At 41.6% G+C, this 144,179-nt stretch overlaps 2 protein-coding genes across 2 annotated transcripts; both read left to right on the top strand.

Annotated features, from left to right (window-relative positions):
* The first annotated feature begins 2,551 nt into the window (after window positions 1-2,551).
* C5 (complement C5) lies at window positions 2,552-53,240 on the top strand. Its single transcript, XM_065418578.1, has 41 exons — window positions 2,552-2,616; window positions 3,592-3,784; window positions 5,196-5,358; window positions 6,028-6,098; window positions 7,078-7,169; window positions 9,606-9,688; window positions 9,900-9,990; window positions 10,641-10,746; window positions 13,470-13,596; window positions 13,956-14,071; window positions 14,281-14,481; window positions 15,688-15,891; window positions 17,059-17,268; window positions 19,879-20,028; window positions 20,997-21,126; window positions 23,627-23,692; window positions 24,427-24,627; window positions 24,862-24,952; window positions 26,167-26,243; window positions 30,266-30,405; window positions 31,838-32,059; window positions 32,853-32,913; window positions 33,518-33,607; window positions 33,955-34,167; window positions 34,633-34,708; window positions 36,548-36,707; window positions 37,299-37,394; window positions 37,816-37,987; window positions 40,153-40,358; window positions 41,176-41,328; window positions 41,753-41,815; window positions 46,503-46,584; window positions 47,126-47,177; window positions 47,885-47,987; window positions 48,527-48,601; window positions 48,717-48,822; window positions 49,042-49,128; window positions 49,522-49,611; window positions 51,856-51,939; window positions 52,661-52,799; window positions 53,111-53,240. The coding sequence occupies exons 1-41, from the start codon at window positions 2,552-2,554 to the stop codon at window positions 53,238-53,240; spliced, it is 5,037 nt and encodes a 1,678-aa protein (XP_065274650.1).
* An 8,806-nt stretch (window positions 53,241-62,046) lies between these two features.
* TRAF1 (TNF receptor associated factor 1) lies at window positions 62,047-117,651 on the top strand. Its single transcript, XM_065418958.1, has 14 exons — window positions 62,047-62,270; window positions 65,711-65,786; window positions 67,273-67,371; window positions 79,798-79,925; window positions 90,946-91,167; window positions 93,373-93,457; window positions 101,717-101,815; window positions 105,286-105,447; window positions 111,371-111,442; window positions 112,642-112,707; window positions 113,601-114,047; window positions 114,534-114,711; window positions 115,989-116,137; window positions 117,433-117,651. The coding sequence occupies exons 1-14, from the start codon at window positions 62,047-62,049 to the stop codon at window positions 117,649-117,651; spliced, it is 2,226 nt and encodes a 741-aa protein (XP_065275030.1).
* Window positions 117,652-144,179: the final 26,528 nt, after the last annotated feature.

Below are 144,179 nucleotides of genomic sequence, written 5' to 3' on the forward strand. Positions count from 1 at the left end.
CTTGGACAGAAGGTCCTGTCCATTTGCTGGATCAGAAAGAAGGCCCTGAGGCAGTTTAAACTTAGGCCATTTATCCCAAAGTCCTTTCTTTGTCTGTTGGTCTCTACAGAATCCAGTTTGAACCAGTATATGCAAAAACAATGGGGAGTCCGGTGGCACCTTAAAGACTAACAGATTTATTTGGGCATAAGCTTTCGTGGGTAAAAACGCACTTCTTCAGATGCATGGAGTGAAAATTACACTTCAGTCTCCCTGGACATTCTATAACAGATTTAAAAGTAGCCATACTTCAACAAAAAAACTTCAGAAACAGATTTCAAAGAAAAACTGCAGAGCTACAATTCATTTGCAAATTTAACACCATTAATTTGGGCTTGAATAGGGACTGTGAGTGGCTGGCTCACTACAAAAGCAATTTTCCCTCTCTTGGTATTGACAGCTCCTTATGAATTATTGGGAGTGGACCACATCCACCCTGATTCAATTGGCCCTGTCAGGATTGGTTCTCCACTTGTAAGGTAATTCCCTTCTCTTCATGTGTCAGTATAATAATGCCTGCATCTGTAATTTTCACTCTATGCATCTGAAGAAGTGGGTTTTTTACCCATGAAAGCTTATGCCCAAATAAATCTGTTAGTCTTTAAGGTGCCACTGGACTCTTCGTTGTTTTTGTGGATACAGACTAACACGGCTAACCCTCTGATACTTGACAGTATATGCAAGTCTCTCCGGGTAGTGGTGCCTCTTGGGAGGTCTTCCAACCTGAGTGAATTTGCCTAATCACCTACCACTGTTCCTAGTTCTTGGAGGGTTGTGGTACCACTCCCCCATGGAATTACATACAGTCCCTGGCTTGCAATGATACAAAGCTTAATACAGGAAGATCTCCCAAAGATATTGCAGGAACTGCCATATCTGTCACAATCTATACCTTTAGGATTTAATACTACCATTGAATAAACCAAACAAAACCTGCCTCAAGGCAAGGAGATGACCAAATACAGATACGTTTTTAAACTGGTGACTCAGCTGAATCATTAATTTGTTGATATATGTATATATTTGTTACAGATTGATTGTTTATAAGAAAAAAAGGGGGATGTGAGGACATAGGCGCCGACTTCCCCTCTTTCCCCTGGGTGCTCGACCCCCCCCCTCTGACCCCGGCCCCGCCCCCACTCCACCCCTTCCATGAGGCCCTGCCCCCATTCCAACCCCTTCCCCAAAGTCTCCGCCCCCTCCCTGCCCCTATTCCAACTCCTTCCCCAAATCCCGGCCCTGCCTCTTCCCCGCCTCCTCCCCTGAGCACGTCACGTTCCCGCTCCTCCCGCCACCCCCCCGAGTGCAGCAGCTGGGCGGGAAGCGCTGGGAGGTAGGCAGAGGAGTGGGGACGCGGTGCACTGAGGGGGGGAGGAGGAGGAGGTGGGGCGGAGGAGTAGGGGAGCTTGGCTGCCAATGGGTGCAGAGTACCCACTAATTTTTCCCCGTGGGTGCTCCAGCCCCAGAGCACCCACAGAGTTGGTGCCTATGTGTGAGGATATGTGCACTGTTCTTTACCTTTGGAGGAGGAGGCTGGGGAAGGGTCTAGACTAGTGGTGGGCAACCTGCGGCCCATCAGGATAATCTGATTGCGGGCCGTGAGACATTTTGCTGACGTTGACCGTCCGCAGGCACGGTCCCCTGGAGCTCCCATTGGCCAGGAATGGTGAACCGTGGCCACTGGGAGCTGCGGGGGGCCATGCCTGCAGACAGTCAGCGTCAGCAAAATGTCTCGCAGCCTGCAATCAGATTACCCTGATGGACCGCAGGTTGCCCACCACTGGTCTAGGCAGAAGCTCTGCAGTAAAATTGAGACAGAGCAGCTTGATTGATAGTACTATTTCCTTTATCCTAATAAAGTTCATTGCTCAATGTAAGGAACTCTTTCTGTAAATCTTCTTCATTGTGTGGTACACCATTCATTTGGTTGTTATATTCTTGGAAAGGTCAGCAGAATAAGACAATTGACAGTGTTCATATACTGTGGCAATCAAAAGTAGCTATTGGTAATAAATTACTAGAGCTGTGTGGGAACCAGATGTTCTGTTCTGTGGGATACTCCGTGATTTCCAAATTGGAACAAAATGTCAAATTTCAAAATTTCCCAAGAAATGAAATTTAAAAAAATTTGTTTCAGGTTAATTGAAACATTTTTGTTCTGATTTTGACTTTTTCTTATAATATAAAATACATTTCTAAACCAAACATCATTTTTAAATAAAAAAAATCAAAACATTCCATTCTGAAAATGTTGATATCCATGTAATTGTGCACAGATCAAAAGCAGAATGAAGTCTTAAATTAGGGGGTTTCGTTGTGCTGACATTCTTCAAAGCCATAGGATAGGGAGGGAGGAAATGGTATTTGTTAAAGCAGCATTTTCAGAGATCTGATGTTAATGATTAATCTTTAGATAAATACAGATAACACAAATATACTTGAGTGAAGCAGAAGCCAAATACCCTTTCACCAAAGTTTCACTAGTGTCTTTGGTTTCGTGCTTGTGCCAATCATGAATACTTTAAGCTTCATTTGTATTTTAGCTTTTTCTGGAAGAAGTTTGAGTCAGGAGCAAACGTAAGTAAAACACGGTCTGTTTACTGGAAATACTGCTTGATGATGGTAGCCTTGATGATGGTTTTGATATTTAAAACAAAGGAGATCACTACTGCACATGCATAGAATATTTGTTCAACAAATTTCAGAAGTATTCTCAATAAACAGACTTACTGTGCTTACGTACACTGAATGCTGTATGTGCTGCTCTGGAATGATAGCCATTCCAATTTAAAAAGAACTGTATGAATTTAGATACCGATTCTGCAAACATTTATGTACATGTTCAAGTATGGTTTTGTTGATTTCAACAGGAGTACTCAAAATAGTAAAGTTAATCATGTGTGTAAGTTTTCACAGGCTAGGACTGGGGTTTGTTTGAGGTTTTTTTGCACTGATTATTTTACCAGGTTATTTTAAATATCTCAATACATATTGACTTGAAACAAAGAGAGTTCTAATCAGAATAGTTTTGTCTGACACGTATACAATCTACTTTTTCAAAAGCGCTGAAGGAACCTCTATCACAAAAAATAATTTGCATTTAAAAAAAATGTTTATTAGGAGATCAGCCTTTCAAACATTGTTCCTGTCTATAATTAATAAAATCTACTGCAATTACCAGATCTTCTGATGACAAGGATTAGGCTTTGTTTGATAGCAGGGATGAACTTTAGAATTGTGTCAGGGGTTTCTTTTTAGAAAGAACTAGCTGTGTGCTGCGTTATAAGCATACTGAACTTCCCACAACCAGGCACGTACTGAAGGAAATGATAACTCTTCATGAATGTGGATCTCTTGTTGAATCCCTATTTTGTAATTTTTTTTGTTTACTATCCAGGAATCATTTTTAATAGAAAATGTTAGTATAAATAGAAGTAGATCAAATCTGTAGTCCTCAGCTTTGACTGTATACCTTTAAGTTTATTTTAAATGAAAATAATAAGCACAAAAGAAACTGACAGTTCCATTATCTGTTTTTTTTAAATTTTATAGATATGTTATTACAGCACCAAAGATCTTTCGCGTTTTAGCATCTGAGAAAGTGGTAATTCAAACTTTTGGATATGAGACTGCGTTTCCTGTCAGCATCTCTATTAAAAGTTTTCCAGATAAGCGTACTATTTATGCTTCTGGCCACACTCAGTTATCTCCAGCAAACAAATTCCAAGGCTCTGTAACCTTAACAGTATGTATTCAAAACAGTTCTTGTTTTCTCTTATGCTTGCATTTGACTGTAAAAATAGGTTGGATTGACTCCACTATGTTGAGTATCCAGTTTCTTTAATTGTTAAGAGAAAGGGCCTGATTCTTCAGTCTGCTACACCCATTTTGTGTAAGTGTAATTCTTTTGAAATCCTCAGCTATGAAAGTGTAAAACTGGTATAATAAAGTGGAGAATAAGGTGCCAAAAATGAAAAAAAAGTATGAATATAATTTTTGTTCTTTCAAAGGGTACGTCTATACTTACCTCCGGGTCCGGCGGTAAGCAATCGATCTTCTGGGATCGATTTATCGCGTCTTGTCTAGACGCGATAAATCGATCCCGGATCAATCCCGGAAGTGCTCGCCGTCGACGCCGGTACTCCTGCTCCGCGAGAGGAGTACGCGGAGTCGACGGGGGAGCCTGCCTGCCGCGTCTGGACCCGCGGTAAGTTCGAACTAAGGTACTTCGACTTCAGCTACGTTATTAACGTAGCTGAAGTTGCATATCTTAGTTCGAAGTGGGGGGTTAGTGTGGACCAGGCCAAAGTGACATTTTTCTATAGTGTAGTCACACCCTTTCTTCCACTGGTGCAGTTGTGCACAAGGAGATTAAAAAATCAGCAAGAAAAAAGGTTTGTTCAAGTTTTAATATAAAAAACAATTCGTTTTAGTATAGGAATCATTGCTCCAAAAGAATATTGCTTTATTGCTTTAATTATCTTTAATGCCTATGGTCATATCTCTCAATTGTCTAATTACCATGCTGATGATCACATCAGTTATCCAAACATGTTCTTTGTTTCCATGGACCAGACAGATATGTTGTGTTCTATATTTTGTATTGAACTAATGGTATTAGAGATACTAAAGCATCCAACTAACTAAGCCTTTAAAAAGGAAAAAAAGGAAAAGTTAAATAAGGGAGAAACAATGGGTATGGACAAGATTGATTAATTGTGTGCTCAATCTAAGAAAACATGCTGACTGGTTTAGGGGTGAAATTAAGGCCCTGTTGAAGTCAGTGGCAAAGCTTCCATTAACTTTGATGGGGCCATGATTTCACCCTTGGAGTGAAGTGGAATTTGAATGAGTTATACAGTAACTGTATGTTGGTGCCTCTAGTCACATATTTTACCTCTGGAAAGGCCAGTAAATGGTGCCTCAGAAGAAGGTGAACCCCAATGTAATGCTCATGACCATTTATACATTGTGTACATGGAGAAGAAATTCCTTCATGATGCTGGTGTTGATGAATGTATTTAGTAAATAATTAACAACAGAATGCTAATTATCATTCAGATATTCTATTCAACAAAAAATGCAGGGGGAAGACATAGATTGATTATTTTAATATTTACCAATATTTATTTGTCTCTCCCCACAATCCCTGGCAGATTCAACCAAAAGATTTGCCAAGCTCAGCGAGTTCAGTCCTGTATGTGTATCTGGAAGCTAGTTCTTCACATTTTACAAGAGAGAAAAAAATGCCAGTTACCTATAAAAATGGATTTCTCTTTATTCAGACGGACAAACCCATTTATACTCCTGATCAATCAGGTACAATAATGCCTGTTTTTTCTGTTTGGCTTAAAGCTTTAAAGTTAGTCTATGTTGCCAAGGAATTAGGATTTAAATTTACTTTAAACGATCAAACACATTGCATGGATTTTCACCAATTGCTTACTATCTAAGCAGACAGTGTATTTGAACATCAAAATAATAATTTACAGTGTGTTAGCACTTTATAAACTAATTATTTCTTGCAAAATTCCTTCCTTCAGTCCTGCTCTCCACCTTACATCATGAAGTGTTTAACACATGAGTAAACTGAGGCACATAGGACAAGAGAAAGATCTTTGCTGAAAATATGTTCAAAAATATGATTGAAGAAATACTTCATTGAAAAAAATGAATTGGATTACTATCTTTGTCGAGATTGACTTTATAGCAGTCTCCTCCCACAGAAAAATGGAATGCTGGGATCATGGAAGTTAAAGAATTTATTATGGATTTTAATTATTTAATCTGAAGCAGTTGTCAGTGCAAAATCTGTCTATTTATATTGATAGCATGAATAAATGGCTCAATGTATTTCTGTAGTGGGGGTTTCAGATATGCAACAAATCAAGAATATCATTTTAATACTAAAGATTTTTAGGAATAAATATGTATAGAAGCTTAAGGTTATTTGAACTTTTTAAAATTTATTATAAATAATTCTTACAGTGAAAGTCAGGGTTTATTCTTTGGATGAAGAACTGAAGCCAGCCCGAAGAGAAACTGTCTTAACTTTTGTGGTGAGTCTGTTGTAATTTAATGTAATATTGGCATTTTGGAGACCATAAAGAGACTATAGTTAAATAGTAAACCACTCTGCTGTAGTATGGAAAATGATTGATCTCCACATATTTTAGAAAATTAACAGTGCTTGTCAGGGAACTGCTATTGCAATTTAATAACCTTTTGGAAGTCCTAAAAGTGACTTGGCACAGTTGGACAGAGCTTGTAAGTCTTATCTCAAGAGTAGCCTCAGTGGAAAAAACTGATTTACCACTTATCTCTAAGGAAAGGATTTGTGGGAGAGCTTTCATTGCATATAAGTTGTTTTTTGGTGTTGCCATTTCTTTCATTTCAAATGCAAAGGAATCAATAGTCTCAATATTTGCTTTAGTGTCATTACCACAGTAATATAATAGTGATAATATTGAGCATCATGTGATAACTATCTCTTTTAAATTAATTTAATTATTGGAGCCCAAGTCAGATGTTTTGCCAGAGTTTCAAATTCTGGTGAGTTAGTCATTCCCAAGTTCACAGTTTACTGCTGTTTTAACTCCTGTATCACACATTTAATCAGAGGATTCCATTTCAAAGTTAGGGCATGATCCTGAAAACTTTTAAGCACATGATTGACTTCATGCCTGGGAGCAGTCCAATTAATATCAGTGAGATTACCCTTGTGTGTAAAATTATTTGTATGCATTTGTTTTTCGGAGTGAGGTCTTAATTTTGTGTAGTTAAAATCTCAATGCATCAGACTGAGGAGTTTTACATGTTGGTGGAAGAGTCTATAAAATTAAGATGCAGTTTCAGCATATGAATTGTTTCAGAAAAAGGTTTGTTTTCTGTTCTGTGAAATGGACAAAATCTGAAGAAAAAATGATCCTGATCATGCTCCCACTGAAGTCACTAAAGACTAACTCTCCTCTAAATGTGCCATATGAGCATGTGATGTTCAACTGTCTGTAACTTTTTTTTTTCTGTTTTGATCTAAAGGATCCAGAAGGAGTAAAAGTGGATATTATAGAAGAGGAAGACTTTACTGGAATTTTATCTTTTCCTGACTTCAAGATTCCTTCTAATCCTAAGTAGACTTATGTTTGTTTTAAACATTACTTGTTAATGCCATTTCTCAAAGACTTTGAAACTGCATTTTACTGATACGGAGGGTACTTGAGTTACATGGAACGGGAAATTTCTAATAATTATTATTACTGTTATTATTTATTATTTGTATTACTGTAGTGCCCAGGAGCCTGAAACACGGATCCCCTCAGTGCTAGGTTCTGTACAGACACAGAACAAAAAGATACTCTTTGCCCACAAGTGTTTACAATCTATGTATAAGACAAGAGACCACAGATGGCTGCAGACAGAAGTACAAGGAAATAATGAGACAATATTGTCTAAACAGACAAGACAGACTGTGTGGGAGAATGGCTGCAACATAAGCAGAGTCAACTATATGATGGCAGCAAATGTCATGTTAGTTCTGCGGCAGAGGTTTTCGGGAGCGGGTGAATTTACTTAGGAGGGGGATCTGCTAAATGGGAAGGGAAGGAGGAGGAGTTTTTGGTATTGTGTATATCAGCCATGCTATAAGGGTAATAATAGCCATGCTCTCTCTTCCTACCAGTCAGATCAGAAAGCAACATTAACAGTAGCCATATAGGAGGCTCACTTTCTGGTCTTTCTGCTATATATGGAAAATGCCACAGTGGAAACAGGGAGTAGGGAGAAGTGGCAGGTGAAGATATTGATGGATAGAGCTACAATTATAGCACAATGATAGGCCTGTCATGTTCCAATGCCTGAGAAAATTTAAAAAAACTATAGACTTCTCTCCACTCCGAGTCAGGCATGAGGTCAAAGACCCAACGATTTCCAGGAGGGAGAACTTTTAGTTACACTCAAACACTAGTGCTAGTTATAGTTTGAAAGTAAGTGTATGAACATTTAAACAGGGAATTTGTTGTTGTTTTTTCTCTATATAATCTGTGTGAGTGTAGTAGGGATAGAAAGATATTATGTGGCAAGAATAGATATATTTTTGCAGTAATAAAATCCAAAATAAATGCCTCATTATTTTCCTTGAATCCTGTAGGGGGTGCTGCAAGTACACTGGGTGGGCAAAGTGGTACTAATGGAGATTTTTTAGAGCAGAATGTTTTAACTGATTTTCTTTCCACTAGAAAAAGTGAACAGTATTTTCAGTCATTTAAAAAAACTGATTTCACATCCCCGTCAGGTCTTGGGTTTCTCATAACACTAGCCTTACATCGTTTGGACTGGGTAACATAAACCCCAATGATTTCAGGCACTGATTTTATGTACAATAGCACCTTGTAACACAAGAGTTACAAACTGACCAGTCAACCACACACCTCGTTTGGAACTGGAAGTATGCAATCAGGCAGCAGCAGAGACCAAAAAAAAAAAAAAGTGCAAATATTGTACAGTGCTGTGTTAAACGTAAACTACAAAAAAATAAAGGGAAAGTTTTAAAAAAAGATTTGGCAAGGTAAGGAAACTGTTTCTGTGCTTGTTTTGTTTAAATTGAGGGTTTAAGCTGTGTTAAGTCAATGTGCAGTTGTAAACTTTTGAAAGAACAACCATAATGTTTTGTTCAGAGTTACGAACGTTTCAGAGTTACGAACAGTCTCCATTTCTGAGGTGTTCATAACTTAGGTTCAACGGTACTTATTATTATTAATTATTTGTTTGTGTTGTGTTAGTGTCTGCAAGCCCCAGACATGTACCAGACCCAGCTGGAGTTCTACAAGTTCCCTTTGGAGGATTTACTTGATCAGATAATGTGTTAAAAATACATCTTTTCCTATCACTCTTAACCAAAAACTGACAGCTTGCAGTTTAAGACGCAGTCTCTCTACAAGAACTGTTTATTAGTAGATCAACACACAGACTTTGTCATCATAAGGAAAAAAGGTGTATTTTTAACATCTCAACCAGCTACTACAACTTACCTTATCTACATTAGGATTTTAACATGTGTTAACAATACACATTTTACTGGGGTAGACATGGATACAGTTTAACACATATGCTTTGGTCCAGCTCTAACCCCAAATGTTTGTTCCAGGATAAAGTGCAAGCATTTGGGGAGTGTCCAAACTAGGCGTTACAAATATTACAACTACCTCAAGTTAATTAGCAATCAGTCAACTCTAAATAAAAAATCTAGTGTAGATAGATCTTAAGGCTGTGGAAAGATGTACTTTTAACCCATCTTAAACTAACGTATGGTAACTAACCCTTGTTACAACTTTATTGAAGACAATGCAGTTGTAGTACATGGGTTAAAAAGGAACCTAGTCAAGGTTTGCCTGCATGACTAGGATAGGAACATATGTGCAGCTTTGTGCAGGCTTTTCTCTCACAAAAAGCACTCAAAACTGTAGATTATTTATTGAAGCAGTCTCCAAATTAGAATTATTAACATAAAAACTATATTATTGGATGACAACATTAATTCTCATCTTTAAAATGTCATAATATTTTTATAGGTATGGTGTCTGGAAGGTTGAAGCCAAGTACAAAAAGAGTTTCACAACTTCTGCTGTTGCAAAATTTGAAGTCAAAGAATATGGTAATATATGATTGTTCCTAGGTTTTTCAATTCTGAATATTAAGAAAGTAATAATCTTATTTTTCAATCCCTTTAAGTATGCAGTTAAAATCTTTTTAAACATACATTTGATTCTTTGGACCATTTTCAATTACATCTTTTCATGTTGATATTGCTTAATATTTAAAATTACATTTAAGTTGTTATATTTAACTTTCTGCTTAATTTTCAGCAATGCCAAGCTTTTTCATCTCCATAGAACCAGAAAAGAACATAATTAGTTCTGAGAAATTTGAGACATTCAGGATTACTATTAAAGCTAGGTAAGGAGATTTGGTCTCGATTTTCATTTATTTTTTTTTTGGTCTTTTCTTCACTTCAGTGGAAGGAATCCCCCAGTCTCTAAGGGTATGTCTACACTTCAGCAGGGAGCATGCCGCCCAGTCTGGGTAGATAATGTGCTACCTCTGTTCAATCTAGTGCACTAAAAATAGCAGCATGAATGTTGCAGCAGGGGCTAGCCACCTGAGTACAAGCCTGCCTGACCTGCTGGATCAATATTTATGTGGCAAGCCCATGCGGCAGTGTCCACACTGCTATTTTTAGTTCACTAGCTTGAGCAGAGCTAGAGCATGTCTGTATACCCAGGCTGAGAGGTATGGCCCCAGCTGCAGGCTAGATGTACCTGAAGGGTCCTCCCATCTTTTTCCCTTTGACTACCTTCTCCTCAAAAAGTCATATCACTGAAGTGGAAGAGGAATGGCTGCATTTTCCTTCAATACTTATCAACAGTGGTTTGTATGTTGGTCAGAACGGTTTGACAGAGATACATACAAGACCATCTCTTTCCCATGCCACCTGTTGTTCAGAGCCTGACTGCTTATTAAAAATAAGTGCATATGATATTTTATGTTCAGCTTTTCTGCGTCCATTGCAATAACAACTTTAAAGGAGTATTTTTATTGTTCGCAAGGTATTTTTATAACAAGAAGGTCACCAGGGCAGATGTTTATATGCGTTTTGGAATAATTGAAGGAACTGAAAAAAGGATGATGAAAAGAGCAATGCACGTAACTGAGGTAAGAAAAAGCTAAGCCATTTTTATTGAGTTCAGGCCTGATACAGCTTCCATTGAAGTCTTTCCATGGAATTGAGTGGGAGTTGGAGCAGGCCTCTGCAGGCCAATGCAATGGTTTGCACTCTCAGTTATTTAAAGTCAACACATCCATTAGGGATGTAAAAGTTTAACTGGTTAACCAATAAGCACATTCTTATCGGTTTTGGCTAACAACTAAACTCCGCTGCCCCCCACATCTGGGGTCCCAGCAGCCAGGCCTCTGGGTGTGGTCCAGTGGCCAGGACCCTGGGCGTGGGGAGGCAGCAGAGACCTGGGCCAGGCTGGCAGCCGGGACTCTGGGAGGCGGCTGGCAGGGCCAGGACCCCAGGCATGGGGAGGCAGCAGAGACCTGGGCCGGGATGCCGTGCGCAGGCAGCAGCAGAGCCCCGCATAAAACGGGATGCTGCAGCACCCTCCTTCCCCTAGTTCCCCGCCTATGTGAACTCCTTAATGGTTAACTGTTTAACCAATAGAATTTTAATAGGTTAAACGGTTACTATTTTTAAACCCTATTTACATGCCTAACATCCATTAACACCCCTGTTATCAGAGGCATAAAACTTCACCTTGGACTGAAACTTAACGGATGATGTCTCAGACAGACAGAAAGCAGTTTCAGTTTGGCTCAATTGGCCATTTAAGTAAAAAATGTGTGACTATAACTTTCCATGAAATAATATTTACACTGAAGATTAAAAAGCAAATGAAGGAAATTCAATACAGAATTAATTGTAATAATATTAATCTTTTAACAAGACCTAGACAACTCCAAATTTAGCCATTCTCCTCTCAGGTTAGTCTAGCTTTTTGGTTCAGTCATTCAGTTGTGAAACAAATCAGTCTCTCCCTTGAGTGAATGATGATGCTCCCTCTGCATAGATTCATAGATTCCAAGGCCAAGATCATCTAGTCTGACCTCCTGTGAAACAGAGGCCATAGAACTTCCCCAAAATAATTTCTAGAACAGATATTTTAGAAAAACATCCAGTCATGATTTAATAAATATTGGTGATGGAGAATCCACCATGACCTTTGGGTAAGCTTTTTCCAATGATTAATTACTCTCACTGTTAAAAATTTACATCTTGCATCCAATCTAGATTTGTCTAGATTTGACTTCCAGCCATTGGATTATGTTCTACCTTTATCTGCTAGATTGAAGAGCCCTACTGTAATCAAGTCATCTCTTAACCTTCTCTTTGTTAAGCTAAATACACTGAGCAATTTGAGGCATGTTTTCTAATCCTTTAATCATTCTCATCACTCTTTTCTGAACCATCTCCAATTTATTAACTTCCTTCTTGAATTGTGGGCAACAGAACTGGACACAGTATTCCATAATTGTCTCACCAGTGCCAAATACAGAGGTAAAATAACTTCTCTATTCCTACTCGAGACAGGGGCTCCGGAACTGGGGGAGGGGAGGCAAGGGGCCATGCCCCCCCCCTTTTAAAAATGGGAGGGACATGCCTTCCCTCTTTTTAACATGGACATAGTAGCCTTGGGCAGGCACAGCGCAGTGATGGCAGCAATGGCTGCCCTTCGTGACGGGGAGCTGATAAGATGATCAGCTCCCCTGCCATGAAGTGCAGCCCCTGGTAGTGGCACCAGCTTTTCCGAAGTGGGGACTAAGGTGGGCCTTAGCCTCCCCTCACCACTGGACCCTGCCCTCTGCTCCTCCTCTTTCCCCTGAGGCCCCTCCCCCTGTCCAGGCTGGAAGCCAGAGACAGACCATAGTAAAAGCCACCCAGGGAGCCCAGGCTGCTGTGGGGAGCCCCTCCACCTGCCCTGGGTGGCATGACCCGGGGGTTGGGTACATGTGCTGGGGGCTGCTCTTGGGCACCCCAGTCCCCTGCCCAGGGAAGGTTGGAGGGTCTGCAGTTTCCCACAGCGGCCTGGGCCTAGAGTGCCACTTTCCCTCCCCTTTTGCCCACTTGATCCTAAATAGGTTATAACCGTTGATTTTAACATTCCAGTCATGCAAATCATCTCACCAGGTTTCAGTAATACCAACTAGATTAAATTTATGCTTATAAATGAGCAATTCCAATTCCTCTTGTTTGTTCCCAGGCTCCTGTCACTGGTGTATAGGCAATTCAAAAAATTCTTCTCTTGATGTCCTTTGGTTCCTTGATTAATTTTGTTCTCAATATCTTGATTTTGTGCTGAGTGCTCATGTCTTACCTTTCCCTTTTGTTATTAATTTAACCTCCTCCTGACTACTCCAGCCAGCCTATCACTGAGAAGATTGGTCTTCCTTCTATTGAGGTGGAGGCTATCCAAACTATACAGCCCCCTCTCCTTATAGAAGGTGGACCAGTGTTCCACAAAACCAAAGCCCTCCACTTACTTAGCTCTTGGTGCACTTCCAGAATCATCTGCCTTCTTTCTTCCTTTGTTCAGGGGACAGGAAGGATCTCAGAGAAGATTGCTTGGATATGTAATGCTCTTAGTTCTTGCTGGCTTCAAGGACACAACTTGGAACATCTACTATCGCTTGGTTAATTTTCAGGGGAGCAACTCTGTTCTCCTTTGTTAGAATTTCTTATCCTTGGTCTCTGCTGTAAATAGATTTTGTGCATGTCCACATCTGAGACAGATGCTGTAAACCATGTCTTTGGAGATTATTTTTAAACTATGCACAGCAGCATAATTTGTTTATCTTTATTTTTGTTTTATTACCAGATAGTTGATGGAGTTGCCGAGGTCGATTTTAACAGTAAAAATGCAGTTAAGGAAATAGACTACCAAAGCCTAGAAGAGTTAGATGGGTCATACCTGTATATTGCTGTAACAGTGCTGGAATCTACAGGTAGGGTTTTGGTTTTTTAGTCCCTCATTTGAACATACTTATGTGAAAATCTGAACAAAATACAAAGTTTAGGCATGGTTCCTGGCCCAAGATCTTCTTTTATGTTCAGAAATCTCCTTTACCAAAAGGATATGAGAAGGATGACTTAACATCACCAGCACAATTTTACATATTTTTTTTAAAGCTTTTAAGGTTTTTATTCATTTAATTTCATATTGATAAAAGTTTGATCCTTGAGTGTAAAGACTCCTCAGGCCTGAGTATAACAAATGGCGTGGGTTGCCATGAAATAGGACTTTTGAGGGAGAAAATGGGATCCCTGGAAGACACTTCTCAAAAGAAAAATATTTTTTTGTTAGGTGGACTTAGCGAAGAAAGTGAATTTGCTGGAGTCAGATATGCGCTATCTCCCTACAAATTGAACTTGGTTGCTACGCCTCTATTTGTGAAGCCTGGTCTTCCATTCTTCATCAAGGTTAGTTAACATAAGCAATATGGTTGTATGCTATAACATATAATGTTTTTTTAATGCATGTTACTTGAGATCTGCCTGCCCATTTACTCTCTTGAATTACTGTGACAGGTGGACAGACTGTTTCTGCCAAGGTACTCCTGCTCATGCTCACATTTAAAGAATAATTATATAGCATTTTTATAGCAAAGTTTCTCTGTTCTAATGATCAGGTTCAGGTAAAGGATACATTGGACCAGCCTGTGGGGAACCTCCCTGTAATTCTCAGTGCAAATGTATTTGATGAGCAAATGGATTCAACTAAGTTGGTACAAGAAGGCTCAGATGCTGGGACAAGACAAACAAGCATGAATGATGGAACTGCTTTATTTGTGGTTAATATTCCATCTGCTAGCAAAGCACTGGAATTTCAAGTGAGTTAAATTCTTCTGACTCCTGTATTTCTTGCACAGTATGTACTCTCTGACTGTTTACTTTGGCCAGTCTGCAATACAGATGGGAAGTTTTTACACACGAAACCAGTAGATTAGAAAATTTGACAATTTTCTAATCTAACAGGGGTATTGTGACAAATATTCAATACTACCGAATAAGACTGCTTTAGAGGAAAGTTACTTGTATATTAAACTATTTTGAAACTAATCCCTTGTTGACAACAGTGAGGAAATGAAAACAAAACAAATCCAAATACAGATATAGGTGTGTATCCTAATTAGTTGTAATAGACTTTTAAAATTAAAATAAAAAAATCCAAATGAATTGCTTAACAATAAAAATCCTCAAAGTGCTTTTTCTCATTCTGGAGGCATCTGATCAAAATGACAGTAGCTTTCAATATGTTGTTGACCTTTTTCCTCTCTACTTATATGTATACATATATACATCTTTACTGTTGGTTTGGTTTTTTTTACTTATTTGGATTTGACAGTTTTTTATAAAAGAAAATGTGAAATGGTTGAAATTGATTTGTCTATATATTAAAGACGATCACCTAATTCAAAAGGTTCAGTTCATATAAACACCCAAAACTTCAGATACTGGTTATCCAAATGTACATGAACCAATTTATCTCGGCCTAGAAATTACCCAAAGCAGGCTTTCTAATAGAATTTCCCTTTGTTCATTGACCATCTCAAACAGAGGGACAAAATAGTGTCTCATGGTATTTTGGGATTTCAGCATCTGTCTGAAACCAGAATGTGCAGAGTTATATTTCAGACAAAAGCTTGAGTTGGCTGTCATTTTATCAGAACCAGTTAATCCATCCTGTATACATATTATATTACATTTTAATTTTAATATTTATTTAATAGGAGGAAGTATAATTTCATAATTAAAGAATGCATTTGGGAGTCAGCATGCCTGACTTCTGATCCTTCCTTTATCACTGACTTGAGAGCTGTGAGTGCTTAGTTCTCTTGAAATCAGGCCATGAGCCTCTTTTGGACTCTGTTTACCTATTTACAAAATTACTTTAATAATTCCTGATTCACAGGGGTATTGTGAAGTTTACTTGATTAATTACGAAGGGCTTTCAGATGCTGGATAAAAGGCATTGTACAAAACATCAGAATGTTTGTTGGTATTAAACCTTCTTATGCACTTTATATCATTTTTAGCTAAAAACTGCAGATACAAGTCTATCAGAAGAAAATCAGGCAACTGGAAACTATGAAGCAAAAGCATACTCATCGCTCAGCAAAAGCTATCTGTACATTGACTGGGCTTCAAACTATAAACTACTACATGTAGGGGATTATATGAGCATTAAAGTGTATCCACATAGCCACTATATTCATAAAATACATCGCTACAGCTATTTGGTAAGTAACAGATGTATTTTCACATTAAAACATTGTTTTGTAATTTAGTACAAGGTGCCAGATCGACAACACTAGAGAGATCAAAGTCCTATATTTAGCCGTAGAACAGGTTCCGCTCAGACAGCAACACACATTTCCCCCATTGCTCCTGTATTAATTTTGACATGGAGAGAACTTGTAAAAATGAGAGACAAATGCAGACTGATTTTTCATCAGCATTGTGTTAATTGCTTGTCAGCAGTCTCAAGTACCTGTTAAGTCCCTTGTGAAGTCAGTGTCCCACAGAACTCCAACATTTCAAAGAATGGTACCACTAGACAAGAAATGCAGCAAAGGGCTTGTAGACTTGATTTTTTGACAGTTTCCTGATTGAAGACCCTCATTCAGCAAACACTAAGACACATGCTTACTTCTCCTGGAAGTCGTACACTCACGTAGGGAAATTGTTCATGATCCCAGCACCAAGAATCTTCTGAGGAGCGCTGTGTGTGTATGTATATGGTCGATTAGAGCAAGATTATGGGCACTCATTAAGACAGCATTTGCAGTGCATATCCACTTATGTTTGGGAATGGGGAGTTATGTCCTTTTCCTTGCACTGGTCTAAATTTGGTCCATTGAATAGGGGAAGATAAACTTCCCCGTGGTGCCAGCATATACTTGACATATTAGACTCCTAATTTTTTTCAGGTACACTATTACATTGTATCTAAGGGTTTACAGGATGTCGTATGGTATAAAAAAGTGCTACTTTCAGTTATATTACAATCTGTTCATATTAAAACAAGCAATACTATTTCAATTGACACAACTCTCTTTTACATTAATTTAAGGCAGTCTACATTAAACATCTCAAATGCTTGATTCTTAGTATGCTCTGATTCAAGATAAAGATGCCAGTTTTACATGCTGTTGTGAGGCTTAATTAATGTTTACAAAGTGGTTTGAGTTCATGTAAAAAATCAATACAAAAGGGCAAAAGTATTTCTAAAAGTAAAATTTAACTTTTTAAATTTCCTTTTTGTTATTGTTCACCAGTTAAGATACACAAATAGTATATTATCTACAATCTTTCTGTTTGCCAAAGTGACTTTCTAGGGAGTCAGGAACACTTGCTGGGACTAGTTACTTTCTTTTTGTTTTCTTCCCCCCGCCCTCATCTTATAGATATTATCCAAAGGGAAAATAGTAAGTTTTGGAACTCAGGAGAGGATTATGAGCTCAGATTATGAAAATCTAAGCTTTAAGCTAACGCAAGAAATGGTTCCTTCAGCACGTCTCCTTGTCTACTACATTGTCACTGGAGAGGAAACTGCAGAATTAGTAGCTGATTCAGTTTGGCTGAATATAGAACAGAAGTGTGGCAATAGCCTCCAGGTGAGTGTATGAGTCTGTGTATTAAAAGTTCCATAAACATTCTCGAGTTAAGTGGCGCGTTTGTTTTATCATCAAAATTCTACTCTCAGAGCTGCACAGATTCTCTAACGTTTTCCCAAAACGTTAAAGTGTCAGCCTTCAAATCTCTTAATTTTTTTAATTAACCGTGACTGGAGTCCCAGGGGAGCTGCACTGAGGTTACTCAATTCGGGCAAACTGCAAATGGGGCAGACGATCTCTAAAGCTAGTGGATATTCCTATACTTAGATTTACCAAACCAGCACAAAACAGCTTCTATAATACCTTACTGGTTACCCAGAAGCCAACAGCACAGTTCCCTTAAAGTAACCCAGCCTTAGGCCTCTACCCAGACACCCAAGTCAAATATGATGAGGATTACTGAAAATCTAATTCATCATATAAATTCTACCAATCCCAAAGGATAATATATGGAGATATACCTATCTCATAGAGCTGGAAGGGACCCTGAAAGGTCATCGAGTCCAGCCCCCTGCCTTCACTAGCAGGACCAAGTACTGATTTTGCCCCAGATCCCTAAGTGGCCCCCTCAAGGATTGAACTCACAACCCTGGGTTTAGCAGGCCAATGCTCAAACCACTGAGCTATCCCTCCCCTGAAAAAAAAAATTTAACAAGTGAGAGAAACCCCACCCTCACTGGGAAGCAGTAGAATCATAGAATATCAGGGTTGGAAGGGACTTCAGGAGGTCATCTAGTCCAACCCCTTCTCAAAGCAGGATCAGACACATTACCTCCCCAGGTTAACGAATATTCCAGATCTTACCCAAATACATGCTTAGAGCCAATCCTTATTAACTAAACTAAAATTTATTAAAAAAGAAAAGAGAGAGAGTATTGGTTAAAAGAGCAGTATGCATACAGACATGAGTATTGTTCTGAGATCAGATTCATAGTAGAGATGGTGAGCTTTGTAGTTGCAAAGAGTTCTTTCAGAATTAGTCCATAGATTATAGTCCAATGTTTATATTCAGGGTGATCCAGTTGGGACTGGAGAGCTCAGTGTTATGACTCAAGCTTCCTCTGCATAAAGCATCAAGCGGATCTGAGATAAAAAGGATCAGGACCCAAGAGACCTTTATACAGTTCCAGAACTTCTCTTGACAGCTCAGAGTCCTTAAGTGAACAATAGGCAATCATGGAAACTTTGAAGTAGACCTATTTCCTAAGCATCAGTAGTAATTAGCTACAGGGATTAACATAAGGCAATTGCCTGTTTTCCACCATTCGTAGGTGATTTGCTAGACATTTAAAAGAAAGATGAATACAGTGATGTTACTATATTTATAAAAAGAACAGGAGTACTTGTGGCACCTTAGAGACTAACAAATTTATTAGAGCATAAGCTTTCGTGGGCTACAGCCCACTTCTTCGGATGCATATAGAGTGGAACATATATTGAGGAGATATATATACACACACACATACAGAGAGCATGAACAGGTGGGAGTTGTCTTACCAACTCTGAGAGGCCAATTAAGTAAGAGAAAAAAACTTTTGAAGTGATAATCAAGATAGCTCAGTACAGACAGTTTGATAAGAAGTGTGAGAATACTTACAAGGGGAGATAGATTCAATGTTTGTAATGGCTCAGCCATTCCCAGTCCTTATTCAATCCTGAGTTGATTGTATCTAGTTTGCATATCAATTCCAGCTCAGCAGTCTCTCGTTGGAGTCTGTTTTTGAAGTTTTTCTGTTGTAAGATAGCCACCCGCAGGTCTGTCATTGAATGGCCAGACAGGTTAAAGTGTTCTCCCACTGGTTTTTGAGTATTATGATTCCTGATGTCAGATTTGTGTCCATTAATTCTTTTGCGTAGAGACTGTCCGGTTTGGCCAATGTACATGGCAGAGGGGCATTGCTGGCACATGATGGCATATATCACATTGGTAGATGTGCAGGTGAACGAGCCCCTGATGGTATGGCTGATGTGATTAGGTCCTATGATGATGTCACTTGAATAGATATGTGGACAGAGTTGGCATCGGGCTTTGTTACAAGGATAGGTTCCTGGGTCAGTGTTTTTGTTCAGTGATGTGTGGTTGCTGGTGAGTATTTGCTTTAGGTTGGGGGGTTGTCTGTAAGCGAGGACAGACCTGTCTCCCAAGATCTGTGAGAATAAAGGATCATCTTTCAGGATAGGTTGTAGATCTCTGATGATGCGCTGGAGAGGTTTTAGTTGGGGGCTGAAGGTGACAGCTAGTGGTGTTCTGTTATTTTCTTTGTTGGGCCTGTCTTGTAGGAGGTGACTTCTGGGTACTCGTCTGGCTCTGTCAATCTGTTTTTTCACTTCAGCAGGTGGGTATTGTAGTTTTAAGAATGCTTGATAGAGTACAAGCACCTACAAGATCTCTATCAAGCTATCACATACAATTAGTATCACCTCTAATTTCTAACAATATAGGTTTGCATTTCAAAGTTCTAGCCTATCTGACATGGAATGGCCCTAATTACCATTTACATACTTTTCTAACACGTCTCTAAAGGTTGAATTTGGGTCATTATTCCTGCAGGATGCTTAACCCTTTCTGGCCATGCGTCTCAGTAACCCATATTTGTTTTCCTTTTATAGGTTCAATTATTATCAAAAGAAGACTCTCATAAGCCGGGCACGGTTATATCAATTAACATGAAAACCCAGTTCAGTTCTTTTGTTGCTTTGTCATCTATCGACGAGGCAATATATGGAATCACAGGAACAAGAAAGAGGTCTATGGAAAGAGTTAAGTAATAGTCACAAAATATAGTGGTAGTTTAAAAGTTTGTGTTGTGTTGCATGCATTCAGAAGGCTTGGTGATGGGATTTACAGCCTTTCACCTCTTAAGTTACTAGTTCAAATCCAGCTGAGGTCAGTAGTAATCAGAAATAGTTGCCTTTCAATTATTGTTTGCCCTATGGAAATGAGTTGTGGGGCTTAGTCCAGTTCCAGTCATCAAAAAATCCACAGTGATTGGCTCTGTTTTGGAGAGCTCTGTGATTGAACAGGCATGGGGACTGAACTCCCCTCCTCAGTCCTAGTAGTGATTCCTGCAGGTCAGGTTTTTAAGGCACGCTGCTAGAGTAGTAATGTGGGAGCTCATATTTCTGTCGCATGTAATGTTCTTGTTCAGTAGATAACCTAGGATTTCTGTTTTCACAGATTTATGTAAAATTCACTTCACCTGCAGCTGAAAGAATGCCACCTTGGCGGTGAAATGTAGCTGCTGTTTAACATTTTACAACAGCACTACACAACAGTTTAGTACAAGAAGAGAAAAATAACAATGTATTTTTGTGAGACAAGGTGGGTGAGGTAATATTTTTTTATAGGACCAAATTCTGTTGGTGAGAGAGACAAGCTTACACAGAGCTCATCTTCAGATCTGGGAATCTTACTCAGAGTGTCACAGTTAAATACAAGATGAGTAAGATTCCCAGACTTGAAGAAGAGCTCTGTGTAAACTTGAAAGCTTTTCTCTCTCACCAACAGAAGTCGGTCCAATAAAAGATATTACCTCACCCACCTTGTCTCTGTAATATCCTGGGATTGACATGGCTATAACAACACTGAATACAATGCATTTCTGTGTCAGTGTTATATCATTTTACTGGCTAAATGACTTGTTAATCCTCACAGGTCCATAATGCTCCCTTCAGTCATATAATATATTTTACATTGAAATGAGCTCCTGGCTTACTTTTTTCAACAGGTAATGTTAGATTTGGAAAAGAGTGATCTTGGATGTGGTGCTGGAGGAGGGCAGAACAATGTTGATGTATTCCGATCAGCTGGGCTTACATTTCTAACCAATGCTAATGCAGATGACTCTAAAGTAGCAGGTACTTATCCTTTACGCATGCGAGTTCAAATCTGTTTTTCTACAAGTAGCATAGCTCACAATTATTATGTTGGAGCTTAATTATACAGTGAGGAAGAATAATGTTGGAATCATTGTCTCATAAATACAAATGCTCTAAGGATTGTAATTATGGTAAAAAGATACATACCTTAGATTCTAGGGCCTAGAGTGCCTCATTGCAATTATAAAATGAACTGAAGTTATAAACAAGAACATAAGAATGGCCATACCGGGTCAGACAAATGGTCCATCTAGTCCAGTATCCTGTCTTCTGACAGTGGCCAGTGCCAAGTGCTTCAGAGGGAATGAACAGAACAGGTAATCATCAAGTGGTCCATCCCCTGTCTCCCATTCCCAGTTTCTGGCAAACAGAGGCTAGGGACACCATCCCTGCCCATCCTAGCTAATAGCCATTGATACACATATCCTCTATGAACTTACTGTTTCTTTTTTGGACCCTGTTAGTGTCTTGGCCTTCACAACATCCTCTGGCAAGGAGTTCCACAGGTTGACTGTGCGTTGTGTGAAGAAATACTTCCTTTTGTTTGTTTTAAACCTGCCGCCTATTAATTTCATTTGGTGACCCCTAGTTCTTATGTTATGAGAAGGAGTAAATAACACTTCCTTGTTTACTTTCCCCAAACGAGTCATGATTTTATAGACCTTTATCATATCCTCCCTTAGTCGTCTCTTTTTCAAGCTGAAAAGTCCGAGTTTTATTAATCTCTCTTCATATGGAAGTTGTTCCATACCCCTAATAATTTTTGTTGCCCTTTTCTGTACCTTTTCCAATTCCGGTATATCTTTTTTGAGATGGGGTGACCACATCTACACTCAGTATTCAAGATGTGGGCGTACCATGGATTTATAGAGAGGCAATATGATATTTTCTGTCTTATTATCTATCCCCTTCTTAATGATTCCCAACATTCTGTTCGCTTTTTTGACTGCTGCTGCACATTGGATGTTTTCAGAGATCTGTGACTCCAAGATCTCTTTCCTGAGTGGTAACAGCTAATTTAGACCCCATCATTTTATATGTATAATTGGGATTATGTTTTCCAATGTGCATTACTTTGCATTTATCAACATTATACTTCATCTGCTATTTTGTTGCCCAGTCACCCAGTTTTGAGAGGTCCTTTTGTAGCTCTTCACAGTCTGCCTGTGACCTAACTATCTTGAGTAGATTTTTATCATCTGCAAATTTTGCCACCTCACTCTTTACCCCTGTTTCCAAATCATTTATGAATACAGTAACTCCTCGCTTAATGTTGTAGTTATGTTCCTGAAAAATACAACTTTAAGCAAAACGATGTTAAGTGAATCCAATTTCCCCATAGGAATTAATGTAAATAGAGGGGGTTAGGTTCCAGGGAAACTTTCGTCAGAGAAAAGACTATATATATATAGTCACCCTGACATTAGCACCCCTCTTCCCCCCCACCTCTGCACAGCAAGCTGGAGGCTCCTGGGAGCAGGTCCAAGGCAGAGGGCAGAAGCAGCACATGGCAGTGGGGGGAGGGACAGCTGAACTGCTGGGCAATTTATAGCCTGCTGGGCGCTGCTGCACAGGGAATTTAGGGGAGTGGGGAGCTGATAGGGGGGCTGCCGGTCCACCCTGGTTCCAAGCCCCCACCACTAGCTCCAACGAGCTGCTCTTTCTGCAAGCAGTGGACAAAGCAGGTGGCTGCCAAATAATGTTTAAAGTTCCGCAATGCTCCCTTATAACAAGCATGTTCTCTAATTGATCAGCAACTTAACAACGAAACAAAGTTAACCGGGACGACTTTAAGTGAGGAGTTACTGTATGTTGAACAGGACTGGTCCTGGTACAGACCCGTGAGGGACACCACTACTTACCTCTCTCCATACTGAAAACTGACCATTTATTCCTACCCTTTGTTTTCTATCTTTTAACCAGTTACTGATCCACGAGAGGACCTTCCCTCTTACCCCATGACAGCTTACTTTGTTTAAGAGTCTTTGGTGAGGGACCTTGTCAAAGGCTTTCTGAAAATCTAAGTACACTATATCCCTTGGATCCCCCTTGTCCACATGCTTGTTGACCCCTTCAAATAATTCTAGTAGATTGGTGAGGCATGATTTCCCTTAACAAAAAACATGTTGACACTTCCCCAACAAATTATGTTAATCTATCTGTCTGACAATTTTCTTCTTTACTGTAGTTTCAACCAATTTGCCCGGTACTGAAGTTAGTCTTACTGGCCTTTAATTGTTGGGATTGCCTCTGGAGCCTTTTTTAAAAAATTGGCATCACATTAGCTATCCTCCAGTCATCTGATATAGAAGCTGATTTAAATGATAGGTTACATACCACAGTTAGTAGTTCTGCAAAACAAAACTTGCCAAATTCACAGATCAATCCTATAATGTACTTTCACTGGTTTATTTTAATTCTGGGATGAGTTAGTGGAAAAAAATATTATAACATGTTCTTGGGTTGTTTTTTTTAACAGACGAAAGTTGTAAAGCAATTGTAAGACCAAGAAGATCCAGCTTTGAAGAGGAAATACAAAACAAAGGTGCTCCAAAAGTTTTGTTTGAATATATGAAAAAAAGAGGCTGTACATTAGAAATGAGAAATATGAAGATTTAAATTTTGAGTGTGCACAAGAAGAGCTAGATTGCAATGTCATTGTTCAGCTTTGTCAGAGAACCCAATTCAGAAAAGCTCTTAAACACATGCTTCACTTGAAGTCAGTGGACTTAAGCACATTCTTAAAATTTAAGCAATTGCTTAAGTTCCTTGCTGAATCATGGCCACAATACAAATTAACAACATGACAATCTGTCCCAACCTTGACCTACTCGTAGGGGTGGAAGAGTGCTTTTGTCCTTTTAATTTTTGGCTTCTGTGCTCACAAGTCTGCCAGTTGTACTGCTGGCATTTCTAATATGGATACGATCCATTAAGGATTGGACTGAGACCACCAATTCATGCAACATAGGCCTTGAGAGGGAGAAAAACATGGTTATGGTTTTTGTGGCTGACTTTTTCTTTTGAAATGTCATTTCCATCCTTTTCCTTATTTGTTTTAAAATTTTGATTCACAATAATATGGAGAGGTCACTTTGAACACTGGGATTTTTAAAATGACAAATTTAATTTCTTCCTGAAAGCTACACCTTTATCATGGTTGTACATGATTGCCTGAATGATTGAAAATTTACTTCAGTATGACCAGTTACAGCCATTCATTTAAAAGTATTTTATCTTAAGGAAGGGATTATGTAAGATATTTTATTATTATTTCAGCATCCAGATATTTGCATCCAGAGATTCGGAAGTGCTGTATGGCTGGAGTAAAAGAATCTCCTCTCTGGGAGACTTGCGATCAGAGAGTTGAGCGTATTAAGAGTATTCCTAGGTGCATAAAAGCATTCAAGGATTGCTGTGAATTTGCAACAAAACTACGGGAGAGTGAGACCCACAAATTTTTAATATTGGCAAGAATGCGTAAGTTTCAAACTGTGAATGTATACATACATTTATGAGGGTGTATATGGTTGTTTTAGGATAATGACAGCCTTCTTATAAGAACATTAAAACCCATTTTTTTAATTTTACAAGAAAAACAGAAGCAAAGATTCTAGGCTGTATGATCACAGAAGTCAAAAACAGTAATTTTTGAGGTTGTGAGTGGAAAGCCTTAGGAATCTCTGAATTGCTTTATTTGTTTCTCCTTTTCAGAGCTTAAGGCTCTACTGGGATTGGACAAGCCAGGGATTCGAAGCTACTTCCCTGAAAGCTGGTTATGGGAAGTCCACCAAGTTCCTCCAGGGTACTATACTCTGAACCATTTAATGTCATCTGACTTGCAAGAGCTCAGCTATTGCCTAGAATCTGAGGTGCCCCATTTTCTGAACTAGGATATCCATCTCTTATTGAAAGCCCTTCTCAATACAGAGAAAGAATCCCTAATTCACTCCCCTACTGTTGACTGAGGGAAGTGATCATGATGCCTACTTCAGTCCTCGTGGAAGGTGTAATTGAAGCATGGGTAGGCATACCCATGCTAGCTAGATTAAAATTAGTACAAGTGTGCCTGCCTGTGCTACAATTACACTTTAACTTGCAGTGTTGACATACCCTCGGTGGAGAGGGTTCATATTGACTCACAAGGGGGCAAATACCTTTGCTATGAATTTGCAGGGTTTTTAGACTGACCATATTTTTTTAAGAGATTTTTTTTTTAGTTTTCCTGCCCTCCTCCCATGATCTGAATTCTTATATCGTTTTTTAGAATTGTATATTTATTCAATTTTTTAAAATATTGTTAAGAGAATATTAGAGTTTCAAAACAAAGCACTCCAAAGTTAGGAAATGCCAGAATTAAGTCTGTGCAACTTAAATTCTATCCTCTTGTGCATATGCATTATGATACTGCCCTTAACTATAAGAACTGTAGGCTAGTGGCCTGTCTCCCCACTCCAGGAATATGAACACAAAGCTATTCCCCTGACCAAAGTAGGCTGCTGGATCCCAAAGTCCTTTCCTTGTATGTCTCTCCATTCAGTGCCAGCTAGCGGCATCACCCTCCTTTCCACAGTTCCTCTCCCCAACTGAGCCACTTGCTGGCTTTTATATTCACTTGATCAGTCTCAGTTGGAAGGTAGATGATCAATCTCTGGTGGGGCTGGGCCCGACTCCCCTTGACATTTTTTTCCATTATGTCCCTGTGCAGGAAACTGACCACCTATTCCTAGAGTGTCAGGCCCCAGCTCTCTTTTTATTCATATTAGTTCTAAAAACTCACTGATTTCTGGAAGGCCGACCAATACCAAGCCTAATTAGACAAAAATGTGTTCAGTGTTCTAAGTCAACAACTCTAGGTCTCCTGTACAGCTTACCTGAATCTTTGACCCTGCAAACTCCTCTGGGCAGAGGCTGTCTTTACCTGTGTGTTGTATAGTGCTGAGCCAATTGTTGGTATTAACAAAGTAATAATAATAATTTCTAAAATTTACTAATTCTCAAAAACCATTTGTAATATAGATCAAAGGCCCTTTCAGTGACTCTGCCTGATTCTCTGACTACATGGGAAATACAAGGTGTTGGCATTTCAGATAAAGGTAAGCATTAGGACCTCACTACGGGTAACCAAAATAATTAGTGAGCTTTTGGATTTAGTTTTCTTTTGCAAGACATTTTCCTTTCATAAGAACGGCCATACTGGGTCAGACCAAAGGTCCATCTAGCCCAGGATCCTGTGTTTCAACAGTGGCCAATGCCAGGTGTCCCAGAGGGAATGAACAGAACAGGTAATCATCAAGTGATCCATCCCCTGTCGCCCATTCCCAGCTTCTGGCAAACAGAGGGTAGGGACACCATCCCTGTCCATCCTGGCTAAAAGCCACTGATGGACCTATCCTCCATGAACTTATCTAGTTCTTTTATGAACCCTGTTACAGTTTTGGCCTTCACAACATCCTCTGCAAATTTTGCCACCTCACTCTTTACCCTTTTTCCCAGATCATTTATGAATATGTTGAACAGGACTGGTCCCAGTACAGACCACTGGGGGACACCACTATTTACCTCTCTCCATTCTGAAAACTCACCATTTGTTCCTACCCTTTGTTTCTTATCTTTTAACCAGTTACCAATCCTTGAGAGGATCTTCCCTCTTATCCCATGACAGCTTACTTTGCTTAAGAGCCTTTGGTGAGGGATCTTGTCAAAGGTTTTCTGAAAATCTAAGTACACTATATCCACTGGATCCCCCTTGTCCACATGCTTGTTGACCCCCTCAGAGAATTCTAGTAGATTGGTGAGGCATGATTTCCCTTTACAAAAACCATGTTGACTATTCCCCAACAAATTATGTTCATCTATGTGTCTGACAATTTTGTTCTTTACTATAGTTTCAACCAGTTTGACCGGTACTGAAGTCAGGCTTAACGGCCTGTAATTGTCGGGATCACCTCTGGAACCCTTTTTAAAAATTAGCATCACATTAGCTATCTTCCAGTCATTTGGTACAAAAGCTGATTTAAATGATAGGTTACAAACTACAGTTAGTAGTTCTGCAATTTCACATTTGAGTTCCTTCAGAACTCTTGGGTGAATACCCTCTGGTCCTGGTGGCTTATTACTGTTTAGTTTATCAGTTTGTTCCAAAATCCCCTCTAATGACACCTCAATCTGGGACAGTTCCTCAGATTTGTCACCTAAAAAGAATGGCTCAGGTTTGGGAATCTCCCTCACATCCTCATGCGTGAAGACTGATGCAAAGAATTCATTTAGTTTCTCCGCAATGGCCTTATTGCGCTTGAGTGCTCCTTTAGCACCTCCATCGTCCAGTGGCCCCACTGGTTGTTTAGCAGGCTTCTTGCTTCTGATGTACTTAAACATTTTTTTGCTGTTACTTTTTGAGTCTTTGGCTAGCTGTTTTTCAAATTCCTTTTTGGCCTTCCTAATTATATTTTTACATTTCATTTGCCAGAGATTATGTTCCCTTCTATTTTCCTCACTAGGATTTAACTTCCACTTTTAAAAGGATGCCTTTTTGCTTCTCACTGCTTATTTTACTTTGTTGTTTAGCAACAGTGGCACTTTTTTGGTTCTCTTACTATGTTTTTTAATTTGGGGTATACATTTAGGTTGAGCCTCTGTTATGGTGTCTTTAAAAAGTTTCCACGCAGCTTGCAGGGATTTCATTTTTGGCACTGTACCTTTTAATTTATGTTTAATTTACCTCCTCATTTTTGTGTAGTTCCCCTTTCTGAAATTAAATGCTACAGGGTTGGGCTGCTTTGGTGTTTTCCCCACCACAGGGATGTTAAATTTAATTATATTATGGTCACTATTACCAAGCGGTCCAGCTATATTCACCTCTTGGACAAGATCCTGTGCTCCACTTAAGACTAAATCAAGAATTGCCTCTTCTCTGGTGGGTTCTGGGACTAGCTGCTCCAAGAAGCAATCATTTAAGGTGTCAAGAACCTTTATCTCTGCATTCCATCCTGAGGTGACATGTACCCAGTCAATATGGGGATGGGGGATTTCAACTATTATTATTGAGTTTTTTATTTTAATAGCCTCTCTAATCTCTCTGAGAATTTCACAGTCACTATCACCATCCTGGTCACGTGGTCGGTAATATATCCCTACTGCTATATTCTTATTATTAGAGTATGGAATTACTATCCATAGAGATTCTAGGGTACAGTTCGGTTCATTTAAGATTTTTACTTCATTTGATTCTACGCTTTCTTTCACATATACTACCACTCCCCCACCATCACGACCTGTTCTGTCCTTCCGATATATTTTGTACCCTGGTATAACTGTGTCCCATTGATTATCCTCATTCCACTAAGTTTCTGTGATGCCTATTATATCAATATCCTCATTTAATACGAGACACTCTAGTTCACCTATCTTATTATTTAGACTCCTAGCATTGGTAAATAAGCACTTTAAAAACTTGTCACTTTTTAGCTGTCTGCCATTACATGATGTATTTGAATGGGACTTTTTTCATTTGACTGTTTCTCATCAGATCCTACTCGTATTTTATCATCTTCCATCCTCTCCTCTTTACTAGGACATAGAGAATCTCCATCAACAGATCCTCCCCTAACAGATGTCGCAGTCTGAACCACGTGCTCCTCTGCACCTATAGGGTTTCCACCAGCCCTTAGTTTAAAAACTGCTCTATGACCTTTTTAATTTTAAGTGCCAGCAATCTGGTTCCATTTTGGTTTAGGTCGAGCTCATCCTTCCTGTATAGGCTCCCCCTTTCCCAAAAGTTTTCCCAGTTCCTAATAAATCTAAATCCCTCCTTCCTACACCATCGTCTCATCCACGCATTGAGACCCTGCAGTTCTGGCTGTCTAACTGGCCTGTGTGTGGAACTGGAAGTATTTCAGAGAATGCTACCATGGAGGTCCTGGACTTCAATCGCTTACCTAGCAGCCTAAATTTGGCCTCCAGGACCTCTCTCCTATCCTTCCCTATGTCACTGGTACCTACATGTACCACGACCACCGGCTCCTCCTCAGCACTACACATAGGTCTATCTAGATGTCTTGAGAGATCCAAGATTCTCTTTTCCTTCCCCATTAATATATAATTTAGCTGAACATTCCCCCTTGACCATCAGTATCATGGGAAAACTGGTCCTAGAGGCTTGGAATGCTGAAAGTATCCTGGCCTATCTGTTTGCTGGCCAGCTATCTCTTGGAACGCCAGGAACAGAAACTAATACTATGTATTATTAGCAAGAGAGTGCTATTCTTTAGCCCTGTTGGTTCATGAAATATCATACATTAAAATTGTCATATTTTGGTTACCTTCTTTTGTCTTTACTTTTTGTTTAATTCTGGCGTGATTTTACCACTATCTGTAAAACTGTAAGCACCAGAACCAATTTTATACACCATCTGAAAACTTCTAATCCTATTTGTCAAATGGAATAAAGCATCAACCTTTGATGCTAGGAATCTGTGAGAATCTTTTATGCAAAAGCATCATGGAAATTAATTTTGGGTGGCCAGAAAGAAAGACCGTAATCAGAGTAATCTGATTTTAAAGCATGTCATCTAGTTTACTATTTTTTTCAATATGCTTGTTGTTTGAATATTTGTTATGTACTTCTCAGAAGTTAAACATTTTAAAAAATGTTAATACTTCTGCCTTGGCTGCGATTCTGTTTTACAGTTGTCATATAGGAGGCTAAAGAGAAAAGGAAAATTCCACAATAAGATCTCAAGAGAGGAAGTGACTTAATTGCTTGAAGAAAGGGAGGAGCAGAGAGTTTGTGATAGATGGGGTAGTACAGCTGAAAGAGAAAATCCTAGCACTAGGAAGGAGAGGACTGAGAAGAAGCCAGAGTAGGAGGTCTGGAGTGAGCACAAGGAATTAGGCAGATAGCAACTCAGAAAGAGAAAGTGGAGCGAGTCCCTGATGATTTCAGAAAACCCAAGCTGACAATTTCAAAGTAGATTTTGTAATTCGATAGGAAACCAGAAAGGTGACATGGGTGTGAGGAGTGATATGGACCTGCTTCTTGGAATGAGAGAATAGTCTGCATCAAATGTGTACTTCTGCTTATATCATATTGTGCTATTATATTTTTAATTCTTCCTAGGTATATGTGTTGCTGATGCACTCCAAGTGCAGGTTTTAAAAGATGTTTTCCTGAACATGCATATACCTTATTCTGTTGTGCGTGGAGAACAAATTGAGTTAAAAGGATCTGTTTACAACTACAGAAATTCCAGAACGATGGTAATTTGTGGATTTTCTGAATTTTATATAAGTAGTACAGTATTATGATGAACTGACAAAGGATTTGTTTCTGCAAGTATCCAGTCAATATGCATGAGTCAGGATTCTCCAATTGTTACAAAATGCAGCATTGTACTTCATAATTTAATTTATTTTATTCCTATAGCGCCCATCACATTGTATTTGGGCACAGTTTGAAAGTTCTGCACCCAGGCAGAAACAATAGCTGTGCTTGTAGAATATCATGGTGTGTGGCCTAGCCAGTTCTCAATGGGAGGTGGTGAAAAAGGGAAGCCAAAATGGCATAAGTGGAACTAACACATGAAATGACTTGCACTAAATTCTGAAGCCAGCTACCAATGGACTCTAGTGAATATAATCATGGATGGAGTTTCTACATAGTAGCTTCCTGAATTGAGAGGGCAGCGCTCTCGATCAAATCTGGAAAAAACTTTAAGACTGAAGAATAAACAATTTTGTACATCAAGAAATGCACTAATCTTTGCATCTTTCTGCTTCACTCCCTATTCTGGTCCTTCCCTCCCACTGGTCAGGCACAGACTACATGTTGGAGGGCCCACAGTGTTAGCTTTGGTAGAAAGAATCTTGGACGGTACAGGAAAGAAGGGGTCAGTTCAGTAGTAGCAGCAGAAGCATTCAGCAACATAATAAAGTTTTCTCTTTCTGTAGCATCCACCTTCTCCTCTCATGTAAAAGTACAGTGCACAAAATAATTTTTTTAAAGATGGCTGCTGTACTAATAGGATGTCCCAGTTATCACCCTCATCTCCTTGCTTGGATGTTGTATCCCTTTTCCTTACCCTTTGTCTGTCTGTCTTTTTAAACTGCATGCTCTTTGGGGCATAGGGACTGCATCTTCCTCTGTGTTTTGAAATTACGTAGCAACTTTTGTGTTCTATTCTAATATAAATAAATAATATAACACTTCTGTTTCTGCTCAAAATTTGAGTTTGAAATTTCAAATGGAGGGTAGTTTTCTTGGTTACACGTTTTTGAAAGCAAATAAATAATGTTGCCTGGAGATTTAATAGAAAAGCAAAATTTTAGTGGTGAAAAATACACCGAAACAGAACAGTGAAATTTTACAGAAAAATGTTGCATAGAAAAATTATATGCAAATGTAATAACGATGCCTAGTGCTATGGCTCCCTGATCCTTGGTTAGGGCTTCTGTGCACTACTCTAATGCAAATAATAACAATAATTGCATCCGAAGTGGGCTGTAGCCCACGAAAGCTTATGCTCAAATAAATTTGTTAGTCTCTAAGGTGCCACAAGTACTCCTGTTCTTTTTAATAATAATAAAGTTAATCACTTTTACACATTGCTAACAATAGTAAAATTGTTTAGTGTAATCTAACACTCAATGTAACATTTATTTTAATCTTTTTAAATCTTCTCTGATGTTTCAGTTCTGTGTTAAAGCAACAGTTGGAGATGGAATCTGTTTGTTCAAAGGTTCTGCAAGTGCTCAGCAAGGGTTACAGAGTTGTAAATATCAGAACCTAGGTGGCTATTCTGTCGCATCAGTTACATTCAGAATACTCCCTCTGGAACTAGGTCTTCATACAATCAACTTTACATTGTTGGCTGAACAGAACAGTGAAGTTTTAGTGAAAACGTTGCGTGTGGTGGTAAGACCAAAACCTTCCTTAGAACTCCTGCTCTTTTTGAATAGATTCAGTCATAATAAATGGATGGTATTTTATAAATATATGAAATCAGAATATGAACATGACTTATGAAATCCAGGGATCATATGTAATTTACTTGTGTTAAAAAGTGCTTATCATTCTTTTGGCTGCTGTAAAATAACAAATAATACACCTGCAAATAGTCTTGTCATTCTGTTTAACAGATCTATCAGTAGCAGCTGTTGTTAAACAATCTCTATTCTGATGTGTATATAAAGGCATAAAACATTTGCCTCATCCTGCAGTCCTTTCACATATAAAACTCTCATTGACTTCATTGAGAGTTATGCCATGATGCAACTTCAGGATTGGGCCCTTATGTGTTTACTTTTTTAAATGTATGGATTACAGTGGTTGACAACTAGCAGGCAAATAGGTGTAAATATGATGTGTGTAGCTTGTGACTTAAAATAAGCAAATAGAGTATAGAATATTGATGATGTAGTTTGCATCAGTACTTCAAATCCTTAAATACATTTATTGTAAAGATATATTTATTAGAGTTTTATAATTCCCATAAACTTTATTTACATTGGTTGCTAATTTTGGTTGAAGATTTTGTTTTGAAAACAAATGTCTGGCAGCAGCAACATAAAACTTTTAAACTGAGAATTAGACGAAGATTATGTGGGTCTGATTGTATGATATTTTAAAATTATTGCTTTAGTCAGTGTGTTAAATTAAACAAAGTACTTTGATGTACTGCTTAGTTTTGGCTTCATCTTGATTGCAGCCAGAAGGTATTAAAAGAGAACTTCATGCAGGCTTTTCTCTGGATCCACAAGGTGTTTATGGTATGGAAAGTGATTTTGTATCTTCTTATTTGCTCTTTTACTCTGCAGTCTCAGACAAACATCAAAATCAATTCTTCTTCATGGCACAATGTTCACATATCTCTACTGTGAAATTGCATGCCTTAGCACACAGTAATGGAATCCCTTTCAAAGTAGCTAGCCATTTTGATTAATTGGAATGGTTAGAGGAACATTTACTCATATCTTATATGGCATGCAGACTTTGAGATTTTTCTAAATTTAGTTGTGCAGGAAAACCAACTACCAAGTGCTCCTTTCCCTAGAATAGAAAATAATCCAGTTTAATCAGAGATTAATCTATACCCCAAAATTCTGATCAAGATTAGAATTTTTCTAAAGTATTAGTTTAATTCATTATGGAATTAGGGTCTGGATCTGAACTTTTTCAAAGTTTAGAGTTGTTTGGATCTGGATTTTAGACCCAACTCTAGTTTTCATGATTTTTTTGTGTTTGTTTACTAAATTGGCAAATAGCTATGGCCTCAAATCTGACCCAGCAGGGCTGCTGGGATCTAAATTCTGCAACTACATAGGTAATGCTATAAGTATGTTGTTATATATATGTATTTATTTCCAATTGCAGGTGTAATGAGAAGACGACAAGAATTTCGACACAGGACACCATTAGATCTGGTCCCCAAAACGAAAATTGATAGGACTGTGAGTATAAAAGGTAAATTGGAATGAAATTTATGCAGTATTTTATATTTAGTTTCTATATACGTGCTTGCTCTCTTCCTTAATTTCCTTTTTTTCTGCTCTACCCACCTGACTATACTCTCAGGTTCTCTCTCTTTTGAGAAAAGGCTATTTAGACCAGCCTTTTCTTTAGAAATTATCTTGTCTTAAAATCCTATCTTTATTAATAGATTTTAATAGAAAATGATTACAGTATCTCTAAATATTATGGACGAAATTCTACCCTCAGATATATTTGCACGACTCCCAATTAAGTCAATAAGAGTTATGCCTGTACAGTATTTCTGAGGCAGCAATTAACCATGTTGTTTTTCTTCACAGGACAGCTTATGGGTGAGGTAATCTCTGCTGTTCTCAAACGTGAAGGTGTCCAGTTTCTTACTAATTTGCCCAAGGGCAGTGCAGAGGCAGAGCTCATGAGTATTGCTCCAGTATTTTATGTCTTTCACTACCTGGAAAAGTCCGATAACTGGAATTTACTTGGCCCTGAAACCATAACATCAAGAGTTAACATGAGGAGGAGGATGAAAGAAGGTAGAAAAATGTGGTCTCCAATTTCTGGTTTCATTTGAAAGTTCTAAGGACTTGTAGGTACTGTTGGATAGGAAAGTTAATGTTTAATATTTGATGAAAATGTAATAAAGCTAATGTATTTTAAAAAAAATATTTTTAACTAAAACTATGGGGTTAGCTATGTTTCACATAATGTTTCTGTAGTGGCTGAACTACAAAATTGCTTGAAGAACTGACACCTATGTTGTACACCCTATAAAATATGATCTTTTATTTGGAAGCAGTAAAGTTTTAGTTGATATGCACAATTAGTGTAATTTAATATTATCTCTTTGAGTTGGAAGTTAACCATTTGCTGCTTTTTTAGAAACAAAACAATTAAAGGCCAGTTATCAAGGAGAGATTAATTTTTCTTCTGAGTGAAGAAGAGTAATTTGAATAGAAATCAGTGCTTCAGAAACACTGTCTGCTTTATGTATATCTTAGGTATTGTAAGCATCCTGTCATTCAGAAACAGAGACTTCTCGTACACCATGTGGAAAGACGGGACATCCAGCACTTGGTGAGTTAAAATGATTTTATTACAGTGGATTTGAAAGGTTTGATTCAGTCCTGTGTCTTCACAGTGACTAATGTTTAAGGGCCATATTTTGTATTGCCATTAATCTGTGCACAGTACTCCATCAATGCCACTGTTAGTTCCACTAATGGATCATGGGCAACATTTTTGCCTAAGTATTTAAAGGAAGAAGTGACTCTCAGTGACTAACTGCTGATGGCTTCAGAGAAGGGTGGAAAATCTCCCACAATACGTCAAGACTATTGTACAGTATTATATTTAAGGAAAAATCATCTTCCTGTGCTCTGTAGAGATCAGCTCACACACTGCAGCATGAGATTTGATTAACTTTATTTTACAATGCTAATTTAAAAATACTATTGATCATTGCCACAGGGTGCCTCTGTGGCTACCCAGTGTACCTCACTGCCTGGCCAGCTCATGTGGCCTCACAGACAGACACACCAGGTTGTTACCTTTTCACCACCAGATGTGTATTTATTCCTTCCTTGCAAAGTATAACAGTGGACTGCAATCTTACAGCAAGAGGAGGTTTCCCTACAGCCTTCACTCTTCAGCCCAGTCTCAAAGTCCAGCTATATTGGAAAAAGAACAGGAGACAGTGCATGTGGTTTAATTAGGTCACAACTTAATTATTAATTTTCTGGGTGTACCTGTAAGGGTAATTCCGTGATCATTTTAATATACACCTGGGGGCTTCCATCAGTTCCCCCCCCTTCCCATCCTGGTCCCCAGCCAACCCACTGCTGGGACCTTGCGATGCTGCCCCCCCCCTAATGAGGGTTAAGGTGGGCTATAAAGGAGGGAGGGTTGGCTCCCTGCCGTGCCAGTCATAGGAGCCCCGAACACTCCTGTTTCCACTCCCTTAACAACATGTATCTCCTTTAAATCCCTCACTAACCCCTTTATCTGATCACTGTATCCCTTCTCTATGGAGTATCTGCATTGGACGTCCACCCCACATTTATATAATGAGTTGCGGCATTATAGCTTAACTCCCATTCCATGTTCGCCCTAGCTAAGTCCCCCCGGAACCCGCTGTGGAGAAGGCGGAAAAAAACCCACACACTGCCTTGGTCAATCTGTTGGTGAGGGGAAAATTCCTTCCCAGCCCCCCAAGCAAGGAACAGCTAGCGCAGTGCCCACAGCAGATCCTGACCAAACTTGATATTTCACCACTTCCCTGGATGGGAGAGTGGGTGCATCTCCATCCGGTTCGGGTAAAAGAGGGTTTCACCTGTCTAGTTTGTACTTATACCCATCCCCTGGGGGCGAAGGGGGGGATGGGTCAGTGTCCCCACACTGTCCTGCTCTGCAGCTGCGGCAAAAGTCACTCTTTGCCTCTCCACCCCTTAAAGAGGTAGACGCCTTTCCCCAACAAACCAGACAATTCCCCCCCACACTTAAAGTGCGGAGCAGTCACCCCCTGAGCTTTCCTTCTGAGCTCCCCCTTGCTTCCTGTTTCTTCCACTTATATCCTCCCATCATTAGCCCAGTGATTACAGGTGCTCATAATCCCCCAACAGAAAGTGTTTAATCGCTCGTAGCCTGCAGCCTTTTTCATGCTGTAGCCACATCAGTGACCAGGGTGCTACTAAGAGTGCCCTGTCACAGTCATACATTTGGCCAGCCATTCTGAAAGGGCTGCAAAAAGGTTTAATTGACCCATGGCAACATACAGTAAACCCAAATCTTGAGTAATGCAAGTTTGTGCCTAAATAGGCACTCTCTATCTATCTTGGTATTTTAAACTACCAAAAAAAAAAAAATCACCACACACACTGAACAAAACATCTATATTTTGCTCCATTTCCTTCACAGGTTGACAGCTTTTGCCTTAAGGATTTTTGGACAAGTTAGTCAGTATATTACTCTGGATCAAATTTCTGTTTGTAATTCACTGATGTGGCTGATTGAAAATTGTCAAATGACAGATGGGTCATTCAAGGAACTTTCAAGTTATCAGCCAGTAAAACTACAGGTATGACAAGTGAACATGTTTTATTTGTGCATATATTAAAGGCTGAAGTTGCCGTAAGGTACTCCATTATTTGACACACAAGCTGTTTTAGGCCCTGATTCTGCAAAGCACGTAAGTAAGTACTTAAATGCTATGCTGAATCAGAGATTTACAGATAATTTTGCTATAATTCACTGAGTTCTAATACATGTTCACACATCTCTCCTTCTAAAATCACTTTTACAGTAGCGCAGTCTTTCAAACTTCACTATATTTTTCAGCTACAAATACCTATATGTTACTTCTTAGATGCTGCGAAAGCAGCATGTATATTGTCTTTTTCTAATCATGATATAAAAGTCCTGAAAAAATATTGGCTTGTCATTACTTTTACATGTATTTTTGGTCTGTTCTGTTTGTTTGTATTTTTTAAATAAATTAACCTCTTCACAAAAGAACACTTCTTTTCAGTGTAAAAATAAAATTGCTATTGAACTGATACTTCTTACATAAATTTTTCTTCAGTTCCTCACCTAAACTGTAAAATATTCTTTTTATCAATTGACCGCATTGTTTCTAATTAGCTTTATTTACGTATTTGGATTTTTTTAGGGTACTTTGCCTAAAGAAGCCAAAGAAAAAACTTTGTATCTCACAGCCTTTTCTGTTGTTGGACTTGCAAAGGCCATTCATTTATGTCCAACACAGGTATGTAATGCTTTCATTTCTCCAATGAGGCCCCAGGCAATCATATTCTCGTCTTCTGTGTTCTGCTGTCCTTAGATTTCCCCCTTCTCCTTCACCCTTCCCCCCAGCCCTGACCCAGAGGCAAGTCAGGATTGATCATGAGGATCTATGATTCTCTCTCAAACCAAACCACCCACAAACCAAAGCTCTTTTCTTTTATCATAAGAGTTACTTCCAGTGTCAAGTGTTAATATATACATGGTGATTTAGCCTTTAGTGAGCCACAATGGTGATGCAGCTTCCAAAATAAGCAAAAGAACAAACCAGATCATTTACCTGGGGATTTGGTTGTAGAAGGTACTGTATATAAATACATAATGTCTTGGTAATACAATAGATAATTATCCTTCCAATACATATAACCTCCTGTTCACCTTTTCAGAAAATCCAAGAAGCTAAAAATGCAGCAGAAGAGTATTTGCTGAAAAATGTGCAAGCTGCCCAAAGCACATTTACCTTGGCAATAGCTGCTTATGCTTTAGCTCTCATGGATTCAAACCATCCTGGTACACGCTCAGCTTTCTCTGCACTGAAGAAGGAAGCTCTTGTAAAAGGTATGACTCAGTAAACTCTCTCTTCAACCTAAAGAACCTGTTACTGAAGTAGATAGTCTGTAGGTAAGTAAGCAAAGTTTGCAGCACAGAGGAACTTGACCATAAAGATTCTTTCAGATGAATTGAAATATGTAATAAGTTATAATACATGTTCTTCTTCAAGTGCTTGCTCATGTCGATTCCATTGTAGGTGTGCGGTCGTCTGAGACTTTTGCCTTAGCGGTATCCGTAGGGCTGGCTGTGGCACCCTCTGGAGCGCCACACTCATGCCGCAGTATATCAGGCGTTGCCGGTCCTATTCCCTCTCAGTTCCTTCTTACCACCCATAGTGTTCAGTCAGAGCTCTTCTGTCTCTGGCTTCGCAAGCGGCTAGCGATTTCTCTTCTATCCTAGCCTTGTGCTTCTAGCTGTAAATAATTAATCGTTTCATAGTGGCTGGACGCCACTTCCAGTTTACAGCGCTCCCCTTTGGCCTGTCCTCGGCCCCCAGGGTATTCACAAAATGCGTGGCACCGGTGGCAGCTTACCTTAAATGTCGGGGAGTCCAGATCTTCCCATATCTCGATGACTGGCTCATCAAGGGCAGGTCTCCGGAGCAGGTGCAAAGGAGCCTCGATCTGGTACGTTCCACCTGCAGTGACTTGGGCCTGTTAATAAACAGTGAAAATTCCACATTAATGCCAGTCCAGCACATAGAGTTCATTGGAGTCAGAAGGGTACTGGCCTTCTACATAGAACGAAGCCATTCCGTAAGTCAACGCAGTTGTTAGTTGCTGTCACAGACAGGATGAAGGGTCACCCAGTGTCTGCCCAGTGACTATCATCATGGATCACTGCCTGCATCCATTACTGTTATAAGTTGGCGAAGGTGCCCCCACTGACGATCATGATGGCTCACTTGACTAGGGCGCAGACGTCCTTCACAGCCTTCCTCGCTCAGGTGCCGATTCAGGCTGCGACCTGGTCGTCCGTGTTACACATTCGCTTCGCACTATGCGCTGATTCAGCAAGCTCAAGATGACGCTGGTTTCGGCAGAGCTCTACTCCAATCTGCAAGACTGTGAACTCCAAGCCCACCTCTGGGGATACTGCTTTCGAGTCACCTAGAATGGAATCAACATGAGAAAGCACTCGAAGAAGAAAAAACGGTTACCTACCTTTCGTAACTGTTCTTCTTCAAGATATGTTGCTCATGTCCATTCCATTACCTGCCCTCCTGTCCCTCTGTCGGAGTAGTCAGCAAGAAGGAACTGAGAGGGCATAGGGTCGGCGGCGCCTGATATACCGCGGCATGAGAGCGGCACTCCAGAGGGCGCCACAGCCAGCCCTACGGATACTGGTAAGGCAAAAGTCTCCGACAACCACGCATGTCGGCGTGCGCACACCTACAGTGGAATGAAAATGAGCAACACATCTTCAACAACAACAGTTATGAAAGGTAGGAAACCATTGGTTTTTTTTGTTTCTTTAAAAAATTAATATAACCATAGAATTTTCATCTCCTTTCAAGAAATTCAGTGTGGGGGTTTTATTGAATACTGTAAAAGCAGCTGGATGACTGTCATAGTGATTTGTATGTACATGATATTAGGGCTGCCTTAACAAAACAATGGGATGCAGAGAGGACCTAGACGAGCAATTCTCTTGCCTTGTGGTCCTCACTAGCATTTTGATTTCAAAATGCACAATTCAGTTCCACTACAAGTTGCTGATCTTAACATTTTTTTTAATATTTAGTTTCTGATAATGTGTACAACATATAAGTATAAAACATGAAAATTAATGGTAATATAGTTAAAAATCACTTGTTACTGGTTTGTAAATATCCTGTAATACATCAAACTCCTCTATTCCCAAGGTCAACAGAACACAAATCTACCACCATCTGTTTCACAACAAAGGTAGCAACAAAGGAATAGTGTCTACTTTTCCTATTAGAGAATGAAATTGTGTTTTGCACAGGTCACATTATATTCAGAGGTTAAAATAGCCTTTGAGCATAAAGGGAGCACAACTCCATCTCTGATAAAAACAGAGGGAGAGCTCCTCCTTCTCTCCCTGACTTGGGTAAGCAGTACTCCCCCTCCAGCTTGGCTTGTGTGGTTAGAGCTCCCCTCCTGTTACAATCTACTTTAACCCCTGCTAATATTTTATTACTCTTCCAGGTGACCCTCCTGTTTATCGTTTTTGGAAGGATACTTCCACTAAACTAGATAAATATGTTCCTAATGCTGGCACTGCGCAGATTGTTGAAACCACTGCTTATGCCTTGCTAACCACTCTGCTGAGTGGGGACAAAGTCTATGCTAATCCGGTTGTCAGATGGTTGTCTGAAGAGCAAAGATATGGTGGTGGATTTTATTCCACTCAGGTGTGTTTTTAAATGTTTCTCTCTCATTCTTCAAATGATTAAATCAGAGAAGCCTTAGGTAATACATGAGCCAAACTGACGACTTGTGTGTCCTGTATGTTGGGTGGGAATCAAAGGAAGTTAGTAACATGACCTCCAGCTGCAGGAATATTACTTCCTTAGCAGTACATGCAAATCATTACTCGTATATCTGCAGGCTTACTCCATTGACTTAAGTTACAGCCAGATGAAAAAACTGTACCAGGAAAAAACTCATTTTGACCAAAATTTCTACAAAACCAATATATTTTGTGACACTGAATTAGTCACTGTTTTTCACAAAAAATGAAAAGCCGTGTTGACCCATGAAAAATTCACTTGTGTTTTTAAAAAATGATTAGTGGAATTTCAGTGTTTTCCCATATGCTTTTTGACAAAAAGACACCCTTGACCAAATTTGCTAATTCTTGCAAACTCTCCGTTTTCGCAAATAAAACAATCTATGAAGTGAAAAACGATGATATAGCAATTTCACACAACAATAGTTGTGCTTATTTACTAGCTTGCTTACTTTTAAAACATCTGTTTCCAGCAACTGTGCACTTATTTACAAACTTTTAATAAAACAATAAATTACACAAACATGCCCACAAAGGTAGTGTTAAATATCCTATTGTTTTATTAAGAGTATAATAAAGCTCTATTAAACTGCTTAGCTGGTTAGGGTTACCACTATCTGTCTTCCTAAATAAGTGTCTGAGTAAAATGTTTAATAATCAATTTTGTTACAGTTTTGTTTCCATTCCAGTAGTAATTCTTTCTAACTGATTTTTGACAGGACACAATTAATGCCCTCGAAGCCTTGACTGAATATTCCCTTCTCGTTCAACGTCTTTCCCTGAACATGGATGTCAAGGTGGCTTACAAGAATTATGGAGACATTCAGCACTATAAACTGACAGAAGAAAATTACATAGCAAGGACTGTGGAAGTGAGTGAATAGTTTTACCTTAGAAAAGTGAAAAATCTTATTAATAACTTACAAAAATTCCTTTTAGAAAGAAATAAAGTCTAGACACATTTAAAAAAAAGAAAACATGTCTATGAAAAATAGCATTTGATTAACTTTTGTCTTCATCTTCTAAGATTTAGTTGATGCAGCAAGTGATTAAAGGTTTCACTGATTCAGGACCACATCCTGGAAACACTTATTTACATGAGAAGTCCCATTGAATTCAGTAGGACTACACAAATGTGAACAGTGGGATTGGCCCTTTGCTTGTAATCAGAAATGTAAAAAAGATCATCAGATGTGTATGACTTCTACCTATTTGACTGCTAATTGTAGTATCTTAACTATTACTTTGCAAATATTTATATTTAATGTCAAATCATATTTATGTTTACATCTTTAGGCACCTTTGTATGATGACATATATGTAAGCACTGGGAGTAGCACTGGCTTAGCAACAGTAAATGTAAGTGGTTAAGCAAACATTTTTAAAGAAATGAAGCCTTTTTTTGGTCTTGTCAATATGGGCAATGAAAGGGATACAGAGAGGTTTCCTCTACGTTCCCACTTCTGTTCCCTGGACCAGAGTGTCAGAAGCCATTTGGGATATAGATCTTCTCTAAGAAGGTGCAGCTCCATTTGAAATCATTAGTTACACCTGCTTTTACACCAACTCAACTCATTTGTCTTAAGTCATGTGACTCCTAAAGTATATTGTCTAATTTTGGAACATTTTGACAGCAGAAAAATAATTAAATTACCTCAGGTGATTTATTTGTAGTGAGACAAGCGATGGAAATTCTTCCCTGCTCCCCCGACTTATTTGTTCCATAGTTCTAAATATTTAGGCCAAAATTTTTAACAGTGCTCACTAATTTGGAGTGTGCAATTGGAGACACCAATTTCTAGGTGCCTCAAATTGGGCACCCAAAAATGGAGAACCCCCAAATTAGTGAACATTCTTGAAAAACTTTGCCTCAATAACTTTGTAATAGAGAATGTGCCTTCTCTTTATCTATTTTTTTGTGCTTTGTATTATTGTTTATAAATATATTACAGTGCTATTATGGCATACTATTTATCCTTTGGCTTCTATACCTCCAGGAATTTTACAAATAAATAATTGATTGCTACCTTTCAGAACAGAACAATACGTAATTCACAAAGGCACTTCAGTAAGATGGTTGATATTTGTTATTCTTTTATAATATAAACACAGGACCACAACCTAGTCTCGTATGCACAGGCTGGATTAATGTACGTTTCAATTATTCTGTCCTCTCTTTATCCCTTTTCCTCTGCAATTTTCTAAGAGGAGTCATTACTGTACACCCATATATTAACTTGCATGTATGATATATTGCTATATTGATGTATACTTCTTCTTCAAGTAGTGTCCCTATGGGTGTGCCACTTCAGGGCGCATGTGCCCCATGCACCTTTGATCAGTAATTTTTGGTAACAGTGCCTGTTCGGCCCAGCGTGCACACCTCACATCTTCATGTGCCATACAGAGCATACATAGAACTGCATGAGTGAACCACCCTCAGTTCTTTCTTAGCTGCCCTATGGCCTAAGACAGAGCATCTAGCATGCCTGCTTTCAGCCTAGCAGTAGCTTAGCTTTTTTTATCCTAGTCTTCATATAGTTGAGTTTACCAATTTGTTTATTTTACTTTATTAGTCTGGTAGCCCCTTTTTTATCTGGGATTTTTTTAATTGAACACCCTTGTTCTCCTCCACTTTTGAATGGCTCTGTCTTAAGGGTGGTCATCATTTGTTATGCCAGGATCCCCAGGCCTTATGCACTGCCTTTTTTCTGCAAGAAGTCCATCTCCATTAGCAATGGACATTCTCAGTGCCTTCCATGGGAGACACCCACATACTGGCAAAGTGTAAGATTTGCACTTCTTTTAAGAGCAGATCTAGAGAAAACAGAGAAATCAAGTTTAGATTGCTTATGATAGAGCAAGCCCTAAGACCAGCATCAGATCTTGGTTCAGAGGACCCCTTGTACACTGGCCTTCAAGTGCACTTAGTGCCCCGTTGACCTCCATATCCCATGCGCTGGGATCTTCACAGGATAAAGGCACCAAAGGTACCAACAGGCTCCAAAGAATGATTGTTTCAGAGACCTTAGGTCCCAGAGAGAGTACCTTTGAGGCTCCAAGATGATGCTCTGGTACTGGGAGCTCATCAAAGACTTCAAGCTCTTCAAGAGTTGCAGTACTAAGCATGCTTCAATATTGACATTGGTGCCAATAAGACATGATAATTCCAGCAGAGAATGTAAGTACGCTGCTTCTAGAAAGCTGGGAAGCCTATGATCCCCAAGCATTTTGATTCTAGGAAACGGGAAACATCCACCTTGGTACCCAAACTGGTATCCCAGACTGCTATACCAGTGCGCCAAAAGCCATCAACATCGCCAGTACTGACGCTGTCCACTAGATATGCATCTCTGAAGCAATCAGCACCTTCGGTGCCAACACCATCTTCTAGACAGGCACCATCAAAGCAGTCGGCAACCTTGGTATTGAAGCCAATTGTTGTAGGGCCTCATTCAACCTTGGCTCAGATACACCTGTTACCACAAGATACTTCAGGGACCTTTTTGTTTCAGAGGAACCGGAGTCTCCATTGCTAATGTGTACTGAACCTTTGTTGTTACTGTGATCTACTGAGTCACCAAGATATTATCTTTCACCAGTGACTCCCAGCTCTTTGATACCTATCACATCGGACAGACATCTAGCTTCACCTTCATTGTCTGCCCACCATTGGACTATTTTGAGGATGATTTCTGTGATTCCCAGATCTCCGTCCAGGGATTTCCTACCTACCATAGAAGAGACATCTCCCTAATTATCCATTCTGAGAGGGAAGTTGCAAGGGGGAAACAATTTTGAGCCTCTTCTCACTGATATGACCAACACTGGATGCAACCTCCTTTACATTACAGTTCCCCTCAATACTCATATTGGGACTTTGAGTTCTGTATCGCCAGCAGTTTTCAAGAGCTCCTAGCTACTCTGATGATGAGCATAAGGATATTCATTTTTCTGCTCCATTGAGTCCTCCTCAACCCCAAGAGGAGATCTTTGAGGAACAAGAGGCCAGAGCAGACAGGAAAGTGACACCTCAAGCATATCATCATCACTTAATTAGGCTGTAATGCTTCCACCACCTTCTTCGATGGATGACTTCAACCCCAGTTCCAGGAGCTGATGAAATGCTTTGCTGATTCACTCCAGATTCCTTTGGGGGAGGCTCAAGAGTCACAACATAAGCTTTTGGATATTTTACACCACCTCTGGACAGTGTCACTACCTGTGAATGAAGCTCTACCAGAACCTGCAAAGACCATGTGGCAGACTCCTGCCACAGCACCACCTACTATAAATGGGCAGACAAGAAATATTATGTCCTAGCAAGAAATTCAGAATATTTGTTCTCTCACCCACCACCAAATTCTTTAGTTGTGGAAGCTGTTAATGAATATGGCAAGCAATGTCCTACAATAAAGACCAGAAACTTCTCAATCTCTTTGGGCATAAGAGGTACTCTTCAGTGACCATGCAGTTCAGGATCACAAATTATCAAGGTCTGATAGTGAAATACAACCATGCTAACTTCAGTAAATTCAACAATTTTATTGAACAACTTCTTGAAGAACTTTGAGAACAGTTCCAGGCCATCATAATAGAGAGTCAGCTTTTAGCCAGGGTATCATTTCAAGCTTCTCTGGATGCAGCCAACACAGCAGCTCGCTTTGTCTCCACTGACATCATCATGCATTGAGTGTCTTGGCTGCAAATGCCCAGATTTCCTAGGGACATCCAAAACACTGTGGACCTCCCCATTGATGTACTGAAACTCTTTTCTGAATCCACAGATGAATCTGTTCATACCTTGAAGTACTTTAGAGCCACACTCAGATCTTGGCATTTACACACCTGCCAAATAAGAGGAAATTTAGTAGCTCTCAAACCACACAAAGACAGCGACCAGTTCAATTTTCTACCTATCAAGCTTTCAAAGAGGTCAAGCTTTCAAAAGAAAAGACCTCCTACCGTGACTGCTGTCACTACCCAATCATTGTCTTAGAACAGATGTCAATTTTGATGGCTTGGTCAGGGATCTAGAACATCATCGTTTTGTGAATCTTCAGCTGCCCCAGCCTACCCACCTCCCACTCTTCAGAGCTGGACTTTCACATATTACCTGCATGGGAACAAATTACATTGAACAAATGGATTCTGGAAGTTGTAACATCAGGTTACTCCATCTATTTTACCTCCATTCCCTCCTGTCCCACCCCTCCTTGTCCTCCTCCTTTTCTCAGAGATCTGTCTTAGGATCATTTGCTGAGACAGGAAGTCATCTGTCTCCTATGCATAGGGGCATAGAAACAGTACCAGCCCAGCATAAGGGGAAGGGATTCTATTCGAAGTATTGTCTGGTCCCCAGAAAGAATGGGGGATGGAGACCAATATTACATCTCAGACTCCTACACACCTTTGTGAAATTACAGAATTTCAGGATGGTGACACTCGCAGCTGGATTCTGGGGACTGGTTCGCAGTCCTTGACCTTCAGGATGTATATTTTCACATCACAATTCACCCCTTTCACAAGAGGTTTCCTCATTTTACAGTAGACTAGAATCACTACCAGTAGAGTGCTTCCTTTTGTCCTTCCCCACCCCAGAATGTTCTCAAGGTCATGGCAGGTGGTAGCCGTTCACTTATGGCAACTAGGTATGATTGTCTTCCTTTACCTCAATGATTGGCTGTTCAAGGGCCAGTCGTATGATGAAGTTCCTTCCACAGTACAAACCACCTATTCCACAGATTAGGTCTTCAACTCAACATCAAAAAGTCTACTTTGATCCCAGTACACTACAATGGTTTGATTTCATAGGGGCTTCTCTGGATGCCGTAACAGCCAAAGCTTACTTACCTGTGGTCATGTTTATGAGCCTGACAAACCTAATTTCCAAGGTTCAAATAAGCCCCCAGACACTGACATCTAATTCTGCATATGACTGTCTGCCTTTGATCATCTCCAAACGTGAACACCTGCTTATCAATTTTGAGAATTGTTTGCTGTGCATGTTTTCTGTTAATTGTCTATTTTATTTGTACATTTATAGGTGAGGACTGTATATCATAAATTCAGTACTTCTGAGGAGACATGTAACTTTGAGTTGAAGGTTAATGTATTGACAGATAAAGGTACAGAGCTAGTGGTGACTTTTAAAAACATGTTTTTGTTTTTTAAATTAATCAGGACTGTACAGAAAAATGCATCTTGATTAACAAAGTGGTCAATAATATCCTGGGCACATAACTTTACCTTCAACCCAATCAATTTTTGATGTAATTCGTAGCTGTTAATTTAACAGTGCACAGCTGTTACCTTGCAGAAGAAGGATCTGGGAGGGGAGGTCAGTGGGCTTAATTCTGCAAGTACTGTTCATTTAAGCACTTAAGTTAACCCATATGAGTTTCATTTACTTAAGCAGATGTATAAGCACTTTGCTGGTTCAGATTATAAAAACTAAAATTTTGGCTAAGGTATAAATGAAAATTTATGTTGTTTGTTCATGAATAAAACGTGGGTTCCCATTAAAAATTGGCTGAAGAAATTTATGAACAGTATTTGGCTCCTGAATACGAAAATATTTCATGAGAACCCATTCATATAAGTATGCTGCGGACTGGACAGCTGCTTCTGAAGAGCTATAAATTATTTGTTCTATTTAACATACAAAAGGTGAAAGAAGACAAGATGATGACCAACCTGAACATTTAGAGGCCTGCGCAAAGTAAGAACAATTGATTTTTCAGTGACATAACTGAGCATTTCAATACTTTTACATGTCTAGGTATCTTTTAAGTTTAATCCAAACTCTAAACTTCCTGGGTTCCTAGCTCTGCCCTACTCAGGATTCCCCACACAGGGGTGAAATTCCCAGCTGGCACTTAAGTCATTGGAACAGTGCCAAGGGTTACTATGAAGAGGTTACTTGTGCATTTCCTGTTTTCTGAATGTTCAAAACTGTAGCCTTAACTTACTTTAGTACACACATTTATAATTAATTTCCCTCACATTTGAAAAACAAAATTAGAAGGAAAAAAGAGATTAAAATATTCATCATCCACTTGCTAATAATGGCCACCTTGTGTTACTACTGCTGTGACCCTTGTTTCCCTCTTTCTACCCCTTTTTATGTGCATGTTTTGTAAGCATGTTTAGGATCAGGGTCAAAGACTGTAAGCGCTCTGGGTTAGGGACTCCTTTAGTTTTATGTTTGATTTGAGCCTCTGGCCACGACTGTAATGTAAATAATCATTGTAATCTCTATTGATTTTATTGGTGTAAATCTGGAGTAAGTCAGCTGAAGTCAGTGAAGTTGTTATGGATTTACAATGGCATAAGTACGAGTAGAATTTGCCCAGAGGCTTTTCTGAGGACCGTGCTGTACGTTCTAAGTTTTGGTTCTATCTATATTCAATTTTTTATCCATTTTAGGTACAAGCCTAGTGAGAGAGAACCACAGTCAGGGTCTTCCCATGCAGTGATGGATATAACTTTGGTTAGCGGAATGGAAGCAAATACAGAAGATTTATCTACTGTAAATATTAAAGAACATTTTACCTTTACCTACAGTATTTATTGTCCTTCTGCTTTATATCTTTTTATGGTAGTAGCACAGATTTTCAACATTGTCTCTATCTTATTGCAAAGCATTTTCCTCATACTAATTGGAATAGTGTACCTGAGTCTAGAGTCTGGGTTTTGCCCATTATGGGCCTTATCCAGTTAAGTCAATGGGAGTCAATGCCCTAGAGAAATGGGAGACAAATATGAAGTTTGGATCTGGACTCAGACTTCACCAAAGTTCAAGAATGTTGAGATTTCATAGTTTTAGTACATCTCTAACTATTATTGTTGTTGTTTTTATCCCAAGGGGATGAAAGAACAGTTCCCTTAAAATATGGAATCGTTCATAACTAGGATCACATGGCAATACTAAACTAACTGAAGATCCATTTGTAGAAAATGTTTTACTCCTCAAAACCATGCTAAAACCATTAAGCATAAAACTTTTATGGAAGACCATGTAAAATCGTTTTAATTAGCTGATAAAAACCTTTCTCTTTTCCCCCCCAGCTTGCAAGTGGAGTTGATCAGTTGATAACAAATTATGAGATAAAAGATGGACATATTGTTCTACAGATAGACTCGGTAGATCATCTTTTTTATTTCCTATGATTATTCACAATCGGAAGTACTATTTTATTTCTTTGGTAACACAGAGCTTCCTTTTGGTGTCTTTCTAATTCATGCATCCTTCAAACAGGTGCCAGCTAATAAATTCCTGTGTGTTGCATTCCGAATAGGGGAGATTTACCGTGTTGGAATGCGGAGCCCTGCCACATTCACTGTGTATGAATATCATGCACCAGGTATGTGTTCCAGTTCTTCAAATTCACATCTTTTGCTCTCAGAAGATTCTTTGAATCCTGTTAAGAAACTAACAGTTTCTCCCTTTTCCACAACTTTTAACCTACATTATATTAAGGCTTATGTCACAGTCACCATCTTTCTGGCTGAAGAAGTCTGGATGGTACTCTCTTGGAATTCAACTTTTACATGCATTTATTTTTTCGTGTTCAATTCTGTAGATAAACAATGCACCATATTTTATAACCCCTATGGAAATGACAAACTTCTGAGACTGTGTGAAGGAGCTGAGTGCAAATGCATGGAAGGTAAACTTTGTGAAAAATGCCATTCTGTTGCAGTTAGTTGGAGAATACAGCTTAATGCTTTGGGATCCTTATGGATGAGAGTAGTATATAGCAGTGAAAGGAGCTATGTATTCTATTTTAGAACAGCAAACATTGCCTTTGCAATAAATTAAACATTCATTATATTTTAAACTTTAAAAAAAGATGTATGGAATTTAGCTGCACGACTCTCATTGACTTTAGTTCCGTTGACTAAATGGGAATTGAGTAGCTTAGCTCCATTGCTACTATTTGAAAATTTGCTTCTGTGTTACAGATTGCCATGAGCAAATAGAAATTAATTATACTTTAAAAGAGGGCTTGTGCTGATGTTGCTTCCTAGCATTAACATCATATCTCTTTCACTAAACATAGCGGAATGCAGTCAAATGCAAAAGAAATTAGATCTGACAATAACTGCTGATAGGAGGAGAGAAGCTGCATGCCAGCAAGTCATTGCATATGGTAAGATTTGAATGCTCAGTACATATTACTTTGAAAAACAAATGAACACTGTGTGATGAGTGATGATGAGATGCTGCAGAGTGCACCTTTTATATTTTTATATATGTTGCTTTGAGAGAAGCAGCATTTTTCAATATACCTATAAGAACATTGGAGGCATGTGACTCTTGTTAACAACAACATGTACTCATAGAGGTGAACATACCCCTATTAGTGCCTGTAAAATAAAATAATTCAACCTAGACAAAGGCAACTTCTGTGGAAATTACATAGAGTTAATGGTCCCAATCTTTGAAGGAGCTGCCTGTCTCTTAAGAAGATCCGAGGGCTCCCAACTCCTGCTCAAGTCAATAGGAATTGAGGTTGCTGAATATCTCTCAGGATTGGTTCCAGTACTTTATCATAAACTGTGCCTGTAGATATACTGGGGTAAAGACAGACCTCAATATATATCTTTCACTGAGTATTCTTTAAAATAAAACACATTTTTTTCAGAATTAAATATCAAAGCCCTTGGTTATTTTCAGCTAACTTTTGCAAAGTAAATTACCCCGTTTCAGATATGTCTGCAGCGCTTAAGGTTTGTTACAGGCTGTGATAATCTTGTTTCATTCCTGTGAAAGAGCAGCATCACACTAGAATTGAAACTATACAACACATAGATTTCTCATTTTGCTGGCCAAACTAGGCAGGAAAGGGTGCGAGAAACCTTTCCCCTATTAAAAAAGGTAATCAAAAATAGAAGCACAGTTTTACACCAATCCCAGAGGACAGTGTGCTCGCCCACACACATACACTGTGTTTCTCTGGGTTTTGTAAGGGTCTCTGAACAGTGATGATTTGATGTGCTGTATAATGTGTTCTAATACTTAGGCACACATAAGGCAAGTTGTGAACAAAGCATCAGACGTAATTGAGTTTCCTGTAATTTGTTGGTTAAAAGCATGTAATGTAATCCCTAACATTCTTCTCACGTAGGCTTTGATTTTTTTGTTGTTTGCTTTTTAAATATTACCCCCAAATACAAAAAGAGGGAACATGTCCCATAGAGTTATTTAAACATATATATTTTTTGTTTTTTAAAGACTTGTCAGTGCTGGGATCAGAACCATGTTAAGGATTTTGACTTTAACCATGTTTTAGGCTAGCAGCATTGTAGCATGACTTCTCAGCTGTGTGAAATTGGTATTTTTTCTGATAATATGCTAACCACACCATCCTGTCATCTACCCTCTTGCTAGTCTATAGCATGGTTCTGTAAGGCAGTTCTCAGATTTAAAAAATCCTGTCCACTTTAGTTATGGAAATTCATTCTAGCATCATGTTAAAAAAAATATGCTTGTAGCTAGCACTGTTCTGTGCAAGTGTTAGTGAAATGTTAAATCATGTATTCTCTGTTACTGGCAAAAACAATTAGTTTTTTCCCCCCAACACTAATCCTTTGTAATTGGATTTGAATATGCAGAAATTATTACATCAGTTCCTTTGTGACTATATGTCTACAGAATTTTTAATTATTTAATCTATTAGCCTAATAAAAACACTGTTGTAATGCTTGTTTGTTAATGATTGGTTAAAAATTCAGACATAGTTTTGAGTAGCAGAGGTCTGAATGAATTTAGATGCAATGGAGACTTACAATCAAGTCCAGTTTTAGAGCAATGACATTGGATGAATAATACTATGACATGTGAATAGTCTAAAGAATTGCAGCATAAAGAACCTTGATTGTGATTAAAAAAGTGTGTGTGTGTATTGAAGCTCTTGGCATTCTTTAGTGCAAAAGATGCAGTGTCCTTGTAAAATAGTAGCAGTACATTGTAATACAAAAAATAAATGAAACCCTTCTAATTAATTAATTAGGGTGCATTATATGTGTGTTTGTGTTGATTTCTGGAAAATATCTAGGAACACTGGAACTACCTTTCTGGTTTATTAAGTCCAGTAGCCTATCTCTGGCAGTAGCTAGTGCCAGATGCTTCAGAGGACAACGGGGAAAAACCTTGCACTTCATTGTGAAATGCTGTACGTTAGGTGTGCATCCATCCGTGGGTAATCAGCTGATATGCTGAAACATGAGATTTGATTAGCTTTATGAGTTTCAGTTTGACCACCAATACATTTTACAAATGGTCATAATATTATCCATCTGAGCATCAGTAGTTGAGGTATATGGATGTAGTGCAAAGCAAAAGGAAGAATTCTGCCTGAAACAGTAGCAACTGTTGTTTTTTTTCTTTATAGTCTATAAGGTGAACATCTTGTCCTCCAGTGAAGAAGGTAGTTTTATTAAGTATACTGCAACTCTTCTGGATCTCTATAAAAGAGGTGAGAGTTCTAATTGTAATGTATTTAATTATTTCATTTACAATGAAGACTCCCTCCACTCAAGCAGCAGACAAAAATCAGTGCTAAGTGGTCTCCTAATAAAGGTGGAGAATAATTGTACTCTATGAATTTGAAGAGTCTTTGGGATGATATTTGTAAGCTATTGTCTTTCACCAGTTTCACTGTATTTAAGCTTTTATTAAAACTGTTGTTATTGCTGCTGTTTATGGTGGCGTCTGTCCTGAGGATCTCACAGTCTAGAAGGCAAACAAGTAGACAGTGGTTCAAGGAAAGAAAACAATAAGCCTTGCTTTTATAAAGTAGAATTTGGATGCAGCAAAGTTGGCAGAGATTTAGCTGAGCAATTCAGTGGGAGTTGCATGTCTTCTCATGCTTTACCATTTGCATCTGCAATTATCTTGGTAAACACATTTGGTTTGTATAAGGCTGCTTTTGGAAGTCAAATTGCCACCTGTTTAATGTTTCTAGACTGATTCCAAAGGGCTTGAAACCATGTTTTGATTTATCTGAATTTCCCTGTTACATAGTTAGTGGCTAATGGATGACTTGGCTTTGCCCTCTTGTGATAAATAGTAAAACCAAATCAGTATGTTATGCCTAATTAACATGTGTGGCCCTGAAAAATTGAAGCCAGTTGTTTTTTTAATCATTCTTTTTGTGAAATTTTCCAATGTAATAACTGCATTCCCTTCAACTCCAGGAGAGGCTTTTGCCCAAAAAAACACTGAAATCACCTTGGTTAAAAAGAAGACTTGTACTGATGTTAGACTGAATCCGGGAAATCAGTATTTGATCATGGGAAAAGAGGCCTTTCAGATAACAGTTGGTTTCAGTTTCAAGTAAGTAAATTATTATCAGAATGTGCTGAGCTCTCTCCAGAGCATGACATGCTTCATTCTCATCAACAGTGGCAAAGTTCTTGTACACCTCTGGTTATGTCATTTATTGTAATTGATTCAATATTTTAAGAACTTGTTTAATCCATTTTGTGTTACCCATTGTTTTTATGCTAATACACTGCTTCAGCTGTCCACATTTAAAACAGAGGAAAATAAGCACAATGGAATCCCTTTAAGATTATAATTTTCTCTTGTGTTTATCTTTTTTTCACTCCTTATATACTAATGAGCTTTCTCTTTTGTCTGTGTAGATACCAGTATCCATTAGACTCTATGACTTGGATTGAGTGGTGGCCTTCAAATACAGCTTGTGCATCTTGTAAAAAGTTTGTAGATACAATGGAAGAATTTTGTGAAGAACTCTTTATCAATGGCTGTTAACTTCCTTGTGAGAATTCTGCTGAGTAAAAATTGCATATTGAGTCTCACTAAAAACATGTATTCTTAGCTGTTTAGTAATTCTTTCCAAACTTTAACATTCATAGCTAGGTTTACTTGGAAAGCTTCATTTGCTTATATTTAACAGCGTCTGTTTTTATAAGATAATTATTTTAGAATTGTAACTTTTTGCATTGACGCTAAGGTGCGACGGGGGGAATATTCCAGAAATACTGCAAAGACATTTGAAATCAGATGAAATTAAATGGAACACCATTTAAAAAAAAAAAAGAAAGAGAAATATTGCTTTGTACCAAAACAGTTGGACCCACTGAAATGCAATATCTTATTAAAACATACCCCTTCCTTAATTTTATTTTCCTTGTATTTTTGTTCATCAGATACTGTTCTTCATTTATATTCTGTCATACAAATTGATACTGAAATATACAGTGCTACATCTCACACAATCTCTTTTTATGGGATAAAATTATTTAAAATGGGTTTACTTTTTAAATGAAACATATTTCTATTTAACCTCTCTGTCTGCTGAGGTTTTATAGCAGGTCCAGCACCATATTATCGAAGTACCTAGGGTAAGTTCCTCACCCCTGCACCAGCCTCACTATGCTAGGTGAAGTGTAAAGGGGCTCTAAAAGCCTGGGATCCTGCCAGGGAAGATTCCCCTAGTGCAGGAATGGTGGAAGACATGTCATAAAGCTGTTCAAAGTATGCCAGGGACTGCACTAGCCCTCTGAGCAGCCCAGAATCAGGATGCAACCACCTTAATTACCCTTCCCTCTGTCCTGTAAGTTCTTTGCTGCACCTCTTAGGCTATGGCTACACTGGTGCTTTACAGCGCTGCAACTTTCTCGCTCAGGGGTGTGAAAAAACACCCCCCTGAGCGCAGCAAGTTACAGCGCTGTAAAGCGCCAGTGTAAACAGTGCCCCAGCACTGGGAGCCGTGCTCCCAGCGCTGTAAGCTAATCCCCTCGGGGGGGTGGAGTACCTGCAGCGCTGGGAGAGAGCGACCACATGCACTTCAAAGCGCTGCCGCGGGAGTGCTCCCGAGGCAGCGCTTTGAAGTTTCGAGTGTAGCCACGGTCTTAGTTGGAACAGAGAATCTCGCTCCCAGTATCTAGGACCTAGCTCAGCAAATGAGTGGCACATTCTCTGCTGAATGGTTAGTAACAGTTAAGGTTTTCCAGATGCTCAGATAGGGAATAACTAGAAAATTTTGAAATCACGTACCAGAAAGTTGTGAAAATTAATGCTTGAGGGACATGAATTTATGTAGAAGCATCATAATTTGTAAAAAACAGAAAATGTGTTTACATATCAGAAAGCTAAGTGGCATAGTGGCCTTTTAATTTGAGAGAGACTGTCATGTTTTAATTGTATGTAACAGTATTTGATATTGGGCTTTATTTTTCAAGTAAACAATCCTTACGAGGATTTGTTAATTTCATAAATTATATCATGTCTGTTAGCCTGAAGGCTCATAAAATGCTTTGCACAAATATCTTTGTGTGTATATATAGGAATCATTTCACCAAACACTGAAATGCAGACATCTCTTGGGTGGAATACAGCTGTTTTATCAGTGCACTGCAAAACATTATAACAGGAAGTGAAGAAAACAATATTCACTGAAATACATACTGTTAGTGTAGTAAGCCTTAGATTTGAAATATAAAGTGCAGACTCTCTAAAACTTACTTAACTCTTTATTCTTTTGAGGCATATAAACTGAATTCCATGCTATTTACTGTTGGAAAATCTTTCAGACAAATGCTCTATGTGAACATTCAGTATTCTGTTTACACCTTTTGTAGGAGTAATAGTTAACATGCTGTCCTTGGTCAAAATGGTCCCCACACCACTGTTGTGCTGTATGGTGTGCGTGTACCAATAGTTCATCCGACTGCAACCGTGCATCTGAAAGGTGACTGGCTGCATTTCAGTTGTGAAGTCAAGCATCAATCTATTGTCCCATGTCATTATTGTCGGTGTGCTTCAAGGCACTGGAGCGCTTGGTCCTACAGCACATATTACCTGACGTGGAGAGAATTTGACCCCTGACCAAGCCGGCTTTCACCGAGGCCATAGCACATGTGACCAAGTACTCGCACTGACCACATTTGTTGAAAATGGCTTCCAGAGAAACTTGAAAACAGGCACTGCTTTCATTGATCTAACAGCAGTGTATGATACAGTATGGCACACTGGCCTGCTTGTGAAGGTATCACGGGTTCTGTTACCTTGGGTCACAGGCGTTGTTGAACTGTTCCTCCGCGATAGGCAGTTCAGAGTCCATATTGGGGAGAAGACGAGTGCTTGGAGACAGCAGAGCAATGGGTTACCCCAGGGCTCTGTGCTTTCTCCAACCCAGTTCAACCTTTACATCAATGACCTGCCAGCAACAGAGTCACAAAAGTTCATTTACGCAGATGACATCTGTTGCGGTACCACAGGCACGGACGTTTCACGAGCTTGATGCCACCTTAAACCAAGACATGATAAAGTTAGCTGACTACTGTAAGACTTGGCGCCTCCAGGCAAGCATCATAAAAACAGTCTCCAGTTTGTCCCATCTTCATCACGCCAGCGCAACCCAAGAACTGAATGTTTATCTGAATGGTCAAAAGGTGAAGCATGAAGTAGAAGCGGTCTATCTAGGTCTGACCTTAGACCGCACACTGAGTTGCCATGCCCACCTGAAGAAGACAGCAGCTAAAGTTAAGACATGTAACAACCTTCTTAGCAAACTGGCAGGTTCGTTTGGGGTGCTCGTGTTCCAACTTTGCAGATGGCAGCTCTTGCCACCTCGTATTCGGTGGCAGAGTACTGCACACCAGTTGGAGTCAATCATCACACACCAAACTGGTGGATACGCAGTTACATGCTGCCATGCGCATCATCTCTGGCACCCTGTGTCCGACCCCACTCCCATGGCTTCCAGGTCTGAGCAATATTGCTCCTCCTCATATCAGACGAGAGGTTGCCACTGGCAAGTTACTGGAGAAAGTACACGCCAACCCAAGCCTGCCGCTGCATAATGACCTTTTGAAACCACCAGCTGCACGTTTGCCGTCACGTTGCCCATTATGGTCTCATCCGCCACGCCAGGATGTTAGGGTGGAAACCCTCTGGCGAGAGGAATGGATAGCTGTTATTGTCCCAACCATCCCTCGTCGCTGATCCCACAATCTGCCCGCCTGATTTTGACCTGCCCCGTTGCCAATGTCTCTGTTGAACAGGTTCTGGACCGGGCAAGGTCTCTGTGCAGCCAACCAGTGTCTCTGAGGCCTTTGTGACAGCCCTTTGTGCAGCTGCGGCACGACACAGACGATGACGCACATTGTCGATGAATGCCTGCTGACTAGGTTCAGTGGTGGCCTAGAAGCTGCATCACGCCACTGAAGATGCCATTGCTGGCTAGACGACTATGCACACGCTAAATAAATTGTGAAGTGATGCCTGTGTGCACTGACTGTGCTGTAGTTTGTAAAGCATTTGGGGATCTTTTCGAATGACGGGGCTCTGTAAAATGTCATTATTAGCAAGCAGATTTGTGTGTCACGTTTTGTTAGATGCTTTTTGAATCTGCACTAGTTATTTCTTATCTGGAAAGTGTTGACAGCGTGTTCACCACTGTACAGGTCACTAAAGAATTCACAGACCCGTCCAAGAAGCATAACACATTTAATTTTTTTAGCACATTTTAAAACAGCAGCAGCCAGTAGGATTTGGACATGACAGAAGCACCTGCAGCATGTGCGATGTGTCGTGGCTTTTTTCTAATATGTTTTTGTTCATGCTGTGAGCTACAAGATGAGAGCTATTTTTGATTAAAACGGCCTCACACATTATTAACTCACATTTTATTTTTCCACGGTATAACAAGCTCTCAAGGGGCTACATCAATTAACTTTAGAATATTTTGTCAAGCGTGTTTTGTGTATAAAAAGAAAGTAGGAAGTCTGCAACCTGGTTTTCTTCCTTACTTTAAACAGAAGAGTATTGATCATGGATATCTTGAGATATTCAGTTATCCCTATGTATGCACAAACCCAAATCAGGCTCTGAAATACTGAGTAAGAAAATCAATGTGCTCATGTTTATAGCTGTTACATTTAAAATAACAGCAAACTAATATAGAGAAAAATAGTACTTTCCAAAAAATGGAGTTGCCCATGATATTTCTGAGTAGTCTTCTCAATAAAATGTGCGTTTTTTAATTCTGAGCATTAAAGTACTGTATAGATTATTAACAATAATCCCGTATCAAATTTTAGAGTTGCTATGCAATCTAAGAAGAATGCTTGGGACAAGAAAGGTCACTTCATGGTTTGATATTGTGCCTAGTACAAAGATTAAAGAAAGCAGTGCAAAACAAAGGCAAAAAAAGTAGGCATGCTGCTTGTAATGAAAAAACATGTGATGTAGGGGAATCCCACTTAGAGAGAAATTGAATTTAGTGTTTCCTCTTGCTGGTGATATGCTAAGAATTTTAAGTTCTTAACCTGTTTGGTAAGTTGTCTTTAAACATTATTATTTATTACATAGAGATTTTTCAACCAATTTTAACATTATTCTTTTCTTCTTGCATATCATATTTCTTCTGATAGATAGTGCTGATTATATTTTTCAATTTGTGGGGAGAGTCGGGGGAACAATCTTTATTTTAAAATTAGGAAAAACGTTTCCTACAGCTTGTGTTTAAAAGGAGCAGATTTTGTCTTAGGTATTATTAATCCTTACTAGAAATGTTTTCAACAATTGAGTTTATATATTTCATAGCATGATAACAGCATTGATTAAATAACAATAACAAAATTTAGAACTCCTGCTGAATTAAATTTTGCTGATGAACAGGGAAAAGAATGAATCAATGTATGCCTGAGGGTGGATCCTTGATTGTAGAAATGTTGTAGAGTCACTAAACTTTTTAACATCAGACCCTGTATACATGGGTCACTCTTTGGAGAGACACTGCCAATTGCTTTTTTCTCAGCTGTGTGTGGTTGGCTTTTTTTTTTTTTTTTAATTTCCTTTTACTTTTGAAAAATATTGATTTCTCCTCATTTCCTCTGTTCTACTGGAGAAACATGATGCAATTTTTTTGTTTATTCACCAATGTCTGTGGCAGTGTCCAAAAGAATGTGTACAGCTTTTGAAGCACGGCTTCTTTGCTTGTTGCTGTAGCAGAAACAGCAGAGGGAGCAGAAGGACATTATTTTGTGCAGGTCCTATAAAAATAGCAGTTAATATTTTGAGAAAAAATATTTCTCAAAACAGAAGGATTTTTAAAAACATACAAATATTGAGACTCCTGGGATCATTGCCTGCAAGACTGCAAAGGTTTTTTGTTTTGTTTTTAATGGTACAGTGCAAGATCCTTCAAATTTCACCTTTCCTGCATGGAGGATCTTTTTTTTTTTTAACTGCAAGACCGCCATGTTATTTAATGGCTAAGTGCCGTGATACTTCAGTCTGAGGCCCCAGGAGCCACAAGTGGCTCTTCAATGTGTCTCCTGTGGCTCTTTGCAACACATGATATTAAAACAGTGTGTGATTGGTTAATAATTAAATCAGGATGCTTTTACTATGTTATTAACTAATTGTAGTTGATAAAATAATAATACTTAGAATAACCAAGCAAACATATATAAAATAGTAAATGAAACAATGAATTCTCTCTACTCTGGCTCTTTTGGGTAATGATGATTGCTAATTTGGCTCCTGAACCACTGTGGGTCTGAGTATCACTGGCCTAGTGGATACAGCACTGGACTGGGACTTAGGTGACCTTTATTCTATTCTTGGCTTCGCCACTGACTTGCTGGGTCACCTTGGACATGTCATTTCACCTCTCTGAACCTCAGTTTCTCCCTTTGTAAAATGGGGGTAATGATACTGACCTCCTTTGTAAAGCTCTGATCTACTGATAAAAAGCTCTGTATAGGACGTAGATATTATTCCTCAAGGCAGGATGGTGGTGGGTGGGTCATATTTTAGATCTAAATTACTTGGCAGTGAATTTTTTTAACACTACCCAAAGGAACTCTAATTTTATGTTAAAGTAATGGGCAAGAAAGTGGCCGAGCCCTATACAGGGTGCAAGGAGCTTTCTGATGACTGTCATTGTAGTCTCAAGTGTAAGTGCTGCTGCCAATTGATCGGGAAGCTGCACCCTGTCCAAAGATGGTATAACCGCCATGCTCCTCACTGAGGCTTGGTGCCTCGTTGGTGCACCTGCCCATCACTCCCTGATTCGGCTCCCTTGTGCTGAAACATTTTACCCAATTGCAACTTAAAACCACAAAACACAGGAAATTCAGAATTAAGGCTGAAAAAGTCCCAGATGTCTTTACTTAATTCTTTTATGAGCAGGTGTTCCAGAAGTCTTGAGCACTGGGTAATGTTCCTGGTTGTAAGTATTGCTTGAGCTGGGCATGATGCGTGATTTAAAGCATGGTCTATCAGTAGTTTTCCTCTTTCATCTTAGAGTTTCCTGGCTTTTGTGGGTTTAGCACAGACACTTAATGATATTTCAGCAAATTAGGTTGTTCTGTGGTTTTAATTTTATACAAAGTCAGCTCACTTAAAAAGCCTTTTACTGCTACGTACATCCTGCCAATAACAGCAATGTGAATTCGTCAAAATTGCTGGTCTTGCAATAAAAAAATTGACCGAAAACCCACAAAGGTCTTGATCAGTGGTACAACAGTGCCTAGAGCTTTGGATAATACCTTATTGACTTGAATGGAGCTATACTTATTTATACCCGTTGAGGATTTGGCCCTTAATATTTATAGCTGGATGGGGAAATAAGGATCATGTTCTCAAAAACCACATGAAGCCTTTATATTTAGAAAATAAGAATGGATGGTGTAACATCCTTACAAAAGGGAGTGTATGAACCTAGAAAAGTAGCTGGCAAGGAAAATGACACCTGAAATGATACCAACTGTCTGAGACAGATACAGGAACTGAGAAACAGTCAAACAAAATCCAGAGCAGTGGAAGTGCAGCCCGCTGCTAAAACCGAAGGAGCCACGTCATGAGTCTTTAGTTTTGCTTTCTGCTATTCTGCCCAAGGGGCTCCTCCCCTCCAAGGCTATCACTGGAGGAGTTATATTGAAGAAGAATCCTGAGCCAGACTTAGGGTATGTCTACGCTGCAATTAAACATCTGCAGCTGCCCCGTGTCAGCTGACAGGCTCAGGCTGAGGGGCTGTAAACTTGTGCTTGACATTCGGGCTCCAGCTGGAGTCCAAGCTCCGAGACCCTGTGAGGGGGGAGGGTCCCAGAGCCTGGCTCCAGCCCAAGCCCCGACATCTACACTGCAATTTTACAGCCCCACGAGCCAGAGTCAGCTGGCGGCCCAGCCATGGGTGTTTACGTGCTGCGTAGACATACCCTTAAAGGCTTGCCTGAGGCTCTAGTCTCTGCAGTCAGCAAGTTTATAGGGTGAGATGCCAGTATGTAAGTGCTGAGAGTAGCTCTTTCTGAAACTGGTGTTTGTTGTTTAGAAGTGCTGTCACCACTTAGACAATGTTCATTCTGGAGTTTCTGGCTTCTCTACTGGTGAAGGTGTCTTTTTAAAATGAATACCACTAATAATAATCCTTATAGAACACTTCTCATCCATAGGTATCAAAAGCACTTGGCAAAGATAGGTGAGCATTATCAGTCCCATTTAACATATGAGGAAACTGAGCACTAGAGGCCAGTTTCTTAAAGGTGCCTAAAGATGCAGACAGATGCCTAATGAGATTTTCAAAAGTGTCCAAATGCTTAATTCCCAATTCCCATTAAAATCAATGGGAGATGAGAGTCTAGGCTCCTATCTGCATCTTTAGGCACTTAAATACTTTTAAAAATCTGACCTGAGGAGATGAAGTAATTTACAAAAGGTCAAGGAATAAGTGTATGGTGGAACTGGGAACATAAATCTCCTGATTTCCACCCTTGTGCTTTATCCATTAAACCTCAGAGCCGTATCCTTTAATTTAAAAAAATACTAATAAAAGGGCACTGTTGGATTACAAATAAAAGTTGTAAAACTGTGACCTGTATTATGAAATAATTTAGATTATTAAGCATGAAAAAATGAAAGCATTTACTTTTTCTTCATTCCTGTTGATTTGTTTAAATGTTGCATGCTGTTCAGCCTATAAAATATACTAGACTAGTCCATTTCATTTTCTGAATGGTCATGCATTAAAACAATGCAAATTTTTCATTGGTTGACATTTTTTTTTAAATGGAAATATTTCTATTGCTTTTTAGATTTTGTGAAATCTTGTCTTTATAAAAGTGAAATTTGGATCCCAAATGAACATCATGCTGCTACTTTCACAAGGAAAACATTTTTAAAGCCTTGTTCTTACCTAACTGTGTCTCTTCTTTATTCTTTTAGTTATAAGTGTTTCACACCACGGTTTTGGTCAAAATAGTACAGCAGCCTTATCCATGGTAAAATTCCACAGTACATTATTGATTTTTCGAAATATATCTTATACTTAAATGCCCCATTATCTAATTAGTTTAGATAATCAGGCTCCCGCTGTAATCCAGAAATATTTTCTCCTCTCTGAATGCTTATACTTTAGATTGACTGACTGACTGCAGTTCATCATTACAATAAGCAATTCAGAGGGGAAAAAACACCCCCAAAATACACTTCCATGTATTTTTTTCTGTATTCTCAGAATTATTACCTATGAGTCGGAAGTTTTTAGATGGAAGTTTGTACACGACTAATGGGAACAGCTTTAGACTGAAGCCTTCAGACCATCTTCATGGCAGAACACACGGCAGAGCCCCAGCATTTGGAGCATTTGGCATCAGGCATCGGTGCATCAGCTATGAGTAGCTCACCTACTTCTGGAGAGGCTCTGGAGAAGTATATGGCTGATGTTTCCTCTAAATATATTTGTCCTCTCTGCAAAATGTTTCTGGAGAATCCAGCACAGGTGCCATGTGGTCACAACTACTGCATGTCCTGCGTTGAATGGTTATTAAGGTAATCCTATTATACTGAACGTAGTAACTGCGATTAGGTAGTATCACTACAGCCCTCATGAGCAAAACTGACCTGGAACTAGATCCAATATCTGCAAAACTGTCTCTGTTGGGGAAAAAAAGATATGATCTCAGAGCCCTGTCGTACAAATCTCATCTCATTGAAGTGATCCTTACACTTGTGAACTACTCATGTTAGTGAGAGTTAAGGGATTAGGCCCCTTGTTGGTAGTTTTTTTTTTTTAATGAAGATACCACATTATATTTCTCAGCATCTCTAAGGGGTTAGATGATGCCATGCTTTGAACTGGATATTGAGTCAGGATGGGATTTTGACAATTGTCCAGGTGATTTAGGAGCACAACTTCCATTGGCTTTCATTCATTCAGGCTGACAGCCAATGAGACTTATTACTTTTTATTTTTGAGATCCATACTTGGAGAGAGGGAAAGAGAATGAATATTGTATTTTAAATTTGTTACATCTCTGGAATTGATATTTACATAAATGTGATTAAAATATCTCCTTTGTATGAAGCAAAGACCATGACTTGATCAAGACTGGGGATTTTTCTTTTTTTATTTCTATTTGCATGAAAAATTGCATCATTATCTATACTTCTTTCCAAAGCAAATATTCCTATTTGATTAGATTGCAGACCCAGTTTTCAAATATGACCACCTCACTAGGATGTCCAAAATATAGAATTTTTGTTACTCAGAGCCTAAATATGTGGCTTCTCACAATATCACATTCCCCTTATTTCCTTGTTGTTTTTCACTGACCCATCTAAGTCAGTCTCGTTTTAAATTGTTCACTGTCTGATTACAGGTTATGGAATGCAAAGATGTCATTTTGTTTTGGCAATCAGGTTCAGTCTTGGGATGGTGCTGTAGAGAGGGGCCTCAGGCACAGTTCAAATTTGGACAAAGTTGGCATGTGTGTTTGGATCTAGGGTTTGAATTCTGCTTCTGTCTAATAACAATAGTAAACCAGTGATTTATATAAGGGAAGAGGTGGGGATTAAGGGGAACCAGAGAAAATCTCTCTCCCTTCCCCACCCCAGTATCTGTTTTCTGGCCAGAGAATGCAATTAAAATGAAGAATATATAGGACAGCGTGCTCTGTGCCCCCAGTTTCCCTTTTAGTTACCCAGGTACAATCCCACTGACTTCATGTGATCTATGTGAAATTCACAGGGGCGGGTGAGGGGAAGTCATATACAGCTCTTAAAGCTGCAGAATGAGTTAAATATATTCAGCAAATGACAATGCAAGGCATGGAAATAAGAGCTATATATGACTTCCCCTCACCCGCCCCAGTGAATTTCACATAGATCACATGAAGTCAGTGGGATTGTACCTGGGTAACCAAAAGGGAAACTGGGGGCACAGAGCACACTGTCCTATATATTCTTCATTTTAATTGCATTGGCATCTTTTTCAGGGAGACAGAAACATTGTGAAGATTCCATGATGGCTCAGGTTCAGTCCCTTAGAAGAGCTTGATTGTGTTGTTTGAAATGGCAAAAATGGCCTAAAAATGGACAACTGCAGTTTTCAAAGCCTTGTTATAGGTGGGAAAACTTTTCTCAGAAACCACCAAGCAAACACCAGTACTCTGAAAAGGAGGATCAGGGGCTCTTAGAACCCAAATATTAATTTATCAGGTGGTTTTTGAAATGATAGCAACAACTGGGCACATAACCAATCAATATGAACTGAAAGGTGGTCATTGACTTGCTTATGAGGCGATTCTGTTGTACAGAATACAGTTTTGCAACCTTCTCATATTTCTATGTCTCATGGTGGACAGCACAGGCGTCAGCAAATTCATGATACAGCTTGTTAATTTCTGCTCACCATGGCTAGAACCCCAATCTGGAATGGTCCTGAAAACCCTGGTTTGTTAGCTGCCTGCTAAATCTAGTATAATTTATGGCTTCTTGGCATCACCCAGGGTATGATTGCTTAGACAGCCGGCCAGACTTCTGTAGGCATAAGTGGAGATATTCTGGTCATGAAGAATGAGGAACTTCTTCTCAGCATCTCTGCAGCACATAAAATCACAGACACTTTTTTGGCCCAGGGGGAGCTGTTTAGTGATACGTTTTTAATGCTTTGCTTTCTAAGCAAAGCCAAGATATTTTTCCTTCTTTAGAAAGTTTGATGGTACTTTTGTGGGAGACCCAGTAAAAGGAAAGGATGACAAGAGTCTCATCTTCCCACATGTCCCATATGTATACCCATGCCAACCCTTACCTTGGGGAATTGAAAGGTTGAATGGACTAGTAATGGAAGATTTCACCTCTGGGACACCCTTCATATCCAGCCTGGTAGTTATCAAAAGCATTTATCATGTAATGGCTGCTTGATGGTGAGCAAAACGAGTTTGGGTCTCAGCCCAGTTTCCAGACAGGTGTCCACATTCTAAAAACCACCATCAGAACTGACATTAAATGGCCTCCTTCTCGGTCTCGGCACGAAGGCAGCCTGACTCTGCACCCCAGAGGTCGTCGCTTTATGCTAGGATAGAATCACATTTGCATGGCTACGTGGAGAATGTTGTAGTGCCAGTGCCCATGCTATACCAGTTCTATGGATAAACAGAGGACTTTGTTCTCCAGGGCTATCACTCTAGTTCCTTTCCATGGATGCTGAACTGTCACTAATATATATTTTAATGCTTTGCTTGGTTGTTGCAAACAGTTCCAAAGCATGCCAGGTCTGTACACTGTAGTAGCTGTGCTCAAGGCAGAGTGGGCCCAATCAGTCTCTAGTATAACATGTATCTGACGAAGTGGGTATTCACTCACGAAAGCTTATGCTCCAATACATCTGTTAGTCTATAAGGTGCCACAGGACTCTTTGGGCTGGCCTACATGGGGGGGGGGATCGATCTAAGATACGCAACTTCAGCTACGTGAATAGCGTAGCTGAAGTCGAAGTATCTTAGATCGATTTACTTTGGGTCCTCACGGCGCGGGATCGACGGCTGCGGCTCCCCCGTCAACTCCGCTACCGCTGCTCGCTCCGGTGGAGTTCCGGAGTCGACGGGGAGCGCGTTCAGGGATTGATATATCGCGTCTTAACGAGACGCGATATATCGATCCCCGATCAATCGATCGCTACCCGCCGATACGGCGGGTAGTCTGGACGTACCCTTTGTTGCTTTTTACAGATCCAGACTAACACGGCTACCCCTCTGATAGTATAACTTAGTTATCAGGCTTGAATTTTCCCCTCAATGGTGGTAGGCAAAGGGCCAAATTCCCTTTTCACTGGTACTAGTGAAACCCAGTTGATTCGCCGATAAAACTGAGAGGAGAGTGTGGCCCAAAGTATGAATTTGTATGAGTTTTTAGTTTTCATTGACTAGCTGCCCAAATTCAATGACATTTCCAAGAGTTTTACTTTTAAAACTGCTTTTTTTTCCTCTCAGAAACATCCCTGATCCAGACTGTTTACTGTGTGGAGAGAAAATAGTCACTGATGATGCAATTTTTAACTTCGGCTCTGTGAGTAATTTTGCTCATTAATCCCCAAAGCTTTTCTAAGAAACATAAGAAGAAAACTCTATATCCCAATAATACTAGGATATAAACTCAAATGGCAGAGAGAACTGCAATAAAATATTTGATGGGATTGTCTAAACAGTCTGCCTTTGAATGCTCCTTTTCTATTTCTGCAGTGTTTAATGTGTTGCTGTGTGAGTGTAACTGGGTATTAGAGACTTATTTCTCTCATATGGGTGATGACGACTATGCTCAGACACCTTACTCCTCTTCCTTCTTCACACGTCTGATTTTAAAGCCTCCAGAAACACTGACTCAGCCATCCCTTCTAACATGGCAACCTAGAAAATGTGTATAAAGCATACTGAAATTAATATATGAAAAGCACCACACGCTATATTCAAATAACATTATGACTGTGGCACACACAGCTAAAATATCAGTTAACTACAGGTTCTGCCCTTAACTTGCATTGTAGGTAAGCTCTGCAGGGGACTAAGATCACTGGGCCAAATTCAGCCCTGGTGGATGTAAGTGCAACTCCCATTGTGTTTTTGTGTGTGTGTAATGTGATAAGCAAGTCTATATTAAATCTAACTGTCATCTCATGGAAACAGATAATGTTGAACATTTCAATCAGCACACTAATTCACCTTTTCTCCTCACATTTGTGATACATGGATAAGCCAAATTATCAGTATTAGGAATTATACATGTAAATGTCTGGTACACTGTAAGAACAGCTTATGTGGACTCAGTATGATGATGACAAGCTTTGAGGATCTTGCAGAGTTTATCATGTTATATAGGAAAGTTACAACAGTATTGTGGTTGCAGTACTGGGAATGAGATGATCTGGATTCTATTCCTGGCTCTGCCAACAGACTTGCTATTTGACCCTGGGCAAGTCACTATAAAAAATCTCCATCTCTGTTTCCCCCTCTGTACAATTGGGGTAACAATGTTTACCTATTTTACAGGGTGCTGTGAGGCTGAATTGATGATTTTTTGTAAAGTGCTTTGAGATCCACAGATGGAAGGTGCAGTATCATTTGATAGATTTTTGTTTTTTTGAGATAATTACATAAATCTCAAATACAATACAAAATATCTCTTAAAAATCTTAGAAGACTGCATTTTACTTAGACCAGCACATTTCATGGGTACTGATAACACAAATGTTCTTGATGCATTTGCATTCTAAGCAAAAATACATGCTAATGATTAAGACTGTTAACATGATATTATGTTGAAAGAACTAAATAGTATGACTATGCTGAGGCTGGCCTGAAAATACAAGGCCAGTTATTTGTTTTTCTTATCGCTAAAAAGTTTTCTCACTCCTCACCTGCAGTGTCCCTATTTCTGAAGCTCTGTGTGCTGCCTCTGAGTATTCTGGTTGCACAATGTAAATTGCAATCAGATCATATAGAATGTTATATTCTACATCATTCTCTTTATCAATTTCAATCATCATACTGTGCTACAGATAAAACCAGATGAAGTCAAGAGCAAGGAAATTGCAAGACTTACAATCAAGGGTCTGAGGGAGGGTTTTCTTCAGTCTGGACCACTGGACCCATATGAGGTAAGTGATTGTTAAAGTCAAGAAAGGACCATGTCAGAAATAAGGATATAGATTATGAGAAGTGACTTTGCAAGAGCAAGAACTTGTTTGCAACAGAATCTTCTAACCAATGTATATACATCTGGGCCAAATACGGTAAGTTGTGCATTGGAGAGTTCTGTCAGGACCAAGGGAAAGAAATCCTCCCTCAAAGCCCGTTCATGGCCTCTATTGAAACTTCAGGGTTGCAGTAGCTTCCTATAGCTCCTCTAGACCATCTCTGCAAGGGGAATATGGAGCATTAGAACCCCTGGCCCCATGACCAAAAATCTATATGCTGGAGCATAATGACTGTCACAGAACACAGCTCCATTGTGCACAATGATCCTTGCATAAGGTTTAGCATTGTACATCCCCTCCCCCGCCCACAGGGGCAGGATTTGCCATGTAAATAGCATTTAACCTGACAACCCCCATCCCACCAACACTACCACATTACTGTGTTCGTGAATCTTTTTGGCACTATCTATAGATCTTAAAAGGATTGGAAAGAATTATTATCTGCATTTTGCAATAAAGAAACTGAGGCATAGAGCAGTTAAGTAATTTTTTTCCCAGGTCACACAGTAGGTCAGTGGCAGAGCAGGGAAATTAACCAGTCTCCTGATTCCCAATCGGGCATGCTATCCACTGGACTACACTGCCTCCCTAAACAAAAGGAAGGAAGGAATGGGAAAAAAACAATAGATGGCTGCCTAAAGCCATTTCCCCTTTATTTCAAACAGGCTCAGGAAAATGGCAACTAATTTATTTTAAGAATCAGCAGATCAATACATCTTAATGCTGGAGTGCTAATAAAAAGCATCTACAGCTGAGGGAATTTGGAACTTCTGCACAGCCTTAATATAGCTGAAACCGTGGTGACAAATATGGCCTTCCTGGTTGAGTGTTAGTTGGATTCTGTGGTCCTATTCGCAAGTCTAATTTCTGAAATGAAACTTGGGGCAAAGTTTTCAAATGCACCTGACATTAGAACTGAAGTCTTGTTTTCAAAGTGACATATGCACTTAGGAGCCTAAATCCTCTTGTCTTTCAATAAAACGTAATCTCCTAAGGCACTTAGGGCATGTCTAGAGGGCAGTTAAACTCCTGCAGCTGGCCCGTCTCAACTGACCCAGGCTCAGGGGCTTGGGCTATGGGGCTGTTTAATTGTGGTGTAGACATTTGGGCTTGAACTGGAGCCGGAAGCCTGGGCTCCAGCCCGAGCCTGAACCTCTACACTGCAATTTTACAGCCCTGCGAGCCTCAGTCAGCTGACACAGGCTAGTTGTGGTTATTTCATTGCAGTGTAGACATACCCTTAAGCCCTTTTGAAAATTGTACCCCCGAGTTTATAGTTCTGCTACCCCTTCAGGATTAATATAATTGTCCTGCATTGACTTTTTAAAAGTGCTAATCTTGGTAGCTTTCTGTTTTTACCCAGAATTTTCTCTCTAAATGCATAGTAAAGCCAGTGAGCCATTTAAAAAAAGCACGGATCTGAAACGTTGCAAATCTAGGGGAAGTTACCTTCCCAACAAGAAGTGTCATCATTTAGTGCAGGGGGAACTAGCATGCATCTCTTCATGCATTCAAAATGAGCAAATTACATGAGAAAATTTCCATAGTCTCCAGCTCGTTAAGCGAGAAGAGGAAGGCTGAGTGACTTCAGACACTTATTATGACATCCCAAGAGATTCTGATCACCAGCCATTCCCAGTGACTTCTAGGCTATGCCTACACTATGGGGAATATAGCAGCATAGCTACAGAGATATATTATGCAAACATAATCTGATAGTGTAACGTAGCCTACAGCAGTGGAAGGGGTTTTTCTGTCACCACAGGAACACCACCTCCCCGAATGATGGTAGCTAGGTCAAAAGAAACATTCTTCTCTCATCCTAACTGTCCACACTGAGGGTTGGGTCAGCATAGCTACGGCGCTCAGGGGTGTGGATTTTTTACACCCCGGAGCACCATTGCTATGTCGCCCTAAATTTTAAGTGTAGACCAGGCCTTAGTCAATGAGGTTGTAGGGGTGCTCAACGCCAGGATTGGTCCCTTAGAGAATGAAATATTCTGTCAAATTCAGTGCCCAAAGTGATCCATTTGGATTAGGAAATGCAAATTTATTTTGAAACATATCCTATAGTTTTACTCTTACTGGGGTCCCTGAACATCAGAGAGACTCTTTTATATCCAGTTACATAAAGTATTTTTATGTTCCCTGGTTGTTTTATATACAGGGTGTGCAAGTCTCCAGATATCAGAGGGGTAGGCGTGTTAGTCTGTATCCACAAAAACAACGAGGAGTCCGGTGGCACCTTAAAGACTAACAGATTTATTTGGGCATAAGCTTTCGAGGGTAAAAAACCTGAAGAAGTGGGTGTTTTACCCACAAAAGCTTATGCCCAAATAAATCTGTTAGTCTTTAAGGTGCCACCGGAAGTCTCCAGATGTTTCAGACTCTGAATCCCAGCCCTAGTGGTTCCAAAGAAACAGGCATTTGAATGTGATAGTTTTGTACTCTGCCCAAGTGCCAACCTCTGCATGCATGATTGCCAGTCTACCTATGTATTACATGTAGTGCACTGTGCCCGGAAGGCTGTATAAATTAGTCAAAATTTCTTCTCGCCTCTGATAGAAAGCAAATGACTGGACTTGATTCCATCAAACTTGGCAGGATGACTAGGATGCTGTATAAGCAGGACTTTTCTAAAAATCATGCCCCACTCTACCAGCACATTAAAGTCAAACTGGTTTCTAAAATTTTTTAAAAAGTGGCTTATAGTGATGTGCACTGATCTCTGTAAACACAGGGTCCCATTGAAGATAATGAGGTTGTAAGAAAGTAGAATTTGGGCCATTTGTTTTAAAATCCTTATTTCATATATTTCCAAGATAGCTTAAGAGTGAAAACTTTTTCCCTTTGTCTATTTAGACCTTTCGAAACTGGTTCACACTGAACTCTCTTGGCAGATATGTTAGGCTTGAATTGGCTGAATCACTGAGCTAATAATATCTCTAAGAGTTAATACAACATAAGCCTCTAAATCCTCATTTTGATAGCCTTTTTTTTAGAACTTCCCCATTTGTATTTTAATGACTTATTAAACAGATAATTCATTCTGAGAGGTTTTCATACTGGCACATTCAACAAGTTCATCTACTTGGCCCCGAGCTAATATACAACTGACTAGACCAAATTCCACCAAATTGTGCCCAGTGACATATGAAACGTGCACTCCATCGTATATTCATGAATGTTACTCTGCTGGGTCTAGCTACTATGACAAATCAGGGACGAGAAGCCAAACTTCCTCCCACTCTTTCAGTCTTTGCTCATCCAGCACTGCAGAACGCATTTGTATATTTAACCTCTTTCTGGCTCCTCCACAGATCAAATTAGGATTAGCACAGTGCCATATCAGAACTTTTTTTGAATTACAGAATCTCCTGCAATAACAAAAGAAAAGGATGCGATCCGATTTGCAAGTTAACAGTCACTACTTTTTAAACTAGCGTATCTTTACATGACTATTGTCATTCCTTCTTGACTGATCTTGAAATATATGTCATGACCAAGTGCCAGTTAAAGGATAAAATTGCTTGTCTGAGACAGTAGGGTTCAAGTTTAAGCTACCATATCATTTTTATTTTGTTGTGATGAATCAAAAGGAATCTGAGACCATCTGGAATTAAGAGTAGGGTGACCATATTTCCCTATGCTGAATATGGGACACGTAGTAAAATTACTCCTTCTAACGACTTCGATGGCAATCAGTCAGAACTATGCAGTACAAATGTTCAAATTAACATCAAGTTGACTGAGCCCCGGTTAAAGAGAAATACTGCATAGTTGGATTCTTTTTATTTACCTTCTTATCTTTAAGGCTTTAGGGTTCACACAGGGAGCGGTGACACACACACACACACACACACTTCCGTACATCTCTCTCACATGGGGGGGTGACCAACCAACCCACCCCACCCTACCTGGCGCTCTCTGCCCCCCATGCCTGGCTGAGCCCTGGGATGGATCCGCCTCTCCAAGTACCTGCTGCCACGTCTTCCCAAGGCAACACATGGGGGGGAGGGGCGGCACATAGGGTTACATGCCCCCTCACCCCAGATTTTTGCTAGGGTTGATACCAGAATGTGGCCAGCAGCAGCCCTTTGGCACTGTGCAGGAGGGAAGGGACGGGAGCTGCTTCCAGCCGCGGGGGGGAGGAAGGGGAGCTTGTCCCTTCCTGCTCGCTTGCAGTGCGCAGCCAGTGCTGGCAGGAAACAGTTAGGGTTGGGGGGTGGGGCCCTGCTGAGAGCCAGAACGCTGCGGGGGAGCGGCCAGCTTCGCATGCTGCAGCTTCGCCCTGCCACCAGCCTTGCACACCCATCCTCATCGTTGGCCACTGGACCCCGCCACTCATCGCGGGTGGCTGGCAAGCAGGGATCTGGTCAGCACAGTAGTGATGGTGGAGGGGGGAGACAGAAAATACAAGACAATTTGCCCGTTTTTAAGAAAAAGTTGGGACGCCTGCAGGAGGGCTTAAATACGAGACTGTCCTTTTAAAAACTGGACGTCTGGTCACCCTAATTAAGAGAAATGGCCACCTTTTCATTTGGTGTCTATTTCTCCAGGCTATTGGGTCAATGCAAAACCAGAACAATGCACCATGATTCTCTTGTATATATGTGTGATAGAGGCAGCTCTTCGGGGTAAGCACGGTCAGTTTGCTTTCCCAGTTTGGAATCAGATAAAGTACAGCCATGACTTACTGCTTCCAATTGTTTCTGATCTCACCTTTGTATGTTACTTTTGCCCTCCCACTCCTAGAGGTTGCCTCCTCTGCCTTGTGACTGTACTGGTGACAAAGTGTCTGTCTAGCTATTCATAGGTGTGTCCTACTAACTATCCATCTGTGGTATTTATAACCATTTATCACCTTGGTATTTTTTAGCTGACTACACTATCCTCCCCCACTACATGAACCCCCTTTATCATCACAATCTCTGAAGACCTTGGCCATGCGCCAGTGTAAATATAAAAGAGAGATTAGTAATGTTTGTCATCTGCTGGCCAAAAGACTCCTGTAGCCAACAAATAAACTGCACTGACTGGAAACTCCACAGCACACTGAATATTGTTAATTCTAAAATGTCTGTAACTAGGACAATGCTGTTATAGGGGGCAAGGTCAGAGGTTCAAATCCACAAAGCTGCATCTGTAATCCAACCCCTGGGCATCTTCCTGCCTAGGCTGCACTTCTTCTCAACATTTCCCACTGTAACACTCCTGCTAGTTCCTGCACCACCACAGGGATGACTCTAGCCCTAGCACTCTGCTTGGGGCTGAGCAAGGAGCCTAGCTGTACTATCTGGCCCTCAGGGAAACGACCAACCAGGAGAAGGGTGTGGATAAAGCCCCTCCCCTTTCTTATACCAGCCGGAGTTAGGCAGCAGTTAACTGGAGGCAGCACATGCTACTCCTTTAAACACAGGAGCCTCCAGTGTTCCCTGTGGAATTTTGCCTGTCTTTCTTATATATAGCCACGGTGCCCAAGCCACAATCACCTGAGTGCTACAGCCCCTCTTCCTTCCCTGTCTCCTCTTGAGGCTGTGGTTGCAAAAGCCAAAATCCATAATGGGCATTACTTCAGGGAAATACGTCCACTTCCCAAAGCTCTTATTTCTTCACCTGACACTGGACAACTGCATGTGCAAGACTTCACCAAACATGCTGCTCCGGGTTTCTTCCAGGATGGCTCAATTTCTTGCATGGTCATGCAGTAGCATAAAGTGTGAGGCTGTCCTAGTAAATAGGATTCGATGACTCGTGAAAGAAATAGGGTTCAGAGAGTTGGGCACATTCCAGTAGTTCTGTGACTATATAACTTTTCTGCTGCCCATGTCCCTGCAATAAATAATGAATCACCTACCCACCTACCTCTTTTTAATTTTTTATTCTTCTCCCTTTTGGTAAAATCAGTCTTGTATTTTACAGTGAAATAAGAGAGGTTGCTAGAGAACAGTCCAAGGTGATCCCGCTGGTGGTTCTGTGCATGCTACCTTTATAGCACTTCCAGCCTGTTCATGCAGAGATAAGAAGCTGGAACAGAATATTAGACACTGTTTGTCTAGCTGCATGACTAATGTTAATGATTATGTTTCAGGCTCTCCTGTGTATGTGTGTGTGAATAGGTCCTTCAGGTAAGACTACAGAAGCATAGTTTGGTCTCTATGGACATTCATGGCACTTTCTGGAGAATAGAAGTTTGCTCCAGAAAAAAAAAAGAACAAGTTAAAAATCACTTAGAAAAGTTAGATGCCTGCAAGTCACCAGGGCCTGATGAAATGCATCCTAGAATACTCAAGGAGCTAATAGAGGAGGTATCTGAGCCTCTAGCTATTATCTTTGGAAAATCATGGGAGACGGGAGAGATTCCAGAAGGGGAAAAACAACTGAGGAGAGTTGGCAGTTTTTCAAAGGGACACTATTAAGGGCCCAAAAGCAAGCTATTCCGCTGGTTAGGAAAGATAGAAAATGTGGCAAAAGACCACCTTGGCTTAACCACGAGATCTTGCATGATCTAAAAAATAAAAAGGAGTCATACAAAAAATGGAAACTAGGACAGATTACAAAGGATGAATATAGGCAAACAACACAGGAATGCAGGGGCAAGATTAGAAAGGCAAAGGCACAAAATGAGCTCAAACTAGCTACGGGAATAAAGGGGAACAAGAAGACTTTTTATCAATACATTAGAAGCAAGAGGAAGACCAAAGACAGGGTAGGCCCACTGCTTAGTGAAGAGGGAGAAACAGTAACAGGAAACTTGGAAATGGCAGAGATGCTTAATGACTTCTTTGTTTCGGTCTTCACCGAGAAGTCTGAAGGAATGCCTAACATAGTGAATGCTAATGGGAAGGGGGTAGGTTTAGCAGATAAAATAAAAAAAGAACAAGTTAAAAATCACTTAGAAAAGTTAGATGCCTGCAAGTCACCAGGGCCTGATGAAATGCATCCTAGAATACTCAAGGAGCTAATAGAGGAGGTATCTGAGCCTCTAGCTATTATCTTTGGAAAATCATGGGAGACGGGAGAGATTCCAGAAGACTGGAAAAGGGCAGATATAGTGCCCATCTATAAAAAGGGAAATAAAAACAACCCAGGAAACTACAGACCAGTTAGTTTAACTTCTGTGCCAGGGAAGATAATGGAGCAAGTAATTAAGGAAATCATCTGCAAACACTTGGAAGGTGGTAAGGTGATAGGGAACAGCCAGCATGGATTTGTAAAGAACAAATCATGTAAAACCAATCTGATAGCTTTCTTTGATAGGATAACGAGTCTTGTGGATAAGGGAGAAGCTGTGGATGTGGTATACCTAGACTTTAGTAAGGCATTTGATACAGTCTCGCATGATATTCTTATCGACAAACTAGGCAAATACAATTTAGATGGGGCTACTATAAGGTGGGTGCATAACTGGCTGGATAACCATACTCAGAGAGTTGTTATTAATGGTTCCCAATCCTGCTGGATAACCATACTCAGAGAGTTGTTATTAATGGTTCCCAATCCTGCTGGAAAGGCATAACGAGTGGGGTTCCGCAGGGGTCTGTTTTGGGACCGGCTCTGTTCAATATCTTCATTAACGACTTAGATATTGGCATAGAAAGTACGCTTATTAAGTTTGCGGATGATACCAAACTGGGAGGGATTGCAACTGCTTTGGAGGACAGGGTCATAATTCAAAATGATCTGGACAAATTGGAGAAATGGTCTGAGTTAAACAGGATGAAGTTTAACAAAGACAAATGCAAAGTGCTCCACTTAGGAAGAAAAAATCAGTTTCACACATACAGAATGGGAAGAGACTGTCTAGGAAGGAGTACGGCAGAAAGGGATCTAGGGGTTATAGTGGACCACAAGCTAAATATGAGTCAACAGTGTGATGCTGTTGCAAAAAAAGCAAACATGATTCTGGGATGTATTAACAGGTGTGTTGTGAGCAAGACACGAGAAGTCATTCTTCCGCTCTACTCTGCTCTGGTTAGGCCTCAGCTGGAGTATTGTGTCCAGTTCTGGGCACCGCATTTCAAGAAAGATGTGGAGAAATTGGAAAGGGTCCAGAGAAGAGCAACAAGAATGATTAAAGGTCTTGAGAACATGACCTATGAAGGAAGGCTGAAAGAATTGGGTTTGTTTAGTTTGGAAAAGAGAAGACTGAGAGGGGACATGATAGCAGTTTTCAGGTATCTAAAAGGGTGTCATAAGGAGGAGGGAGAAAACTTGTTCACCTTAGCCTCTGAGGATAGAACAAGAAGCAATGGGCTTAAACTGCAGCAAGGGAGGTCTAGGTTGGACATTAGGAAAAAGTTCCTAACTGTCAGGGTGGTTAAACACTGGAATAAATTGCCTAGGGAGGTTGTGGAATCTCCATCTCTGGAGATATTTAAGAGTAGGTTAGATAAATGTCTATCAGGGATGGTCTAGACAGTATTTGGTCCTGCCATGCGAGCAGGGGACTGGACTCGATGACCTCTCGAGGTCCCTTCCAGTCCTAGAATCTATGAATCCAGTATTCTGGTTCTCCACTGTTTTGTAGGGAGCTGTATGCGGTTACTGCTGTCTGCTCCAGAGCTGGCTGTATTTCACTGGTGCAATTTGTGAAGTTCTTTGAACTCCTTTGGCTGAAATTCAGCTCAGTGTTGTGGTCTTCAGTAGTACTTAGGTCTTGTGTTACTCTCTGCACAGGGGGGAATGTTACCACTTTGTGATGAAACCACTATGTAAAATATTATAGTATCCTTTATTATTCTAATTCTTCATTTTATTTTCTTTACCAATTAGAGCTAAGCAAATAATTCATAGTGAATAATCTATTCAACCCATCATGTAGTCTCTTTCTTCTGCTCATGAACTGTCCACGAGTACCTTACGATTTTCTCACATTAATTCATTATTCCAAATTATTCACCAAATAGTTTCTGTGAATAATATTTGGTCAGTAGATGGTGTATATAAACAGTATATAATCAATGCTGCAATGTTTAGGTTGCACTAGACACATTTATTTGGTGTTGATTCTGTACCCTGGCTAGATGAACATCTATCTTAGAATCAGGGCCCCAGTGAAATTCCTTATGTTTATAAGATCAGAATTCACTTTCCATAAATATTACCAAATTGCTGTTTCCACAAACATTCCTGCCAGTAAACTCCTTCACAACAATAGTTGCAGGAATGAACACGAAAGGTGAGTGAACTCAGACTAAGCAAACTATTTTTTTTATTTGGGTGAATATTGACAAAAAAGTTTGGGAGGTATTTGCTCACCATCTTTAAAGACATACATAGCACCACTATGTTGCAATCATTCTACCACCAAAGGCTGCCAGCTCAGTGTTGCTATCAATCTCTTGTTTCATTTGATCTCACCTATAGACGCTTATCTACAGGCTGTCCAAATTTTAATGACTATGTATGTCCATTGGCAAAATGTTTTTTAATCTCCTGTTGGAATCCTATGTCAGAACCCACTGAAATTTGGCAAGGCCACTAGTAGTTTTCCAGTAAAAAACCCAACTTATTGGAGTTAACATATGCTTTCAATTTTTAAGATATTTAATAATGTTTTCACCTCTAATTAGGAAAAATATCTGGTTTTGGCTTTTTCACTCTCTTGGGAACTGAGAGTTTGGTTTTGCCAATTGCCAAGTCATTACAATGTTCCATTCCCTGTGATAAAGGCTGCTTTTCAAGTTCTGAATGAATTTGGATACAAATCTAAGCAGCAACTGATTTCCTGGCGAACACTAACTTAACTCAAACCCCATAATCTACATGAAAGGAACATTCAAGTTTAGACCAACAATACCAGAGAAATTCTAAATAAAAACTGCCACATCCAGCGCTCTCTCTACAGTAGTAGGCAATATACTTAATATACAGGTAGCTATTTACCGATAAATAGTTATATTTACCAATATTGTTTAAATACATACTTTCCCTGCAGTGCTGTGGTTCAAATTAGGATTCATTTATTTATTTGCTAATCAGTAACTAACGTCCCAAACTAGGTGGTTTGTTTTTATTACAAAAAAAAAATACAAAAATAAAATTACACTACATGGGATGCATTTTGAATCAGCTGAGATATTAAACCACAGGAATTGGGGGTTACAATGGAAAATCAATTTACTCTTAATAACAGCAGCCTTGCTGATGCTGGTAAAATAAAACTCCAAGAGAAACAGAAAGACTGGGTGTCTGGTTCTAGTATGCTATAAGTTGGTTTCAAGGAATTTCGCTCTTGGACTTGCATTGTCTAGCTTGGCCTTACGAGAGTAAACACAACAGTGCATTCTTTTCCCACAGGCTATTACAGTCTCTCTAAAATGTATATTGAAATGCTGTGGACCACATCCCCAGCCAGCTAATGTAAATAGGTGTGGCTGCGTTGATTTTAATTGAACTGTACTTATTTACACCAGCTGAGGATTTGGCCCTGTAACTAACTTTTCTTTTACTGATTTACAAAAACACAAGTAATTTGGAAATCTCTTTTGAAAGGAAAACTTTTTCTTACAAAACTTATACATACATACAGGGTCATATCCTCAGCTCTGCTATTCCATTTTACTCCAGCCGGGAATCTGAGTTTCAGTATACACACACACCACATGTGGGTTGCTCACAGCCATGTAATACACTGCAGCGCTATATGACAAATGCATTTATTATGCACCTTTGATCTCACTCACACTCTACCCCCGATCCATCTCTGCCAGAGTGTGAGTAGCTCTTGAATAGCCACTATTTTATTTACTTATTTCTAAAAATCAACCTGATGTTACTTTCCCAAATGAGAAATTTCTCCCCAAAATTACACCAGACAAGGCCCACAATGGGAAGTATTCAGTCCTGGACCACTGACAGATTTAAAGTCCTAAAAGGATTATAAATAGTTTCTATACCGGTTAGCTTGTGATATATCAGACCTTAAGATCTTCATATTATTATGTATTGAAAAGCTGTTTTAGCAAATGTTTCCCATTGAGGGTTGGGCCTCTTGAGAAGCAGCATGCCTTGTGGCTATAGAACAGGACTGGCAGCCAGGAGGCTGAGGTTCTGCCACAGACTTACTGCATAATCTTTGACAAGTCGTCTATGGAATGATCTTCATCCAGTGGTCTCTGACTTTGGGAGCCCAACTTGAGGCACCTCCTTGGTCTTGCTTGTCAGGGGCACTGAGCCCTTGCAATGCCATTTGCAGTCAATGGGAGCTATAAATATTCAGAATCTTGAACATCAAGCCCAAAGTATCTCTAGTTGGGCACTCAACCCTGAGACACACAAAATCAGAGGCCATTTTTGAAATCCTGGCCTTTAGCCTCCTGTGCCTTATTTCACTGGAGGGAGGAGGGGTTATTGTGAGACTCAGCTCATTAACATTTGCAAAGTGCTTTGGGATCTTTGGATGGAAGGCACTAGAGCAGGCAGTATTATTTATTATTCCCAGCAGTTGTGGAATGTATAAAGACATCTAGACAACTGAGAGGAGGTGCTGGCAGCTACCATCTTGGAATGGTTCCTTCTGAGGGGCGAGAACCTGTGGTCTCTTGTAAAGATTATGTTTTTCGTAACAAAACTTTTTGGATTTTCTTGTGACAGAAACATTGACCCCTGGAATGGATCTCTCAAGGCATCATGGCTGAAGGGAAGGAGTGAGACATAGCCCCTTTTACCATAGGGAGCACCCTCTCCCATTTAGAGCTCTGCAACATTTTCATAAGAAAACCCCAAACTGTATGAAACTTGCCCATCTTGTGGTTATGCAAAAATAACTCGAGCCAGGCTCTCTGTGAATCAGTTGAATGACCTTGATGCCATTTGTGGCTTCCCATCAAAGCTGAGTGAAATTCACCATTTTGCACAGTTTCCACATGACACTAGGAGAAACTTGGCAGAATCAACTTTCACTTTGAGTCTGGGGTTAGCATCCAAAATTCAAAGTGAAACTCAGGAGGTCAGATTCATCCCTCATGAAACTCAGCTGGAGAAAATAGATTTACGGCAGGGTGTCTGAGCCAACATGGATTGAAACCAAACCCCCATGACCCAAAACCAGCAAGTTTCATACAACTCTGTTCATACCTAGTACATGTGGCTTGTTATTTCTCCTTCTTTGGTCACTAGTTCTGAACTGAACAGCTCCCTAAAGAGACAGCCCCAGTAGAGGGCACTCCTTCCCATAAGCTTGTTCATAAGTCATACATTCCAATCCTAGCCTATGAAGCAAAAGTTAATTATAGTGGAAAGAGTTAGGTACGCTTTTAATTAAACAGATAAAATATTGCTGCATTAGATTGTGCAACATGTCTGTGTTTCTGTTTCTTCCAGGAAGACCCATTGACACCGTACTGGAACAGATGGAAGCATTCGTTTCCCAAATACTTTGTGTCCCATCCATTTGCCCTGTGGTTCCAGCGTCCAGTTCGAGATGCAGACGTTCCATATGGAGTTTCAAGGTCTGTTTCCTTGGCTGCGTTCCAAGGACGCTTCTGGGAACTTGTGTACAATGATGTACTTTTTGAGCCTGTCATTGACAAAGATGCCGAGTTACTTGACCTCACAAGATGACTTTGTTCCTGAATCTAGACATGGAGACAGTTAGCTTGCACATAGACAAGATGCAGATTTGCCTTGTTCCACACCCACCTTCTCCCGTTTTCACTTTTACTCTCCATGCCACTCCACGCTTGAAAAAGTTTCCTCTTTTGCAAGCACTAAGCACCCTACTTTCTCCTTCAAATTCCTCCTTAAAGTCCTCTTACTCTGTAAATACTTTGATTTCCTCACATCAGTCATGTCTCTGTGCCTGTATATGGGAAGAAGCATGATCATGGAGACTGGGAGGAGAAAAACCCCAGGTTCTGTTCCTAGTTGTGCAAGGGTCCTCCTGTGCAACCTTGAGCAATTCACTTAACTTCTCTGTGCCTGAGTTTCCTCATCTGTCCAATAGGGATGATGATAATAGTCATTGCGAAGGGTGTTGTGGAGCTTATTTCAATCATGTTTGTAAAGCACTTGGAGATCCTCCTATGGAAAGCATTGTAGATGTGCCACTAAAATTTGAGTTGGATTATAAACTGCAGGGGGATGGACCCTTTTTTTTCTGTGTGTTTTGGAAAGTGCCACACGAGCGTATAGGTGATCTATAAATAATAATAATAAAGGTCTAGTCCAACATTTTTAAAAGCGACTAGTGATTGTCAGGGTCTCAGTTTTGGGAGCCCAGCTTGACACTCTTTAAAGGAGCTGGATTTTCAGAAAGTGCTGAGCACCCGCCTCCTGAAAATCAGGCCACAGTAAGACATCTCACATTGGGCACCCCGAGTTAGCAGTCATGTTTGAAAATCTTGGCTCTATTCATAAGTCACCATTATTCACAGAACAATATATAGAGTTACCAGAGTGTGAGTGATCCTACAACTTAGGAATCAAAGCATCTGGGTGTGGCTTCTTCCAGAAGTTGATGTTTGACTGAAGAGAGCAAGGAGGGGTGACTTTGTCTTGCTTATTTGCTTCAGCTGAGAAAAGTAAAAGGCAAGGAAATCAATTAGTGCATCTAGTTAGTACTTTGCACACTATGGGTGGTCTGCAGCTAGCAAGGCTGAGAATCTGTAGTGAGCTGAGTTATTTACTGATGAACTGAGAAGCCAGCGCTGTGATCCTACAGGAGTTGCTACCCTAGGCTAACTGGACAATGTGTACATTCCTGATGGTCTGCACTCAGTCATTCACATAAACAGTCCTTAGACACTTTGCTGCCCTGGGCAATATCCTGTTCTCCCTGTGTGATAAAAACAGCCCTACTGAGCAGACAGTACAGTCAGGTGAATTCACTTTAACTTCAGGTGTTTTTATTGAGCTTTAGTTAAAATTAAACAATACTCAAGTGTTTATAAAAGAAACTCCCTCAAGAAATAGTTTGGCATGCTTTGGATGACTGCAGGGGCCTTATACTGCTTAAAACAATTAGATACATTTTAAGGAAGCTTAAGCATGATTTCTCTCATAGCATCCAACATGCAAAGGTCAAATATCATTTTAAACCTTCTATTGAGAGCTGGATACACTGTTGCATAGCTGTAACCTCAGAAAAACCCATCCCAGTGACATTAAAGCTACTCAGTGGAAGAGAGATACAAGGCTGCAACATAGTTCTCTCTTCCTATTTCCATCAAGGATTACAAGCTCATCGTTTAAGCATCCGCTGATGTCTCGAGGACAAGGGTGCTCCAGTCAGCTAAATATCAAGGGTCCCACTGGGCAGGGCTTTGGAGCAGAGCCCGGAGCTGGAGCGCAGAGCAGCTCGGGAGCAGTGTAGCTGCAGGTTTTTGCCTGGAGCTGGAGCGGAGCCGGAGCACACCTCCAAAGCCCTACCACTGGGTTTACTATCGCCTTCACCCTCTACCCCATTTGTTTCTTGTTGTTTCCCTTCAGTAAGGATTAATGGAGACATTATGTAAGAGAGTGGGAATGTCTTATCTGCTCGTTTCCTTTCTCCTGTAAATGTTTCCACTAATCTGTCCCACCAAAGGCACTAAGTTTACCTATGTTAATGAGGGGTTCCATAGCAAACAGTGAATTGGGGTATATAGAGATGGAACGTTCATATTTTGCCATCTGTTTCACAGTGAGAAGGTGTTACATTTTAGCTTGTTTTTCCAAGTGTTACCTCCAGAGCTTTGGAAGAACTCTTTGACGGCCTGCCAGGTAGGCATAGCCACATCCCCAGTGTTTCCTCCAAAGCAATTAGAAAGGAAATGAGCAGGTAAGAATTTTCCAGTCTGGATCAGACCCTGTGTACATTAAGGAAATTCACACTGGTGTAAACACATTAATGTAATTATAGTAACAACAGTAATATAGTTAAAGCAGCAAAAACCCCTAATGTAGACAGGCTGTACCGGTGCAAAGCATGGTGTAATCTGGTGAGAGGCTGAAGTAAACTGCACTGTGTAAGCCCAGCTTTGTGCCAGTTTAGCATGTCTACATTAGATGTTTGCACTGAAGTAGTGACAGTAATACAGTTACATTGTTGTGGATTTCCTTAGTGTAGACAAGGCTTGAATAATCATGATGCTTAAAACCAGAGGCAGGCTGGGTACTCTTCTCAGTTAATTTTTGTCCTGCAATAGCGTAGTTTGCAAAAGTTAACGAGCAAATCATGACAAGGAGGCACATTTTAGTCTTTGGACCTTCTCTTGCCTAAGATGACTCTTTGGTTTGTATCATTGAAACTGCATTAGTGAATGACTAAAACAAGATCAGCATGGGACACTTCTTACGTTTTTTGACAAGTGCCAAAGTGATGTTCCCAAACAGCTGTAACTGAAATTAATTTCTTCACTAGTAAACTGAGGATAATAGTATGTTACAGTAAATATAAACTGGAAAAATACAGAGGTAGAGTGTGGATCAAGGGAAAAATATTGATTCCCAACATCTGTGCCAGAGTACAATCCACCTTCCATTGAAGTTAGTGGAAATCTTTCCATCTACTTCAATCAAAGTTGGACCAGATCCGCACTGTGTAAATGTAACAGACAAAAGGTAAAACCAGCAGTAAGTACAGTGGGAGGTATTACAAGAAAAACAACCTAAAAGAATGCATCCAAGACCAGACATGGGATGGTGGCAAAGCTATCACTTTGCTCTGGATTGGTATTCAATAATACTTTACTCTTTTATAGCACTTATAATTTGAATATCACAAAGCACAGTGCAAACATTAATTAGTTAAGCCCCACGACACTTCTGGAAGGTAGGTACATAGTTATTAGTACCCCTATTGTATAAGTGGGTAAAGTCAGTCAAAGAGGTGATGTAGTTAAAGTTAAAGAACAACTCAGTGGCAGAATAGGAAATACAGTCAAGAATCTTGACTTTGAGTCCTCAACTGTAACTACTGGAAGTTTTGTGTCTCATTGAGAGACTGACCTTGTTTTATTAACTTAGGTTTTTTTTTCTAGTTTTAACAATTTTTCAGGGTCCCTCCCACCACATACTTACATTTTCAGCCATTTTATATTAATTTAAAACTATGCATTTAGTGGGCATCCAGATCCCATTCATTTTGTATCCGTCTTCAAACTGGGACTCGTAGCCCAGAAAATGTTGTAAATACCTGAAGTAAAATTTTCAAAAGCACCTAAAAGTGACTTATAAGCCTAAATCCCATTTTCAAAAGTGATTTAGGCACTTAGGAACCTCACTACAAAAGTAACTTTCCCTCTCCTGGTATTGACACCTCCTCCTCAATTATTGGGAGTGGACTACATCCACCCTGATTGAATTGGCCCTGTCAACAATGGTTCTCCACTTGTGAGGTAACTCCCTTCTCTTCATGTGTCAGTATAATAATGCCTGCATCTGTAATTTTCACACCATGCATCTGAAGAAGTGGGTTTTTTATCCACGAAAGCGTATGCCCAAATAAATCTGTTAGTCTTTTAGGTGCCACCGGACTCCTTGTTGTTTTTAGGAACCTATGGATCATTGAAAGTCTTAAGTAATTTATGTGCTAATGGAAATTTTACCCTGAATCTAAATATGTCCCTGCATTACATTTTCCCCTTGGATATAAAATTGATAAGCCAGCCTATATACTAATACACTGCCCCTGCAAAGCCAACATCAGTGCAATGGGTCTATAATATAGTTAAGCTTCAAATCTTAATCTCTTTGTGAGCCACATCCTGTTTTCGGTTAACTGATCTCATGTGGGGGAAATTTACCAGAGGAAATATCTCAAGTTTGGAAAGTACCAAAAACTTATCTTTAGTTTCTTTGTGTAATTCAGTGCCTTTTAAGATAAAGGTGTAATATTTTACAGAACTATGAAGGCGAAAGAGAGGGTAGGCTCACTTAACATACAGCAGAGACATACAGTATTGTTAGCACATTGAGGTTTTTTGTGTTTCTCTCATTCAGAAACTGAAATTGACCCAACTGTATTATGGCCTCCCCTCTGAAACCATTAACTTCTATTTCTTTGAACTCCCACTTAAAAATGGCCACACTCAGACATATTTTCTTTAAAAAAGTAATTCATCCCCTGGCTGAGAATTTCTGCGTCATATTTCAACCCAATGTGAATTTTATGGTCCTAGTTCTAAAACTATGAAAGCAGAGGTTTATAATGGAAACACTGACTGATCTTTACCACTAGCCATTCACACCACTCGAGTTCTGTTTGTGTCAGTGTTTCCATATTTAATTTTGGTAGCATAAAGGACAATGCTATGGTATGCGACGCTGTCTATCCTGCACTCAGAAAACAGAACATCTATGAATAAACTTGCACCACATCAAAGCTGGAAGTATAGATGGAATGCTATTAGGGGCCAATCCTGCAATTGTTACTCAACCCAAACTGCCATTCACTTAAGTGGCCCTTATTTTTAAGGCCATCAGTTTGAATATTAACCTTACCAAAACTTAGATCATGTGGCCACTTTCACATTTTCGCCATCAAATATCTTATTAAAATTAGAAGCCTGATTTTTAAAAGGTTACACATGCAATTACCATGACTGCATGTACAAATCAGGTAATTGCATACCTACATTGCTATAATTAGACATTTACACATGCAACGATAGTAATTAATATTAATACTTAGCTTGTATGTAGCACTTTTCATGCACAGATCTCAGTGATTTGCCAGGCACCATACAAGGAAGCTAGGGCAGCAGCTGGATTAGAATCCAGAAGTTCAGACCCCCAGTTTCCTGCTCTAATTATAAGACTACACTGTATGAAGTTTACATTTACCTAGCTTTGTAACCCCAATCTCCTTTTCCTCATTCTTGTTTTTATTTAGCTGCTAATCATTTTCTGACAAAGCAAAGGTCCAAATTCTGCTCTTGGTGACACTCCTGAAACCCCATTGACTCCAGTAAAATTGTATGGGTGTAACTGAGAGAGGAATTTGGTCCAAGGAGGAGATTTTTAATGAACAAAATTAGAGGGCTGAGAACATAAATATGGGAAACCTCTTGGAACAACTGCTTGAACTCCTAAAAGAATTTGACCCTTCTCTCTGAAAATACCAGCCACCACAAAATGCTAGTTATTCATCTCTAAATTCCATCAGTAGATTAGCTGACAGCTGTGATTTGAAAAGTCTTGGGCCATGAAACAAAATGAGCTCAAATGTTTTCTGTTACATATAACAGAGCTTGAAATGGTAAAGAAAACTGAGCAGCTGCCCATCTATTATGTTACATAAAGAGACCTTGTCCATTTTGTAGCAGATTTTCAGTGTGTGTTTAATTTCGGTTGTTTTCAGCTGATATCTCAGAAGCCTGAAAATAAAATTAGTTTCCAACAATTTCATCCAAACATTTCCTGCTCTATCTTTAAACAATCATGGTTTCTATAGGCTGTGTTATGCAAACACTACCAGGAGCAGTACTTATAGTGCAGAATACTCACAGTAGTGGGTGCTTGCAAAAATGGTCCTATTGTGAGTGCATGAGCACCACTAGTGCAGCTCTGGGGAGAGAATAAATATTGTAAGTCATACATAAAAAGTGGCTCTCTGTTTAGATATAGTTCTCTCCAACTGTGCTTGATTTTTAAACTACTCTTTTGAAATCTAGAGAACATATCTCCCAGATGATGACAAATACTATATTTTCCTATATTACTTGACATTGTCTATTTAAGACAGGGAGGTGGGAGTTGAATGGAAAGATTTTTGGGAACATTTTCTCTTGCCTGTACCACAGATGTGATAGAACACTTGAAAAAAGAACATTACTATACTGTGCAGGCAACCAAACAGCTGAGTCACACAACAGCCATGTGAGTGGAGCTGATGAATGTTTCTGAGCTCTTCATAAAACACATGAATATCACTGTTTTATCACATAATGGGGGGGAGGGAAGGTGGGAGGCAGGAAGTTCAAGATCTTACCTAAATGTTTCTTTCAGTCTTTCTATAAAGCAGTACAGAAAATACACGCAGAATCAAAGAAGTACTTTTGGACAGGACTGGGCTAGATGGACCACTGGTCTGATGCAGTATTTGCACCTGTAACTTTCTCTGTAAGGGTCCAGTCCTGCTAAGTATGGAGTGCCCTCAATTCCCACTTTGATTCTTCTCTCAACTGGTCCTCGGGGGGAAGAAAGAGAACCCCCTTCTTATGAAGAAACCTTCCTAGGTACGTGGTCTAAATGAAATTACTGAAAAGGATCTGGGGATTCTAGTGCAGTACAAACTGAAATAGAGTCAACAATATGAGGCAGATGCAAAAAAGGCTAATTCCAAAAGAGTGTATTCAAAGGCATGTCATACGTAAGACACAGTAGGTAATTGTCCTGCCCTACTTGGCAGTGGTGAGGTCTCAGCTGGAGTACTGTGTCCAATTCTGGGTGCTGCACTTTAGGAAAGATGGGGACAAGTTGGAGAGAGTCCAGGGGAGAGGAACAAAAATGATAAAAGATTTAGAAAACCTGATCTATGAGGAAAAAAGGTAGAGGAAAAAAACTGGGCATGTTTAGTTTTGAGAAAAGAAGACCGAGGGGGGACATGATCGTCTCCAAATATGCTTAGGGCGGAAGGAGGTTGGTGATTAATTGCCATGTCTGCTGGAGGTAGGTCAAGGAGCAATGGGCTTAATATGCAGCAAGGAAGATTTAAGCTAGATATTAGGAAAAGTGTTCTATCTACAAGTTGTTTGTGGTGGTGTAGCCCTGTTGGTCCAAGGATATTAAAAAGACGAGGTGGGTAAGGTAATGTCTTTTATCTTATAACTATAAGGGCAGTTAAGTTCTGGAATAGGCTTCCCAGGGAGGTTGTGGAATTCTCATTGGAGGATTTTAAGAATAAGTTAGACAAACACAGGTCAGGGTTGGTCTAGGTTTACTTGGTGCTGTCTCAGCGCAGGGGGCTGGACTTGATGACTTCTCGAGGGCCCTTCCAGCCCGACATTTCTATGAAAACAAACACTCCCATCCATCCCCCCAAAACAGGTTTTTGTTTATTTTTATTTTGTCATAAAATGTAACAACTGGCAAAAACATCTATTAATATTGGGTTTTGTAAGACTTTAAAAAAAAACCACAAACTTAAATTTGGCTGTAACTTAACTGTCAATGCCCATTAAAAGAGCTGAAAGAGCAGTCCAGTAATGTTGATAATCTTTGCCCTGGGCACCAAATTTTTGATCATGGTCAAAATTTTCAAAAATAGAAGTCTAAAGTTAGATTATGCTCTTATTTAGGTACCGAAGAGCAGGAGAATCTCTTTCTGTGAGTACCCTCCAGATACTGAGGGAATTCTCCCTGTGTGAGCTTCTCCATCCCCCACAAACACTGGGGATCCCCTGTGAGCACCCCCAGAACCCCCACTAAGGATCCTGTGAGGTTCACCCCCATACACACTGGGGATCCCTGTGAGCTCCCCAGGCCCCCCACATACTGCAGATCTATGTGAGCTCCCCCCCCCCAGAGATCCCTGTGAGGTTCACCCACACTGCCACCCACCCACACTGGAGATCCCCTGTGAGCTACCCCCAGCCATCCACACCCAGTGGGGATCCCTATGACCTCCCCTAGCCATCCACACACAGTGGGGATTCCTGTGAAGTTTACCCACCCCCACACACTGGGGATCCCCTGTGTGCTCCTCCAGCCCCCCTCCCACATTGGGGATCCCTGTGAGCTCCCCCAGCCTCCCCCCCCCCGGGATCCCTGTGAGCTCCCCCGGCCCCCCCAGCCACATGGGGGATCCCTGTTAGCAGCTCCCCAGCTCCCCCCCCCACACACACACCGGGGATCCCCGTGAACTCTCCCAGCCCCCCTCCCCACACACCCACACTGGGGATCCCTGTAAGCTCCCCAGCCCCACCCTCCCCCCGGATCCCTCTGAGCTTCCCCCCCCCACACACACCGGTGATCCCTATGAGCCCCCCCTCTACACCCCGGGGATCCCCGTGAGCTTCCCAGCCCCCCCTCCCCACCCACCCTGGGGATCCCTGTGACTCCCCCGCCCCCCGGGGATTTCAGGCCCGTGCTTTGGTTTCTCTTTGTGGCTGAACAAAGCCGGCCCCGGCCTCTCGCTGCCGCCAGCTACGGCCCCAGCCTGCCGGGGGAGGGAAGTGCTGCAGGCGGCAGCTGGAGGGTCAGGCCGGGCCCCGGCCAGTGGGAGCTGCGCGCCGGGCGGGGCTCCCTGCAGCAGCCTGGGGCTCAGGTAAGGTAGCGGCAGGGAACGGCCGGGCCGGGCCGGGCCGGGCCGCGACCCCCCCCCCCCCTCCCCGACTCCTCCAGGCCGGGCTTGGGCGAGCGGGACTGCCTTGACCCCCCCCAGTCTCCCCCGCGGGCTAGGGACCCCAGGACCTCCCGACAGGGGCTAGGGACCCCAGGACCTCCCAGCCGAGCGCGGGCCAGAAATCCCGGCGCCCCCCCGATCTCCCCCATCGCGGGTCAGGGACCAGGGACACCCCCCCCCCCGACCCTGCCCGTGGGCCAGGGACCTCAGCCCCCCCCCCCCCGGGCATGGGCCACGGACCCAGATCCCCTGGGTCCCCACCACAGCCCATCCCCCTTCCCGGGTGCAGCTGTTGCCAAAACTAGTGAGAGCAGTGACGATGTAATCCTGTTTCCCCAGCTTTAGCCCTGGGCCTGAGCTGGTTTGGGGTTAGCGGGGCAGGTGCTGGGGGTGTTGGTGTCCTGTGATATCCGGGAGGCCAGACTAGATGATCTGGAATCCCATTCCCTTCTGGCCTTAAACTCTGTCGTCCCCCCCTCGAAACACGTGTCATTGCAGAGACGGAGAGAGAGGTGGCTTTCTCCTTGCACTAAAGTCAGTAGTGGGTTTTTCTGGTCCACTGACTGAAATAATCCACTCCTTCCCTATCAAGGAAAAGCCCTGTGCAGATCTTGTAAAGCCACCTTTATAGCATGTATAGAAGCCAATAATGGTTTCGGTTACACATTCTTTAGGTAGTGCGTTTGTTATATGAGACCCTGGGGGAGGGAATTCGATGGAGGTGTTGGCCAACCCAAGAATAATGCAGCTGGTATCCAGCAAAGGCAAGCCATTGACTTGGAGGCCTTTGAGAATTTAGCTAGCTGGCCTCCTTAGTAGTAGGTTACAAAAACATCTTGGCTGAATTAAACACTCCTGAATGCCACTGTGTATTTTTTGGCCACTGTTGGTGCAAGAATCTTCTCTGCAGTGTCTAGTATCTGGAACACCCTTTTATTTCTCCAGCTTGTTGACTTTTCATCTTATTTCAAATCTTAACTGAAAATCTATTTTTGATGCCTAGGCCTGTTAGACTCTCCCTCCCTCTCTTAGGAGTTTTGTATTAATCTTTACTGATGTAACCCATTTAGGGATACAATATGTATGCAAGATACCACAGAGAAAAGAAAACAGTACAATTTTACAGCTGTTTACACAAGCAAAAGTCCCACTGAAGTCAATGGAGACTTTCCTGCACAAGAACTACAGGATATCTAATCTAGGGCACTGATCACCACAGAAAAATGTGCAGAGTATCTAGAAGATGGCCTTATAATTGTACAGTATTATATTCCTCTAGGTTCCTGGCTGATCAGAGCCTGTGTGGGTTTTTAGGGCAGGAAAAAATTGCATTCTATTCTCTGAGCTAATAACATGAACATTGATTCTGTTTTTTCAGATCATTAGTTAATAACAGTTTCTGCTAATGTCACCATTGGTACCAGGACTGGTACTTCTGTGTTAGTGCTGTCATGAGAAAAATGTGATTCATAAGGGTACAGTTATGAATTATATTTGTTCAGGTTCTATATGTAATAAAACCCTGAATTTTCCAAACCGTTCTTGAGTCCTCCAGAGGCAGTGTTGGCCTGATTTTCACAGTGTCCATTAACTACAGGGGGAGAGCTGGAGTTGCTCAGTAAATCAGGCCCTATGTATCTAGTGGCTAGAGCGTGGCATTAGTTAATGGACTTGTATTTTCCTGGGTTTTCCTCTGTCTTCCTTTATGACTGTGGGAAAGTCATTACACCTCTCTGTTCTGGAGTTTCCACATCTGTAAAATGCAATCACGGACAAGCTTTGGGTGAAATGGGAACTAGAGTTCTGAGACTGGGGATTTACTCTACAGGAAATAATTCTGCCGTGCAGTATTGACCAATGGTATTATAGTTCTAAAAAGAACAGAAATATTTACTTTGCCCTGAAAACAAACCTGAAAACTATGCAAAGCCCCCCAGCTTCCCCTTGATTATAATATATCTGTTTTCATTTTGTGATTCAGGGGAATTTTAAATCTGTACAGTAATTTCCTGCTGGTACCTAGTCAAACCCCACCATGACACTTAGTCACACATGTCAGCTACAGCTTTAATTAAACAGATCGCTAGATTACTACACAGGTTTGAAGTTGCCTTGTGGACTTTGATGCTCAATGTATTATTTCACATCTACTGGAGCGGGTGTCTGCTTGTTTCAGCAGTTAGTGTGTTCCACATCTTTCACAGCAGTTTACTTCAGATGGCTGAGAGGGCAGACAGAGTCTCTCCGGATGGCCCTGGCTCATCTCCTGACGAAAATGAATTTCCCTTTGGTTATCCCACCAGCATCTGTGAGAATGTGCCCGATCACAAATACCTGTGCAGCAGCTGTAATAACGTCTTGAAGAAAGCCCAGCAAACGCTATGCGGGCATAGATACTGCTCGGCTTGCCTGTCATGGGTTGTACGGTAAGTTCTTTCTACAGGAGACCACGTGATAATGCATTTCTGCCGAGAAGACAGAAAGATTTCAAGTGGCAGATTCTGTAGCTACAACCCTAGTAGGATGATCTGTTGTGATAATCTACTAAATAGGGAGAAAGTGTTAGAGTAGAGTTTGAGAGTACCTGGGATATTGATAGTAGTAATTTTATCATCCATGTATACTTCCTTACAGTGGTATTATTTTCAGGATGTACGTCTATAGGCTTCGAGTGTGGTCTAGTGGTCAGCATTGCTAGGTTCTCCTCTTGGCTCTGCTGTTGATTTGCTGAATAACCTTAGGCAAATTACCTCTCTATACTTCAAGTATCAGAGGGTTAGCCGTGTTAGTCTGTATCCACAAAAACAACGAGGAGTCCAGTGGCACCTTAGAGACTAACAGATTTATTTGGGCATAAGCTTTCGTGGTTAAAAACCCACTTCTTCAGATGCATGGAGTGAAAATTACAGATACAAGCATAAATATACTGGCACATAAAGAGAAGGGAGTTACCTTACAAGTGGAGAATCAGTGATGACAAGGCCAATTCAGTTAGGGTGGATGTGGTCCACTCCCAATAATTGATGAGAAGGTGTCTATACCAAGAGAGGGAAAATTGCTTTTGTAGTGAGCCAGCCACTCCCAGTCCCTATTCAAGCCCAAATTGATGGTGTTAAGTTTGCAAATGAATTGTAGCGCTGCAGTTTCTCTTTGAAGTCTGTTTCTATATTTCAGTTTCCCTTCCCAGTCTAAAAGGGAGAGAATCATATTGAAAGCTAATGGGAAGGCTATTGTGAAGTTACTTTAATACATGTAAAATGCTTTGCAATTCTTGGATGAAAGGTGCTATGGAAGTTTAAAAATTTGTTATTATTTTAGAACATTATAAAGTGCACGATGTAAAATCTGGGTCAATGCCCAGTGAGGAACCAACCCTCAGAACAATCCCAGCCTTTTTGCTTGGAGATAGATGGATATTGTTCTTAATTGGTTAGCTGCTTCTCCCCTCTTCTCTTTAAGGGCTGGTCTACACTGGCAATGCTAAAGTGCTGCCGTGGCAGCGCTTTAATATGCCTTGTGTGGTCGCGGCGCTTTTTTCACACCCCTGAGCCAGAAAGTTGCAGCGCTGTAAATTGCCAGTGTAGACAAGCCCTAAGTATATACCCTGATTAAACTGTAACAAAAAGCTGAGTCGGTCAGCCAGCCACATGTGACTGGCAGGTCAAAGCACTACAGTGTAATGGCATTTTACACAGAATGCATGTGGCCCACTGGGCTAAATTCTGCTTGCTCTCACTGGTGTAAATCCAGAGTAACTCTGCTGCAGTCAGTGGAGTCACTGAGGACTTGCACTCCTGAAAATAAGAACAGAATTTGCTATGTCTGCTTATATCTTCTCATGGCAACCTTGTAATGGAACTGGAAACGGAACCAAGCAAACCTGTTAGTACAGTCTGAAGGAAGTAATGTCATGCTCTTCGTCTGGTCATAAGGACACTTTTCTGTCGGGTTTCTTGAACTGAGCTAATACATGACTCAGCTGGATGGTAATTGCAGCGTCACAGAAGTGCTTGCCTCTTCCTGAAAAGCTTTGTTTTTTCCCTTTAATTGCACAGTTTAAATGCTAAATTAAGAAATATTTCAAATTAAAACCAAAGCATTTTGTGGCTGTGTTACTGGAAAGTATGATGATGCCACTTTAGAGTTCACTCCTGCACCAGCTATGCTGTTGCCCTTCATGTGTACACACAATAGCCAATTTTACAAGTCAACACAACAATGGTGGCCTGTGTGAATGAAGAGAAGATTGAGCCCTGAGATGTATCCTGGCAATTAAAAACCTATCCACCTACCAGAGAAGAAAGGACATCACTTCTGTGTTAAAAAGACTTCAGATTTCAGGTTATTGTACACTACATGGAGTTAGTGCCTACCTCACTGAAAGAAGTAGATTCCCAGCATTGCTGGCTTTGTAGAGCAGAATAGTCACGACGGTTCAGATTTTGCTGATAGATGGTTGAAAATTGTGGACTTTCAATGGGACCAAGATTTGGCCCTTTTACCATAAAGCGTGTTGGCCTTGAGCTGAAATTAATACTTCTGTTGTTTTTGTTAATTTGTTATTCTTGAAACAGAGGCTCTCTGAACTGCAGTTCACAAATCTTTTTTTTTTTTAATTTTTTTCCCACCAGAAACAACAAAAACCCAATTTGTCAGAAATGTAATGCAGAGGATCCTGGAACTGTAAATGAAGGAAGCTTATTGACAGAAGAAAGGGTATGTAATTGTGTTTGTATTAATGTTTCATTTATCTCTCTGGGGTAATGCTAGAGTCATTAAAGTATTATTTTTTAGAAGAGGGAATAATAAAGAAAGTGATAGTGATTGATTCCACAGTTGTGCATATTAACCTAGATACCTTAACATCCTGGACTTTCCCTCAATTCTTGATCAAAAAAGTGTTTGGATGTAAGTAGCACCCTGTGAACTCCACCAAGTTCTGCATCAAGAAGCCCTAAAATCTGCTGCAAAGTTAACGTATTCTATGGGCATGAAATACCCTTCATTCCCCTCTTCCCACTCCCAAACACACAGCCTCAATTATTATTGTTGTTATTACTTAACATCATATTGTGGTCGCACCGACAGACCTCAGCCAGCTCAGTGCCCCATCATGCTAGGCACTGTACAAAAGTGTATCCATAGGGAATAGAAGGATATTTTTGAGATAAAATGCTGAATTCTGTAGCATCTTGGAAAAATGTCCAGTTCTGCAGCAAATCCCCACAGCTACAGTATTGCAGAGTACATGGGGCCCAGGTATAAACAAAACCATTTTGTACTGCTCACAGTATACATCAATTCTGTGAAAACCTTGGAATTTCTCTAGCGTGAGACTTCTATAAAACCGTTAGTGGGACTTTCTGCAAAATTGTAGGTGGGATGTGGTGACCAAAGCCCCAGTCTTGTCAGCTGATCCACATGGGCAGACCCTAACGCCTGCACAGAGTCCTGCGGAAGTTCAGTGGGGCTTCACACAGGCTTGAGGACTCTGCTTGTGAATCAGCTTGCAGGGCTGGGGTTTGTAAACAATGTGAACAATAGAGACTCCGTAGCAGGTTTGCTCTTTTGTCCCTTATCAAGGCCCCCTCTCATCACCTCTCCAGTGTTTTTGTCAGACTTTGCTCCTGCATACTATTTTTAGTTTGTTTATGTCTGTGTATGTATGTATATAATATGAAAAATAAGTTTTCCACACAACAACAATAGTTTATTCCATGATCTGGTACTGTGGTAACCTTTGGCCTCCTGGGCTGTTTCTTTCCCTATGTACCCTTTGTTTGACGACCCTCGTTGTGCTACAACTAACTTAGAGCCTGGTACTGAGAGGTGTTGAGCAGCTGCATGATTTATTGAATTCAGCTGGAGGATCTGAGGGCATCCCCCTATACCCGCTGCCATCTCCTACACACTGCTACACAGGGGGCTCACCTGCAAGAGGCTTCTACACTGTGCCACGGGTGCACATCCCCACCTGGCTCCCCCACATCTTGCCCTCCTTGTGCAGTAGAACTGCACTGGTTCCACTCTATAGGGACCATCATCAGCTGCATAGGAACAGGCTAGAATTGACTGTAAAAGCCTTGGGCCAGATCTAGCTCTTGTTTACACCCATGCAGTATATGGTCATACGCTGATTGGAAATAAGAATGTGGGGCCCAGTTCTCCAGCCAGATGCTTATTCTGAACACCGTTATCAGTGAAGTTACAAGGGGGTAAATGAGAGCAGAATCGGACCCATCCCTTGGGGACCGGCACTGGTTAACTTTCTTTCCTTCTCTGAGCGAGTGTGTTAAGATCCCCCTGATTTAGGTTTGATTTGCCTAAGTCCCGGGAAGAACTTCGGTGATGTTGAAACAAGATCAAAAGTATTTAAAATGCAAATGTGCTTTTTTTTCTCTTGTTCTTTCCATGACTGGAATTATAAAAGGTGCAATGTTGGATTTTTTTTTTCAAAATTGTTCATTAAATTAAAAACTTGATTTGGAAGGGATCCAGGCTAAGACATGAGACTCGTCTAAGCATTCTTAGGTTTTTTTTAAAGTAATTTCAAAATATCATTTGTGTTCGCATTCTCTGGCATGGAACTGACTGCCCTGAAAATTACAGGTTAGCAGGATGTTTGATTTTTTGAGAATAATGTGACAAAAGAGGTCCAGTGACATCTGCTCCTCTCCATCAAGTAGAGACTGTTAAAAGGTCTATAAGCCTTCCATTTTTCTTGTGCAGAGAATGCAGAGAAAATATGGCCCCTGTGTGTTTTATCTGAGTGGTACCAGGAAGCACCCAATAGCCTATGTATTTCTACTGTTTTTTCTTTTCCCCTTCGCTTTGCCTCCCAACTGTTAAACCATAAAAGGCATTTTCCAGTGTGACAGGTATATCAAATGGTTAAGTCATTTATGAAATAAGTAAGATGATAGGATAGGTTACTTCTTAATAAAATTTGACTTTATATAAAATGGGGACATAAGCCTGAACAGTATCTTGCGAGAATTTCCAAAAGGGATAAGAGTTTTCCCTCTTAAGATTTTGGTTTAGTCTAGTGATTCTCAACCTATTAGTGTTAGCTGGGCCGCAGGTTGAGAACCACATTGCCCCCCACCTAAACCCCTGCACAAACACCCATGCTCAGCGCCCTCCGCCCAGAGACCCCTCCACAGAGTGGGGCCAGGAGCGGAGAGCTGGGCATAGGGTGGGGGGCAGGGACCCCAACCCCGGACCCTGCTGTGTGGGGACCCTGACCCCCACCTCGCGGGGCTAGGGGGCAGCCAGGACCCCGTCCCAGGACCCCGCCAGGACCCTGGACCCCACTGTATGGTGCCAGGCGGTAGCCAGCTGCCCGGATCCTGGACCTCACCGCAGGCGCTGGGGGGCATCCAGGACCTTAACCCCGGACTGTACCAGGACCCTGAGCCCTGGTGTGCAGGCTGCGCGGCAGCCAGCTGCCCAGACCCCGGGCCCTGCCACGGGGGGCTGGGCAGTAGCCGGCTGCCCAGATCCCGAGCCCTGCCGCCAGCCAGCTGCCCAGATCCCGAGACCTGTGGGGCTGGGCGGCAGCTAGCTGCCTGGACACAGAGTCCCGGCGTGCTGGGCTGGGGGGCAGCCAGGACCCTGCCCCCAGACGCCACCAGGGCCCTGCTGTGGGAGGCCGGGCTGCAGCCAGCCGCCCGAACCCTGAGCCCCACCGTGTGGGGCTGTCAGGAGCCCGGAGCGTGGCAGGGCAGCCTGGAGCCCGCCGGATGGCAAGGCAGCTGGGAGCTCGGAGCCCGCCGCAAGGCAGGGCAGCCGGGAGCTTGCGGCCTTTAGCACACAGCTGAGTTGGGCCGAAGCTGTGTGCTAATTGGGCTGCATGCAGCCCACCCTGCGGGTTGAGAACTGCTGGCTTAGTCTACAGTTAGACCTGTAGAATAAGTCCAGGATTTTGGTTTGGACTCATTGCAGAAAAGAGAACAACTGTGACATTTGGCTCTGGATCAGAACTTCCTCCAAGTTCTGGAGTATATTCGGGTCTGGGGCAGGTTGGTTCAGGCCTGTCTTTCCTTCTCTTAAGATGAAAGTCATCTCTTATGCAGAATGTGGTGGGTACTTTGGCCTTGTGGTATCCCCCTGCATAAGGGTGAATTTCACCTAGTGAATAGTTTTATTGGCTTTTCAATATATTTGGTGTTCATAAATGTGAATGTTTGAGATGAAAGAGCTGTCAAGGCAATTAAGAGCTTTTGCTGCAGAATTAGAGACAAACCAAAGATTTAGTGCAGTTTCAGGGTATGAACATTATTGCTGTCAGTTGGCCAGAATGATAGAGAAGAGATGATTAACCATAATATAATGAAATATATGTTTCTCTCTCGGACTTGATTCAAAGCCCTGTGATGTCAATGGGAATCTTTTCATTTACTTCCTTGGGCCTCTGGATCAGGCCCTTTTGTAAGGGTGGGGAAGTTCTGCGTTGGTGTTGCTGTTGACAGACTTTCCATTGATGTTCTGCTGGGCGAGAGCTAGTGGTTCAAGTGAATGATCATTTGAGGGAGTGGCCTGGGTGGAAAAAAAGAGGTGAGAACCCCCTGCTCTTTGCAGTTCTGTCACGCACAGCTCCTTTGCTTGAGCTGTGTCCATAATGATTAACAACTATGAGAGTGAAACAGAAAGCACACAGGACACACATACCATTAGAGAAACCCATGTGTCACCAGGACTGTCCCTCTGAAGTTAGATACATTTATAATAATCTGTTCTGTAATGCCAGGAAATTCTGAAGTGATGTTTTTTTGGTTTGGTTGGTTTTTACATAGTAAAAAATCCACGGTGGGGTTGTTAACCTGCTTTTTCTTTTCTTTGGTTTTGGTCATTTCCCAGCTGGGCACTAGACTGAAAGGCTTCAGTGGCTGGTGCTGGTTGATTCAGAGGAGGAACTATATTGTATTGAATTGCACTGTACTGTAATGTTGAATTAAAATCTACATTAAGCAACTGGGGCCAAATTCTGCACTCATTCACACCTGTGCAGTTCACACGATTGCTTTAAATATATGCAATGCAGAGTCTACTACAACTTGTATATAGAAGTTCTGTTGAAGGTGGCATGGCCTAGAGTGCTGAGTATGGGACTGGGAGCCAGGAACTCTTGAATTCTGACTCCATTTTTGACAATAACTTGCTCAGTGCCCTTGTGCAAGTAAAATGGGGATACTCATATTTACATGTCTTTGGGTGTGGTTTGATGGTTTATTAGTCAATGTAAAATGCTGTGAAAATGAAAAACACTATGTAAATGGTAAGTGTTACTATTAAAAACTATGTTCTTAAGAACCTGGACATACAGTTTGCAAGCTATCATATTTTTATAAAATATAGACTGGATTATGTATTACAAGCAGACTGAAAACTGACCAGTAAGCATCTATTTTTAAATGTACAGACAAAGGTACAAATGTTCTAGTTTTTCTAGTTTTTTTTCCATGGAATAGATTCCACTGAGGCTTTTATTTTTAGTTCTGTTTCCAAGCAATGGCTGATTTCCATACCACTACAGGACAATTTATGACATCAAATGCACACAGACCCAAGCACAGACTGCTTCTCTTGCTTAAATACACATACATGTAAGAACATATACCAGACAAGTAAGGTCAAAACAAACAGCATGAAATATGTTTGTTCAACAAAATGCAAAAATCCCTATATCCCGATAAATGATTTTTTTGCCTTACTGGAACTCTTGAATATTTAAAAGACTGTGATTATTTGTTAACTTATTAATGTCATTTTCAAGGAGGTGGTTGTTGAAAGGTTGCTTGTACTGATTAAATCCACTCTTTCCCCCCCATTTATAAAGTTTGGTTTGTCTGTATAAAAGCCTGACATTGCAGGGTTCAGTAATAATGTAACCAATAGGTAGTCTACCAAAGAAAATGTAACTAATTAATCAGATATGAGGACACTGTTCATCCAAGAGACATGGAACAGCCATGCCAAAAAGCATCCGTCTTCCATTAAGTCTGGAGTCCTGTCTCCAACCACAGCTAATGTTATATGCTTCAGAGACAAAGTGTAAAACACCCATCATAAGCCTAATTGCACTGCTCTTTTCCAAAAGGGAGAATTCTTTCCAACCCCAACTAGTGATCATCTTATGTCCTGAAATAGGATTCTTAGTGTAAATGTTCTAGAGCAAGTAACTAGGAGTTACAATTCCTGAGTTCTGTTTCCAGGTCTACTATTGACTGACTGACTGACCCTGGCTAAGTCACAAACATTCCTGATGTTCCACAATACCCATCTGTAAAATGCTAGACCCAGGGGTATTAGACTTGATGTAATTTTTCCCAAGGAACTGAAACTTCAGAGGAAGCAAGAAAATATCTCCCCACTCCTTTGCAGAAGTTATAAGTGGAAGCAGAGGCAGAAAGTAGTTCTCTAGATGATGTGCCATGGAGCAATATTAACAAGCTTGGGACCCAGTTCTGCAGCCTTACTCAAGTGAATAGTCTCATTTACTGTAATTGAATGGGGTACATGCATGAGCAGTGGTTGCAGGATTGGGTCCTACTTTGCCAGTTACATCATCATCAAAGTGTCATAAATCAACTGCATTAGTGAAAAGGGATGTCGGAATAGGAACCATTTCAGATTTTTGTTTCAAGCTTATAAATAATTCCCCTTCCCCGCCACAACAAAAAGTCCATGAGAGCTGATAATGGGTCCAACCTTCATACACTCTACCTGCAGCTCAGAGATTAACACTGTCAGTATTTGCCTTTTAGGGAAGCTTGCTGGCTAAGGTGAAGAGTCTGCAAAGAGAAAAAGGAACTGACTATGACTGCAGTCTAAACATATTTTATATGTAAAATAATATAAATGGATTTTTTTCTAAAATGAAAGGACTCGATAGTTTTACAGTTTACTAATATTTTAAGGATGTTTTCAACTTCTGACAATGCATTGCTGGTATATTAATCATGACGAAGATCTATATGTAAACGAGTCTCACAACAGTAATTGCTACTATTCAATGAAATTGACTATAGTTCTTTAACATTGGTTTGACCTGTGTAGACTGAACTAAACCATCTTATTTTCTTCTTACATGGCATCTCCATTACTGGAGGTTTGCAGCCATAGTAGCCCATTCTGTAGGATCCTCTGCTAATCTCATTGTAGATGAATAGACCTTTTGATCCACCCAGGATACCACCTTATCCATCCCAGGTCATCTTTTTCTGCCTCATGTTCTTCTGCTGTCAGCTTTCTCTTCCAGTGCCTGTAAACATGCATTGCCCACTGAACCTCTTAAAATGTGCCCTGCAAATCGAATCTTTCTTTTCATAAAATCTCTAACTGGTATTTGCTGAGTTCAAATAATCTCCAATACTTTTTCATTGGTTACCTGCTCTATCCATTATATTTTCAGAATTTTTCTATAACACCATAATTCAAAGGATTGTAATTTCTTTATCACCGATTGTTTGAATGTCCATGTTTCACAGCCATAATTTAACACAGACCACCACGCAGACCAAATGTAAGTTCTTAAGAGTTGGAATGTAGTCTTCAGATTTATGTCCTTTCTCATCAGATGTTTATTCTTCCAGAATATCTCTTTCACTCTTGCTATTCTGGTGCTGACTTCAATATCCAACATTCCCTCTTTTGTAATGATACCTGTCTTATAACCAGTCTAAAAAGACATTGTGTAAGGACCATTTTTTTAAAAACTGGTTATAACACAGGTTGGACAGTACAATTACAGCATGAAAACTAATTGCTACAGTGTGAGGGGTGAGCCCCTCAGTATTTTCCCTTTTCCACAGTTTCTTGACATTTCAGTCTTACAGTCCAGATCTCTTTAGTTCATTGCTGAACTGGTGACTTTTTTCTTTTAATTGGTTTTACCAAATGAGCAAATAATTTTGTTCCCTGGGCTCATGGATAATGCACAGGTTAGAGCTTTGTTATAAATGCTGTATTGTTTTCTAAGGATCTTTCCAAAGGGAAGAGGTGGAAGCCCTGTTCTTGGGTTAATTAAACCTGGATACGATAGAGCACTGTTTGAATATAGTGATCAAGAAGGAAGAAGTAGATGAACTGGTGGCACTTTTCCTTCTCTGTCTCTTAGTGATGCTGTAGGCTGACGGGAGTAATTTTTCTCTAGAAAGCAGGGAAGGCCTCTTATTATTCTCAGCATAGTGATAAGCTATTTCATATGTGCACTCCCTCCCCTGGATTTTCCATATTTTATTCTGTGGGGAATCTGCAGTCTTCCATGTTGTGTTCTTAATACTTGTCTCTGTTCTACTGTGCTATTGTGCTTTTGCAAGATGTGATATTAAAAGGCTGCAGTGATTCATTTTTTATTTATTTATTGCATGATTCTTCACAGTTAATGCAAGAAAAAAACTGCATAGTGCTGGAAAAAATGTATGTGTCTGGTTTGGATTTCTCTAGGACACTAGGCAAACTAAATGGAAACAGCCTGAGTTTGAGAGGGTGTACCCCCTCCTGCTCCTCATTCAGGTTGAGTCTTAAATTCTCTCTGCAGCAGGTAAAAGAGGTGCTAATGACCCCAATAATTAAATGCCTGCATTAGAGTGGCATGAGGTATTGCCCTCTATAGTTAAGGTTTCATCAGCACATTCTTTGCATACACCTGTTTTCAGGTTTCTGAGTAGGAAAAAACTTTATACTGAAAGTTTTCACTGGGAAGGGCATATTTTTATTTTTAATAAATTAAAATCACCTCAAATCATTTAGATTTTGAGCTATACGAAACAAATAATAGGATTTCACAATCCTTTGGTCTTTTCCTATATACTCATTAAACTAAATAATACTTTTGCAGAAGATTAAACATAAAAGAAAAAAAAATCAAGGTTTATGAAGCTATAAAGTCCCAGCCTGTTCCCATCTCATAGCTGCTGTTTGGATCATTTTATTGACCAGTGTTTGACTGCTCATCTTGTTGTTAATTTCCAGGCTTTCAGTGATGCTGCCATTAATAAAGAGATTTCTGAATTCAAAGTGCACTGTGGGATCCCTGGATGCAGTTGGTCTGGTATCATGAAAAATTTTGAAGTAAGTTTAAAGATGACAGTTTAATCTTCCATATTGTGTCTCATAAGTGTGCAGTGGGGTTTTGCCAGTGAGGATGAACATTGTGTCAGGGAGGCATGTTCCTGTGATGTTAGAAGAACATGGGATTTAGGATCTGATTCCGCAGTCCATCCTTATTCATCAGAGCACTTAAGCACATGCATAAATGTATGCGTCTTAAGCACATGCCTAAAGTTAAGCATGTGCTTAAGTGCTTTCCTGTATTGGGGTCACAAAGAGAATGAATCCAGATCCTTAGCTGGTGTAAGTCAATGAAGCTCCCTTGAAGCTCAAAAGAGTTATAGTAATTTATACCAGCTGAGGATTTGATCCGGTGATGAATGAAAGTCAGTGAAAATTTCCCCTTGATGTCAATGGGGTTTAGATCAGACCCAACATGTTTTGAATGATGGTGTAGCGTACATTATAAAAATGCATGTATGTGTGTTTTTGTAGCAGTGTCAGTCCCAGTATATTAGAGAGACAAAGTGGGTGAGGTAATACCTTCACCTGGAATGGTCCCTTGAAATATGTGTTAACTGCTTATGCTAAACAATCTGTTCCACCTTGTGTTTGGTGGTCACACTCTGAGTAAGTTTCGCAGACCTGAAGAAGAGTTTTATGTGGCTCAAAAGCTTCTATCTCTCACACCAACAGAAGTTGCTCCAACAAAAGATGTGACTTCACACACCTTGTCTCTCTAAAAATGCATGTGTTAGCTGTAGTTTTTCCAGTAGGTTTGAGTATAACATTATGGGCAAGGACCTTGTAAGTAACCTTCAGTGAAGCCCATAATACCCTGATCTCCAAACTATTATTAGGAGCAATGTACTTCCTATGTTTTTGTAAGAAAAACAAATCTCCCAGGGTAATGTTTGGGAGGCAGCGCTCATGGAGATATTGACACAACAAGGGAAACAGAAAACAGACTTAGAAAGAAAAACATAGCTGTCTGACTTCTGTTTATTTAGTAGGTTACAGTCATTCTTTGAATATTGATGTGAAATGATAAAGGTGAAATAGACAGACAGTGTTTCAGAATCTGCCACGTGTACAACAATCAAAAAAGAAAATTCAAGCCTATATGTAAATAGCACTGAAGGTGCTTGACCCTCTCTGTATAATCTTGAGGACAAAAGAGGCCTTCATAGTCAAATGGAGCTGTAGCTAAGGACCTCTTTGCACCCAGTTTAGAAGCAGAATGCAGTGTGCAGTCGGTCTCTGTATATGAGGAACTGCAGAGATGCTGCTGTCATATTTTTCCTTTCTTTGCTAATTTGGCACATATTTTCCGTTTGTCTGTTCTCCTTTAAAGAAAACTCTACCCTGTTTTGCTCAGTGCCATAGTTCTGAGAGTTCAAAAGGTGCCAGGATCTCTCTCGGCATGAATACACAGAAAAATGGATTTGAAAACAAGGCGTGTGATTAAAATTGGCATTTCTGAGTTCACTGCTGGAACAGTCATCTTGCTTTTAAAAAAAAATAAATCATTTGTGACACGGTCAGTGTGAGAGCCTCCGTGAAAGAGACTGTAATAAACTAGTTTTACTCCTGCTTCAACACTGGATGAAGTATCAGAAAAATAATGTGTAAGGCCCATTTCCGTGAGGTGCTCAGCACATCCAGGGATGTGTTGAATGTGCTAGCTTCCTCTGGAGTCACTGGTACCTTATCGGACCGGGCCTTAATGTCTAGACAATAAACGTTTTGTATAAGTATGGAACATTTAGGGTCAGATTCTCAGTTGGTGGAAATCAGCATAGTTCCTTTGACATCAATACAGCTACACTGATTTACATCAGTGGAGGATCTGGCTCTAAAAGGTTTTTGATTTAGACAATTAAGCCAGGTTGATTGTAAATTCAAAAACACTGATTATTTTAAAGCTGAGCAGCATTACAGGATTTTGTAGAGTCCTTGGGCACAAGGCCCCTTATAAATTATTGTTACTCTCCATTATAGTTACTGAAAGTAGTTCAAACTATCTACATTGTAGACTTAAATCTTCTACTCTGCACCCTTTCCCTCCATGCACTGAGGACAAGCATTGCGATTGTTGCAGTGAGATGTTATAATCAGGGTCGTGTTAAAGGGACGCCGTTGATCACATTTGGCCTCAAAATTTCGATTTTTGTAAAATAAGATTTTACAGAACTTCAGGCCAGTAGAAGTGTTTCCATTATATTTTTTAAACAATTAAATATTCCCCTAGAGACAACCATTAAATAGAGTTAATTGATTTTCATTGTGTGAGCTGAGAGAAGTGCAAATAGTGATAAATAAACTCGATTTAAGAATTCTTTTGAATGCTGTTACGAACCATGACCCAGTTGTGTACTGGAGGCTGTGACAGGATGTCCTTTCATGTACCCTGCATAGAGGGGTAGGGCTAGTCAGCTAGCTCATCTTGCCAGCCAGAACAGTTTGATCTCATTATTGCTCCTTTGCTCTCTGACTAGAGAAGATAAAAGTCAGGGAGTCTCTGAGGCAAAGAGAGAGGCTGGTGCTGAGACAGCAGGTCTTGCAAAGGAAGACCATTAAAAGAGCCAGCTCAGGAGAGAGCTCATACTAAACGTTGTATGTGTTGTTTTAAATAAAAAATAAAGCAAAGCCCCAGGATCGAGGTGAGTTTTGGACATTAACCTGGCTGTGACTCTGTCAACACTTGGAGCTGGACACACTCATGCTAGCTGAGCTGGCATCGAGGCAGCTCATTAACAGTACTAGTGTAGCCACAGTAGCACAGGCAATGGGGAGTGGTGGCATGGACTAGCTGCCCTGAGTATGTACCCATGGGGTCAGGGCGGGGTTTGTACTGGGGGTGATTAGCCTGTGCCACTGCCACCCGTGATACCGCGGCTCAGGGCCGCCCAGAGGATTCAGGGGGCCTGGGGTCTTCGGCGGCAGGGGGCCCCCGCCGCCGAATTGCCGCCGAAGACCCAGCACTTCGGCGGCGGATCCCGGGGCGGAAGGACCCCCCGCTGCGGGTCTTCAGGGCACTTCGGCGGCGGGTCCCGGAGCGGAAGGACCCCCCGCCGCCGAACTGCCGCCGAAGACCCGGAGCGGAAGAAGCTCCAGGGGCCCGGGCCCCGTGAGAGTTTTCCGGGGCCCCTGGAGCGAGTGAAGGACCCCGCTCCAGGGCCCCCGAAAAACTCTCGTGGGGGCCCCTGTGGGGCCCGGGGCCTGGGGAAAATTGCCCCACTTGCCCCCCCTCTGGGCGGCCCTGCCGTGGCTACACCTCTATTTTCAGTGCACGAGCTCAATAAGAGCTAGTACTTAAGCTGGGAATCACACTCCCAGTTCTCTGTGTCAGACAATGGGGTGGGGAATTTGCCCATTCACAGAGGCCACGTGGTGCAAAAAAAGATTCATGCAGGCAGAATGGAGGGCATTTGTAGACACACGTGTATCTGTGCAGGGTTACATCATGGTTTATAACTTTCAACTTTCAGGACCATCAGAGCCTATGTGAATACGCTTTAATCCCTTGCCATACCGGTTGTGGACAAATGGTGATGAGAAAGAAACTTGCAGATCATTTGGAGAATGGATGTGTTAATAACATGACCACGTGCCAGAAATGTAAACGGAGGTTATCCAGTAATGAGTACCAAGTAAGAAGATTTATTTGCCTTAAAACAAAACAAGGGTTTTATGATCGTATCTTGAATACTCCACAGCTTTCACAGCTGTCTGATTAAATATTTCCTCCTTGTTTCGTTAAAGTTACGTAGCTGGAGAATGTTTCATTCTTCTGACCTTGCTAACTTTTCAACTGCAGTGTAATGTTCCATGATGTATTTGCTGGAAAAACAATGGGGTGTAGTTGACCATCCTTATGTGGTGCTATGAGAAGAGAGAAAATATGTGTGCGCACATTTCATTTGGGAGGAGGGCAGCACTTCTTGCCATGTTCTAGCTCCCCTTTCAGCCAGCACACCTCAGTGTGAAGATGACAAGAAATGCAGCCAGAGAAACCACAGAAAGATCTAGAATATAGATTTTTTTTAACTTAATACAAAATTGGCCAATAAATTGGCAAGTTTGTACAGCAGATTTTATTCAGACAATATTTATACTAGATGCCATCAGCTTTAACTTTATTTTGGGAAAGTTCTATGGCCCGCCTTATACAGGAGGTCACACTCGATGATCACAATGGTCCCCTCTAGCCTTGGAATCTACTAACTTTTCAAATCAACCGTATCAGTGGATCCCAGGCAGAGCCCAATGCAATGAGTACATTGTAAATTCATCCTGAAACCTCTCTCTTATCTGTAGCATTTAGGACTGTTCAGGCATATTTAATTTTGTTTACATTATGCTTATCACTGTTGTAATTGAGGACCTTACAGTACATATAAAATGAAGACTAAAGCTCAACACTCCCCACCAGATGTATCTATCTGAAGTCAGTCCAGGTTAAAAAACAAAACAAAAATTTTCCTTCCCCAATGGTAACTGATCACTTGTTTTCTTTGATTACGTTGCCAGCTCCATGCAGGTTGCTATTACTCTCATTGAAATGCATTTCTCACTTCCTGCTTAGAATGTCTTACAATAGGGCAACCTTATATCAGACTCGTAACTGATGAGTTGGGTTTTGTAATGACTTCTTGCATTCTTGTTCATTCTAAAAAATTATCCCAGTTCCTTTGATTCCATCCTTTTTGTGTGTGCACCACAGTAGGTTGTGCTGATGGGAGTGGCCTAAGGACAATATGCTAGCTGATATATAGTACACTGTGTTGCTGAAGGAGGAAACAGTATAGTTGGGTGGAGGTAAAGGGATAGGAAAATATTTGCTGATATATACAGATGAATTATCCAAGATAGCTTAGCTGGTACACATCTTATCATTGTCTTTTTCATTGTAAAAGTTCATGATAGAACTCCTAAGCCAATAGCAGTAGCAGCATATATAAGAAATGTCACACCTGTATCATCGCTAAAGCTGCAGTAACTGCTTTGATTTGAGTTGAAAGTTCTCAAAATGCAGTTCAGTTCTCCAGCTTTAGACTCTGTGATCTCTTAGCCTATGGCTGCAGAGGCAGCACCAGGGCCGGCTCTAGGCACCAGCAAAACAAGCTGGTGCTTGGGGCGGCACATTTTTAGGGGCGGCATGGCTGGCGCCAGAATGCCGCCCCTAAAAATGTGCCCCGGCCGCCCTAGCTCACCTTCGCTGCTGCCGCTCGCGCGCCGCTACTCGCCCTCCCTCCCAGACTTGAGAGCCTGGGAGGGAGGGGGAGATCCCGAGCGGCCGCAGCGCGCGAAACGGCTGTTCCCCCTCCCTCCCAGGCTTGAGACCCTGGGAGGGAGGGGGAGAAGCGGCGCCTGCGCCGCGGCCACTCGGAGTCTCCCCCTCCCTCCCAGGCTCTCAAACCGTCGTTTCGCCCGCCGCTGCTCCCCCTCCCTCCCTCCCTCCCAGGCTTGAGAGCCTGGGGGGAGGAGGCAGGGCTGGGGATTTGGGGAAGGGGCGGAGTTGAGGCGGGGCCGGGGGTGGGGTAATTAAAAAACGGGGGGGGGGGGGCAAAATTGTTTTTGCTTTGGGCGGCAAAAATCCTAGAGCCGGCCCTGGGCAGGACTCAGCTTCCAGGTTGGGATGGAGGACTGAAAAGTGTTGACCCTCCAGGTAGTTTAAGGAGAATCATTGTCAAGCTAGGAATTACATCCTGGAAGGACGACCATTTCGACAGAGATGGTGGGAGAGTTGTAATGTGAAATGCTCCAACAGGATAGTGAGGGGAAAAATAATGATGGGCAAGTTTCCATGTCACATTTGTCACCAATTGCTCACCTTTGCACTCTTGCCAAGAACTGAACAGGTTATGGAGACTCAGCTCCCCTCTCATTTCTATGGAAGTGGTCTCTCCATGGCAGGAATGAGGCACACTTGCTGGGAAAGAGTGTGTAGGAAGCTTGCACAGCTGCTGCTCATTTTTTACCAGTTCCGTGGAGGGGGGAGGGGAATAGCTGACCTCAGCCTGTTGGGCTGTCAAACCGGCACTTTTACCACTATTATTTCAGTGTGGATTTCAAAAAGAGCAAATAACTGAAAGTGGAAACATCTCACCACTTTAACCCTTCTGAAAGTGCAGTGGGCAAACTGATATTCTGTTACCTGGAGAGAGAGGTCTGAGCACGGTTTTGATTCACCTTGCTCCTCTCTTCAGATGTGTGTGATACGTAGGTTTGCTTTCAGAGGTTACTTGGTTTCTTTTTCCCGTGCTGAAGAATTGTTTTCATTTCCCTCGTCCTGTTTAATCTGTTATCTAATACGGTTTTTTGTTAGGAAATCTTGGCAACCTGATAGGGAGATTGGCCTTGAAATGTTGCCTTCTGTGTATCAGTAGTTCTCGTATTCCGTTTTGCAAATATGTAATCTATGAGAAGAAGCTGTTTGCATCTCTTTTATTTTTATAACCCGGAGTATTTTCCACTGAAAACAATTTCAGTGCAGCTGGAATCCATTTTTTACCCTAATTGACAACAGGGAATATAAAATAGGAGCTCCTCTGCCTAGTCTAATGCAGGTCAGTAGCAACCAAACGTTTCTACCATTTGCTGACTCCTTGGTGGCCTATATGAAGTGAGTTTAATGCCCTTAAACCCTAGCACAAAAAATGCCTTCCCAAATGACAACCTCTGTGTCAGTTTCAGCAAAGAACTCAAGAAATGAATGAGCCATGGAGACCTTCTCAGCTTGAGAGAGGTGGTCCCACCAGGGCCAGGGAGCTGGTACATAGGCAGGTCAGGGTGTGGACACTTGTTCAGCCACCACCTGTGCTTTGCTTGTTCTGTGAATAGCGTGCCCCAGTCTCCAGAGCAGTCACCAGCTCAACACTCCATGAATCCTGCTTTAAAAGATTAAAAGGAGTGGGGGGAGAGAAAGGGATGCTCTGCTTCTCCGCTGCTTCAGAGCCCCTGCTTGAGGTTGGGAGCCGCTTGCCATGTGTGGAGGGGAGATTTGTGTTCTGCCAACCCTGCTCACAACAATGTGTAATTGTCCTAATGCATTATAGGTGTTTTTTATCTGCCCTTGAAACATCAGGCATTGTCCTGAATATGAGGTGAGAAGACTGGACAGAATAGATCCATGATCTGATCTACAGTAGCGAATCCCTTCCTATTTCCATCACCTCTATCTGTTACTGGAATGATGGAGACAGTATTTGTCATCTGGCTACAGACCAGTCCTATGGGAAATCATGTTTGCTGTACCATGTCGTGAACCAGGCCCATTTGCTTTTTGAAAGCCTGTTGTTTAGTGCTTATAAAACTGTAATTTCATGGATTATATTATCTGATTAGCTAAATTTGAGGCTATGTGGTATGCTAGCTCTGTTTATTTGCTCAAACTGCATTTACCCAGAATACTCTAGGAGCAAATAGAATACTCTGGGCAGTCTATCAGATACACGAATATATTTCTCCTCCGTATAATTCTTAGCATCCTGATTAAGCATGTTTCAGACTTGTGTTAATGGCAGCTTTTATATGTCAATCTTATGTTCATTTGATTTTGGGTTCCACCATATCAAAAAAGAAAGAGGAAAAGGACAAAGTTGCATGAACAAACAGCCTAGGGTAAAGAATAAACAAAGGCACATTATAAATAATGTCTGAGATATAGAGTGTTCAGAAAGTGTCGAGGGGAGAGGAAAGACCTCTGGATGTGTTTTTGCGGAGCTGAAATGGAGATCTTAGGACACTTTGCAGAGAAGATACTTTGTGGGTTCCTGGAACTGCAATACTATACGAACTTTCCAGACTGCTAAAGGAAACGTACTGGCGAGCAAAGGCATTTATAAAGATTAAAGATGAAACCTCTGAATAGTTTGAATTGAAAGCTTGAGAGTCGCTATGTTAAAATACACAAACTACAGTCATGGTATGAACCAGCAGCAGGGGACTATTTTCCCCATTCTGCATTAGCACATCATGTCAGGAAATTTGGCCTCCTGCCTTCAGTGTGTTAATGAATGAGATCTGAGACAGCCCTGGACGTAAACCCAAGCTATATGCAGCCAATGCTTGGAGAGTTTATATGTATATTTGCTTTCTGGTCCATAGTTCACCTGCATGTCACTGCATATAAATGCGATGATTAGGGTTTGAACTGGGTGAGACTCAGACATTGCGTACACTGAGTTTTCCAGGAAGCCTGTGTGAAGCATCTGTAAGTCATTTCTGAAAGTGCTGGGCCCCACATGTGACACATCACACTCTGTACTTTCACTTAACAGGTATCACATCTGGAGCTCCCTGACTGAAAATACCTACTATGCTAGGAAGAAGAGTAATTGGCTTAGCAGTTTACCTTGGGAAATCTCTAGGTCTGCAGTTTATCATACAGTGGACAGCAGCAACTAATATTAGTTCTTTAGTCCCAAGTTTCTGAACATTATTCCCTGTAAAGAAAAGCTTGAGAACTCTACAGAGATACACAGAAAGGTTTTGCAAATCTTTCTCCCATAATATGGAATTAGTGCTGTTCTCCTCCCTTCTGGTTGTCTTTTAGAAAGAAGTTTTGTTCAGAAAAGACCCCCCCCCCCCCATAGCAAATAACCAGTGAGCTTTATTGATGGGTTGAGGACCATTAAACTATAACAAGGAAAGAGAAATATATTACAACTATATTGGGGGGGGGGCATATCCCATAGTTCTTTGTGTTGCAGTAAGATGAGCTGCTCTTTGATTCTTTTCCAGTGAATTGTGGAAGAACTTTTCTGTCCATCTGGGCACCCCAGGAGAACTGTGGGCAAGCACTGGAGGACTATCAGCACTTAAGTGGTTCAGCCTGCATCCTCTCTGCAAAGTGGGTGGGCAGGTTACCAGTCTAAATGAGAGCCCCACCCGGCCTTCAGCCTACCCTAGGATGGGCCAGCTAGCTCAGGCTGAATGTACCACTAAACTCGAGCCAGAGTTTTTTGTGTGTGGATGGGAGGGTGGCTTAGATGCAACACCCAAATAAGAGCCCAGGTTAATTCTGCAGTGAAAGCATATTCTTAAGGTCAGTGGACTTCCCTGATCTTTGGAGAAAGGTTTAGTTTCCTTAAGACTTACTTAACCCACTCAAACCATGTGAAAGTGAATAGGGGTCAATACTATTTTAATTAATGCTTTTCCCCCCAACTCTTTGGCTTGTAAATTACACTTCCTGAGACTCCCTTATGCTTCAGATGTGTGGGCATTGGTGGGTCTAGGAAAGACTACATGAGTGCAAGGGAATCTAAGTTACTGCTGACAAACTGCTGCTGAATTTGGCTGTGCAGGGTTAAGTGACTTGGCTGAGGCCTCCTAGTAAATCTGTTCCAGAAACAGGGTTTGAATGTGCAACTCTTATTTGCTAGCTCAGACCTGATTCAGTTGACCGGAGGCTTCTCAGCAAGTAACTTCACCAGAGCTCACTTTTCTGTAAAATGGGGATAATATTACGTAGTACAGAAAGAGATTGTATTTCATAGAGACCTAGGTAAGGAAGCATCATGATTTTAGCATTGTACCCAACACTTTGTCCTCTTACTTTAATGACAGAAGCATATGTGTGAAGGTAACTCATTGAAGGAACAAAAACGGATACACACAGAAGGACCATCAAAGGAAAAGGTAGGTAAAATGTGAAAGGGCAATGTATTGTTTTTGTTCTGTTCCTTGAAGTGCCAGCTCTTCATCTGGCTGACTCAGGCAACTTCATGGCATCTCCATGTGGCAACAGTAGCTGGGAGCTTTCCACATCCTAAGATCAGTTGTACTGATTCCTCCCCGCCACCCCCTTATTTAGGATTTCTCCTAAAATCTTGGAAGTTTTGTTTGTTTGTTTACTTTTCAAACACTCAGGGGAAACCTGGTGAGCAATACAAGGGCTGTTCCAACACAGACGACACTAAATAACTTCTTAAAAAGACATGTACCTTTGCGTGCAGAGAGAGAGGGCTGGATTCTAATCTCAGTCCCCTTGATGTGATAGAGAATGGGTCACCCTTTAGAGTGTGTTGCAAGGCACTCTCCTCCTCCGTACTTCTCTGGGAACAGCCAAGTGAAGGATTTTGAGTTACTGGGCGTGAGGTCTTATTCTTTATGGTGGGCTTCTTTAATATGGTGTGTGTGTGTGTGTGTGTGTTAGTTATACAGGAGTTGTCACCTGCTGATGATTGTGGTTTTATTATATTGTATTATTTTAGGGTCTGTGTTATACTGAGACTTTTGGGTGGGAGTCTGTATTTGTATTAAGGACATTTATCCTTGTTTTGTTTTTAGTGTGTGTACAGCACGTAGGGCTTGAATAGGCACTTGGTTGCACGCAAGTCTGTCTTGGGGGCAATCCACCATCATCCCTCTTGCCCCATGTGTTAGTGGATTTCCCAGGTTTGAGTGCTGTAGAAAGTGGCCCTTCATAGTGATATATAAAATCATCATTGCTTAAGAAGCTTGCAGGGCAGGCCATTGTTACAGGCATCCACAACAGAATGGAATTACTGTCAGCCTGGGCTAGATATGACTTTGGCTGTGGTTGCAATCCCACCTGCTCAAATTTCAGGACACTGGTGACTAGAGATGGACTCCAGGCCTCACACATGGCAGTGCATGACAAAATCACTTGGTCATCAGTTCAGGACTTGGTGATTTGTCCGGCAGTATCTAAATGAATTGCCTTTGGTGTTGCTATACCGGGTGGGGCCAGACCTTCAGTGAGGTTCAGTGGAACTACCCTGATTTACACCAACTGAGGATCTGGCCTAGTGGATTGTAGTAAATAATTAAACCCTTGAAATTGGTACTTACTATTTTGTGGCTGTTTTTAACAGAACCATTCAACGCCATTGAACAGCAAAAACGGTTGTCGGTTTTCTGAGATCGGCTGTTCGTTTAGGGTGAGTAAAATGCTGCCTGCTCCTATTCTGGAAGGTCTCCAGTAATGTACAGTCTCTACACTCCAGCTGCTGGCATGAACCAGCCAAGGCACTCAACCAAGGATGGCTTCATTTGGTTGTTTTTGTTTTGTTTTGTTTTTTGGGTAAAGGGATAAAACTTCACGTCTCCTGGCAAAACAGAAGGGAAGGGTGTGGAACGGCCTTTTGACTGTCACAATTCATAGGAGTGAAATTCAGCTGGGGACACTTTTCCCCCTGCAGTGTATCTTCCACTCAGATTAAATGGGACGGTTCTGTAATTATAATTCTACAGCCATATCAGGTTTGATACTCTGTCATGTGTCAAACAGTCTCTGCAAGGTAACTGTATCCCCCACAGCATTAGCTGGTTTCTAAAATCTGCTTTGGATTTTAGTGTGCTCTTACTGCCTTGTAAATAGAGACGTCTCGTATATTTTGTGTGCAGTGCGTGTGTTAAATATTGATCCACTTGAGAATCTAGCTGTTTATTTGCATGGCACCTTGTTAAGTGGTTGAACAACTGTTTTCTTGTTAATGTAGCATATGTACATGTCATACACACACAACCGCCCAGGAGCTAGGCAGCCTGGTGCTATGGAGTCAGGCCCATATCCTGAAGGCCTTACTTAGGTTTATTTCCCATTAGGGTGACCAGACAGTAAGTGTGAAAAATGGGGACGGGGGTGGGGGGGTAATAGGAGCCTATATAAGAAAAAGACCCAAAAATCGGGACTGTCCCTATAAAATCGGGACATCTGGTCACCCTAACTCCCATGAAGTTGATGGGAGTTTTGCCTGAATAAAGGCTAAATGAGGATTTGGCCCTAAGTCAGTTACTTTAGTTCAATGACAGCGTCTTCTCCTCCCAATAGGGCAGCAAAGAGAAGATAAAAGAGCATGAAAAGACTGCAGTGGGGACCCACTTAATGATGCTGCTGCAGCATATAAAGCAACTCAGGGCCAGTTTGTGCCCTGCGGGTGGAGCTGCAAATGGCATCATCCCACACTTAGCCACAGCAGAGTCTAAAGTGAAGGGTTTGGAAAGAAAAGTCTCCGATCTCCAGCTCCAAGGGGCCCTGGAAGTCAGTGGAGATCTGGAAGTGGACTGTTTTCCTAGCTCATCGGTTTGTGAGGAAGAGTCAATTCTGCAACGGCTGGTAAGGGAGAAAGTGATTTCTGAGCTGGAAAACAAGTTGCACGTGTTTGAGAATATTGTGGCGGTGCTCAACAAGGAGGTGGAGACCTCTAACCTAGAGATCGCAGCCTTTCGGAGGAAGAGTGGACTCGATCAAGATGTAATACAAAGCCTGGAATTGAAGGTAAACATTTATTATGACCATGTGTCTGTGTACAGTTTGTGTAGTTAGTACATATGCACAAAAATCATGGAGGATGGGTAGGCATGGTCCAAATACAGGAGTGGGAGCCAGGAACTCTTGAGTTCTAATCCCGTCTCCAAAACTCCATCTATAGCTTTGGTAAAGTTTTCAAACCTTGGTTTCTAAAGTAGACCTCTAAACCCATGTTTAGGCACCTAAAAGGTATGGAGAATTATGGGTGCTCAACATTTCTTGGATTCAGGTCATAAAAGAGCAAGGCACCTTGAATCAGATACAGTACGATCCTCTTAAACCAACATTGTGCATTTTAAAAATTACTTATCAAGGTGTTTTTAAAAGCGCGCGCACACACAACTCTCCATAGTGTGAGGGCACAGGTGAGTCCTTGCATTATTGAACTGCCTCTGTAGCAGAAGGTCCTGTAGAGACAACAGAGTGGGTTTGAACAGGAATTGTTTTTTTCAGATTACAGAGCTGCACCGATGTCTGACACAGAAAGATGCAGGCCTGAGCAAACTCCATAAGCGTCTCCAGTCTTTCGAACAAGCATCCTACGATGGAGTCTTTTTATGGAAAATTACAGATGTCAACAGAAAGTACCATGACTCTGTGACTGGAAGAGTAGTCAGTTTGTTTTCCCCAGGTAAAAAACATCAAGTATACACACACTAGTAAAATCCAGCTCTTGAAAACCCAGCAGTGTCTCAAGAGTGATGCTCCTATCTGCTCTTTTGACCAGTGATTCTTTAAAATAGTGCCCAGATCTAAGATACTATTTATAAAAGGACACACTAGTTCTGTCTGTTCATAATACAAGGCAACTTCTGCTCTGTAGTTATAGTTTGACCCTGTCTATCTCAGGATTGTAAGGGAAGGGTGCCCAAAGGCCAAAATACAGTGCCAAGTGCCTAGCCCAAGCAGCCATGTTTGATGCTGGGATATGTGCAGCATGGATGGCTGTGCGGATGTCCAGCCATTCTTCAGAGGCTATTTCAGCCTAGTGTCACTGGTCTGACCATAGCTGAATTCTAAAATGCCTGTATGCTGACCTTCTCTAGTGTACCTACAACTGCTTCTGCACGCTGTTAGCCATAGCAATGCATATGTAGAAATGGGATTTATTTGTTTTTTAAATCCCGCTGCAAAAAATTGTTCTTACACCGCGGGCACAAATAATAGCAGTGGGGCTGGAAACAGTTTGAATTACAGCCACAAGTCAGTTACTTAATGATACAAATGCTGATATTTGGGCTGGCAAAAGAAATGTTGATGGAATTTTGTGGGCCCCATTTGGACCTGTAAAAAGGGAAGCCACACTCTAGCCCAGCTAAAAAACTTGGCCTAGAAGTATTTAGTTCAGAAAATAAAAGGGTAAAAATAATATGGACAGTGCTGGATCTGATGTCCTCAAATAAAGTATCTAAGAAGTGGTTGTGAAACATACGCTGTAAAGCCTGATATTGCCAACAAGTGTTTGTGTTGCTGCACTGTTTGTTGTACATGGCTTTCATTTCAGTTTATTTGCCCTCTAACTGCTGCTAGTTACAGTGACATCTGCTGGATCTGCATTGTTTCATCCCAAGTAAAGTCATTTGATGTCACTCTGAGAATGCCTTGAGTGGCTACTGCAATCATTCTCCCCGGGAAATGAAGTGATTAGATAAAACATGCTCTTGTGGGTAATTACAGATCAGCTTCACCAACCTATGAGTCATTAAAAGGGCTTCCCCCACTGGATCTTCAGTGCTTGCAGCTGGAAATCCACAGGGTATTCTATTTAATCTGCCATGCTCATAACCCTGGTCTCAGAGCACCTGTTGCATTTTAATCCTTTTGCATATGTGAGAGCCTAGGAATACAGATTTTTTCAGAGACTGTTGGTAGGCTCTGGCCTGACTAACCACAAGTTCTAATTTTCAGCTTTCTACACTGCGAAATATGGCTACAAAGTCTGTCTGAGGATTTATCTGAATGGCGATGGAACAGGGAAAGGAACACATGTTTCTCTCTTCTTTGTTGTCATGAAAGGGGAGTATGATGCTCTGCTTCCATGGCCTTTCAAACACAAGGTAAAAAGAACATACTTCTCTTGTTCATAATGCAGAGATGCTTAATTCCCCTTTACCGGTTTTTCTGCTGTGGGGTATCACAGCTTTTTTTCTGCTGTGTAGAACATAAGGGTAAAGCAGCCTTCACACCTGATCCCATATTAGAAGCTCAATCCAGCTCCCACAGATGTCAGGCAAAGTCTTTCCACTGAGTTCAATGGAGCTGAAGCATTGCTTCATTCCCCTCTCCTATCACTACCATGCTGTAATCCAGGGGCAGAATTCAGCTTTAAACAGGCTGGGATAGTACCCAAAGAGATTTGCTCCTATTGAGATTTCGTGCTTCTGCTCTGTAACATTTGCAAGAACCCAGAATCTCAAATATATCTTGAAACTCTGGGTTTGTTATATCTAAAGCTTTGTCTGTGATTAAGCCAAAGCCTATCACTATCATTTCTATATCTCCATATACCTAGATAGTACAGGAAGTGGCTAAAGCACAGGAGTTGGAGTCAGGAGATCTGCGTTCTGTTTCCATCTGTGCCATAAACTCCCTTGGGTGATCTTGGGCACGTCCCTTACCTACTCTGTGTCTTATTTTCCCCAGTTGCACAGGTAGCTTGATGATCAGCAACAATAATAAAGGAAAGAGAGAAAAAGTTTAATGAGGTTCTGATCCCTGTTTTAACATTGACTCTGATGTAGCAATAGTTCTGTAAGCCTGTCATATAAATAGCCATAGTGCCAACCAACCAGCCAAAGAGAATAATGAATCAACATTCAGAATTCATATCACTTTTAAAAGGTGTTTTTCTATTTCAAGCTAAATGACAGTAAGTTAATAAAAGTAATAATGAGCAGGGGAAATTCTAGACTGTTTACTTTGTTCATCCCTCCTAGACAGCAAGTTGAGCTGTCTAGTTCAAATCCAAACCACAATAATAGAGTTACTTTAACAGTCTTAACAAAACTCATGGGTTATTGTTCATATTGTCAGGAGAGAGGGAAAGGTTTTGCATCGTGTAATTCTCCACCTAGACAGAATTTTTGACTTCGTTTTATTTTACAAGTGGCAAAGTTTTAAACATTTGATCTGGGAACCATTATAATCTCCCTTGTTCTCATTAGCTGACCTTGCCAGCTGGGAAACATTCGTTTTAGTTTGCATTTAGTTTTCGATAGAGCATCCAGCTGTTTTTTGCAGCACATTTGCACTTCTCAAAATGCACAGGGTCCAAATGCTTTTGTGTCTTTGATTATTGTTTTGAAATGCAAGAAATGATTATTGTTCCTGTCTTCCCTCAATTATTTTTCAGGTCACGTTTATGATGCTTGACCAAAACAACAGAGAGCATGTAATTGATGCTTTTCGTCCAGATCTGACTTCTGCTTCATTTCAAAGGCCAGTGAGCGACATGAATGTTGCAAGTGGCTGTCCCATGTTCCTCCCTTTGTGCAAATTACAGTCACCCAAATATGCCTATGTCAGAGAAGACACACTTTTCCTTAAGTGTATTATAGAAACAAATTCATAAACCCTGGAATGAGGGTACTTGCCAATACAGCCATGCAAAGTCTGTCTAGGGAGAGCCTTCAGTTTGAATCCTTGTGTGTATTTTCATGCCCACACAAAATCCAGTGAGTCAGACCCTGCAGCTCCACTGAAGTCATCTACACCAGCTGCAGATCTACCCATTGTGTTTACTTTCTCCATAGTGTCTTAGGCACATTGCCTCATGCCACCAGTGCAAGTGGTATGTTGTTGAAAATGATCAAAATAGTGTTTTAAAAAAAAACAGTTGATACTCTTAAGTTCCAAACTGAGGGACAGATTCTAGTCAGTCCCAGCACAGGTGCACGTGTGGGGATGGTAGAAGGAGCAAGCCTCTTCTTCCCCCCTGCCCACCCCTTTCTCTCCACACACATACACACATGTCCAAGGGGCTGGCCAGATTCCTGGTGGAGCATAGTCCCTACTCCTTTCTTGTGCTCCTGTGATTGCCTGACTTCTGGAAAGAAAGGGGTGAAGGCTGAGCCTTAACTCTGCACCCTTTGTAGAGAAATGAGTATGCTGTACCCTCTCCAAAGATTTGTATTCTGTCTGTCATTGCATTGGGATTCAGATTTTCCAATCAGTCACACACAGAGACACACGCATGAGCTAGCATAAATGGGTGTGTAACTTTGAAAGCAGTGGGTTGTGGCTGAATGTTCATAGCTTGAATTCCTTACACTGTATGATATGATTTTGGTGTTTATTTTACACACTGTATAAATATTCTTGCACATTAGCCATGTGATTGTTGGGTTCAGCCAGATTTTATTGTGTCATATGAATCATTACGTTGCATCCTGTGAGTACGCCTTTGCTCTTACTAAAGGGAGGAGCTTGACTCTAGTAGGTGAGAAAAGGGAGTTCCCATTGTGACCCTCAATACCTTCCTACTTGCATCAAGAACCCCACATCCACTAGTTCAAGCAGCAGATAAATTACGTCTGTGGGGTTTTTTAAGTGCTCAATCACTTTCTGAAACTCCAGGGCAAGTGACTTTATTATACAATATTTATTTATTTTATCTTTTTTCTTTATTTTTTAATGTGCTCTGATGGTGGGACCTTCCTCTGGGTCACAGTAATTTTTAAAATGTTGCAGTGAAAATGTTCACTAGAAAAGTTTGTGGCATTTATTTTTTTAAATAAAGCTAAGGATTGAATAACAAAAATTGTAAAGGCTGGCAGCTATTATATAATATGTATGTAGGGTTGAAATACAACCCTTTATCCCAAAGAGAAAGTTACAAACACCCCCTTTGTCTCTACCCCATTCTTTCTCCATTCCTGCTCCCCTAACCTCATAGCCTTCTCATCACCTGCTTTCCCTTCTTACGGGCCATTCTGGGTGGATTCAGTGCAATTCTTTTTGCTTTTGTTGCATGAGTTCCTGAACTTTCAGCCAAAACCATGCTAGCATTGCAGCCTGTTTATCTTAGGGTTTTCTGTAGCACCGATCACTATAGTATCTAAGCACTTGGGACTTATGCCAATACTTATGCATGTGAGTAACTTTACACATGAATTGTCCCTTTGAAGTCTATGGGAGTTCTCATATGAGTAAAGTTACTCATGTGTTTAAGTTTAGCCCCAGTGGACCACTGAGAGGATTTTGAACCCAGTACACTTTAACCGCTGATTAAATCCTGTCATGGGTTCACAGACCCCTCAGAGCTACAGTTACTCCCTGCTGAGAGCAACTGAAAAATGGACACTGAGAAGAATGGAGTGAGGGAGCAAAACATCAATGATGAAAGAAGAATGACTACATGGTAGCAATTAGCCAGGGAAAACAGAGAAGACAATTCCATATAAGATGAGGAAGAGAAGGAGAGAGACCGCAATTCTCCAATAGGTTGCAGAGCAGTGAATTATTTTTGGATTGATGCTGTAACTCACAAGATTGCAGTGGTAACTCAGGTCCCTGTCAAATTGTTTGAAAGCCCAAATACTGCAAGCGATCCTCCTGGTGCCACAGCAAAGGAGTCTCTGCTTGGTACTGCAGTGCACTCCTGTGACATCCGTGGGGCTGTGGGAATTAACTTTTACTGTATAGGTCAGAAGTGTTGGGAAAATCTTTCCGACGTCATTTAACCCTCTTTCATGGGAAATCCGATGGACAAGGATTGTGAAGGAAAATGTTGGAATACTGAAGTGTAATTCCAAAGATTGCCACTGATTCTGAAATCTTCAAAGAATGAGAGGAAATTGTGCCGCAAAGCAGAAAGAGAAGCATATCAAAGCCCCATTGTTTGGAACATTGGAAACTAGCATTTACCAATATCTTCTAGTGAACAATTTGGCACAGGCAGGAGACTGGACTATAGTTAAACTAATGGATCTTTTCTATTGCTGATTTCTACAGTGCCTCTGAACTCTGCAAGTCAAGTTTCCACTAAAGCGACCTAAAGAGCAGTGTAATAAGCCTTAATAGATAGTGCATTATTTACAGTACTAGTGAAGTGAAGGAGGATGAAGGATAGTTAAGCACTGGAATAGGTTACTGGGGAGGATGTAGAATTCCCATTCTTGGAGGTATTTAAAACCATGTTAGACAAACTTCTGTCAGGGATGGTCTAGCTATACTTAGTCCTCCCTCAGCCCAGGGGGGTTGAACTAGATGACTCCTCGAGGTCCCTTCCAGCCCGACAATTATATAATTCTATGAAATGCACTCCTAGATGTAGGGTCATAATTGCCTTTAACACTGACGGGAGTTATAAATGTTTGTTAAGAGGACAATAGATCTTTGAATAGAGTATAGAAAGCAAACTGCCAAAGCACATCAGACTATAGCCTTTAAAAAGCTCCAGTGAGTATTCCTATGGAATCTCTTTGCAACTTCCACTTCTCTGTAACACGTTACACATGGTAAGTAGCATCTCTGAACTTGGGATGCTTGGAAGTTGTCATGCATTTACCAGTTAATCTAGTGAATCAGTTCCACAGAGAAATCTGTATTCAGTAGATTAAAGGGCTTCAAGACTTGAAGTTTACAATGAAAGACATTCTGGAGCCACTGTGGAATAGCCTGTTTCATTCACAGTAAACCAGCAGCACTGTTTTACATGGGATTTATAAGGACAGAGTCTGGCTGACATGATTATTTTAAAATATGGACTTCAAAATACTGCCTATAAGTGCTGAATTTTTGGTAGTGCTTAGGAACGTGACAGAAGGGTGGCAGAAAAAATAGCTCTGAGTTGTAATTAAAAACAACTTGTGTTAATATTGTGAGGAAAATCTGAGCCATTTACTTTTTATAGAAATTTATTTTAAAATTCACTCCTTGCAGAAAATGGTTATCAGATAATTCAGATGCAAAACAAAATATTTAAAGAGAAACTGTCAGCACCCTCACGTGTGAGTTTGGGCAGCAGAAGGGCACAGAGTTCATAATATAGCCCCCAATCCTGAATTAGATCAGCTTCCAGGAACAGGGTTAAATATTTTCCCAAATCCCCCAGTGCTGTGCCTGATTTGTGAGAAGCAGGTGAAACTGTTAGTCTGCGTTTATTGTGCAAGCTGAAATACAAACCCTAGTTAGACGTGCAGCAGAAATGGTAAAAAGTCCTTTTATTTTTAATAATCTAAAGTGTCTTTGCTGACCCAGGGGTGGATTTTTCAAATCCCTTGTTTTTCTCTTGCCAGTGCCCTTTTCAATAATTAGTTGTAATGAAATATCAAATTTCCAAAAACTACAGACAAATAACTGAATAAGCTTGTGAAGGAGTTGGGTGTTCTGTCTCTCTCTCTCTCTCTCTCTTTTCTAGGCTTAATATTTTCAAGCATGTTAAAAATGTTTTTTTAGGGGCAGAAAAGTATTTTTCCTGTAATATCAGTCCATATGACCACTGTGAAGTAGTATGTGGGGAAAAAATTACTCTTTGTAATTACCTGTGTAATTTTAGAAAGTGGAGTTTTTACATCAGCCATCCATATTTTCATGCTGTTTATTTATTTCCTAAATAAAGCTAATTAATCTAAAAAATGTGTGGGTTGATTTAAAAAATGGGGGGCAACTGAATGACAGTTATTATTATAGCAGTTTGTTTACAGACACGGCTCAGCACCCATGTTGTCATTATTTATTTCCATGGTGGTAGCCCCGACTGGCCTCAACCAAAGGAAGGCTCCTGTTACGCTCGGCACTGCACAGACACATACGAACAGAAAGTCTGTGTCCTGAAGAGCTTAAAATCTAAATGAACCAGACACACAGTCAGTGGGAGAAAGGAAGTGTTGTTCTCCTCCTTTTACAGTTGGGGAATTGAGGCACAAAGAGATGAAGTGACTTGTCCAAAGTCACACAGGAAGTCAGTGGCAGAGTTGAGAACTGAACCCCAGAAAATCTCCAGAGTCCCATTCCAGTACCTTAATGACAGGCCACCTGTTCCTCTCTGGTGGATATTGGTATGCAGGAGGGTGTTGTCCATCATGTAACATTTTTATTTGCTGCAATATTGGATATGTTTAAATATTAGAAATCTTTTGTGTCTTTCTAAGCTAATACAATTCTAGGCAAGATACAAAGGGTCATATGTTGCTCCTGTCTCCCTTTTACTCAGCAGTGTGAGGGGAACCAGCTTCAGTCAGGGCTGACTGTGTATGGACTTCCACATGTTCCCCTGGCAGGTTTGGTGGGAGGGGAATAACCCAGAGGAACCTAGCTAGCTGCAATGCCCCCTCCAACTCCAAGGAGCCAGCACCCTGGAGAGGGGCATCCATTGAGGAGGAGGGGAAAGCATGCTGCATGGACATCTGTCTCCCCTCCTGTATGCCTCCTGTTCAGATTGAAGGCCACGGGCACATAGGGGAGCAGGCGGTCCACAAATCATTACTCAGGCAAACACCCCTCCCCACCCAAGAAGCGCTGCATTCTCCTGTGAATTAGTGTAACCCCACCTACATCAATATAGCTGCTCTGGTGCAACTGAGAGGAGACGCTGGACCAGTGTGAGTGCTGCCTGGAGGAATACTGCAGGCTTTGGCTTTACCAGGATATTTTAAGAACCTCCTTGCTACTGCTGCAGACTGAAAGGGTGGTGGGAGCAGAGGGGGAGGGGAAAGCAGTTGATCCTACAAGAATTACTGCAGAGTAAGATAATGGCAGAGCTCTGCTTGGTTGCCATGGGAGTTGAAGTTGCTCCATACCTGTGTAAGCCTTCCTTCGCCCTCACTGATTAGGGATCTACTTCTGCACCAGGGCTTTTTAATTAGCTGCTCTTGCTGCTTTTACGTAGAGTTGGCAGTTATTTCTCAGGAAGGATTGGCTGCCTTTTTATCCTTTTATTTTTTTAACTTTGCTTTTTAAAAATTTCCCCTGTCCAGCTGTCAGCATGAAAAGAAACAACAAAGTGACCTGTGCGTGTGCATGTGACAGAATAGACTCTAAAGGGTAGAGAATGAATGACTTCTTGGAATTTCTGTGCCTTTGCCTCGTATGATTTTATTATTAAAAATTATATTGATTTTCCAAATCACATAAATAGTGAGCGTTCCATTAATGGCAGGAGCCTAGAATTACTTTAGATGGGAGATTAAATCAAACAGAAACAGAGCAAATTGCAAGAGCTGGGCCATCCAAACCTAGCTGAAAAAATACTCCGGAGAGTGGGAAATGGCATGCGGGGACTCCTATGGGCCAGATTCTGCCCCCTCACACCAAAGCAACCCCATAGGTTTCAGTGTATAAATGAGAGTAGACAAAAGAACCTGCTTGTAGAGACACATCCAGCTGCCTCCCACCCTGACCCCTCCCCTCTGTGGGTGTGGAGGTCCCACAGAATGGACGTGGGCAGGGGCGTGGGAGCCCATATGTGTGGCACTCAGCCATGGCTCTCTGCATGCTTTTGTAGGGAGAGGTCAGGGGGTGAGTCCCCAAGGGAGCGTCAGCCGCTACTCGCCACTGAGAAGGGTGGTGGTCAAGATGTAAGGGGGCCTGTCTCATGTGGCGTGAAACTTTCCACTCATGCCCAAACCTAACCCTGCCTCACTTCAGCTGGGGGAGAACATGTCTGGCATTCTGGACATTTGATGTTCAGCTGAAACATGTTGACCTGTTTTCCCCAAAAAACCCACATGAATATTTCCACAGCTTCACACCACAGGAGCAGGATAGCCTGGCCCAAGAAATCAAATAAATTAAATACTTTCACTTCTGATTGTAATGGCTGAAACAATATAATTCATCTCTGCAGCGTGGGAGATGGGAGTGAGATGCACAATAATATCTGTTCCTAGAAGAGCCCATGAAAACCCTGAGAGAACATTAAAAGACTTCAGTTTCTTCTAACTAAATGAAGTTCATGCCAGGTTCATTCATAAAGTGCTGATTAACTTTTAATATGTCATCAATTGTTACATCTAAGCAACGCACAAATAGGTTATACAAGGCTTCTAGGTTTTGATGTTTGTTTTTCTCTCAATAAACTCAATGTTTATTTTGGCTAATTTTCCAGAGGTATATTTTGGGGGTTTAAATTAATGTCCAAAGTATTTTTCAGTTTTTATCGGTTAAAAACAATTTAAAAAGTTAGTTGTTGAAGCATTTTAGTTTTAATTTGACTTCTAGTTACAGTTTTCCAATTGGGGTGTGCTCTTGGACTTAACATATAGGAAAAGCTATCAGGCTGAGTATTCAGCATGTACTTATTGTTTAACTTCTCAGCACTGATCAAGCTGTGGCTTTTAATGGCTGGCAAATATTGGCCTGTAGAAGCGTGGCCTCTACAGCATGCTTCCTGTGCATCCTGAATTTAAAAATTGCAAGCAACGAGACCAATATCATCCCATGCTTGTGGGACTACGCAGGTCCTCAGGGTAACTTTTGCAAGAATATAGTAAACAGGCATTCATTACATTGTGGGTCAGGCCCTCCTCGGGTGTAAATTGTAACAACTTCGTTGACTTCAATAAAGCAACACTGATCGACACCAGCTGAAGAACTGACCCCAGTGGTGAGGTGAGAAATCTCCATATGGGGTAAATATTTGTGAATTCAGGTGGAGAGAAGGTAGAAACTGATGAGGGATTTGCCACTGTCAAGCCCTGAAACTGCAGTGCTGTTACATCGCTGAGTGATGGCTTGACATTATAAGGAAATCAACATAGAGCAAACATTGTCGGACTTTTGACTGAATCATTGGAATAACCGTCCATTCTTTCTTTGGCTTCGATAGATTTGAGGCAAGGCAGATCATGGTTGTCAAGACTTGTCACTCATTTGTCATGTGGAACTTTGGAGTTTGACTGTGAGCGCTCTGTTACATCAAAAAAGCACAAAATACCCACTCCACTAAGGAAAAAATAGGAATGAAATAGCAGCTGAACCACAATGTATCTTAGCAACATTTTTTTAGAACTCTCAAGAACTGGTTTAATAGTTTGTTTTAAGACTCCAGGAGCATAAACTTTACTAGTGGTGTGAGCACAGGACGGGAACTCCTGAGTTCTAATCCTAGTTCTGATGCTCTCCAGCCCTTTGGCCATGAGCAAATCAGTTAGTCTTTCTGTCTCAGTTTCCCCATCTGGGGATAAAATCTAACACACAGCATTAACATAGTTGTACAGCTCTTTGATGGTTACAAGTACTATGTAAGTATTATAAAAATGCTAAGAATTACTGTTCTCCACATGCATGCAGTTCACCAGCTTCTAATTTACTCCTTTGTATAAGTGGTTACCTTTTAGTATTTCACTTTTTGGATAGAGATCTTTGTAAGGCCAGAAGGAATAGCATAGACATTTAAAGGCTAGGTGGACATATTACAGAAATAGACTGATTTGGGGAAAGGAAGATGTATGGAGCAAACTCAACAACATACAGCTTCTGCATAGTTACACTAAAAAGTGCCAAAGGAACATTTTTTATTTTTCGTAGTGAAACAAATGAATATGGCATGGGAATGGCTTTTTATGTTTCAAAGAGGTGGGGGGGAGGTTATGTTGCAATAGCCTGATGATTTTATGATTTCTTTTCTTTTTTCTTTTTTAACGGACTGTGATAACTTTTTTTCAGAACAAATCTTGCCAGATCTGCTTGCTGGCTTAAAAAAAAAAAATTGACTTTTGACAAAATTGGAAAGTGAGTGTGGCTGGAAGGAGGCACGGTAGGTGTCTCATGTCTGGCTTTTAGCAAAGGGTTTGCTAGTGTCTTGCATAATCTCTTCCAGTTGGCTTGGAAGTGAGCAGTGTCAGGGCTAGTTGGATCATAAACAAAAGGTGATGATAAGCAGCAACGTCTGGAGTTTTAGGGAGGCCTCCAGTGCAGTGTCACAGGAGTTGGTGTTAGGTCTGGACCTGGGTAAGATCGACATTCTTTATCTGGAAGAGGGGGCACACAGCACCTTAATGAAATTCACAGATGTTACCAACGTGAGTGAGGGTAGTGGTGCAAACACCAGTGAGGACAAATTACAAAATGGGACTAGACAGGCTAGAAACAGGCAGGAAATAACAAAGGAAGGTTCATATGTCAAGGAAAAATACTCTGAACCAAATATTCAGTGGAAAGGAGCACTGGAAAGCAGCCATGAGGGCCAGTAGAGGAAGCACCTGGGATGCAAACTTGCAATGTAATATAAGCAGTGGAAAGGGTCAATTTGAGTTGGGGCTGCAAGAGTTGAGACCTCCCATCATGTGGCATAGAGGAGGTGTTGGTTGTTCTCTAGGATTCTGGAGAACACTCCTGAAATATGGCTCACAGTTCTGGGCACCTCGGCCCTAGCAAAATATTGGTGAATTAGAAGAGGATTGGAGAAAAGCAAGAATGAATAATTAGGGGGCAGATGGGAATGATTTAGAAGGAAAGGCTAAGAGAGCAAAGTATGAATCACTTGGCTAAGTGAGGGCTAACCATGTACAGATACTTGTATCCTGTAAAGCACCCCTGGGGAGAGGACTTGTTACGAATGGTATGTAGGGCTGGGGGGTGAATTAGGAGTAATGGGATGAAATAAAGGAAGTGAAAATTTTAGCTCAAATGCATCAAAACCTCTTGGCAGTGAGCTGTATCAGTCTGCAGAATAGTCTGCTGATGCCAGTGGTGGGAGCCCCATCACCTGGCTGGCACCTTTAAATCTAGGTTGGATAATGCACTAGAAGATGTATTGCAGGGAGAAATCCTGCACTGGCAACTGGATGGATGGGATGAGCTAATCGGGTTGTAACATCTCCAATTTCTATGGGCCACCAATTCGTTTCTTGGTGTCAATTTGCTGCTTGTGAAGGCTAGAGCCAGACCCACTTCTGGGAGAAAGCTTCCCCACGCAGCCATAACCTACAGCACCCCTCTACTCCAGTCCCCCTCTGCCCTACCCCCAACTCCACCTGCATTTCTCAGTCTGACCCACAACGTCCTCTGCTGTTTCAGCCCTGATCTCTGCACAAATCGCCCGCGCATGTCAAGCCTGACTTGAATGCTTCCATGACTCTTTAGGCTGGGTAGCCCCCAGTAACATTGCCAGTGCCCCTCAAATGTGACCTGAAGTTCCCCCTGCCTCCCCCAGTTCCCCCCAGTGCAGTTCTAGCCTGACCTGCAGCACCCTCTGATCTCTGCTGTCCTACCCAGGGCTCCTGCACCTCTCTGCCAATACACGTTATTCTTGTCAGCTCTGCTGTCTCATCCAGAATGCTGGAATTGTCACAACATTGAAGTTCTAGGGCACATGTGAAACTTCTCAGCAATCTATGGGGAAATACCTTTCTGATGCCATAGGAAAGGAGCTAAAACTCTTCCCAATCCAGGAGGAAGTCAGCTCCCACTGTGCCTACTTTTGCAGTCTCCACATCATATACTGATAGTGAGTTCGATGGGGTTAGCTTCCTTTTTACCCTGCGTGATATAAGATTTCAGAGACATGGGAATGTTTTTTAGCAGACGTGGCTGCGTAGGTCAGGAGAGTTTCATAAAACAAGATGCTGGCTCTCCAGATCCAGCTAAATCCCATAAGAGCCTTGCTATCAGATGTGACTGGGCAAAATCCTGCACTCACATGTCCCCTGCCCACGGCCCTGGGCTGCTGTGGAGTTGCACAGCGTAAATCAGCGCCGAATCTGGCTCACTGGACCCAGGTGCTTCACTTTCTGTTCGTGTAACACGTTTCCTGATGACTCATTCCCAGCCCCAGTTGCATGGGGGGAAGGCAGGCAATTGAATAACTGTAAAAGCTCAGCTTGATTGCTTTACGAGGCAGTAGAGACTCCCAGGTCTGGATCCAAGCTGTGTAACCAGCGAGGACATATATTGCTGTTGCTCAGGTACACAGAATATTACTCTTTGCGCTGGACTGAGAAGTCCATCATGGGTGGGAAGTGGGAGCAGGAGTGGAAGGCTTAGCGAGCTGGCGACACAGGAGAAGGTACATGACAGCGGTAATTTGAGGCTGCCCTTCGAGATACAGAGAAACTGTGTCCACGAGTGCTGGGCCGCAGTCCTTCGGTCGCTGTAGCAAGGCCACTCCTACACGGCAGGGAGCGTTTGGCCTCTTCCCTGGCTGGCACTGAAGGCTCAGCCCCAGGTTTGCTTGTCAGAGGCTTGGCAGTGGAAAGGCCAGGTGGAGGGGCAGGGGAGTGCAGTGGTGCGAGTAGCCAGCAGCACCTGCTTCACTGCAAAGGGGCTACCTGATTGGGGGGGGGAGGCACCCAGAGGAAGTGCTAAGTTTATTTTCTTCCTCTGTACAAGGGTCCCAGCACAAAGCACCAGGTGCCCGAGCAATCGGTGTTTCAAACCCTGCGGTGCAAAACAGACGGGCAAAGATGTCAAGGCTCTTCCCAGCCTACGCGGCCCGACCACCCCGCCCAGCCACTCAGGAGAAGACCGGGTAGTTAGGTCTTGCCAGGCCCCAGAAGTGCTCTGTCAGACCAAGAGGGGACCCCTGAATTGAGAATGCCCTGCCTTGATGGACAGGTCCTGGCGCAGTGAGTTCAAGCCTCTCCCAGCTGCTACAGTTATACAGGGAAACTCATCTCACAGACACTGAACTCTCTCCAGTTTAGCTCTGCCCTTCCCCATCTTATTTCTTCCTTTTAATGGGCCAGATCTTTCCCTCCCAGGGCTGGGACTGCCAGGGTGGAGGTCTCTGTTGGGGGGGGGGATTCTCCTCCACGGGGCGGGGTATGAGGTTACAACCAGGGAGGTTGGTGCCCAGAACCCATAGGTCACTGCCAGGGCTTCCACCTCTAGCTGCTACCCCTGGATCTCCTTCTCCAGGGGTTCCCACAGGGCAGGAAGGATCCTCTTCTAGGGGGTGGGGGCAGACAGTGCTAATAGCACTTTCTACCCACCTGCCCCCTTTGCCTTCTGGCCAGGCTCCTTCCAGCATGCTCCTTCCCTGGTCCCGCGGAGAGCTCTTGGACCAAGAAGGAAGGTATTAAATGTATGACTGGCACGCAAAACCTTAAATGGGAGTGAATAAATGAAGACTCGGCACACCACTTCTGAAAGGTTGCCGACCCCTGATTTAGATTAAAAATCCAATCATAATGAATTAAAACCAAATGGCAGGAGAGCACAAGCTGCTGCTCGAGGTTTCTCCCTGCTCCGGCGTTGCGGGTACTACTGAAGACTTAAGTGTTCTTTCCAAGTTCCTCCCTATCTTACCTACAGTGTTCCCATGTCTCCTCCAGAGATCAGCTTCCCTTTCAGTCCATCATTCCGTTAGCTTTCCAAAGCCCCTTGACTCCCTCCTAGTGGACAGACCCCATTTCAATGGGAAGAATCATGTTTAGCCAGCATGAAGATTTGTTTTGCTACAACTGGGGAAACAGTCGATCTCTAGCCAGGATGGCCTGGCAGAGAGAGGGGCAGAATCCTCTCCCCAGGGAACAGGGAGGAAGCACCACTGCTTGGGAGAGGTAGAACCAGCCTGGACAAGGTGCTGGAAAAGGTAAGATAAGGCATGATCTGCTATAGGCAGGGAGATGGGTGTAGATGGTCTGGGGCCACTCCTGCTCCATCGCCTTGGTACTCAAGCATAAAACTCTCATTGAATTCAGTGGGAGCAGGAACAGGCCCCGATCTTTATCATCTCCAATTACTCCATTCCTTGTGCGGTCTCTGATAACTTTGCACGTGTAACACCTTCTGGAGATTTCACTGGGGCAGCTCACGTGAGTACGGACTGCAGGATGGGGCCCTGTGTGGGCAAAGCTGGCTTGTATGATTATGAGCTCTTCATGGCGAGGAGAGCAGTGGCTGGGACAGAGAGTCACTGAGGGGTCAGGAATCTTGGGTGTTACTAGGGGCTGCAGGCTTTAAGGCCTTTATTTAGTGCCTAAATACCTTTGAGGATCTGAGCCTCTGAGAAAAACCTTCTCTTGGCCTCTTTTCGCAGGCTGTGGAGGGAAAGCAAAGCAGGGCTGCACTTTGACTAAAAATAACCTCCCTTCCCCTGCATGGGGCTCTGCTTAGAGAAGATGTCGGAGCTCAGCAGCAGGAGAGGCTAGAGTGAGTCTGAGCCTGCTGGTACTGGGAGCTGAGGATGCTCGGCGCCATGCTGGACTGGGCGCTAGGAGCACACTGGCAATGAGGGTACAGGTGGAGCATGTAGTAGTTGTGCCTGCAGTGAGGTTTTGCTCCGTGGCCTTGCAGGACAGAAAGAGAATGAGAATCTGTAAATCTGAGTTGTTACCAGTCCTGCGGGGTGGAAAGGTGAGTGTTTCATAAGGCTGCAAACTACATGATCACTTGAGGGACGCACATGTGCTAGCATGTGTCTCTGCAAGACATCTTAAAACAGATTCTGACCTAACTTACGTCAGAATGAATCTGGAGTGACTCCATTGGCTTCAGAGGCGTTCCTCCAGACTTACATGGGCGTGAGATCAGAATTCAGCCTGGTCTTGTGCTTAAGGCAGTGGGCTGGGGCTCAGGATATCTGTGTTCAGTTCTTGGCTCTGTCACAGACTTCTCATGTGACCTTCGGTGAATCACTTTCTCTCTCCACATCTGAGCGCCTCATCTGTAATATGGGGATCATAATCCTTCATCTGTCTTGTCTGTTCCGATTTTAAATTATTTGGAGCTGAGATTGTAATAAGTACTTTTGCACAGTGTCTAGCACGATGGGGCCGTGATCTTGGTTGGGGCCTCTCACTGCTACTTGAATACAATTAATTAATTAATTAGCTTACAGCAAGCTTATAATTGGCTAAGAAGCCTCCCAAACTTGACCTATTAAACACAAGTAATTACTCTGGCTTTTCCAGGAACAGAAAGAGTTTGTTTGGGGTTTTTTTTTTTTTTTTTCTTCATTTTGAAATGGCCTTTCTGAGCTTTGCACAGGAACTGCAGACGTGTACATAATGTATCTGTGTCAAAATTATGTAACGGCTGCATTAATATAAACCTTGCACAGCTGGAAGGGCACTTACAAGCTCTTCATGTCTTTTGCAATTGCATAACTGCACACAAAGAAAGTTGGTCTTAAAAAAAGGACTCTGGATTAAACTCATATTAAATAAACAATAAAAAGACATGAAATCTGTTGCCTAAATGGTCTTCCTTAAAAAGGCACAGCTGGCAAAAAACAGCTGAATGTCAGATTTAACTACACTGGATCTAATTATAACCATACCTTTGCTGTAATATGCCCTTCCCTATATCACTTACTCTGCTCTGAAAGGATTCAAACAAGAAACAGTTCACCCTATCCTGTAGTACATGAAGCAATGTCTGCTGCATTACCCTGGCCACATGGAATGCATTGAGTAGTGGTGCATTCCAAACAGGAGGTTGTGTTTCCAACTCGTGTTTTCCTGGAACAGATTCCTGATTTTCATCTAGTTCTCATAAGTTTCTCGATAAGGAAACCAATTATATTTACAAAGAAAATCAAAACAAGACCAGGTGTTAAATAATCCAACAAATCACTTTTGTTGGGGAAATGACTGTCAAAATAAGCTATTTGATCTGAACCAAACTGCCTAGGAAAACTGAATAGAGCTCCATTTTACAGAACTGGGTTTCTTTGCTCCATGTTTTATTTATCCGTAAGTCTTGGTGAGCAAATGACATTAGCTGTAACCAGTTTTATTAACATGCAATGAGTGTGTGTTACTAATTTGTTAATCTTGAATTGCCAGAGAAAAATGGCATTTTCAAATTGGTGTGAATTAATGAAAGGTGTATGTGAAAGGTAAGAATATGGTCTTGCAGTCTTTCTGTGCTCGGCCTTCAGTGGGAACAAATGCTCTGATATAGTGCTAACCCTACAGGGCTCAGTTTTACTCTGCAATGTACTGATCTTGCACCATAGAAGTCTGTGGAAGTTACTTACACAGATCATATCTCAGAATCAGGCTTTGGTTTATAGTCCATTTAGTAGCTGGGTTTCATTCACTAGTATGATATTCTTAATGGTTTGGTTGCCAAGACTACAAGCCAGTGTATAAACCCTCCTCCCACTCCCATTTACTCAGAAAGAAAAACAAAAAGGAAAAAGAAATTTGCTGATTTCTAGAAGATTTTGAAAAGCATCCTCCAAATAAAACTTACATTTGGAGGCACTTTTGAGCCAACACCTCTTGGGCTGCAGACTCTACTCATGCAAAACACCTCCCACTGAAATCACTGGCAATTCTAGGTGTACAAAGACTGCCAGCCCATATTCTTTTGCTGATTGGTGGTCTGCCAGTGCAAGTTGTTTAATTTTTATTAACCGTTCCAATGCACCCTCCCTTAGTTCAAAACAATTTGCAAACACCATTTTACATGGAAATTCAATACTAACAAGTCAGTAATTTACAGTCACAGGATGCAGGTTCTGAATCTGCTTACAACTGACACCATCTATTATTTGTTTGACCAGCAAGGGAAGAAAAGGGGGATTTTCAACACTTCGTTGTATCATGGAGCCATTTGTCATTGTAAGTTTGCAAATCTCTTTGGTGTCACTGAGCTGAGCTGCCAGCCAGTTATTTTAAAAATTATTTATTTACAAAAAATGCCCCGTCTACTTCTAAATTGCTCGTTCATTTCCACCATCCGCTGTTCCACTACCTACAGGTCAGCATGGAGTGTTACCTTGAAGCTAGGCAGTGGCAGAACAAGAATGCTTTGGTCTGACAATCCTAACATCTTCAACACCCCTATGTGGATATGCCTTTTTATTCTGGAACTCCATGGGACATCCAGCCATTCCACCTGGAAGTCTCCTCTTCCACCATCTTTTTTACCCAGCCTTTCACAGTAAGATTCTTGGGCAACGTTTTTTAACCCAGGTATCACAGCATGGAAGCATCACTAGCCCTTCAAATGGACTTGCTTCAAATGGAATATTGATTTGGCTTCATAAACATGTATGGGGCCAGGTGATTAGCTGGTGTAAACTGACCTAGCTCTGTTGATTCCAATGGAGTTCTGGTGATTTACACCAGTTGAGGATTTAGCCCATGATCTGGGCCTGAGTCTCCAGTGCAATTCCACTGAATTCATTGGAGTTACTCCTAATGTATACCGACGTAGTAGAAAGGAGAAACAAACCCTTTCAGTTCAACTTCAGCTCAACAAGGGCCATTTCAAACAGAAAACTCATTGGGCCAAATTCTCCTCTCCCTGGAGTAAGTCAGGCATAACTCTAGTGTGAGATCAGAATCAGGCTCAGTGGACCAAATTCGCTTCTCAGTTTAAAGGGGGAAAAGGTTTTGTACATAAATAAATTATAAAAACTCTACTGGTTTTCTTCTCCCACGGGTGTAAATCAGGAGTTACTCCATTCGAATCAATGGACTTACACTGGCGTGAAACTGGTTTAAGGGAGAGGAGAATCAGGCCAAGTGTCTTCATTAGGGTTGCGCCTGCGTAACTAATAGGAGGATTTCACCCACGGCAACAAAGCCTGCCCTCAGTCGCAGACGGGACTCGGTGTAACAGGAGGTGGAATTTCATCCCTTGTTATTTTCCATCAGACATCAAAGAAATAAGCAGTTTGGCACCCCTACTGCAGATCAATAAAATGAGTCGCAGGAAAAGCCAGGCTTATTGCTAGAGAAGAATGCACTTTGTTGATGTGTTTGGCTCAATAATTGCTCTGAGCTCTTCACTAAATTATTTCAAGTGAAACGAGAATGTCTGACCAGGGACGTGGTCAAAGCAGCTCTGCAGAAAAAGGGAGCAAATATAATAGCTTAACTGAATCTGTGCTAGGGGCTAAGGGACCGAACAGAAAATGTATCTCAAAGTCCTTTTCCCTCGACAGAGGGGCTTTCTTTCCAGGGAAACTTCACTACGCATCATACAGTGTACTCACCGTTCTAGTGGGTTACACTGATTTTCCAGGCCCCCTTTTCCTACTTAACAAAGAGATGTGTTTCATAAAAGGATCTTAATAAGTACAAACCAACACCTCATCTCCTGGACTCTACAGTCATTCACTGCTGGAGTTACTGGATGCCGTTACATTGGTTTTGACAGAGTTACACCCACTTACACCAGTGGTGAATTTCGTCTATAGTGTTGAATATGTGACATTATATTTATATCCATGGCAACAGACTGTGCTGTCATAAACACAGGGCTTTGTATATTAACTAGGGTGGAGTGTATTATAACGACACTGTTTATTGCTTGACAAAGCTCATGTAGAAATGAGCATTGGGGTACAATTTCTGATCCAAAATGGGTTTCAATAAGCCACGTTTTTCCTGCATTTGATCAAAATAAGAACCACAAAATGTGGTAAAAGTAACAGTTATGTTTCCTTCATGAGGAGGAATATGGTGCAAGTGTTATTTTTAACACAGCTGTGACTCACTGCTAATATATCATGACTCACTGTGAATTTCAATCATTTGACCGTTTTACTAATGTTTCAGGTTCCCTGTGAACCCAAAGGAGGAGCATTCAATTCAGGGGAAATGAGCCTCTCTCATTCTTCAAATGTTTCACTGTAGTAGTGTAGTGGTAAAAAAAAGAAGTGGCTAAACTAAACGTTTAGATGTTCCAGGCTGGGCAGTGGCATGGTAGGCACTAAGGGTGTGCCGCATCATTACAAGATCAGTTAGTTTGTATGTATAATAATAACAAAAATATATGAAGACATGCTACAATAGGTATGGGAACTGCAGGAATCAAATCTGAACTTGTCGAGGAGACATTTTGTTTCTTCCCAACAAATAACAGAATGTTTGATTTGGTGACACTTTCTATAGAATATAAGTAAATTACGTAGAATTGTTAAAAAAGGAATGGAGCCATGATTTGCTTATCACAGGAGAGCTGGTGTGAGTAAATGCTTTATTCCTTAATGAGAAGTAGGTAAACACCATATTCCCCAAGTAAGAAGTGGGTAAACTCCATTTACCCACATTTACCCTCGACTTTACTATTGTTTTACTGGCAAAATCATGGGTTGAACATTTTGAGGGACAACCCTAGAGAACAGGCTGTGCATTTAGGGGTTAATCCTGGCCCTGCCACCATGGCATAAAGGTGGGGCATGATTCTGGGATCAGACACATGGGGCAATGCCATCCCACGGTGTCATGCAGAGTTCAGCTCCCAGGGGACACCTCCTGTCATGGCAGCACACAGGAGATAAGAGGGGGCCAGGCCTGGGTGAGCTGCTTTGCAGATTGGCCAGTGTCCAACCTTTATGAAATAGGTGCATAAGGGAGCATGGAGGCTACTCCAGAATTAGCCTCCATGCTGTGGGTCCTCCACAGGTTCGCAATCTGGAGTAGGGGAGGGCAGAATTTCCTCCTTCTGCAGTCCTCCCTCCATGCAGTTGCCCAGTTGCCAGGCCTGGCTACTCAGGCAGAGGATTTACCGTTTAGCCATGTGTGAGCAGTCATTTACATCACTGCAAAGTGAGTGCAAAGCACTAACGAATCAGAGCAGTAGTATTCTACCCTTGGTAGGGGTTGGGGGCCTGTGTTACCCAGGAGGTCAAACTAGATACACCGGTGGGTCCTTCTGGCAGTAGGCTCTATGACTGCACACCTGCTCTGCACTCACTTTGCTCAAGGGACATTGTAGGGGAGAATCAGCTGCGTTTGATTCTTAGCTGGAGGCACTTTCTGACAGAACTTTTCACGAGAGAAAACAGGACAGAAGAAGCAGGGAGAAAACTTAATTCAAACTGAGAATTGGAATCTGAACAACTTAAAATACAAGCATACAGTTCTAGTGAGATCAGAGACTTCCTTTAGGTAGGTAGGAATGTGGATTTCTGAAAATTACTTTAAAGCAATCACAGTTAGGGCAGTGGCACTTACCTGAAGTATCTGGAGGGGAAGACATTTCTGAATTAATATCTGTATTTGTAAAAACCTATATATATTTTTACCCACTTCTCTGGACACTATGGTACTCATGCTACCCAATAAGATGTCATTACCACCCATACCAAGTGGTCCTTCCACTGTAATTTTACTATTTGCCTCAGCGTTAGACAGGGAAAGAATTATACAACAAGCAAGGGATTATTTTATATACACTATTGATTGTGGGATCCATATTTTTTCTGATCTTTCCAAGGCCACTTTGGCTAGAGAAGGACATTAATAACACTTAGGACAGAGTTTATTGCATTAGGTTATTCTGTGTCCCTTTTATATCCTACAAATCTAGGCTGTCCGAGGACAATAAAAATATTTATCTTTTTATTAGAGTGACTGCAAGGAATGTCTTGTCTCTCAAAAGAGCAATAAAGAGGCTGTTTGTGAGGTCTTAAAAGTGTCTCTGAATTAGATTTAAAATTCTATATTGCAGTGGTTAAGTTCTGTGGATAACATGCTTACTCTTTTTGATCCCTTGTACTGTTGACTTTAGTGTTTTTACATCCCTTATGTTTAAAATGTGATTAATCATTAAGAAGGTTGGGTTTAATTTTCCCATCTTCCTTTGATATCTTTCTTCGCCAAGCTATTTAATGGCCTGTAATATTACTGTACTTTGTGTTAGAGTCTTCTTATTATAACTTCTGAAATCATAAATATTTTTAAAGCTTTGTAACTTAGTTCTATGAAACTTTAAACAAAGCTTGTTCTGTTATTTTCCTGCATACACACTATTTAATACTTACCTGTAAAAAAGGGCAACACCTGCATTGAGTAATGTTTGCAGTCCAATATTTTGTAGAAAAACTGACTTTTTATAAATTAGTTCTAAGATCACAGAAATACAGGGGGGAAATGTCATTTTCCCCATGTGTCATTTAATCATGGCTGGAGGAACTATTTGTTTTAAATGCACACGTTTGCTCTAATGTGATAAGGAATACATAATATTGGAGAAAAACCTACTTATTGTGTTATGATCTAACGCCCATTGACTGAAGTCAATAAAGTCACTTACTGACCTCAGTGGGCTTTGGATCAAGTCATAAGTCAGGAATCAGCCTTCTACTGGAAGGCATCTCACATCCATTACACACAGTAGTTAAAACCAGTTTTTAATATACCTGCATGTTAACTAATCATGGAGCAAATGTTGTAACAATAACAAAAAGTTCATATCCTCAGCTCAGTGTTATAACTCTGTCTGGGGGCTTCTGAAAATATTTGCTTTTTGCAGCAATTTCCATTAAATAGCAAATCCTTATTACTTCATTGTGGTATTGACGACAATAGCATTTATAGCGGTCCAGGGCTGTATATTCATATGGAAGTTACACCTATTTCTAGGAATTCTGATAAACACAAATTGAAACATCACACAGGATGCCGCAGCAGGGGACAGGTGAAACAGTGCACTCTTTTGCTGGACCTTTACTTCTTAAACCAACCATTATTTTGTTTATTTAACGTACTTTAAAAGCAACAGAACTGTAAGAAGTCTCATCTCAGTGAGATCAATGCACTTTTGGCCTTAGGTTATAGTTGATGCCATCTTCCCTGTAGCTTAAAGAAACTTCAGGTCTTGTGAACCTAGGTGTGAATTCCCAGCCCACATATTGCACTGAATCCTCGGACCCGTCCTGCCATAAAGTGATTGGGCAAGTTTCAGTCCCCTCCAGAACACACCGGCATGCCATTCACAAGCAGCGGGGGAAATGTCCCCTAAGTGGACAGGTGCATTAGGACCATGGGAACAGAGCTGTGCAGAAGAGGCTGTTTTAGTGTTAGGTGAAATGCACTGAGATGTTCCTGCAACCTATGCTCAAGATTGGACTTAGATAACAAGATCACCAACACGTTAAATGAAACCATGGGGTGGTGGGCGGGATGTTAATCAAATGGGCAGGTGATCTGCATTGCCTGTGCTGAGTGTATCTATATTATACATGTTATAGATATAGAGTATATCTATAACATGCTGCCTCCAAAAGGGGCAGCATGTTAACCTGCCTTCAACTCCAGGAAAGTTCTTGTGGACCATCTCCAAAGCCCCCTGCACTGTAATCTTCCTGTCAAAAGCAACTGCTCACTTACTCTCCTTAAGGGGAGATGGGGGACTGCCCACACCCTCATCAAGCCTCTACCTGATGTTGTCTAAGAGGAAAAACAATAGAAGACAATTGGCAGTTTTTCAGAGAGACATTATTAAGGGCACAAGAAGAAACTATCCCACTGTGTAGGAAAGATAGGAAGTATGGCAAGAGACGACCCTGGCTTAACCAGGAGATCTTCAATGATCTGAAACTCAAAAAAGAGTCCTACAAAAAGTGGAAACTAGGTCAAATTTACAAAGGATGAATATAAACAAATAACACAAGTATGTAGGGACAAAATTAGAAAGGCCAAGGCACAAAACGAGATCAAACTAGCTAGAGACATAACGGGTAACAAGAAAACATTCTGCGAATACAGCAGAAGCAAGAGGAAGACCAAGGACAGGGTAGGCCCGTTACTCAATGAGGGGGGGAAATAATAACACAAAATATGGAAATGGCAGAGGTGCTCAATGACTTCTTTGTTTTGGTTTTCACAAGAAGGTTGGTGGTGATTGGACGTCTAACGTAGTGAATGCCAGTGAAAATGAGGTAGGATCAGAAGAGTCTAAAATAAGGAAAGAACAAGTTAAAAATTACTTGGACAAATTAGATGTCTTCAGGTCACCAGGGCCTGATGAAATGCATTGTAGAATACTCAAGGAGCTGATTGAGGAGATATCTGAGCCATTAGCAATTATCTTTGAGTGGTCATGCAAGACAGGAGACATTCCAGAAGATTGGAAAAGGGCAAATATAGTGCCCATCTATAAAAAGGGAAATAAGGACAATCCAGGGAATTACAGACCAGTCAGCTTAACTTCTGTACCCAGAAAGATAATGGAGCAAATAATTAAGCAATCAATTTGCAAACATCTAGAAGATAATAGGGTGATAATTAACAGTCAGCATGGATTTGTCAAGAACAAATCCTGTCAAACCAACCTGATAGCTTTCTTTGCCAGGGTAACAAGCCTTGTGGATGCGGGTGGGGGGGGTGGGGGGGGAGGGGAGAAGCGGTAGATGTATATCTTGACTTTACTAGAGCTTTTGATACTGTCTCACATGACCTTCTCATAAACAAACTGGGGAAATGCAACCTAGATGGAGCTACTATAAGGTGGGTGCAAAACTGGTTGGAAAATCGTTCCCAGCGAGTAGTTATCAGTGGTTCACAGTCATGCTGGAAGGACATAACGAGTGGGGTCCCGCAGGGATCAGTTCTGGGTCCAGTTCTGTTCAATATCTTCATCAATGATTTAGATAATGGCATACAGAGTACACTTATAAAGTTTGCGGATGATACCAAGCTGGGAGGGGTTGCAAGTGCTCAATCAGGAGACCAATTTATTTGTAGAAGGCTGCACTGCTTTCCGATTGCTAGACAGGGAGATTATAAGAGTGACCCCTGTACTGCCACAGTGCATTAAGCATATGAAGAATAGGGGGTGGATGGTAGACATGCCCACCTGTGGCCATTTGTTTATTGGTTACTTAGGAATAGAAATCTTCGCAAAGAGGATTTTAGCCTCTTTCACCATGATTTAATGTGTGTTGTTTCTTTCATGGGACCTAAATTTATAATATTAATTGATGTCTTCATACGGTAGGAAGGGGCAGCCTTTGGCCCTGGAATATGGAAACAGCAATAATACTCACAGGCATCCTGGGCCTTCCACCCACAGATTGGAAACCTTGTCATTAATGAATGAAGCTCAGGACGTATTAATGACCTCATTATTAATAGGTGTTGTGATAGCGCCTGGCCACACACACAGAGCCAGGACTAGCACAAATCTTCCATTTCCAGTGCCTGGGCCACTGGACCATCCTGCCTCTCTGAGGGCCTGCCCCAAAGCCCAATGAAGCCATCCACTCCAAGGCAGACTTCCGTGGGCTCTGGATCAGGCCCCGAATGCACCACACAGCTCCCCACCAACCACAAATCTATCTGGGGTCCCACCCACCCTTTCCTAACCTGGCTGGTAGAGTTGAACAACAGCATTCCAAGCAGAGCTGGTCGAAGCAGTGCAATTCTCTAACATTTCTCCCACTCCACTAATCCCTCAGTAGCCCCAGGCTCACCTGCCCCATCTCAGGAGGAGTCTCTGTTCCTACTTCAATCTCTCGCGCAGCAGTCTCAAGCAGTGTGATGCCATTGAACTCGACTCCTGCAGAACCATCCTACAAAGGGGATCGGTTCTGGGTCCGGTTCTGTTCAATATCTTCATCAATGATTTAGATAATGGCATAGAGAGTACACTTAAAAAGTTTGCGGATGATACCAAGCTGGGAGGGGATGCAAGTGCTTTGGAGGATAGGATTAAAATTCAAAATGATCTGGACATACTGGAGAAATGGTCTGAAGTAAATAGGATGAAATTCAATAAGGACAAATGCAAAGTACTCCACTTAGGAAGGAACAATCAGTTGCACACATACAAAATGGGAAATGACTGCCTAGGAAGGAGTACTGCAGAAAGGGATCTGGGGTCAGAGTGGATCAGGAGCTAAATATGAGTCAACAGTGTAACACTGTTGCAAAAAAAGCGAACATCATTCTGGGATGTATTAGCAGGAGTGTTGTAAGCAAGACACAAGAAGTAATTCTTCCACTCTACTCCACGCTGACTAGGCCTCAGCTGGAGTATTGTGTCTAGTTCTGGGTGCCACATTTCAGGAAGGACGTGGACAAATTAGAGAGTCCAGAGAAGAGCAACAAAAATGATTAAAGGTCTAGAAAACATGACCTATGAGGGAAGATTGAAAAAACTGGGTTTGTTTATTCTGGAGACGAGAAGACTGAGAGGGGACATGATAACAGTTTTCAAGTATGTAGAAGGTTGTTACAAGGAGGAGGAAGAAAAATTGTTTTTTCTTAACCTCTGAGAATAGGACAAGAAGCAATAGGCTTAAATTGCAGCAAGGGAGGTTTAGGTTGGACATTAGGAAAAACTTCCTAACTGTCAGGGTGGTTAAGCACTGGAATAAATTGCCCAGGGAGGTTGTGGAATCTTCATCATTGGAGATTTTAAAGAGCAGGTTAGACAAACACCTGTCAGGGATGGTCTAGATAATACTTAGTCCTGCCACCAGTGCAGGGGACTGGATTAGATGACCTCTCGAGATCCCTTCCAGTCCTATGATTCTATGATTATCTGCATCCTTGCCACTCACAGGCCGTGTGTGTGTATTGAAGAGGGCGTGCAAGGAGATGGGAACTCAAATCCTCAGTGGACTGGCCAGGTTAAATTTTAACATATAGGGAAGATGAAAAGAAAAAAAGCGAAAGTCTAGAAATTCTCTCAAAAGAGAAAAACAACAGCGTTTGCATGACTCCATCCTACACCGCAGGGTTAGTGTGGGGCTGGTGGAGAAACAGGTCTGAGGGGAGGAGATAGTGCATTTCTGTGGGTAGCTTGGCTTTGTGTGTATAAAATATCTGCTCTGTGTTTGCAGCATGCATAGGTGTGTGTGCACATGAGTTTCTGTGTGCGGCTCTGGGTATACGTGGACAGGTGTATCTGAGTGTGTGTTTCCCTCTATCTATTGCTGAGTACACTGCTGTGTGCACTGCTCTGTGTGTGTGTGTGCGTACAAATATCTGCTCTGTGTTTGCCGTATGCCTAGCTGTGTGTGCCCATGTGTTTCGGTGTGTGGCTGTGGGTGTAGCTACCTGTAGATGTGGACAGGTGGATCTGAGTGTGTGTTTCTGTCTGCACTGCTGTGCGCATAGCTAGGAGGGTGGGTGGGTGTGGAACTGGGTGTTTCAGGAGGTACACTGTGGTGTCCCTCTGAGGGTAGAGCGGCGCGTGGGGGCACGCGTGTCCGTGGGGGTATTTGCGGGTGGGCACTGCCTGGCCGGGCGCGTGGCGTGGGGTGGCCCAAGCCGGCCGCACGTTCCCTTTAAATGCAGCCGGCGGGGAGCTGTCAGGCTCCGGGCGCTGCCGGCTTCCTGCAGGATGGAGCCGGGCGGAGGAGGCGGAGGGGGGCCCGTGCTAATTACATAAGCAAAACGTAAATAATTCGCGGGAAAAAGTGAAAAAGATGGCGCCCCGCCTCACCCGCCTGCAGCGCTGCTAGCCGGGGCGCAGCCGGGGGCGGCATGGGGGGGACCCCGCGCCCCAGGCACTGAGCCGGCCGCGGGCAGCGCTCTCCGCCCCCCGCCCGGCGCTGAGCCCCGAGGACTTGGCGGAGCGGTAAGGGGGGGCCCTGGGGCGGGGGGGGGACCCCGGCGATGGCTCGCGCAAAGTTTGCAAGGTGATCGCGGGGGGGCTGCACCGACCTGCCGCTGCCGGCTCGGGGAGGGGGTGTCCGCGCTTGGAGATCCAGGCGAGAAGGAAACTCCCCCCCCCCCCAAGACTTCTTGTATCTCGTAGGTTTATCTAGATTTTTTTTTGGGGGGGGGTCCTTTGGCGGATCCTGACATGCCCCCCTGCCGGGCTTGGCCAGGGGCTGAGCCTGCTTCCTCGGGGGGGTGTTGCATTAATTTAAACCCCCCCAATTGGAACAACCCCCCCCTCCCCAGAGCGATTGTTAGTTCAGGCACGTTGGCAGCTCGGCGGCTGCTGGCCGCAGCAGGAAAGTTAGCGAGAGAGGCGAGAACGGTGCCTTGTTCCACGCGAGTTTGGGCCCCGCGTGTCTGGGACGTTGTATGCGCCGCATCCGCCCCCTGCCCTGTCTGGGGACCCGTTTGCCGCTTGACTCCGGTTGGCCGGGGACCGTGTGTGTCTCACCCCCTCTGGTCCCCCCCAAAATGGATTTAATTTTGAATGTTTTTGAATCAGCCAATCACAGCTCTGTGGGCGACCGGCTCCTAGGTAAGTGCACGCAGCAGGGAGATTTGTTGCAGAGTAAGAAGGGGGGGGGGGAGAGAGGGACATCGGGGAGGGTGTGAGTATAGCTGGGTGCCCCCCCAATTCACAGCGCTGCCCCCTTCTCTCCCAGCGCTGGGACATGGGGCGCCCACCCCCACCCGACGCTCTTTTCCACCCATCGAGGGGGGCCAGGGGGGCAAGACGTGCCCCTGAATGAACCTGCCCTTGCTGAAGCCAGGGGAGGTGGGGAGCCGGCGATCTGCCAGCTGCACTTCCCAAAGCACCGCAGAGCCGCGAGGGCCTGGCTCGTGTCACTGCCCGGGCTGCCCCCTAGCCTGGGCTTTGGGCACAGACCCATTGTGTGCACGTTTGATTCCCATCTGAGCACTGGCAGAGGCTGCCCTTTGGAGGGCTGAGTAATTAGCGTAGGAAGCTTTTCCTTGGAGAGGCCACAGGGTCCTTCCCGAAAAGGGGATTAATGTCTCTGGAATGTAGGAGAGTCTCTGACGTTCCTCGGGCTGGCAGCGATTTTTCATCTTCAGATATTCGCTTCCTGGCGCGAGCGGCAGAGGCATTGCTTTATTTCTGCTGGGGATGGGGGCCCAAATACAAACACTCCTTTTTAACTTCAGTGAAAGGAGAGACCGAGTGTTCCTGGGCCGGCTGCTCTTCCTGTCTTAACTATATTCTCTGTGAGATGCAAAGAAAATGAATATGATTCCAGCCATTATTCTGGAAAACAAGGGAGGTATTTTCAGTTTGGGACTGACTGCCTTGGACTTGCCTGGAAAGGCGCCTTGCTTTCTAGCAAATATTTAACAAGCTGGGAATGTGTCATTTCCCAGGAGTAGCCCAGCTTTGCTTGAATAGGGCCAAATCCAGGGGGGAATCTAAACTGGTGTTTGTCGATTCCTCTTCTAGCCCACTTGGTGTGCAAGTTATACCTATTTAGACTCACCTGTGAATCCTCAGGAAAGATTTGCATTGCTTGGGCGTATCAGGCAATGCCAGGGGCCTGTGTGAGAAAAGATCATCCTGATGATTACACTGAATTAGGGGTTCCCGTCCCTATTCTGGCAAAATTCCCACTGATGTCAAAGGGATCCTCTCCTGAGTGAAGGCTGCCTTTGATTGTTAGCTGGTAATAATAGGTAAAGGCTGGATTCTCATACTCTCCCTGTTGGGTAGCATCTTACTTCACAAATGGTCCAGTGAGGAGGGCCCAGTGAGACTAGAGCTGGGAGAACCGGTACGGATACATGACTTGAATCTTTGCCCTGAAACTAGACGTTTATGCGTGAGGGAGGGGAAAGGAGATTTTTT

The sequence above is a fragment of the Emys orbicularis genome, chromosome 18 (assembly GCF_028017835.1).
Source record: "Emys orbicularis isolate rEmyOrb1 chromosome 18, rEmyOrb1.hap1, whole genome shotgun sequence".
NCBI classification, from domain to species: domain Eukaryota; kingdom Metazoa; phylum Chordata; order Testudines; family Emydidae; genus Emys; species Emys orbicularis.

Excerpts from the sequence above, each read along its gene's own strand:
- C5 (XM_065418578.1), top strand. The coding sequence starts at position 2,552 with ATGAATACTTTAAGCTTCATTTGTATTTTAGCTTTTTCTGGAAGAAGT. Across the intron at positions 9,991-10,640 it reads AGGATTACTATTAAAGCTAG|GTATTTTTATAACAAGAAGG; the intron begins GTAAGGAGATTT and ends ATTGTTCGCAAG. Across the intron at positions 10,747-13,469 it reads GAGCAATGCACGTAACTGAG|ATAGTTGATGGAGTTGCCGA; the intron begins GTAAGAAAAAGC and ends TTTTATTACCAG.
- TRAF1 (XM_065418958.1), top strand. The coding sequence starts at position 62,047 with ATGGCAGAACACACGGCAGAGCCCCAGCATTTGGAGCATTTGGCATCA. Across the intron at positions 101,816-105,285 it reads GTATCATGAAAAATTTTGAA|GACCATCAGAGCCTATGTGA; the intron begins GTAAGTTTAAAG and ends TTCAACTTTCAG. Across the intron at positions 114,048-114,533 it reads TACAAAGCCTGGAATTGAAG|ATTACAGAGCTGCACCGATG; the intron begins GTAAACATTTAT and ends TGTTTTTTTCAG.